General features: G+C 51.1%; 7 protein-coding genes across 19 annotated transcripts; 4 read left to right on the forward strand and 3 right to left on the reverse strand.

Annotated features, from left to right (window-relative positions):
- The first annotated feature begins 17,715 nt into the window (after positions 1-17,715).
- ARPC1A (actin related protein 2/3 complex subunit 1A) lies at positions 17,716-43,411 on the forward strand. Its single transcript, XM_074345713.1, has 10 exons — positions 17,716-17,855; positions 22,811-22,903; positions 26,691-26,795; positions 32,128-32,350; positions 34,339-34,446; positions 36,477-36,689; positions 38,719-38,794; positions 38,996-39,189; positions 41,333-41,423; positions 43,030-43,411. Exons 2-10 carry the CDS (start codon positions 22,840-22,842, stop codon positions 43,066-43,068), a joined length of 1,113 nt encoding a protein of 370 aa, XP_074201814.1. The 5' UTR covers positions 17,716-17,855; positions 22,811-22,839; the 3' UTR covers positions 43,069-43,411.
- Positions 43,412-48,708: 5,297 nt separating this feature from the next.
- Positions 48,709-61,131, forward strand: ARPC1B (actin related protein 2/3 complex subunit 1B). Its single transcript, XM_074345712.1, has 10 exons — positions 48,709-48,859; positions 55,526-55,602; positions 56,338-56,442; positions 56,845-57,067; positions 57,193-57,300; positions 58,361-58,567; positions 58,651-58,726; positions 59,467-59,672; positions 60,445-60,535; positions 60,806-61,131. Exons 2-10 carry the CDS (start codon positions 55,539-55,541, stop codon positions 60,842-60,844), a joined length of 1,119 nt encoding a protein of 372 aa, XP_074201813.1. The 5' UTR covers positions 48,709-48,859; positions 55,526-55,538; the 3' UTR covers positions 60,845-61,131.
- A 1,126-nt stretch (positions 61,132-62,257) lies between these two features.
- On the reverse strand, positions 62,258-71,086 carry PDAP1 (PDGFA associated protein 1). Of its 2 annotated transcripts, none has more exons than XM_074345722.1 (6): positions 70,939-71,086; positions 67,842-67,933; positions 66,371-66,481; positions 65,294-65,415; positions 64,129-64,280; positions 62,258-62,999 (listed from the first exon to the last, which is right to left on the reverse strand). In XM_074345722.1, the coding sequence occupies exons 1-6, from the start codon at positions 70,949-70,951 to the stop codon at positions 62,941-62,943; spliced, it is 549 nt and encodes a 182-aa protein (XP_074201823.1). In that variant the 5' UTR covers positions 70,952-71,086; the 3' UTR covers positions 62,258-62,940. The 2 variants fall into 2 exon arrangements, with proteins under 2 accessions (XP_074201823.1, XP_074201821.1); XM_074345720.1 differs by having other exon boundaries at positions 66,371-66,484.
- Positions 71,087-71,213: 127 nt separating this feature from the next.
- BUD31 (BUD31 homolog) lies at positions 71,214-76,781 on the forward strand. The gene is made up of 6 exons (XM_074345723.1): positions 71,214-71,432; positions 72,480-72,615; positions 73,065-73,187; positions 74,245-74,367; positions 74,702-74,868; positions 76,539-76,781. Exons 3-6 carry the CDS (start codon positions 73,094-73,096, stop codon positions 76,587-76,589), a joined length of 435 nt encoding a protein of 144 aa, XP_074201824.1. The 5' UTR covers positions 71,214-71,432; positions 72,480-72,615; positions 73,065-73,093; the 3' UTR covers positions 76,590-76,781.
- On the reverse strand, positions 76,254-88,560 carry PTCD1 (pentatricopeptide repeat domain 1). Of its 6 annotated transcripts, none has more exons than XM_010965494.3 (10): positions 88,425-88,560; positions 88,146-88,243; positions 85,881-86,376; positions 84,333-84,473; positions 83,788-84,006; positions 82,931-83,032; positions 80,416-81,123; positions 79,675-79,791; positions 78,853-79,035; positions 76,254-77,381 (listed from the first exon to the last, which is right to left on the reverse strand). In XM_010965494.3, exons 3-10 carry the CDS (start codon positions 86,352-86,354, stop codon positions 77,199-77,201), a joined length of 2,127 nt encoding a protein of 708 aa, XP_010963796.2. In that variant the 5' UTR covers positions 86,355-86,376; positions 88,146-88,243; positions 88,425-88,560; the 3' UTR covers positions 76,254-77,198. The 6 variants fall into 6 exon arrangements, 5 of the variants coding, with proteins under 5 accessions (XP_010963796.2, XP_010963790.2, XP_045380996.2 ...); XM_010965488.3 differs by having other exon boundaries at positions 88,403-88,512; XM_045525040.2 differs by having other exon boundaries at positions 88,347-88,439.
- A 37-nt stretch (positions 88,561-88,597) lies between these two features.
- Positions 88,598-101,781, forward strand: CPSF4 (cleavage and polyadenylation specific factor 4). 6 transcript variants are annotated; one of them, XM_074345715.1, is made up of 8 exons: positions 88,599-88,877; positions 91,363-91,413; positions 93,134-93,286; positions 95,445-95,540; positions 95,941-96,034; positions 97,056-97,128; positions 98,639-98,809; positions 101,517-101,781. In XM_074345715.1, the coding sequence occupies exons 1-8, from the start codon at positions 88,775-88,777 to the stop codon at positions 101,583-101,585; spliced, it is 810 nt and encodes a 269-aa protein (XP_074201816.1). In that variant the 5' UTR covers positions 88,599-88,774; the 3' UTR covers positions 101,586-101,781. The 6 variants fall into 6 exon arrangements, with proteins under 6 accessions (XP_074201815.1, XP_074201816.1, XP_074201817.1 ...); XM_074345718.1 differs by having other exon boundaries at positions 88,600-88,877; positions 98,714-98,809; XM_074345719.1 differs by having other exon boundaries at positions 88,601-88,877; positions 98,717-98,809.
- A 1,418-nt stretch (positions 101,782-103,199) lies between these two features.
- On the reverse strand, positions 103,200-108,678 carry ATP5MF (ATP synthase membrane subunit f). 2 transcript variants are annotated; one of them, XR_006728746.2, is made up of 4 exons: positions 108,526-108,678; positions 104,774-104,881; positions 104,056-104,234; positions 103,200-103,334 (listed from the first exon to the last, which is right to left on the reverse strand). XR_006728746.2 is itself a non-coding variant. In XM_010965458.3 (4 exons), exons 1-4 carry the CDS (start codon positions 108,536-108,538, stop codon positions 103,306-103,308), a joined length of 267 nt encoding a protein of 88 aa, XP_010963760.1. In that variant the 5' UTR covers positions 108,539-108,669; the 3' UTR covers positions 103,200-103,305. The 2 variants fall into 2 exon arrangements, 1 of the variants encoding a protein (XP_010963760.1); XM_010965458.3 differs by having other exon boundaries at positions 104,056-104,172; positions 108,526-108,669.
- Between the last annotated feature and the right edge of the window lie 2,025 nt (positions 108,679-110,703).

A 110,703-nucleotide genomic window follows, 5' to 3' on the forward strand; every position in this document is an offset into this window, starting at 1 on the left:
GGAGCACCCTGGCCAGCCTGGGTCCTGAGCTATAAATGGTGGCACTGAGCCCCTCGCTGTGTGGCAGTGGCGGTGCTGGAGCCATCTTGTCCTGGCTTGTGAGGATCCAACGCTAAATATTCCAGGGCTTTGTAGCTAGTTGTTAAACCTTTGGCAGCTTTATTTCAGCTATGGTGGAAGTGTTTACATCCTGAGAATTGACAAATGGTACAAATCAGGGATTTTCCCCACCCCCGTACAGCTGGTTTACCAGCACACAACTCTCTGCTGGTCTGCATTATGTCTGACTTGAGAGAGTGGTTAGAAATTTTAGTTTATTAAACCCCTCCCCTGTGGCAGACTCCTGGGAAGGCACTGGACCTTTTTCTTAATCCTTTCAATAACCTTATGGAGTAGGATTTATGGACCTTATTTTGCAGACGATCAAAGATTTTAAAAATTTTAAGTAACTTGTCTACAGTCACAAAGATAGTAAGTGATGAACTCAGATTCAAATCTTGCTGAACCTGGGCTCAAATGCCCACGCCCCCTCTAGAGCACCACGCCATCCCTCCACGGTGGGCTGCAAAGGGGCTATGTGAGTTCAGTCCTTGGTTAGTTGCACAAATAAGAGAACAGAGACCTTTCACGATCAGAACTTGCAACGTCTAAGCTTGACTGTGTACCCCACTTCCCTTTCAGAGGAGTGGAGTAGAAATGAGGCTCTAGCTGAGTTAAAGTGGGTTTGAACACAAAAGTTAAACTTAACTCTCAGGAGAAACATCCTTTTCAGAAGGGCAGGACACTTCTGATGGATGATGAGAGTGGAGCCCCAGAGGCTCCAGTTTGGGTGTGATTTAAGGACAACACTTAACTTCCATGGGCATCTGCAGGGGACACGCCATCCAGCCAGGGGTGGGACAGTAAGACTAACTCCTCTGGCTTCTAAGATAAAGGCACAGGGCTTCCTCTGTTGGGGCTGAAAGAGAAGTGTCTGCCCATGGGCGAGGCTCAGAGATCTGGAAACTGCCAGAAATGGACTCTGAACGAAACTCAGCCTGACTTACCAGGGGTGTGGTGACCATTACTGGGTGGATCTTCCAGAACTGTCAAGATTTCAAATTATCTGCCTATTGGACTCATAAATTATTAAAGGTCCCAGAAATCCCAGTAGCTGTTCAAGCCTCACATCTCAGGCTGCAGACAGCTCAAAGATATTTATTTTCTGAATCACGTGCCTTGAGCCTCGGTCCCAGATGCTTCCATTTAAGAGCTGGTGCTAGTTTTCATTTACAGAGGAAAATTGGGGTGCAGAGCAGGATGGGGCTGGCCTGCTCTGCAAGGAGCCCCAGACTCTTCACACTGTTATTATTTTCACCCTAAATATCTACTACTCATCATCTTTGTCTCTTTTTTTCTGTCTTGTTTGCTTTCAATTTTATTCTTCAGGGTGATGTGGTGGGAGCAGGGGAATACCTATTTTTATTTTTTGATTGAGGTATAATCAATTTACAATGTTGTGTTCATTTCTGGTGTACTGTATAGTGATTCTGCTATACATATATATTCCTTCTCATTATTTTTTTGATGGGGGGAGGTAATTAATTTTTTTTTAATGAAGGTACTGGGGATTGAACCCAGGACCTTGTGCCTGCTAAGCATGGGCTCTACCACCGAGCTATACCCTCCCCCTATATTCCTTTTCAGGTACTTTTTCATTATAGACTATTGTAAGATATTGAATAAAGTTTCCTGTGCTATACAGTAGGACATTGTTGTTTATCTGTTTTATACATAGTAGTGTGTATCTGCAAATCCAGAACTCCCAATTTATCCCTCCAAGCCCCTCTTTTTTTTTTTTAATGGAAAAGTTCATTGCTATTTAGAAACCACCACTGTTTCTCAAGGCAGAGAGCCAAGAGTCACATCTCTGCAAAGTGTCCCTGGGATCAGTGAGCAAGCTACTGGAATGGACTTGGCTGGAAGAGCCACACTGGAGGTGGAGCCTGGAGGTGCTCTGAATGGAGGGCGGGAACGTCAAGGTCTTTTTACATGATCCCACTTAAGTCCATATAGTTCTCCCAGCAACCAGCCAAGGAAGCCTGCTTCAGAGGGAAGATAGTTGGAGTCCCTCCCAGTCCCAGGCTAATGGGACAGAGCTGGGCCAGGAGTGGGCCCCCTGATTCCAGCTTTTTGCAGGATGTCAGAGAGTGACTGGTACACTGTGCCAGATGCCACCATGGCTGTGACAGTACTATGTCCTAATGCATCTGCTGCTCTGTCTTGACCCACCCCCAAGACAGTCACCGTGAAGAAGGATGATATCCAGCAGATGAACCCACCCAAATTCTACCAGGTCAGGGACGTGGAGGACATGACCTTCCTGAACGAGGCCGGTGTCCTGGACAATCTGTGTCAATGTTACATCAACATGAAGATCTATGTGAGTGCCAGGGCTGGGGGTGGGGAGGAAAGGGGGCTGCACGGCAGATCTTCCACCTCTCTCCTGATGGGGAGGGGGTAGCTACTCAACCTTCCTCGGCAACCATACACATTATGTCTGGCACAAGGGCAGAGGAACCACGTTTTGACATGTTAGAACTTCCACCTCAAGGCTTGGGCGTCTCAGCAATGGTACAATCTCCATGGGCAGCTCACACACCTTTTGTTCAGACTGTCCCCTTGTCAGTCTTCCTTCTGACCCCACCTCCACAAACTCTCCAATCAAAATATCATTTTCCCCTTAATGACCATATGTCCTTATTAGACACCCCTCTCTGTCCATCCATCCATCCTCCGCCCATCCATTCATCTCTCCTTTCCTTCCCTTCTTCCATCCTCCCTTTCTTCCTTGTGTCCATCTATCTGACCATTCAGTCATTCAACAAACACTGAGCCCTGTGCAAGGATGAGCAAAGGGGTTACCATGATGGAAATCCTGACCATCTTGGAAATCCCGAGACTTCCTGAAGGTGCTGGTGGTTAAATTCAAAATAAGATATAAGGAAGTTTTGGTGTTTGCCTCTCTCGATGTCTTTACTAAAAAGGGAAGAGGCGATCTGGTAGGAATCAGCAAGCAGAAGCCTAACTTCAAGGTCAGAGGCCGCTGGGGACTTCCCCTCCCTGGGTTATGGTGACAGCCAAGATGGCAGCTTCGTGCTTCCTCCCCTTGCGCAGCTTCAATACTGCTTCAGTTCCAGCCTCAGACCCTCAGCAGCACCAGAGCCCCACGTGGTGCTGGAAGATCTCTGGAAAGCTCTTGGTGATGGCTGGTAGGCCTGAAGGCTAGCAGGGCATTACTGGACCCCAATCTGGGAAGAGCCACACCCACTCCTGGCTGAGTCTGGAGCTTGGCTGATGTCTGTGTGGGCTGGACGGCCAAGCTCAGGGCTGTGGCTTACTCGGGGCCCCTCTGGAGTCAAGCTCTTGCTCCCATGGCCACATCATGACTTTGGGCCAAGGCAGTACAGGCTCTGTGAATCGTGGCCTGAGGGACCAGGCCAAGGAGTCCCCTCTTAAATCCAAGCACCTCGCTTGAATCACTGATTGGAAACCTCAGGCAGGCAGGGCCGCTCCCAGGTCCCAGCTACTATCATCGAGTGTCCCTCCTGCAAGGGTGGCGGGGGACCTCTCCTTTTCATTCTGACCAAACAGGGACAGAACCAGCTTCCAGTCGCTATCTGCCCCACCCCCACACCCCAGACAGGGCTGGAAGGAAAGAGTGACTCAGTGGCTGAGTCCCAGGATGAGACACAATGTGTCATTCTCTCGACTCTACGTGGGTTCTCGTTCTCTTCTCTTTCTTTGCGTCGGTTTCTATATAATAAGGTTCCTTTGCGGGGAGGGGGAGCTGGGGGGAGCAAGGTAATTAGGTTTATTTATTTATTTAACTGGAGGTACTGGGGATTGAACCCAGGACCCTACGTATGCTAAGCACGTGCTCTACCACCGAGCTATATGCTTTCCCTAGTAAAGTTCCTTTTATAACACAGTATATCACAGCTCTGCTAAGGAGAAGCTGGGGGGCGCGTATCCCCACCTGGACTAAAATGGAAAATTTTAAATTGACATGAAAAGAGGCAGTGTGGGGGCACCAGGGGGTCAGTGTGAGTGTCCAACAGGAGAATGGAGTTAACCATTTCCTGCTCTCAGAAAACTTCTTTCACTACCTCCCTGGCTTTTCTGATTTTTTTTTAAAAACGGGATTTCCTTACAAAATTGCTTTGGGGTGAAAAGAGAAGCTGGTGTCTTTTCTTAAAAGATGAAACCCAGTTGCCCACCAGTCGGGGACATTATCCACATGATGAGGACTCAGAAGCTGTTAAAACACCCCCAAAATCTCTGTGAACTCTCATGGAAAAAATCTCCCCAATGTGCATTAAGTGGAAAAAGCAAGATATAAAACAGTACTATAGAATACTACCATTTGCTTTAATAACAAGGTGAGAGGGTAAGAATGTGTCTCTGGATTTGTTTGTGCATCAGAAACCCTGGAAGGGGGTGTTAGAAACCTACACAGAGCTTCTTTGCCGGAGGAGGGGGCAGTATTTTTCCATACAGTGACTGTGTTAGCAATTCAAATAATTAAACCAAAAGAAAACAAAACAGAAACATATGAAGGAGAAGGCTGGTTTTGCTTACTGAATAAAGACTCAGACATAGATTTTGCCCCCCTAGAGGGAACACCCCTGTAACTCTCCAGGTTGGCACTGACCTCCAACCAGGCTGTGATGGACCAGGGCCTGGAGAGAAGAGGGCATCAGGAGAAAGGGCCAGCTAGCCATCTTCCTTCCCTCCCACCAGACCTACTCAGGCTTGTTCTGCGTGACCATCAACCCCTACAAGTGGCTGCCCATCTACGGGTCCCGCGTGGCCAAGATGTACAAAGTCAAGACAGGCACGGAGATGCCATCTCACCTCTTTTCCATCTCGGACAACGCCTATCATGACATGCTCATGGGTGTGTGTGGGGGGGGGGGGGGGCTGCCGTGACAGCCCCGGCAGGGCAAGAAAAATTCTTTCACTGTTAGGTTTCCAAATGCATTAAAACCACATGCTACCCAAGGCCAACCCTGACCCCATGCCACCCCTTGAAATTTTTGTAAATGTCAAGCAGCAGTACCATGTGATACTAATACCAGGTACCAGTGTTTGGTGAGTGCATTTGCTAAGTACTGGCCCTACCTCATACCCCATCTCATTTAAGCATCGCAAAAACACAGGATGCCAAGCTAAATAACTTGCTTAGGACTCAAGTCAACCCTTAACCATCTCCTGTGTGCTCTCCACCGTATAGTACGAGGCCCTGTGAAATGGTATTTATTACTATTTCTCTTTATGTTGCTTACAACTGGGTAGCTTTATGAGGCAGGGCTGATCGAAACGGAGTGGCTGATAACTTGCTGGCCCCTTTCACAAGGATGTGTGCTGCAGAGACAGGCGGGTAGCCTCAGATCTCAAGGGATCCTAGGTCTTCGGCATTTAAGGGCTGCTGCAGCCACTCTCCAAACTGGGTGGGATGCAGGGAGATGCAGACTGTGTGCTTAGGGTGATATCAAATGTCGAGTTTCTAAGGGTTTTCTAATTACATCTTCCTGTGGCTGTTTTCGTCTCTACAGAACGTGAGAATCAATCTATGCTAATCACATAGTGTCCCTTCTGCCTCTCAGTCTATATACATATAATTAGGTCTGTGTCTTACACATGTAATTAAGCCTTCTCAGAATTAATTGGTGGGACTTTGTATGGAAACTTGCAGACAGCTAGTGGGCTTATCAGGGACCAGTAAGCCTGCACCTGCTAAACCCAGGGGGAGGCTCCAAGACCCCGAGTGCCCCCTCCCCAGCCCACCCTGTCTGTCCTGGCTGAGGAGTGAAATGTGACGATGCCCAGCCTATACTTCTTATTGCTTTGCTCCTCTGCGGCCAGTCCCCTCTTGGTACGTCACTTATCTGCTCCCGATTTCCACCTGCAGTGGAGAATCCAGTGCTGGCAAGACTGAGAACACGAAGAAGGTCACCCAGTACTTTGCCGAAATTAGAGGAACTGGCAAACAGTCCTCAGACAGGAAGGTAGGGCTGACCGTCAGACTGGGGGTCTCTCCTCCCCAGCCCACCCCGTCTTCAGGCACACATAGCAGAGCCCATGTGACTCTGCTCAGTGTTGGGGCCACTTTTCAGATGAGAAGACAGAGGCTTTGAAAGAAGCGACTTGGGTGGGGTCCCACAGGGAGAAGGTGGCTGCTGTCCTGAGCCTGACCCGAAAGACGGATTCTGATGCCCCCAGGCTGTGTCTACCCCAAGAAAGGCCAGTGCCAGAGCGCCCTGTGCTTGGCAGGGGAGGGAGGGGAGCACCAGCTCCTGGCTAAGCTGCTTCTGCAGGCCCTGGTAGCCCCATGGCACAGGGAGTATTAGCTGGGCCAGTGGCAGCGGTAAGAAGCCAACAAAGAGGAAAGGAGGCTTTGGAGGAAGACAGGGGCACCAAGGGAAGGGTTTTCAGGCTCATGAAGGAGTCTCTCCACCAAGAGCAAAGGGAGGAAACAACAGCTAAGAAAAGGCCTATCATCTGGCAGGTGCCCTCTGATGTCATGGGGACAGTCATCAGGCAGTGGCTCTTCTCCCAGCTCCCCTCCAGCCCTGATTTCCCCACCTCCCCAAGGCTGTTTCCCTCCTGGGTTCCTGGCACATCCTCCACTGTCATTTGAAGGCCTCAGGTCCCCAGGCAGCAGCTGATAGGCCAACCCACCTTGTGTTTCTCTCTGGGTCAGGGGTCCCTGGAGGATCAGATCATCCAGGCAAACCCTGTGCTGGAGGCTTTCGGGAATGCCAAGACCATAAGGAACAACAACTCCTCTCGCTTTGTAAGTGTGACAGGGGCAGCGGTAGCCCCAGGGGTGGCGAGACAGGCAGCATCACCCCATTCCAAGGAAGGAAGTCAGGGCTGATTGAAATGCCAATTGGATGAGGCAAGTCACAATGTCTCTGTCCCAGGGACCTCTATTGGTGTCTACGTTAAGCAGAACCTGGGGGGGAGGGTATAGCTCAAGTGGTAGGGTGCATGCTTAGCATGCATGAGGTCCTGGGTTCAATCCCCCTCTCTAAGAATAAATAAATAAACCTAATTACCTCCTCCCGAGAGCCCAGTTCACTGTCTAAGAACACAGTGATAGAGGGGCTGAAAAGTCAAAACAGGGAGTCAGAGATTGGCAGTGGCTGAAAGCTGTGGACCGCCCCCCTCTCAAGGGACCCTGGCTGCAGCATGGATGTAAGATTGCTGCTGTCCCCAGGGCTCTGGTGGACTCTGAAGCCAGTGCGGCTGTCAGGTGGGAGCTGGGGTCATAGAATGAGCCCAGCCGTGCCCTGCCTTTCCCTGCTGACTCCACATCTCCTACTGGGGCCTCTCACTGCCTGAGCCCCTGGGATGCATGCAGGGAGCTTAAGAAAACAGGGCTGGGTGGGGAGGAGGTGGGGACAGGTGAGGAGTATAGATGAGGGCAAATGGTGATGGAGATACAGAGACTCCTATTTCCTGGGAGTTAGTCCATGGTTCTGCCAAAGGTCAGGGAGAAAGATGCAGTGTCTCTCTGTAAGGCTGGCCAGATTCCCCCCATGCCTGCCTCTAAGCGGAATTTCCAAGGGCCAAGCCCCTCCTGCAGAGCCCTCCTCTCTCTAACAAATACGCCAAACCTGCAGGCTACCCTCTGACCCTAGATTTAGCTCCGAGACTGAGACCTGTGCACTTCCTTCTCTGCCCATCAGCGTGGGAAATCTATGGTTCCCCACACACAGCCACCTCTGGCCATTACATTCCGGCAGTGACCTCAGAATTCAGGCGGCCAGTCAGTGAGTGTCCACAGCCAAACCTGGGTCACAGGTGGGTCTGGAGCCACAGGGTTCCTCCCTCACGACCCTCCCCTTTCCTCTCTGCTCAGGGAACTACAGGCAAACTGGCTGGAGCTGACCTCCAGCGGGGAGTCAGGCTCCTTTGGGAGGGCTCCTGGGGGCAGGACCAGCAACATCACGTGCGGGGCGCAGGGAACGATGGAAATGCGGGGCCCTTGTGCAAACACTATTAAGCATTTCAGAACAGCAGCAGAGGAACAGCAAACTGAGTGTGGGCCCTTCTGAATGCAGCCTGTCTCATGCCCAGGAAGCTGGCCCTGCTTCCGTCTCCCCTCCATCCGGAGCCAGTCCCCCCAGCCCCCTGCCGAGGCCATGTGACTGGCTGTGGCTTTAAGGGGAGGGGAGCCCGGCACTCCAAGCAGAGTGGGCTGAATGTCGGGGCCTGTTTGCTTGTTCTTTTCCAGATCTCGTAGAGAAATCTCATGTCATCTTGCAGCAAGCAGCTGAGAGGAGCTATCACATCTTCCACTAGATTCTCTCAAACGAGAAGCCTGAACTTGTCGGTAAAGAGCTTTCTGTCTGTCTGATTGTCCCTTTGCTGGCTTTTCCTCGATTTCCAGTCATGGAAGAATTCCCACATGAGGAGGGTTTAGTGTCATCCCTGTGGTTCTGCACAAATCCCTTTCGTTCAGAGTTATGTGATGAAGTTACAGTGAAATTTCTCTAAGTTCTACTCACATTGCATCATCACAACAGCTTTATGAGGCTTCTCTCCATTGTTGGCCAGTTTCACAGATGGGGATTTGGGACGTTTGCAACTCATGGCTGAACATGGACCTGGGACATAGGGCTTCAGACACCCCCTGGCCCCATGTCTTGCTCAGACAGCAGCAGAGAGGTCAGCCCAGGACCGTCATGTGTAACAGGCTTCCCTCTGAGTGGATGTAGCCCACTGAGTGCACAACTCGGCAAGCAGACTGTACTCACCCACTCAGCTGAATGCCCTTGTACAGGCACCAACCTACCCAACTGTCCATGGCAGACCTGCTCAGGAACTAAGGTCAGGGAAGGGATGAAGTCTCAGTCTTCCACATACACACCTCCTAGCCCAGCCAGAGACTAGGGCATTGAGTATCATTCCTGACTCACAGGTGGGCTTTATTCGTATTGGTCACAGTGACTTTTTCATTAATAAATGGCATTTTGACATTGGAAGTCTTCACATAAAAACCCAATTTCCTGGTTTCTCTGGAATAGCAAAAGATCTGGTAGCTATGGGCCTGCCCTCCCATGTGGCACAAATCAGGACAGTGGAGTGGTGGTGGCCCCTCTGCATGGAGCCCAAGCTCTCCTGTTTGCCACACTCCCCACTAAGCCCTATTGCCTCCCTGACCTTGGAGCAGAGTGGCAGGCACCGTTTATCTTCCTTCTTGGGCTGTAGTTTTTCTAATAGTAGAGGGAAAAGGAAAGGAAAATATTTCTTACACCCAAGTCTCTTCCAAAAGTGAAAAAAACAGAGACCAAGAGGAGTACACATTTGAGGAAAAATAGAAGTGAACATTTTTCTCTGTAAAAGTAACAACATCCCATGTAGATGACATGCAAGTGATTTTTATTGTCTGCTGCAATCCTTGTGTTACCTTCTGCCTTTGAGTGTGACCTGCTCTTTATAGGAAGGAGGGAGAAAATATGCATTCATTTATTCCAAAAATATCCATCCATTGCCCAAGAGGTGCCAGGTACTGGGCCAAGTGACGGAGGTTACAACCATGTTCCTGAGACCTCCTTGCCACTCAGAAGTCCCTCACGTGCCCAGTTCAAGTTCCTCCATGACCCTAGGTGATCCCAGAAGACAGGGATCATGTCGTTTTCAGCTCTGTAACCCCTGTGATACCACCATCACGGCCCACACGTGAGAGGTGTTTAGAGATCTGGCTTAAAAGTAAAAGAGAAGAAAAACCACATGTCACCAAGCCCCTAACTCTTTTTCTTGTTCTTGGCAGAGAGCTTGCTGCTGGTCCTCAGCCCTAAGGAGTACCACTGGGTGAACCAGAGCGTCACCATGGTAGATAACATGGATGACGGGGACGATGACAGACTTGAGTGGGTGGATGTGGCTGGTGAAAGACAGGGAAACACTGGGACCCTGCATGCACGACCTCCAGAACTGGGGTTGGGGGGGAGGGTGGGGCACTCACAGCAGCAGCCCAGATTCTTCCCTGGAGATTTCGGGTGTTGCTGTTGGCATCTATCTCCAGCCTGTCATAGCAAGCAGAGTTTCTCCTTGCAGACTTGAACTAGAATTCTACAGGGACTCAGGGGGCCATCCACTCCACGTGACTTTTCTTCCTTCCCAGCTTGGCCAGACGTGACCCTCTAGGACCCTGAGTTCCCACTGCACTGTTTCTCCTCCTCTGTGACACCGAGCACCTGGGACCTCTGTTAGGAGTACTCTGTACGCTCTCCTCTTTGACAGCAGAATCGATTGCGGACGCATCTTTGCCTCCCCTTCTCCCAGACCACACATAAAGTTGTAACAGTGGTAATGATAGAAATTTAACACTACTCCCCATTTATTATTCTGTGTCAAGCACCAGACTAAACATTTACACATCATTCTGGTTTATCCTTATGATCACCTACTGTCCCCATTTTGCAGATGACTAAACCGAAGCCAGAAGGTTAAATAAACACAGTGACTATCTTGCAGAGGATGTGGTGTGGGATCCTTGGAGGAAAACAGACCTCTCTCCGGTCAGGGTGTGTGTGACTGGCCTCCAGCGTCCACACCACGCGGTGGTGGCCTCCACTCTGTGGGACAGGAAGCTACAAGTTTCCTGGCTTTCTCCTCCCTGCAGGTAGCCTTTGATGTGCTGGGCTTCAGCACCGAGGAGAAAATCAGTGTGTACAGGCTGACTGGGGGCATCACACACTTTGGTAACGTGAAGTTCAAGCAGAAGCCCAGAGAGGAACAGACTGAGGGGACACCACAGAGGGTAGGTGTGGGGCAGGGGCCGTGCAAGGAGGAGGCGGCAGGCGGGGGCTCAGGGCTCTCCACGGCTTCCTGCACATTTCAGAGACATGCTGTAAGCCAGGAACATTCCTTCCATGTCCAGACATCGAGATACTCAGAGAGACATGACAGAGTCGGGGACATGATTCTGGTCTCTATATATTGCTTTGCCACTTGACCTTGAGCAAGTGTGGAAACCCTCTCAGACCTCTGTTTTCTTTTTTTTTTTTTTTTCTCATTTCTAGATTTTTTTTTAAATTTTGGGGGTTAATTAGGTTTTTCTTTGTTTCTTTGTTTAAATGGATGTATTGGGGAATGAACCCAGGACCTCGTGCATGTTAAGCATACACTGTACCCTCCCCCACCACACCAGATTTTTTTAAATTGAACTATAATTGATGTACAATACTATATAAATTACAGGTGTACAACATACTGATTCACAGTTTTTACAGCTTATACTCCATTTGTAGTTACTATAAAACACCGTATTCCCTGTGTTGTGCAATGTATCCTTATAGCTTATTTTGTACCTAATAGTTTGTCCCTCTTACTCCCCTACCCCTATCTTGCCCCTCCTCGCTTCCTTCTCCCCACTGGCAACCTCTGGTTTGTCCTGTATCTGTATCTGTGAGTCTACTTCTTTTTTGTTATATTCACTAGTTTGGCTTTTTTTAGATTCTATTTTTTAATTTTTTAATTTTTATATTTTATTTTTTAGATTGTTTTTATTAGACACTATTTTTTAGATTCCACATGTAAATGATATACAGTATTTCTCTTTTTCTGTCTGACTTATTTCACTTAACGTAATGCCCTTCAAGTCCACCCATGTTGCCGCAAATGGCAAAATTTCACCCTTTTTTATGGCTGAGTATTCCATCATGTATATATACGTATGTGGCCTTGACCTGAAGGCCTGCATCAGCCTCCTGGAGAAGGCACCCCACTTCTCGAAGGAGGGGCTTGGAGAGAGGTCAGGAACCTGACTGGGGCACGTCTCAGGAGGGGATTTCACTGGGATCTGTGGATTTAGGGGACTCAGCAATACAGCTGATGACCTTGGTCAGTCAGGAAAGCGGCTATTGGTTTGGGCATCGGGGCCACGAATTCATGATCTCAACAACCATAACAATACCGATTTCTGGCAAAACAGACTGTGCCGCTGCCCAGAGCAAACAGCCGGCTTGGGGGCGAGTTGCATGAGAAGAGCTCCCTGTTGAGGGCAACATGACATCCAGCATCACCTGTGCCCATGAACTTCCAAAGAGGCTCTAAGATAAGGCCCAGAGGTGACGAATGTCATACACCATCTAGAACAAGAAAGTCCAAACATTTTGGCTTCTCATGTGCGTCCCTAGGTTCTCTGTGCTTGATGGAAGGATCTGAAAGGCGCCTTCCTCTTTGCCTCTCCAGCTGGGGCCATGGGGCAAAATGGGAACCAAGAATTAATGAATGTCCAATTACTTGGACCCATGGACCCCCCAGTTTTGGATGGACAGAGCCCCCCTTCCAGCAGGCAATAGCAGTGTGGGGGGATGTGTGCTCCTCAGGGAGGAGAGAACACACACCTCGTAGGAAGTTCTTCCCGTAGCTCAGGAACCCACTGGTCAAGGTTGGTCACTGACAGTGAGGGCTGAGCCTGGAGTAGGATCAGCCTACCTGGGTAGAAGATGAAGGGGTCAAGGAGGCTTGGTGTGGCCTGCAAACCAAGACATGCAAGAGAAGGTCCCAGCCTGGCAGAGAGTAGCTGGGGAGTCTTGGTTTGTGGGCAAAGCTCAGAGACGGGGTGCCCTAGACCAGCAACCTGCAAACACCCAAAGAAGCAATGGTAGGGTCTCATCTCCGACTGGGGCTCAGGGACAGCCCAGGACTCCAAGAAAGTCATCGGGACAAGAACTGAAGCCCCAGGAGATGGGCGTGGAAGGTTGGTCCCAGGAACCCAGAGCAGACAGAGACTGTAGGTGAAAGTTCTGGCTGTGGGACTTGAAAGGTAGAATCCGGGCCTGAAATGTAACCACTAGCATTTGCCTCCTTCTCTCCCCCCAGGTGGGTTACATCACAGGCTGGAAAAGAACAAAGACCCCCCTGAATGAAACAGTCGTGGGCTTGTTCCAGAATCAACCCTGGGGATCCTGGCTTATCTCTTCAAAGAAGAGGAGGCTCCAGGTATGGTAACCCCTTGTCGGGTCCAGTCTACCTGTGCTAATGCCCTTTAGTGGCCAAAAGAAGAAAGAAGAAAACCACTCCTCTCTTATTCAACTCTTGTTGAATGAATGAATAAATGAATGAGTGAGTGAATGACAAGCTGCTTTAGACAGGCCCTGGATGATAGTGCAATCAAGAGATGCAGATGCATTTGGGAGCTTCCATCAACTGAATTCATCACTGGGTCCATACCACCTCTAGGTGGAGCCATACTGCTTTGGAAAAGTTGATGCCCAAATGCTCTGTGCTCATTTTCTGCTCCCTGCTCTCCTCTGTCTGAGGCAAACGCCAAGCCCAGCCCTGCCCACGGCCAGTCATGGTCATGGGGCCCAAAGGGGTGCACCCAGTGGGGCTGCCCCTCAGAGAGACAAGAACTACAGATCTCCCTGGGCTCAGACCACCAACATGCAATTCCATTGTGTCTCTATGTCCTAATTCACAGGCTTGGGTCTGCTGGAAACCATGAAAACTATGCTGTCTTAGTGAGGGTCTTTGCAAATTAAGGGTTTATCAAAGATATGAAGACAAACTGGGTTTCATAAAGCTGAGAAAGTTACAGGAAGGGATGTTAAAGTCCATCCAGGATAATGACCCAAAGTCCGCCTCCCGCCCCCAAGCCCTGCCTCAGCACCTCCCAGGATGCTCAGACAGGGGCAGGTCAGCTCCATGAGGGCAGGCAGTTTTGTGTGTTGTACTCACTGGTGTTTCCTTGGATGGAGTGTGACTCCTCCCAAGGTAGCCCTTCCCACCATGGTCACAGAGCCCTCCCTTAAATCAAGCAGAGCCCTGCCCCCAGTGGAACCCACTTGCCTGCCCTGGTTTTGATACCCAGGGTCCTGCAGGACAACCTGAGTTTTTACAGTCCCTCCAGGTCTTCTCTTCCTGGGTCCTTCAACCTTCCCAAGTGTCACAGGATTTCTTTTGTCACCTTCTAACACTCCACTCCTCACTGTCCAAGTCTTCGGGGTGCAGGGGTGGAGTGGGAAGTGTGATGAGGGCTCCTCCAGTTCGCGGCCCTCAGAACACACTCGTCCCCAGCTCCCTGGAGATGGGGTCTTCCCTTTGAATTTCAGCCCTCTGACCTCCCTCCAATCCACTGGCAAACAGAAATCACTGTCCAGGCTGATAAAGGGAGGGGTGTTAGTATTCTGTTGATGGATCCCTCTCCATCTTCATACGGGCCCATATTCCCCTTGAGACGGTTCCAAACTTGGTGCTCCCTAGGCAGCTCCAGAGGGAACCGCGTTTGGGTCCTTCTGTGCAGATGGACCAAAGGTGAAGATGCTGCCCTCTGGTGGTGGGGCCTCCAACGTCTGTGTGTGAATTTCCAGGGAGACACCCAAACACAAAATCTTGGAATTATGTTAGAATTTTAGGGCTCAAAGGGACATTCAGAGGGCATCTAGTCCAACTTTTGGCCAATTTGGGATTCCCTTCCATAATACCCCTGAAAAAACGTGATCCAACTTGTACTTGAACCTTCCCAGTTAAAAAAAAAAAAGACATCCCATTGCAGTTTTAACTGACAATCACGGTTCAAAAATCCCAGCCAGTATTGAGCTAGAGTATGTCTCCCTCTACTTTGCCCTTATTTTGATCTAATATTCATCTCTGTAATTACATAAAATAAGTCTCATTCTTATACTTTGAAGTCAAACAAATGAGTCCCACTTTCTCAGCAGTGTGACCTTGGGCAACTTGCTGTATCCCACCTCCTGTTTTCTCAGCTATTAAATGAGGAATGATAACAGCACCTGCCTCATAGGAATGTGAAGTTTAAACAAGAGAACTTGGCACAGAGCCCATTACGCATGACGCTGAGACACTTGCTGAGTATTTTCTAGCATTCTGTAAGATTTCAACACCAGGAAAGGGGAGGCTCTGCTGGGCTTTCAAGTCTAGCAGCTGACGGCAGCGACCTTCTTGCTGAAGAAATGCGAGGGGCATTCCCCAAGGTTTTAAAACCTCATCACTGTTTGCAGGAGGAGAGTCCCCTGAGGTCTCCCAACATTCAGAAAATTCCAGAGCCACTCCTCACTTTGCTGGGGAGGGAAGGGGGCCAGAGGTAGACAGGCTCAGTGGCTTGCCCAAGACCAGTCAGTTCATGGCAGAGATAGAAATAATTCCTTGTGGACTACACACTTCACTTACCAAATTAGGAAAACTTGGTATTCATAAGTATGCTTGTGTGTATGCTTGAAAGTATGGTATTTTGTGATAGTATGCTATTTATATACCATCTGAGGCTACCTTATGTCCCTAGACACATACACTGGTCCCATCCCTGCGCTATGGAAATGAACAGAGTGAGTGAGCAGCCTAGGAAAAATCTGCAGCATTTTTCAGTCCCTCTGCACTGAATTGTATAAGATCCTTTCTACAGGAAACTTCCCCCACCTTGGGACCAAACCCAGCAATTGGGACAACTAAAGCATAAGAACAATTAAGTGTTAACACAGAGTATGCATTTATGTTTTTGTCCTTTTGTTTACTTATAGCTTTTATAGACATTGATTCAGTAAGATTTCCAACAGTCTTTGTGGTGACTTGGTGAAGGGCAGTGAGTGACCCGTGGAAGACAGAAATGGAGACAGATTGGCAGTAAGTGTTCACTGTTACTCAACTAGTGGCACAAGCAAGATCCCATCTTCTTACTCTCCAAATTCACATTCCAGATACTAAATCAAAGCTCGCCTGAGCAGAAGGAAATCCTTAGGCCTTTGCAAACACGTAACCTTTCCAACCTATGATCAGTTATGTTCCAAATGTGTCTATACAAGCCCTCCTCCTATTCACAACTAGGGGTAACCTCTGTATTCTTTGAAATCCCAGACCGTTTTTATTTATTCATAGTTTCATTCAACAAACATTAACTAGAAGCTTCCAGGTTCAAGGAACTGTGCAGTTCCTTGTATTTAAAACTATTTGTGAACTGGGCTCATTCTACTCTCTCAGTTCCTTGAGGACAGTGGAATCTTACCCAGCTCTTCTGTATATTGTACAAGATGCTTAACACAATACTTGGCACTTGCTAAATACACCCATTAAGTATTTGATGACTTGAAGCTTGACCAAAAGTCCATTTCAGTCCTATTCTAATTCCAATTGAATCAATAAAGCAAATAAAGTCACCCCATGGCAGTGTCCAACTGCTGTCTTCCTCCCACTTCCCATTTCTAAGTACCACCTTCCCTGGAATTAATTTTTTTAAAGGCAGAGTCCTCATAGTGGATACCAGATCAGGGTCATTACACCAAGTATGAAAAACAAGCACTAAAAATAACTTGCCCTCCTTGGAATTCCAGCGGCTCTTACACCAGAACATGATGGGGTTCTGGGAGATGTTCTGGATCTAAGCATCAGGTCAGCCCTGCCACTGACTTATCTCGAAACCTTCCTCAAGTCTCAAAGTCCTCTGGTCCTGTTTCCTCAGTTACAGAACAAGGTGGTTTCACTTAGAGCCCCTCTGGAATTAAGATTCCACCATCTGGAATGATTTCTGTGAAGTGAAATGCATCAGACATTGAGCTTTGTTTAGGCTGAAAGGCAAAATAGTAACTCAAAAGATAGAACCAGTGATTAATATTAAATGTCTGTTAACTTCTCTGGGCTACGTTATTTCTTTCCTTGTTATTTATCATAGAGTCTGGTATTATTGATTTGTATGTGTTACTCTTATTTACCCTTAACTCCTTTAAAGAAGCAACTGTCCTTTATAAAGAGGTGGGATCTAAGGGAAATATCGTATTTCGACTCTGGGTACCAGCTCTACATACCTCCAAGATGAGTTCACCTAACTTGGAGACACACGAGGAATCTTTGCTTCCATGCACACTGTCCTTCCTTTGCCAAGATGTTGTCTCTCCGAGGGGGTTATTAACTTAAAATGATTTTTTCTGCACTCAATCTGTCCTCTATCTCTCAGGGACCAAAGACTTTGTAGCCACAGGATAAAGGAAAACCAACAGCTTCCAGGGCATTAGAGCTCCATGAACAGCTGGATGAACTGACCCCAGAGAGCACAGTGCGGTTCTGAAATCCAGAACTGGCCAAGTTCACATTGGTGAACATCACCTAACAGCCAAGGTTTGGGGTCAAACTTGTAACCCACCAGAGGCCCAGCAGAGCTGGTCCAGAACTTCTGTGGGTTCAAGGGCGGCAAGTCTGGCGGGAAGAGGGGTTCAGGGCACTGTCTTCCTGAGTTTGGGGGGCAGTTGCTGAACTTCCCCAACTCCTCTGTCCTATGGCGCCATCTGGGGAGCAGGGAACAAGTGATTCCGACCGAGGAAGAGTCGAGAAGGTTCCTCAGAGAGACTTCGCACAGAGGCAGACCGGCTCTGAGGGGACTCTACCAAGGGAGAAAGACGTAGGGGTTCGTCGGGTCCATGTGGCTCGAAAGGCGCCGAGTCTCAGTGATTCATTTCACGACAAAAGCCTTGTGAAAGCGCGAAGGCTCCACACTTCGATCCGTAAGTCTGAGGACGTTTCTCCAGAGGAGTAAGACGGCCTCGCTGCCCCGCCGCCACCTTCCAGCGGTCTCGTGACGCGGACCTCTGAAGGGCCGCCGCCGCCCCTCAGACGCGCGACCCGCCCCCGCGGGGCCAGCTGGGGACCCCGGCCGCGCGCTCGAGTCTGCGCGTGCGCCGACCGGCCGCGCCGCCGCGCTGCGCAGGCGCCGTGGCCGTTTCCGGAATCTGTCAGCCGCTCCCTCTGGGCCTCGGTCCTCCGCCTGCGCCCGCCGGAGCCTGTTCGCGTCGACTGACCAGAGTCCGCGAATTCTCTGCTCCGAGCCCGTCCGGTCTGCCCCGACCCAGGTAAGGGGCAGCGGGGGCGACCTTCTGGCCCTGCCGGCCTCCCCTGGCCCGGCCTTGCACCGGACTGGAACTCGCGGGGGCGGTGAGGCGGGGGCTTAGGCCGCGGGGCCCGGAGGCTGAGGGGCGGGCCGGGTCCCCCCTCCCGGCCTCTTCAGGGGCGGGGAATCCGCGTTTTCCGCGGGGGCCCGCCGAGACCCTGGGGTCCCCAGATCGCTTTCTCCAGGCTTTCGATCCCAAAGCCTCCTCCGATGCCCAAATAAACGGTTGCTTCTCCTGCGCTTCCATTGTGGGCATTTATCAAAACCTCTAAAATCGTGGTAAACGGGATAATTTCCCCTTAGTCAAGCGCCACGAGAGACCCTTCATTTCTTTCTTTAGCATCTAGAATAGGGGCCCCACACACAGTAGGCGCCCCTGGAATGTTGGGCTCCTTTCTCTGGCAGCCCTCAATCCTTCGGCTTTTGGGAGACCTTCCCGAACTCGAGAAGAACCTTCCCCCAAGTTTTTAAAAAATCTGCCCCGACCCCCTCGCTTGAGTGCCATCTTTCGCTAAGTCACAATTGCACATAATCGATCGTACTCGCTCCGTGGCACCTTTTCGTGGCACCTTTCACTACAATAGGATCGCCCAGATTCTCATCCCGGCACCAGCGCTTTCTTAGATGACCCTGGGAAGATTGCTTCTCTGAGTCCCCGTTTCCTCATCTGCAGTAACAAGATTCTTAGAGTTATTCTGAGGATGAAGTGAGTTTATTTGCAGCAATTGCTTAAGATGGTTCCCGGCCCAGAGTAGGTGCTCAGTAACTATTAGCTATTCTTTGTGATTCTGGGCATTCTCTGTATATCTATCTTCCCTTCCTTCTCCCCTTTTCCCTCCAGATTTGAGGACCAGAAAAGTGCCAGATTTATTTATGTTTCTGGCCCCAACCTGGTATTTACTACACTGCTGGGAACATGGTAGGCACTTAATAAATTGTAGTTTAGAATCTTTTGACTGTAAAGCCATCTGTTCTCATACTGTGGCTTTGGAACCAGGAGGAAATGCTAATCTACTTTTATCTTCTTCAACTCGCCTAAATTACCTAAGTTATCCTAGTTCTACCCTCTTTTATCAATTTTATCTAACCTTGATTTCCCATAGGCCCTAGGTTTTTCAGATATTCTTAAAAGGGGTGGGGGTGCTGGGGAGAGTGGAAGGTACCAGTCAGGAGGGTATTTTTGCCCTGTTACAGAGTGTAAGTGGCTGCATCCTATCACAAAGTGTTCAGAGACCTTCCAAGGTTAATTCATCCACTTAACACAATTAAAGGAGGGGGTCATCTTGGGAAATTGAATCTCCTGCTGGGAGGGAGCATGTCAGTATTTTGATCTAGGTAAGTAACCCCATGCTGAAACAAGTTCTGTCTGAAGAGGTTTAAAATGGTCTGCCGGTGAGGCTGCTGCCTGGAGCTGGAACACGTCCCTGCACACTACAGAGGGTGTGGTGACCTTGGTACCTGGTATTGCTGGGCTGGGTAATGAGAGTAATTAGAAACTGGATGAATCACAGTCTTGAAAACCCAGCCGAAGTAGGGAAGTGAAATTCCCACTGTACTGATACTTTAAAGCTCCAGGGCCAAGAATTTAAAGCATATGTAGGTGTTTCCAAGTTCAGAGGGTACTAGCTGGGATGGTTCAAAAGCCTTGGGTCAAAGGAAGAAAGGGAACTAACCTACTGAGCATCTGTTTTGGCCGAGCTTGGAACTACATGCATTTATTATGTTATCTCATTTAATCCTCCTACCAACAGCCTTGGGATGTCAATGATATGTCCATTTTACAGCTAAAAAAAAATTAGTGTTAGCAGGAAAGGGAAACAGCTCAGTGGTAGAGCACATGCTTAGCATGCACGAGGTCCTGGGTTCAATCCCCAGTACCTCCATAAAAAAAATTTTTTTTAAATAAAGAGTTTTAGAGATATTGAATGACCTGCCCACACTTTCATAGCTAGTGTGTGTCAAAGTCAGAATTCAGACCCAGGTCCCCTTGGCTCCAGAGCCCATGACTAACCAAACATCAGGATGCCTCAAGTGATAAGTATAGAAAGGAGTTGGGGGTGGGGAGGTCCTGGAATCATACTGTGCTGTTATAAATACAGTGCTGGACATTAAAAGGTCATCAGGAGAAGTTTGTTAAATTTAAGGTCACCACCTTTTTGTCTGTCCATCTTTCTCCTCTCTACCCTCATGAAAACATAAGTTTTTAGATTTTGCTTAAATATGAATCACAGTTTAGAAGTTATAATTATCACCCTACGACAGAAGGTATCTTTCTCAGTACAAAATTCAAACTGTCATTATTCTGCTTTCACTGAGTTTGATGAATACAGGCTGTGTTTACTGGTGCCTGATGAATTTGACAAACATGAGTGTTGTCTTGGCCTACAGACTTAAAATAGCCCCATGATTATAAAAGAAGTACAGGTCTGAGTGTATGTCCAAATATGGAACTTGAATGATACGACAAAATTAGAAACGCAGTTTTAGAAGTAATTATACCATTGAATGAATGTTTACCTCTTTTGAAGGCTTATAAGCCTGAGTTTTAGAATGGGAAAGCCTTTGCACCTTTTCTGTTTTAACTGTATGAGATATGTGCTTTTATTGCATGTGGATATTTACATTAAATTACTAATTTGCAGAGCAGTTTTGCTTTAACAAGTGAGCCTATAAAATGTGGCATTTAAAACTAAGTTGCTTTTTTTTTTTTAATTTTTTTAGGGGGAGGAAGGAATTAGGTTTATTTGTTTTTAGAGGAGGTACTGGGGATTGAACCCAGTACCTTCTGCATGCTAAGCACACGCTCTACTATTTGAGCTATTTTCCCTCCCTTAAACTGCTTTTAATTAAGGAGATGTATTGTGACATATGGTATTTTGAGTAACTTTAAGTAAAACCTTTTGTAATGGGTAAGCATCTGATAGAGAAAAAGAATCATGCAGTAGCATCTGGAAGTTTATTTTTAAAAAAACAAATTAGTCTCATTTGAATTCATTAAAATTTTTTATTTTATTTGTTTTTATTTGTGAGTTGTAGTTTGCTTTCTGAACATGTACAAGTTAAAAAAAATTAATGACCTGAATATCCTCAGTCTTAGAATAGAATGTGAAACACTGACATTTCTTATCAGATGTTTTATTTAAGGGTAAACGTACCTCTTTTTGACCTTTGGGTTCCTTTACAACAATTAGCGGAGACATTTCCTTTGCTTCCCACTGAGGTTGATTTCTGCTTTGTCTGCTGAACTTTCATTGTTCACTTCACAACCTTCCAGTGGCCCTTCCATCCACTTCCTGCTTGCATCAGAATTCCTGTCTCACATTTCAGTCTCCACCCTGGGTTGATGGACTTGTACTTAAGTGTATTGAAACTTCAGAGTTTTGTGAGTGCCTCTTAGAAATTATAATGGGGGGGAGCCACACTGGCTGGTTTTTTGAAAAAATTTCTCTTTCAAGTAATGGTTGCTTCTTCAGTGGATATAGATTTGGCTGCCTATAAAATAGAGAATTCGATTTGATTTTTAATTTAGCGATGTTTCACGATTCCTGCTTTTCATTTAATTACAATAAAAAGTTGAAAGAGTAATAAACACCTGCCCACTCTTTGCCTAGATATACCAGGTGTTAACATTTTGCCACATTTGCTTTTTTTTTTTTCTTTTCTTTTTTTTTAATTGAAGTATAGTCAGTTTACAGTGTGTCAGTTTCTGGTGTACAGCACAATGCTTCAGTCATACATGAATATACGTATATTCATTTTCATATTGTTTCTTACTGTAAGCTACTACAAGATACCAAATATAGTTCCCTGTGCTATACAGTGTAAACTTGCTCTTTATATCTGTACATGTTGTCCTGAATGATTGAAAATAAATTACAGAAGACGTCATGACACTTCATCCTGAAATACTCCATCATCTTTATCTCCTAAGAGTTAGGACATTCGCCTACCTAACAGCAAACCATTATCATAGTTAAGAAATCAAAAATAATTCCATATTGTTATATGATAGGTAGTCCAAACTCACATTTTCCCAGTTTTACAAAATACATCTTTTACGGCTGTTTTAAAAATTTAGATTTACAGTCGAATTTTATTTATTGAATTTGGTGTTCATAGCTCCTTTAATCTGGAACAGCCACCACCCACCCCTCCATCCCACCACTGCCTTTTTTGAATAGTCCAGGCCACTTATTTCAAAGGATGGCACACATTCTGGTTTTAACTGTTGATTTCCCCTTTGTGTTATTTAACTAATTCCAGTCCCCTTTATTTCCTATCAACTGGAAATTAGGTCTAGATCTTGATTGAATTTAGAGTAAATGTGTTTGGCATATGTATTTTATAGGTAGGTTGGCCATTTTACCAGGTTTCTCCAGGGTAGTCCTGTGGCCTGTTTTCACAGCATAATTATTAATAGTGCCCCTTTTTGCTCTCTTAAAAGTATTCTGGTCTGGATAATAAATTAAGTGGTCACTATTTATAAGTGATGATGTGCACTTCAGGTCATCTCCCATCAGGAGGCCCATCAGATTAGATTGTCCCACTACTTATGACACTGAGATTGATCAGTTGGCTAAGGTGGTGACTGCCAGATTTTTTTTTTATTCTAAAGGCATGTTTTTCTCTTTGTAATTAGTAAGTAACCTGAGGGATGACCATATGAGACTGTGTGAATATCTTGTACCCCAACAGTCTTAGCCCAGAGTTTTAGAGTCCCTTGATGGCCCGTGACAGGATAAATTATACATTGGTGGTTACAATGCTAATTGTATTTAAATGATTAAGTTTTGACATTGATTCTTTTTTAAAGGGAGAATAATGTTTTATTTATCCCCAAACATTTTAAGACCCCCAGACAACTTAAATGTGGGTTGCCTACCATTTTAAATGCTTTTTTTCTGTTGCTCATTGCAGCTTTCTATCCCTTGAAAACACTAGGAATAATGTCCCTGCATCAGTTTTTACTAGAGCCAATCACCTGCCATGCCTGGAACAGGGATCGTACCCGTAAGTATGCTGGGAGCTTTGCTTCTTTATTTTGGTACCTTTGATAGCTTTTAGATGTAGGTACTTTTAGAGATCACATATTTCAGTGTCACATGTGAACAGGACTTAGGTATAGCTTCAGCACAAAACTAGGTCAGTCCTTTGGTTTACAGATTAGAGAAATCGAGGCTTAGGGTGTTGGAAGGACTTTGCAGTGGTTACACCCAAGTTAATCTCAGAGCCCTTGTCAGTGCTCAAGCCTTCTGGCTCTTCCTCCACGTCTTTTTCTGCAGTACCACCTGGAGGGCAGTTTATTTCAGACATCTTCCATTGCCCTAATAACCCAGTGTCTGGATGAGTTACACTCATCCAGCATTTAGTCAAAATATCAGAACTTAGAAATAAGCAGTTACAGCGGCATATGGTTTACTCCTGACATACTGAGAGCAGTATTACCTGGTTTTTGCTATGTTATTCATAATAAGCTTGAGTTTCCAGTTTTCTAGCTCCAGCAAACTAGGAAGGGATGGAGACAAGCTTTTAGAAGTAGACACAGTACAGCAAGCAAAGTGCGGGCAATGTGACAAGAAGGCAAAAAAAAATCGAAAAACAGACAGAAATGTAGTATTATGCCCATGAATTATTCTTAAAAGTTAGATGTATATTCACTGTCTAAAATAACAGCTTTATTAAAATATAATTCACATATCATAAAATTCACCCTTTTAAAGTATACAATTCAGTAGATTTTAGCATATTAAACAGAATTATGCGCAATCACCACTATCTAGTTTAAGAATATTTCATCACTCCAAAAAGAAACCTGTACCCATTAGCATTCACTCTTGGTTTTCCTCAGAACTCCCAGTCCTGGGCAATTGCCAGTCTACTTTCTGTCTCCATGGATTCGCCTGTTCTGGACATTATGTATATGTGGAGTCATACACCATGTGACTTTTTGCATCTGGCTCTTTTTCATTGAGCATGACGTTTTTAAAGTTTATCCATGCTGTAGCATGTGTTAGTACTTGTTTCTTTTTTATGACTGAATCATATTGTATAGACAGTATTAACACATTTTGTTTATTCATCAGTTGGTAGAAATTTGAGTTGTTTCCACGTTTTTGGCTTTTGTGAGTAATGTGTCTGTGACCATTCCCATGCAAGTTTTTATGTGGTTATATGTTTTGATTCTCTTGAGTATATACCTAGGAGTTGAATTGCTGGGTCATATGGTAACTCTGTTGAACATTTGAGGAACTTGCAAACTGTCTTCCACAGGAGCCACACCATTTTATGCTCTCACTAGCGGTATATGAAGGTTCTAGTTTCTCTAACATACATCTTCATCAACACTTGTTATTGTCTACCTTTTTTATTATAGTCTTATATCCTACTGGGTATAAATAGTATCTCATTGTAGGTTTTTTTTTTTTTTTTTTTTAATAGAGGTACTGGGGATAGAACCCAGGACCTCACATATGCTAAGCATGTACTCCACCACTGAGCTATTACCCTACCCTCCTCTTGGTAGTTTTAATTTGCATTTGCCTGATGACTGGTAATGCTGAGCATCTTTTCACATGCTTATTGGTTATTTATATATCTTCTTTGATGAAATGTCTGTTCAGATCCTTTGCCCATTTTTTAAATTGAATTGTCTTTATTATTGAGTTGTGAGAATTCTTTATATATTCCGGTTACAAGCCCCTTATCAGATATGTGATTTACAAAATCTCCCATTCTGTTTTTTTCTCTTCACTCTCTTGATGGTGTCCTTTGAAACACAAAAGTTTAATTTTTGATGAAACCCAACCTACCTATTTTTTTCTTTTGTTGCTTATTATATTTGCTGTTGTATCTAAGAAACCATTGCCTAATTTAAGATCACAAAAAGAGATACTCATGTTTCCTTCTAAGAGTCTTACAATTCTAGCTCTTGTATTTAGGTCTTGGATCAATTTTGAGTTAACTTTTGTGAATGGTGTGAGATAGGGGCCCAACTTCATCCTTTTGCAGGTGGATATCCAGTTGTCCCAACACCATTTATTGAAGGCTATTCTCTCCATTGAATTATCTTGGCACCCTTGTCAATCATCAGATGACTGTAAATGTGAAAGTTTATTGGACTCTCGCTTATATTCCTTTCATCTTTTTTTTGTTTGTATTTTTTTTAATTGAAATATAGACAGTTTACAATGTGTCCATTTCTGGTGTACATCATAATATTTCAGTCATATATATACATATATATTTGTTTTCATATTCTTTTTCATTATAGGTTGCTATAAAATATATGTATTCCTTTGATCTTTATGTTTATCCTAATGCCAGGACTACAGTGTCTTGAACTGTAGCTTTGTCATAGGTTTTGAAATTGGGAAATGTGAGTTCCAACTTTGTACTCCTTTCTCAACATTGTTTTGGCTCTTCTGGGTCCGTTGCATTTCCACATGAATTTTAGGATCAGATTATTAATTTCTGCAAAAAGAAAAAACCAGCTGGGATTTTGATAGGGATTGCTTTGAATAGATTCACTATCTTCTTAAAAGTAACTCAGATATGGTTTACTCTTATTTTTAAATAAATTCTTGGCACATGAACAGTATACCCCAGGTTATTGTTGTGTGAAGTGAAAACCTAGATATGAGCCTCTGTGTTGAGCGTGGCAGGATGGTGAATCTCCAGCTTCTGTTTTATGATCATCTCACAAAGCTCCATTGCTTAGTTGCGTATGTATTGTCTTCACTTTCTCATATAAAAATAAGGTTTTGGAGTATTTCCAATTATTTTTAATAGAAATGCAAGTTATCATTGTCCTTATTTAAACTACTCGATAAACTCAGTATATTAAGACAATTTTTTGTGCTAAATTATAATTTGAAATTTATAATATTTTTCAAGTTTAAATTTGGATTTGGATTTTGAAATCCTATATGCATCCTAGAAATTTAGAGAAATACATAACTTGTTTCCAGAAAGCAGTTAAAGTCTTAGGAGTTTAGAGCTAGACATTGATCCAGTTCCACAGTTTCATCTGTAAAACAGATGTAGCTTTCCTAAAGAGTGAAGGAAGGGGGATATAATAGATGGGGGAACTATTAGATGATTGACATAAAGTTTGAGTCATAGATTTTTATTTCAAGAAATCAATTTTTTTTAAATGGATGAACTAGAAAGAAAAAATACAAGTTCAAAAAATCCATCATATGTGTGTATTCTTAACATTTTGGATTGGTCTAAGAGATTTCTCTTGAAAACAGTTTTATTTTGTGGTTTGTATTGCTTTATTGTAAAGGAAAACTAATATATTTTATCAGTAGAATCAAGGGTTTTTATTTTGATAAACTAGTGGTTCAAACCAGGGTTTATGATAGTGGTAATGAGAGCCTATGAGCTGTTATGAGCTGTTTTCAGCGTTTCAGAAAGTCTAACAGAAGTTAAATATTTATTGTTAGTAATGATGTATAGGTGAACTAAGATATCAAATATCTTTACTGTAGACTAAAATTGTATCAGTTAAGTATAGTAACATTGTTTATTTGTTACTGGTTAGAATCTTTAATTGAGTTATATATCTCTAATAAATGAATTTTTAAATTTAGTTTTTCTACAAAACATTTTGAAATATGGGGTTCCAAGTAGAGGTAAAAATAATAAAGAAATTCTTCAGGGGTGAATATTGGGAACCGTTTTGCAGCTTTCCTGTTCCTTCCTTCAGTCTGTTTTTGAAATGCCTGTTGTAGCATATCCTTTTTTTTGGTGACAATTTCAAGTTCAGGTGTAAACGATTGACTTTTTCCTGCAGAGATTGCCCTTAGCCCCAATAATCACGAAGTCCACATCTATAAGAAGAACGGGAGCCAGTGGGTGAAGGCTCATGAACTCAAGGAGCACAACGGACACATCACAGGTAAAGGAAGACAACTGTGAAGTTAGTACGGTTTTTCCAAGGTTAGCACTTGTCTGTTTAAATAAGGAGCCTAATAAAGCAAGTCTGCTGTAATAAAGTTGTGCAGCATTTGCTAAGTTTTCTTTAGAAAATCTGAAAGTGTCGTAATGGTGATCTCAGTTTCTAAGTGCTTCTTTCAGCCCAGCTGGTACCCAGCACTTTACTAGTGTTTCGGAAAACACCAAACCTGCTCAAAGGACTAGAGAGCTTAGGTTAGATGAGACGTGAAAGCAAAAGCCAGGCAGCATGTCAGCTTGTGAAACTACAAGCCCAGCTGTGTTCCTAGGGGAACACAGTGTCTTCCAGAAGTTTTCCTGTGTGTTGTTTTTGAGGTGAGGAAGACATTCCAAAATATTGAAAAGGACAGAGAAATGTAACAAACACCCATATTCCTGCCACCTAGAATTAGCAGCTGTTTGTCTTTTTCCTTGTGCTAGAAAACAGGAAACAAAGATTTAATCATAAGGAGTACTATTCCAGATAATAATAAAGTCCCCTCTCACCACGAGCCCTGTGCCTCTCCTGCGGAAGGCAGTCTGTAATTTGATGTGACGTTGTCCCAGGCCTTTGTTGATACTTTCACATATGTGTGTGTCTGTGTATGGAAGCAGTCTTTAGTACCATTGGCTAGTATTTGTAAATACAGCATAAATGACATCATATGGTGGATCTCCTGCAGCTTGCTTTGGCTTTCCACGAAACATTGTTTCTGAGCTCTTTGTATCTAGATTAAGTTGATTCTTTTTAACCCCCTGGATAGCATTTCATACCTCATTGACTTGTTCCTCTGTTGAAGAAATTTAAGTTGTTTCCACTTTTTCCTTCTTACACTGAATTGAGCATCCCCGAGGAAATCTCTAAGACTAGATCTTAAAGCATTGGCTCTGAGACAGATTCCTAAGTGTACAGTAATTTTCATCTTTGACAAAAACTGTCAATGATAAAAGCAGCAAGCAGAGCAGTGTTGAGTTTTATTAAGAAAATGTCAAAGGAGAAGGAAGTAAAGACAAATTTTACAGTGGTTTTCAGAATTTAATGAACCAAATCTTCATACTGAATTTCAAGAGAATGTATTGCTTTGTTGTTAAGTCACATCTGGCTGCTTTTTGAAAAATAACATATTAACTTATTGCTCTGTTCAGGAGGAACTCTTTTGTTCTTTGACCCTTACTACTATAGTTTCTTTTTCATCCTGTTTTCTGGCGGAGTGATTCAACGTCTTGCTTTAGACCATTTGGCCAAGCACATCAAAACTTACTCTCCATGAGTTTTCAGTTACAAGTTTCTCGCTGCTGTCTTGGGCTTCCTCTCTCCTCACAATGACTTGCACTTAAGTGGGCAGCACAGGGACTGATGGTAATTTTTTCCTTTTTAATTAGGACCCTGAAGTTTTGCCTCTATTCCCCAAACATACTGATTAGCTTAAAGATATCCTTCCCCACCAAGCAGAAGAAAAATGTAGCATGTTCTGACCGTCTGCACCCTTTACGTTGTACTCCCCAGCAAAAACTCATGGCCGTCCCTTTTTGCTTTTACCAGTGATTTATAGGTGATGCTGGTTGGGGGCCGACTGACCATGTTACCAAACCAGCTCCAAAGAGATGATTTCTATTTTTGTTGCTTTTGCTTTCCCATGACCTTATTTCTATTAGGTTTGACCTATTTTCTTTAAGTCCCTTTGCCAGTGGCGTTACAGCCTAAAAATAAGAACATGCATATTCTTAAATTGGAATTTTAGCATTAGGAAATACTTACAAATGAGTAAAGGCTAAGATGAAAGACCAAAGAAATAGCTCAAAAGTGAACTAGTTACTTAGTTATGTCCTTTTCCTCCCCTGCATCTCTTTTGGAATCCTTTGAACTTGGGCCTGTTTTCTGTCCAAATGCTCAAATGACATTTTTTTTTTTATCTGAAAAAACTGTTGTTGGAAAAATCTAAATATAACTCTGTGGCAGGAGACCAAGGATCAAACATAATTTCTCAGAGAGATCGTAACTACAGAAAAAGAAAGTTATTCTCTGAAGCTTTTTAGAAGAAAAGACTAGTCAGCACTACAGAGAAAAAGAATGTGACAAACATCAAAGGGATAGCAGAGTTCTGTTGTTTTCCTTTGAGTTTACTCTTTTATGTTAAATGTTTGATCACTGTCTTCTTAAAAAACATTTTACTGTGGACAGTTTGAAACAGCACATAAAAGCAGAATAATGTGATGAGACCCTATAAACCCATCACTCAGATTCAGCGGTTGTCAGTTCACAGCCAGTCTTGTTCTCAACTCATTTTTCTTCTTCCTGTACTGTTTTCAGGTACATCCCAGGCATTGCATCATTTCATATTTCAGTTTGTATCTCTAAAAGATAAGGACTCTTTAATAATAACCAATACAATAGTCTTTTAATTGGCACCCTGATAAGGGCCACACGTGGCTGTGATTAGTTGATGTATCTCTGAAGTCTTTTGTTCATAGATTCCCTTCTCTTTCTTTTCCTTTGCAATTTATTTGTTAAGAAAATTGAGAAATCAGGTTGTCTTTTCTGTAGTGTTTTCCAGAGCTTGAGTTTTACTGATTGTAAGCCCACTGTGTTTTACACATTTCTCCGTTCTCTGTGTCTCCTGGAAATTGCTAGTCGAAGTTAGGGTTAGGTAGTAATAGGTTCTTTCATGAAGGAAGCAGCTAATGTCCAGTCATCTGCGATATTAGCAGCTGTTGACGATCAGTGCCCGTGTCCGTTCATTTAGTAGTGGCTGCATCGTGGTGATGTTCTGAATCTTTCATTTCTTCTCTATTGGCTGAAATACATTTATGAAAGAGACACTTACCTTCATCTGCTGTTTGGTTATTCTGAGATATAGTTAGGACAGTAAAGACAGGATAGATGCTTGATTCCTTTCCTTTTCCTTTAGAGTATTCTGGTGGCAGGAAAACAAAAAAGATGCAACACTGAATTAGTAAGAGATGAGAATTTGTCTTTTACCATATATTTGCCCTTCCCAGCTCTCTTTTTAACAAGTGTATGTCTAAAAAGAGTTAAAAGCTAATGTCTAAAATAGTATGAGACTATGACTGTGGTTTTACAGCTTCCATATTTAAATGAAAGATGTAGCTACAGAAATAAACTCAGAACTATTAAAACCAAGCAGAAGGCAGTTCCTTGTATTTTTCTTAAAGAGTGAGGATATTTTTTAACCACCTCAGGAATTCTTATAAAATACATATGTGTCTAATTAGAGTGGTGCTTATATTGGAATACAGGATGAAATTTCAGATTGTCAAAATCATTACAAAATCACTGAATTTTGTCATTACCAGACAATATAATCTGGATGTTAGAGGACGTGTTAGTTTTCTGTTGCTGTGTAACAAATACTACCATCTTAGCAACTTAAACCAAAACATGTTTATCATCTCACAGTTTTTGTGGATCAAGAATCTGGGTTTGACTTATCTAGGACCTCTGCTTAGATCTCACAAGCTGTGATCAAGGCGGCAGCCGGGGTGGGTTCTCATCAGAGGCTCAAGGACCCATTTCCAGGCTCCTTCAGGTTGTTGGCAGTAGAGTTGATTTCCTTGCAGCTGTAAGACTCATGGCAGCTTGCTTCTCCAAAGCCAGTAGTGGAGGAAGAGTGTGAGAGTCTCTAGCAAGAGGTGGGTACCACACTCCTAGGTAACGTTGTACACTGTCGTGTACGTGTCATCACCCTGCTGGCATTCCGCTGGTTAGAAGCAAGTCACAAGTCGTGCTCACACCCATGGGGAGCAGGTCACATGGAGTCGTGACACCACCAGGCAGGATCTTGGAGACCACTCTAGGGTCTGCCCCCCACAGTAGTTTCAGAGACATGCTTCATGTTGTCAAAAAGCTTGTAATCAAGTTAGGAAAACAAGACAGTCATAAAACTAACTATTTTGCATCACACATCTGGGAATTTATCATAAAGAGATCGTTTTAACCAGCACAAAAAAGTATATGCTTAAATACTACAATTTTAGATATTTTAATAAGTGGTTGGAAACTAACAAAACATTCAACAATGGGATGTTTGGGGAAATTATGATAAAAATCAGTGTTCTAAAATAATGTGTAACTACTGCTAATTTACTAAAAAAAAAACAGGAGAAAATGTTTGCCGTGATAGCAGTATCCTTTGCGGGGTGAACGTGTGTGGATGTGAAGAACAGAAGCAGGGCTTTTTTGACTTTCCATGTGTCCCGTTATGATGTCTGTCTCATGACAATATGTGGGTTTGCTTTTGTAGTTAAAAATAAAATTTGAAATCTAATAAAGAGGTCTGCAAAGGTATCCTGTAATGAATGGATTTAAAAATCAAAACACACATCACTGATTACACTCCCCCATGTCTTTTTCCCTTCTGCAGTACAAATAATTGAGCTGACTGTCCCTGTAGGTGAATGAATGTATACATCCTTCACGCTACTAAAGTCGCCGTGATTTATGACCAATGGAGACTTTGCTTTAAATTCATCTTACTCTTTTAGTATAAATGTTAAGAATTTTTAGGGAGATACCTATAATAAAAATTTATGAGTAGTACTTCTATACTTCAGTGTTAATTTGTATTTATAGAAAATATCTCATCAATAACTATAAAATGACTGAGTCATAGCAGATTTTACTCTTGGTATGTAACAGACTGACCTTGACTTTGGAACCCTTCACAGAGGTACTGTGAAAAGTAAGTCTGATCAAATAAGAAAAAAATCTTACATTCAGATGCGTATTTAAGTCTCTTCCTAGTTTAGATGCAGAGATACTCAAGACTCAATTTCATAGAACTTGTATCATCTACAAAAGGTATTTCTGTTAGTGTAAATGACAGTGACCTTTAGAAGAATCAGTTTATATTTTTCACTCTCTATACTAAAGCCTATTTACCCTATATGTTGTTTTATTTGGATGTCACATAGCAGACGTTCAGCTAATACCATGGAATGAAATCTGTTACTAAATGAACAAAGGTACTTTCAGACCAAAATAAAATCTGATAAAGAGGGAAGGAAGAAGTCTTCAGCCCAGATAGTCTAAAGACAAGTGGGTGGAAGGAATGCTCCTGCTTGGTGGGTGACCCGTGCAATTATGAAACAGCTCTGTTCTTCCTGGCCCCCAGAGGACACTGAGTTATAGAACTTTGCAGAGAAACAGCCTTTGTATGTGAGGTGTGATTGGGAACAAAGTGGGGGAAGTGTTGGCTGGGGAGGAGGGTGCCCACCCGCCTCTGCCACGTCAGCTCTCCGGGGCAGGCAGAGCAGGTGACTCCTTGTCCCACTTGCAGGTATCGACTGGGCTCCCAAGAGCGACCGCATTGTCACCTGCGGGGCAGACCGCAATGCCTATGTCTGGAGTCAGAAAGATGGTGTCTGGAAGCCAACCCTGGTGATCCTGAGAATTAACCGTGCAGCCACCTTTGTCAAGTGGTCCCCACTAGAGAACAAGTTTGCTGTGGGCAGCGGCGCACGACTCATTTCTGTTTGTTACTTCGAATCTGAAAATGACTGGTGAGCAACATCTGAGTCTTTGATTTCTCTCTGTAGAGTCATACACTTGGACCGCTGTGTGCTCAGGGGCTTCTAGAGGCACTGGGTGAAGGTTTAACTCTAACTTCAGGTTTTCTTCATCTGGAGATTTTTTTTTTCCTTTGAAAGTCTCCATTCTCTCTGAGCATTTTTCCACCTTATGTGTACAATGAGTCAAACCTCACATCTCTCATATTAACATCAAGCTGTGGTTTCCATGTCTTGATCTCCTAACTTGTCTTTTCTTCAAGATGCTGCTACTCTTCTCATTCTGCACTGTCCAAATTGCTGTTTTCTTACTCAGATATATAAATTATAAACTTGAAAGATTCCCAGTGCCCTGAGGAAGAATTTTTTCTCCTGTCTCTATCCACCTAAAATATCTGGGATTCTTACAGATAACAATATTTTCCTTTCTGTAAAGTTTGCTGACCAAATCTGTGTCCTGGGGTGGTGTTTTACTTGTTTAAACTGTTGAAGTAAAACTGACAAGAATTTAGAAATATAACCAGCCTGTTGTACTTTATACTGTAAATCACTTGTGGCTGAGCCACAAGTCAAAATACAGGGGTTTATCTTGTGCTAAGTGACTTCCTTTAACTACTGCTTCCTGCTTTCCTTGTTAAGGAAACCACTGCTCTCCCTGCACAAGTTCAGAAAGGGTGATAAACACCCTTCAACGTGGAATTGTCATTTAGTGCAAAACTGGCAGTGTTTGTATTTGCACTAAAAATAGCAGAGCACACAGTGCACTTCATGTGTCACTGCTTTCTGCCAGAAGGGAAGGGAAGGGATTATCAATTACATTTTGTAATTTAGTAAATTCTCAGGAATTTTGAATTTGAAATAAATCTGTGGATTTGCAACAGGATTGAATTATGAATTGAAGATGTGTTTTTCTCTCAAGCATGTTTGAAAATAAAGCTCACAAAATGTTGCCTGCTAGAAATGTTTAGAAGGCTCACTGCACCAAATAGATGAGAAGCAGCTCTTCTTGGGTAGCCTTCAACTGCAGTGACTTTGGATTTTTATTCATTGAAAAATAGTCTCAAACTCAGGTAAATTGGGCTTTCCTGTGGTCCACGGTATTGTCATTTGAACGAGCCATGTGTTCAGGGGAATGTCTCAGTCATGGTACGGTATTTCATTGGGATATTTCATTCAGCTTCCAAAAGCCTTTAGTGTAAAATAACTGTTTTATAGAACAAGTCAGAATGTCGTATATTTTTCAGAAAGGCCCTTGAGAAAAAGATTCTATAGAAAGGTAATTTAGCATCCAAGGAAGGTCTTTCGGCTCAATATTAAGTCTCTCAGCTCCAGAACAGCAGAATATGATTGGCTTTTAAACAGCAGTTTAGGGGTAGAAATTGAATTAGGCCAGAATAATGACTGATCTTAGACGTAAGCAAACACTTTGAGTGGAGCTAGAGAACTAGTTAGAGGCTCGTCTCCAGCAAGAGGTTCTGCTGTTGTCTTGGTTGTGGTTTCTCTGTGAAAAATAAAAGTGTGTGCAGCTTCGCAGAGACTTAGAAAGGATATTAAGCTATTTTACAACCCAAACTTAACCCAAAATGAAATAATTCACTAAGTATTTGTGATAAAAATTCAAGTAATTTCAAACATCAATTTCTATCTCAAAGGTTAGAGTCACGAAATCTGAAACTCCATGGGAGACAGTACCAGAGTTAATCCATAAATATACTTACTAATGAGGATTCCTTGGAAGCTGGAAAAGTTCAGAACTGGCTGCTCTGATGAGAAGGTCAAGGCCTGAGAGACAGAAGAGCAAAGGGGCCGCTTATGGTTCTCTGTCCTCTCTTCTTGTAGAAACGCATCTTCTCTCTGGCAGGAGGCCCAGCGGCCACATGGGAACCATGTGTGGGTGTTTTCGCCTGACACACATTTGTAGGTCATTTGGGGACCATTGCTTGATGTGTGGATAAACTCACATGGATTTTCTCCTTTGATAGGTGGGTAAGCAAGCACATTAAAAAGCCAATCCGCTCCACAGTCCTCAGCCTGGACTGGCATCCCAACAACGTCTTGCTGGCGGCAGGATCATGTGACTTCAAATGCAGGTGGGGATGAATGAGAATTGGTAGACAGCCTTGTCTTTCAGCGAGTGTGTTTGAGGTTCCTTTTCTCTGTAAGGTACCCTGCTAGGCCCCACGAGGGACTCAGATGAAAGGGAAAGGAACTAAAGCAAGTGCAGAAATCACAAGGTAGAAAGAAGTGGACTTGGAGGGGCAGGCGGAGGGGATGCAAAGACGGGGCCAGGAAGTTTCCTCAGGCAGAACATCCTTGGTTGGAGCGCAGGTAGAGTGCCCCCCACCCCTGAGAGTTATTTCTCATTTCATAACCCAGGCGGCCAACTCGGCAAATTCCACAGTGAAACCAAGATTAACAAAACATAGCTGCACAGTGAGTGCACTGCTGAGCTGTATTGTGCTCTTCCTTTTCAGTTAAAGCTCTTCATTTGTCATTAGCATGAGGCTAAAAGAAACACAGCCGCTTTGCTAAGAGCTTTAAGGATCATACAGTGTAATTGCTTTTTAAAGCTGTTCTTTGTCAAGGCTTTTCCCCCCTTACCCAGAAGGAAAGCGAGTAAATGTTGCTTCATGTTGCCTGTCTGGTGGGTTGGGAGACAGGATGCCTATTTCTGGGGTAAGCTGGGTGGAGAAATTCCAGGAAACCTGGCTAGTGCTTCATATCCAAGAATACCCACGGGTTTTTGGGTTTGGGCTTTCTTTTAAAGGGTATATATGGGAATTTGGCTGTGGGATGAGGGTACAGCAGTGTCAAGGTACTTTTTGGGAAAAGATGGATTCTTTTACTTCAGAACCAGTGTGTAACAGTAAAGATTTTTCCATCATTCAGGAGTGTTGTTGTTTGTGATGTGTTGCCCAGAGTCATTCTAGTTCCCTTAGAAGATAGAACTAAGTGGCACTTAACCCTGCCACCCAGATTGTCAGGCTGTGTCTAAACCCTGCCTGAACAGGTAGCTTACCATTCTTTTGTTAATATTAATTTCCAGAAATAAACGTTGCTTTGACCTGTGGTCCTGTGGGTAAGGGTCGTTCTGTTCGCACTCTCGAGCTGGCAGCTGAGAACCAGCGTTCTTTTCTGGCTTCCGATGACAACAGCAGTAGCCAGCCGATGCCGATTTAAAGCGCAGTGACTCTGAGGTCACATCAGCTAACTTACAGATAACTCGAGGTGTCCTCTGCTTCTCCGCTGTCCTCTTCCAGAGCTGCTGCGGCCATTGTCGTTTTAGGGGGAAAATATCCCAGATCATTTAGGGAGTCTTTAGGTTCAGAAGTTCTTGGAGAGAAGCTGTATAAAGAAATAGCACTGGAGGGCAAAGAAACTAAAAGGGCAGATTCCCAGCTGTTCTGTGTCCCTTCTGCTTCCCAACTCTGGGTTGAAACATCCTTTCCCACAGCTCCACGGAATTAGAGATAGAAACTGACAGCCCGAGGCTGTAAAGGATGCGCCTTCCTCCCAGACTAGACCTGTCCCAAAGGCTGGGCGGTGGGCCTGAGTGTGACACCAGGGAGAGCCTGCCCACTCGTCTGCACTGGCCTCCCTTGGCTTTCTCCTTGGATGTCCCTGTCTTTCTTTAAGTGAGTTAATGCCTTGGTTCATCGCAGCATGGCTAGCACTTTGCTCTCTCCCGCTGTTTGACTGTGTGGGCCTCCTGGAACGCTGCTGAGAATGATGGTGAGGTAGGCAGGAGAGTACGCTGTGGTTTCTCAGAGGAGCCCGCCCTGGGCGAGGGAGGGTAGCGTGCACTCCAGGGGGAAGGGCTTTGGGGTCATCACATCTAGAACTGTGCCCCAGGGACAGTGCCTGACACGTTGTAGATGCCCCATGAATATCTGTTGATGGAGGATAGATTTGCCAAACTTGGGTTGACCTGTCGGCAGCCCTTAGAACCCTTCTGTGTCTTGAGAGGTTTATGTATCTGAATTTATCCATCGTCAGGTTTTGTGTTTTATGAGTCAGGATCTTTGCAGTTTGGACACCTTACAGCAGCTGCCTGTGGCTTATTTCTGTATACATGTATTTCCATTTACTTTTCCCTTCTCTCTCTGCCCTTGAACTGCAGAGTGTTTTCTGCCTACATTAAAGAAGTGGATGAAAAGCCAGCCAGTACCCCCTGGGGCAGCAAGATGCCTTTTGGTCAGCTGATGTCAGAATTTGGTGGCAGTGGCACCGGCGGCTGGGTGCACGGGGTCAGCTTCTCCGCCAGCGGGAGCCGCCTGGCCTGGGTCAGCCACGACAGCACCGTGTCCGTAGCCGATGCCTCCAAGAGCGTGCAGTGAGTATTTCCTTTGTTTGGAGTTGGGAAGTGGGTGGGATCTCTCACCAGCTGGCCCAAGGCTGCCCTCCCCTGGATGTAAGTGCAGGGCACAGACATAAAATTCCAAAGCAGAACTGCAAGGCAGCCTTAAAGTTAGAGGCACACATTTAGAGTGTCCGTTTGGGGACATTTTAAAGACTTAGGTCTCGCTTCCAGAAATACTTCTTAATGCAAGTACTGGTAGGGATTCCTTTGAAGGACCCTCTTGGTTTGCTACTGATAAAGAGTTCCTTCAGAACGTCAGTTTAGTCTGTTCCCAGAATTCCTTACAACACGTAAATGTCATCCAGCAGCCTTAGATTGCATGGGAGATATGTTCTCACCCTGTGCAGTCAGGGAACAGTGACTCCATGAATTTGGGGCTTCATTCAGTAACACCTCACACCCCGGTGCCAGTTCCCTGGTGTGTGTGGCAGAACCCAACTGCAATGACTCACTGTGAGGGACGGGCCTGTCCGGCCGAGGGGAGCCAGGGCGTCCTGTCACACTTCAGAGCTGTGTTTGCTCATCGTGTGGTCGAGGAAGAGAGAAAATGACTGGAATCCTCCCAGCTTATGAATTTTGGTTCTTTCCCTGTGAATCCTTTTCCATTGGCAGCTGAAGGTTAATCCACCTGTGAAGGTTTCCTGACTTGCCACCCTGTGTGCCGGGAACCAGTCTCATCTCACTCCCTCTGCCCTGCAGTGATGAGGTGTCATTTCAGAGAGAATGTATTTTTCTTAATGGGATTAAATTGGTTTGTTTGGTTTTTTTCCCCAAATTTTTCTGACACCCCCCCCCATTATAAATGGTGCAGTCTTCCAGGAGATTTCCATAGGTAGACAGACACTTACATATTGTATCACTTTTACCTCAGATGGGGTTATGCTATAATTTTATACTCTAGTTTGCTTTTTGTCATTCGATAACCTTTGATGTCATGGCTATGCGACCTGTGTGCAGTTAATTGCAATGCATAATAGGCTCTGAGCATATGCTTATTGCAAGCCCCGTTCTACCCTCAGTGATTTATTACAGGGCTTTTCTGGTCCTGCAAGTCAGATTACATCCTCCACCCTTCTCCATCTCAGACATAACTATTTCATGTGGTAAGGGCCAGGTATGCTGCAGTAAAGCCTTAGGAAGAAGTGATAGGATTTTAACCCAAAACCAGTCATACTGGTGGGGCTGGGGGCAGCACAGGGGGGTCTCCTGAGACACAGTTTTCAAAATACATCATCTTTTATATGGAGCTATATGACCCTAATTCATCAACCAATGTGTTTGCCTGCCATGTCTGTGTGACCTTGGCCAGGTGTGAAGCAGATGACTGTGAGGTGTACGTGTGTGCATAGCACACACACACACACAGCCCATTCCTCTGTGAACGCCTGGCTGGCCGACACTGTGTTGGGTTCATCGCTGGCCATAGCCCCTGCCCCAGTGCCTGGTAGGGCACAGAGACCAGCCTCTTGTAAATGTTCGTGGTCCCAGCCCTGTAGGAGCCCATGAGAGCACAGTGAGGGGAGGAGAGCAGAGAAGGGCGTTCAGTCCTGAGTGACCATGACAGTCAGCTCTAGGAGGTCAGAGAAAGGAGAAGCCACTTCAGGCAGAAGTGGTCCAGAAAGCTTCCGGGGGGGATGAAACTCGCGCTGAGCTCCACAGACAGGGGTGGGCTTTGGATAAGCAGGAGGAGCCCAAGGGTGCGTGGGTAAAGGGCAGGGGACCGAAGACCGGGACAGCAGGGGACCAGCACTCGCCAGGACCACGCTGTCGAGCAGTTTGTGGAGCACAGGCCGGAAAGCGCTGAAGGCCTCACTTCTGCAGGTTACTCAGGGCTGTCTCATGCTTGAGATTCCTGAAAGTCTGGGTCACGGGGCTCCTTTGAACATAAGTGTCTGTTTATATTCCTGAAGCCCCTGTGAGAATGGGTCCTTTGTCATCTGCTGTGTCTGAAGAATCCACGTGGTCCGTTCCATCTCAGGTTAACAAGTGTTCTTGTGTTCAGGGTCTCGACTCTAAAAACAGAGTTCCTGCCCCTCCTGAGTGTATCGTTCGTCTCGGAGAATAGCATCGTGGCTGCTGTAAGTGTTTCTCTTCATTTTTCCTCATGGTGCCCTGTATCTAATTCTCCAGAACAGGAGCAGTGCGAGCTCTGTGGCTGTGTGCACGAGCACAAAGCAGCACCGCCCTGGAGAAGAGACAGCTCGAGGGGCGCCTGTTCCACTGCGGGCTTGGTTGGTGGGCGGCGTACCCTGCAGGGCCTGACTGGTGCCTTGTTTCAGGGCCACGACTGCTGTCCAATGCTCTTTAACTACGATGACCGTGGCTGCTTGACCTTCGTCTCCAAGCTAGACATTCCAAAACAGAGCATCCAGCGCAACATGTCCGCCATGGAACGCTTCCGCAACATGGACAAGAGGGCCACGACTGAGGACCGCAACACAGCCTTGGAGACGCTGCACCAGAACAGCATCACGTGGGTGCCGCCGGCCCCCCACTTCCCACCCCCCCGGGTGCCCCCTGTCGCCACGGCCCTGACCTCTGTACATCACATGGGTGCTGCCGGCCCCCAGCCCCCTGGGCACCCCCTGTCGCCAAAGCGCTGACCTCTGTGCACAGGTGATCGGGTGACCAAATGCCTTTCCTCCCTCTTTGTTTCCTGACTGGGTACCCATGAAAATTCTGTGTACTTTGGGCCCAGACATCCCTTCAGGAACAAGAGTGGTGAGAAGTCTGCAGCTTCCTGACTGCAGGCTTTTATTTTCAACTTGTCACAGAGAGTGAGCCACCCCCACATAGTCGTGCTGTCCCTGGAGGGTTGGACGGCACCAGCCACCCATGAGCAGAGGGCGTGCTCTACTGAAGGCTTGAGCGCCCGTCAGGCAGTCTCTTCCTGTGTCTTGCTTTCTCAGAAACTTGATTGAGGATGAAAGGAGACTTTCCTGAGTGTCATGTTCCTCTGGTAGTGAACACTTAGCGGGAAGACTAGTTATATCCTATTGGAAAGGGTAATTCTAGCTGTCTCAACCATGGATTTCAAGTACCACGGACAAGAGAGGAAGGTGATTTAATTAGGGAGACAGCATCACTGGGACAAAGCTGAAGAGCTTCTTGACTGTTCATCAGGCACATGTGATTAAATATGACCGTAGAATTGTGTTTCATCCCAAAAGCTTGATTTTTTTTTTCAATTTTGAGGAGAAATGCAGCGTATTCTTGATATTTTAAATTATTGTGTTCAGAGTTGGATACCATAGGATTTTTTCTTTGACTAGACCTTTTGTGTTGAGAGGCTTACACTGAGGTGATGATCACAGGAAGACTAGTGGAAACCTCCAGACTTAGAATTACTAACTGCAGGCCATGCTTTTCCTCATGCTTGTGGGAGAGGCCACTGGGCTGAAAATAGGCTGGAAATGTCTGTGCTTTATTGAAAAGTAATCACGAGCAGGCATGGAAGAACTTTTCTCCATACTTTTCAAGTTTCTCTGTCTTGAATGATTTTCAGAATTATTTTCTGTGAATTTCTCTTAAGCGTTTCCACAGACTGTGCTTCTGGAAGGAAACCACTCTCATCGCCTTTTTGAGGTTTTTAGGTTAAAAATAAAAAGACAGACTCTTGCAGGTTGACGTGACTACTTTTATTGGCAGATATTAAGTCCTCTCTGCCCTGGAACAGGGTCAGCAAACTTCTCCTGTAAGGAACCAGAGAATGAGTGTTTTAGGCTCTGAGGGGCTACCCAGTCCCTGTCCTGGTCCCTCACCCCACGGTGTGGCCTGCGGGCTGCGTGGGCAGTCCAGAGACGAACGAGCCCAGGTAGGCTTCAGTGAAACTTTATGGACATGGAAATGTGAATTTCACATCACTTTCCCATCATGAAATAATAGTCTTTTAAATTTTTTCCAACCACTTAAAATTGTAAAAGCCATTCTTTAGCTCATAGGCAGTACAGAAACAGGTGGTGTGTGCCATCCCTTCTTTAGCGGGAATGTTCTAGACACTTCAGAGGAGAAAGACAAACAGTGCCTGAGCTACGGAATTGATTTTCTTGAAAGAGTTTCAGATAACGTGGCGAAGCCAAGTTGTTTTATTAATCTGCCCTTCTGCTTTGCGTGGTTAGAATTTTGCGGTGTGTCTGAATATTGCCAATATTTACAATAATTAGTTTCAAATGCAAGGAGACCTCTTGGCTTATGTGCCCTGGCTGTCTTGGCAGGTGATTTGGGAGTCTTTGGAGCCAGTTGGATTTCAGACATGCTTCATCCTGCCTCTAGTGTTTTTCAAAAATTGTTTCCATTTCAGTCATAGCTGTGGTTGGGCTGGCTCCCTGCTCCCCAGGGTGCGTGCTGTGTGGCCTGGATGGTCCTGCTTCTCCATGTCACTCTAATTAGTGCTGGTTCTTAACTTTTCCCTCTTTTTAGTCTTGTCTTTTCTGGACATCTGGTAGTACAGTGCATGCATTTCCTGAGTCAGATTGCTGCAGACTCATGTGGAGGATGGACAGCTTATTCAGGAGGTGATAGGCTGCTCTTTCCTTAAGATGCTTTTATGCTTTTAGGAAGGTTGGAGCTCGCTTCCACCACATATCTTACAATCTCTCGTTTTTGCTTCTTTTCAGTCAAGTGTCTATTTATGAGGTGGACAAGCAAGATTGTCGCAAATTTTGCACTACTGGCATCGACGGAGCCATGACAATTTGGGATTTCAAGGTATTTTCTACCTTTCAGAACAAATCTGGTTTGTATTAAAACTCTTCCTGGGAGAAGACTTTCTCATTTCTTGGAACGACCGGTCAGATCCAGCGCACAGCACAAGTGCAGTGCATTCGGCTGCATTTCTCCTTAAAATCTGAACATTATTAGCAGGAGAAAAGCACACTCTCTCAGTGAGATGGAACACACCCGCTGGTGGTCCATTTCCTCACTGGAGAACAGTGGGGTGCTGTTTTTGTAGCAGGCCCCGTATTGGGTACCAGTCTAGTTTACTGCATAGGTTAAACATTCCCTGACTGCCTGCCAGGTGCCAGGCACGGTGTGGCCATTGAGGACACTGAGGGAAAGGAGCCCTGAGGGGCCTCTCTGGTGGAAGAGCGGGTTGGGGCGGGGGCCGGGGTGTGGTTCCAGAGGAGAAGCCAGTGCTCTGTCTCACATTGAGGAGTCGGGGAAACGCAGGGGAGACTGTACCAGGGCTGTGAAGGCAGCACGTGCAGACCAGCCGTTCGGGCAGTGGTGGGGCCTGCTGAAGCCCCAGCTGGAGCTAGAAAGGAGCCAGGGCGCGGTCAGGGCGCGGGAGCCGGGCTGTGCCCGCAGACAGACAGGCCTTTCTAGAGCCCACACAGGAAGCACCAGACTGTGAGGTGCGGGCAGCCTGGGCCACCGTGGGCTTCCATGAACAAAGGACACAGATGTGACCTCCAGCTGTGCTGGGGGGCATGGCCAGGAAGCTCTGGACTGGAGAGGTTTGGGGGCTGAATGGAAGGGCACTGTGACAGTGAGGGACAAGTCCCGGAGGACTCTGCACCCTGGCTTCGGGATTAGGCAGATGGCGGGTGGGTGAGGTAGGGAACCAAGGAGGGGCGCAGGGGTCAGAGAGCCTGGCTCCTGTGTGCAGCTGTGAATGGATCCTCCAAAAGTTAACCATTTGCAGAATTTTGCCACTGCCTTGCAAAACCATGATGTTTTTTTCTCCCCCTGGGAGTCTCTCCCACACCCTTTTTACCTTCACCTACTTTTAGGTCCTGGGCTCTGCGCACCTGTGTGATAGCTCCACCTGGGCAGTTACAGCTCCACTCTTTATTCTTTGATCCCTCCTGCCCAGTCCTTTTCTCTCCTTCTACGTGTGTGAGCTAGAAGTCTCAGTGCCCTTTCCTCTGATCCGTCCACCTTTGAGCCCCTGCAGTGTTGTGCGCCAGGCTGGCTGCGTGTGGTTTACAATAACATAGGAGTGCCCATCATGAGGGCATCGAGAGTGAAGGGCCGGCCATGCGCACAGATGGCCCTGGTCAGCACGGGCCAGTGTCACACATGATAATAAGCACACATGTGTCCTGAGAACAGGAGTGTGCCCAGAGCCTGTGGGCTGGGGCCATGGGGACAAGGGAGCAAGGGCCTGAAAGAGCCAGCAGGGGGAGCCCTGTCCTGGAGAGTTGCTGGCCAGAGGCGGGAGTCGGGGAGAGCATTTCTCAGAGGTGGGGGCCAGATTTGGGTGTCGGCTGCCCCTCAGCCAGGGAGGAGGGGGAGGAGTGGGGTGTCACGGGGAAGACGCCAGAATGGACGGATCTCAGTGACGATCTGTGTTCTTTCTGCCGTTCTGCAGACCCTAGAGTCTTCTATCCAGGGCCTCCGGATAATGTGAAGCTGAGCACGCCTCCCAGACCCAGCACGACAGACGGACAGGCTGTGAGGAGCAGCTCCACCGAGTGCATGACGGGAGGAGAGCCGGCCGCCAAGAAACACTGAAGACGCAGATGGCGCAAATATTGTGTGTTTTGTTTGAATATAATTGGTGAAAGTGTTGGTTTTTTAAAAGCAGCAGTGATTTGGGTTTTGTTTTTGTTTTTTTGTTTTGCTATTTCATTCCATTCTTGACCAAAGCTTCTCTTTAAGTAGTTTATTATGGAAAAGCGTCACACTAACTTAAAGGAAGGGGTGGGGGAGGTATGTAAATTGTCTGCTAAAAAATAAAAATACTGAATGTGTTTTTTGGTTTTGTCTCCTTACACTGTTTGCATTTTTAGGAGGAAAATATGGGCGAATTCTTTGTTGGGTTAGTCAGTTTTGGGGGTAGAATCTTAAGAGTCTTAGTTTCTTAAATCGAGCCCTCTTTACAGCCTTTAACCAGAAGAACCGTTTCTCAAATGCTGTCTTTTAGCCTTGCAGCCCTTCTGTGGAGACAGTGCATGTCCCAGCTTGTGTACTGGCGGCAGAGAAGCCGCCTCCGCCGGCAGCCAGGCCCGGATGGAGGCCTCAGCCCAGTGCCCCAGCAGGTGGGCGCCCGCAGCGGACATGTGCAGGGGAGGGTGCGGGGGGAGAAAAGGCACAGCCTTTTTGGTTTAAAGATTATTGGACCCAAACTAAGTTATCTTCATCATAATTGGACATGAACTTTGACATTGCAAAGCAGAGACTCTTGAGAGGTGCAAATATAGGTAAGTTGCCAGGAAAGTGAGTACAGAGCAGCCTGGAGGGTGGCCTTATTCTGGGTCTCTCAGGTCCGGGAGAGCAGGGGTCCGGACACAGCTCTAGTTTCAGGTGTAACAGCGCTTCTCAGGGAACATCATGGTGTTCTCAAAAGAGGAACTTCACCTTCTTGCTGACCCCTGGCCTCTTCCCAGTTTGCTACAGCATCCTTTCTGGACCCCCAGTGGCAGGAGCTCTTCTGTGTACATGTGTTTGTACCAGTGCATCGGCAAGGCGGTGGTCACAGAGCCAGGACAGACAAAAGCAGGCCAAGAAACAGGAATTAGCTGCAGATTTCTGTGCAGTTTCATGAAGTCACATGGTTTGGGGAGTAAGCCCAGAGGATTTTAGAGAAACAATGTATTCCATGAAAGAAACAATGTACTAACTTGGCCTCCAAGAACTTAGGCACAGAGTCATCTTTTTTCTTTTTTTAACTTGGGTCAACTCACACCCACGGAAGCTGGCCCCTCCCCATCCGGGCAGCCAAAGCCCTGCGGTGCTGCACCACAGCGCTGCGGTCTCACCGTGGGAGGGCCCTTCTCTCCCCGCCCTGCCTGTGAGGCTCAGACCAGGCCTCCGTCCAGTGACCAATTTGGAGGGTTCTGGGTGACCCCTGACTATTGCAGGACACGCTGGCCAAAGCCCTTGGATCGGAGGTTTTGGTGTCAGGTTACATTCTGCCCAGTTGTGTGATCTTCAGCAGTATAGTTAACATCTCTGAGCCTCAGTCTCTTCACTTGTAAAAAATGGGGGTAATAGAGGGTTAGTAAATTCTGTCACTCAGCCAAGGTTTGCTTTCAGGCTTGACAATGCCCTGCAGTCGGCCCCAGAGACCCTTAGTAACAGTGGGGCAGGGTGGGAGTGGTGTACCAAGGAGTCTGCAGGCTCTTCCCAGAATGTTATGCTGAGAAAACAGGTGAGTCTCAGAACCCAGATTAATTGCTCAGTCACGACCATACAGCTTGGCCCAACGGTCACACAAGGGTTTTCGTTCTCATGTGTGCCTGATGAAGCAGTGATGGGACGGCCTCGTACCCTCAGGTGCCTGCGATGGAGCTGAGGGACTAAAGCCACCCTGAACAGTGCACATCAGTGTCTAAATTGTTACAAAGCTACGTAGTTGGAGTTGTGTGTGTGTAATTGAAGTACTAGGTGTGGTAGGTAGATCACAGGCCCCACAAACATGTTCATATCCAATCCCCAGACCCTGTGAACTTTGTCAGTGGGATTAAGTTCAAGATCTTGAGATTGGGGGGAAGGGCAGAGCTCAGTGGCAGAGCACGTGGTTGGCTTTATACAAGGCTCTAGGTTCAATCCTCAGTGCGTCCATTAAAATAATAAATAAACCTTATTACCTACTCCCCTTAAAAAAAAAATGGATCTTGAGATTGGGGAGAGTATCCTAGATTATCCAGGTGGGCCCAGTGTCATCACAGGGTCCTTACATGAGGGAGGCAGGTAGGTGATGATAGAACACAGGTCAGAGTGTGAGGAGGCCCAGGAACTCGGGTCGCCTCTTAGAGCTGGAAAAAGGAACCTGGTTCTCCCCTGGAGCTTCCACGAGGAACAGCACCCTGCCACCACCAGCTGAGCCCACCGAGACCAGCTGCGGACTTCTGACCTCCAGACCATCAGGGAGGACACTTGTGTTATCTGAAGCCACCCAGTTTGTGGTAAGTTGCTCCCACAGGAAACTACTCCACTGGATCAATTCCGAAAACAGAAGGAAGTAGGGTCTAGAGCAGAGTTTTTCAAACTGAGGCCCAGAGCCCCTTCGTCAGTTGTAAAATCCTCGCTGGCACTTGGGGAGAAAACCACATTCTGCAGTGTGCGGAGTAAGTACCACTTTATGACACTTCTGTGTCAGATCCACGTGGGGGCGTGGAGAGGACACAACATGAGCGCTGTGGGTCGTGATCAAAAAGTCTGAAAGCCACTAAGGTGGAGCCTGTCCCCTGAGACGGGTTGCTGAGGAAGGATGTGGGGAGACAACCCGGCAGGAAGCGCCGGCGGGTGGGCACTAACTCCTCACAGCCACCCTGTGCGGTTGGGACAGTTGTTGCTGCATTTTGGAGATGACAAGACTCAAGTCCAGAGAGGGAGTGACAGCCTCCGTTGGACCCAGGGTGGTCTCCCCAGAGCCCCAGCGATACCCACTCTCTGCTGGGCGGGGGCAAGATGAGGAGAAGCCTAGCCCAGTTCTGTCACTGCGCCCAGGAGCAGGGGGATGTCATTGGTACCAAGGGGAGGGGACCCGTCTGGCGCTGCCTGTGGGGTTTCCTCATAGACCAAATTTCCCAGTTGAGTCCTGTGCCTTGGAAGTGGGTGTGACAGGCATTGGGTGGCAAGTCTTTGATATCGGGGAGAGACCCCATTTGGGGCCAGGCGCAGGCCGATACAGCAGGAGATGATGCTGGGCACCTCTGGGGAAGGTTTTCCTCCCTAGTGTCCCACTGCTTTGACCCGCCTGCCCATTCTGAAGTCCCTATGCCTGGAGCGTGGCTGCCATCTTGTGACCAGGAGGCAGGAAGGCCAGTGCAGTGAGGAGGAAGGAGCAGAAAGCCAGAAAGGACCTCAAGGGTCCTGAGACACTGCACCAGCCCCCAGCTGCCAGCCCTCCCCAAGTCAGTCAGCCCTGAAGAGTCAGCCTGGGAATGTGGCTGCCTTCCTGGGAATCCTGAGAAGGCAGAAAAGAAGGGACAGTGTAGTATCTTCATCCCAGGGCTGCACGGGGGAGGTACATGCCAGGAAGAAACAGCTCCCTGAGTTGTTCGGAGAATTCCAGATGAAGTTCCTCCACCCCCAGGGTCTCCCCACCCAAGGACTCATTCCACTTAAGGCTTAGAAAATTGTCCCCCAAGGGAGCCATTTCAAATAACACCCCCATGGCTTCCCAGTCTGCAGTGTGCTTCCCATCCATTGGGTCTTCCCACAATGACTGCAGGCCTGTGAAATGTTAGTCTACAGAGGCAGGAACCCAGGCGCTGCAAGGAGAGTGACCTGCCTGAAGTTACACTCCAGGTTACCGGGCAGAGCCAGAGCTGGGCTCAGGTTTCTCACCTGACGTGTTCCTTCCTTCTTCTTTCATTCAGCAGATACATACTGAGCTCCTCCTCCACGCCAGGCATGGCTCTAGGCCCCAGGCTGAATAATGCAAACTTGGTTTCTGCTTGCACTAAGCTTGAGTCTTCTTTTCATCAAATCAGCTCAGTTTCACAAGGAGGAAAAGGGAGTCCTCAGGTGTGCATACTTGTTAGGATGCTTTTGTGATAAGTAACAGAAAAACAACTCAAACCAGTTTAAAAATTAGATTCCTTGGCTCACATATCCAAAACCCCCGCAGGCAGGTTGGGCTCAGGCCGTCAGCCAGAGGCTGACCAGGGCTCTGCTCTGGTCGTTTCCTGGGCTTCCCTCTGTCACACTCCCCTGTGTCATCTGGCTTCCCTGTGGCTCTTCCACTTTCGTACTGGGAATCACACATGTCACCCAGAAGGCACTGCTTTCCCCTCCATCTTCATCAGAAGTCCTGGGCTTTCTCTGACCAGACCATCTTAGGTCACAAGTCCAGGACTGGGTAGGGGTAGGGTGGGGGGTGGGGGAACCACGAGCTGACTGGGTTAGAGCACTCAGGGGCCACCATCAGAGGTGGGGATCAGTCCCACCCAGGGTCACTCCCTAGGCATCTACAAAGCTGGGGAGGGTAAACAGTAGCCAGGAACACGGGTCACCAAACTGTGCTTGTCCCCATGGGAAGGAGGCTGCCAGTAGAGGCCGTCTGAAACTTTTTCCTGACTAAAGCCATCCCTTGGATCTGCCCAGGCTGGATGGGGCTCGAGGGTGGGGGGGTTGGTAACAGCCCCTCAGTGTCTCCTCAGAGCCAGCAAGGCTCAGGGTCTTACTAATCAAAGCTGAAGTTTACTGAACACTGTGTGCTCACCTCAAAATGCTCCTCACCCTTGGACACATTTAATCCTCCCAACCATCCCGGGGGGTGGAATTGTGTAATAGGATCTGGGGCTGGTGAGCACAGATCCTGTTGAGGTGGGGGTTGGGGTCAAAGTGACCTCAGGGACACTCATTCATGTCCTGCAGGGTAAAAAAGTTGGCCAGGTGCGGACAGGGTGGGACAGGTGTTCCAGGCAGAAAGAACAGCATGTGTCAAAGCCCAGAAACCTGACAGCGTGGGTGCCTGGCTCCGGACCTCCTGAGACTGGTGAAGACCCCACACTCCTCCCCTGATGTACTTAGTGCCTGGCGGACCAGATGAGCTGAATCCTGCGGTAAGGGGCCTGACGCATGAGAGGGTCACCTCCATCTGCCGGGCCACCTGGCCACATCTCCATGGATGGGGCAGGGGGCAGGGATGGAAAGACCCCTCGGGACCACCTGGCCCAAGACCCAGATTCAGGCGGCTGCAAGGCCGCCGCGTAACTTAAAGGCGAGAAGCGGCCTGCGGTGGAAAGAGGGGCAGGAAGTTGGCACCGAGAAGGTGCTGGACCAGCCGGGGTCAGAGCCCGTTTCGGAGTGAGGACACCGGTGGCGGGCCAGCTGCCGGGGCTACGCCTTACTGCCCACACCCGCACTCTGGCGCCCAGTGGGCATCAACTCGCGAACGAAGGTGTGGTTCCCGCGAGGCTGGGGCCCGAGGGTCCCCGCGGTAGTGGGCGGCCGTGCGCGCTGCCCCGCTCTGGTTCCAGCCCAGTCAGGGCGCCCCGATCCGAGCCTCAGTTTCCCAGTACGCAAGGGGGCGAGGGGCGAGCGCCTGGATGCCCCGCGTCCGGCAGCCCTAACCCGGGGGGTGGGCGGAACCTGGGCACTCCCGGACGCCCAGGCCCCGCCCCGTCACCGCGGGGCTGAGCCGGGAGGCCCCGCCCCCCGCCCACGAGGAAGTGGCCGCGCAGCGCGGGGCCCAGAGCCGGTTCGGCGCGTCGACTGCCCAGAGTCCGCGGCCGCGGCGCCCCGAGGTGAGGGGGCGCAGGGGGCGGCCGTGAGGTGGGGAGTCGTGGTGGAGGGGCGCGGGGATGAGAAAGGGCGCGGGGAGGAGGCGCGTGCAGGTGGGGAGAACACGGTGGGGATCCCCCGAGGAGATGTGGGGGCGAAGGGAACTCGGGGATGAGAAAGGGCACGAGGGGCTCGCCTGGAGGTGAGCGGACGCGCGGGGCACCGTGTGCGGGCACCCTCCTCCCGGCCAGGGAAGCACGACGATCCCCGCACTCTGCGCCCTCGGGGCGCCCAGGCCTGCGCGTCCGCCTCCCCCTCCCCTGCCTCTTCTCCCGGCCTACCCTCTCCCTCCGCACCCCCAACTCTGCCCTGCCGTCGGTGTCCCCCGTTATTTAGGGCCGCGAGGGCCCCACGCCCAGGTCACTTCCCCTCCATCCTCCAGCCTTCCGGGTTGCTCCTGCCGGGAAATGAGCTGGCGCCCCCGCCCGCCTCGCCCCTCCCTCCCTCCCTCCCGGCCACCGCCCCCTCCACCAGCCCGCCTCTGGCCCCCGGAGCCAGACCCGAGGGGTCGGGTCCTGGGAGGGGTTGGCCGGGGTTGGGGACGCGCCCTCTGAGGTCTCGGGCGCTGGACCGGAGTGATCCGAACGGCCCCTCCCTCGCCGGCGGCGCGGGGACAGCGGCCAGGGCCGGGGCAGGGCCGGGACCGTGATATAGTAATAACTGGCATGAAGCCTCGGGCGGTAGCCTAGTGCGGACGCGGAGGTTATGCCAGGCTGTTCCCAGGCTCCTCCAATCTGGCGGGCAGTGCTACCCAGTGGTTAAGAGAACCCAAGGCCGGTGAGGTCTCGGGGACAAGACGCTGGGAAGGGGGACAAGACGCTGGGAAGAGGGCCAGCTCTTTCCTTCACTGGCCACTGACCTTAGCAAGGCATCTAGGGGCCTCAACTTTGCTTCTCTGGAAAATGGGAAACTTTCAAGTTGCTAGGCTTAGATGTGATCATGTGTGTAAGACATTTGGCAATGTGCCAGGCGCACACACGATAAATGTTCAGTTACCGGCCTTGCTGCTATTGTAAGGCCTGCCAACATTTATCAAAGTGTCCAGGTGAACCTAACCTCTGAGATTTGGGGTCAGAATCCCAGGCTGTGCCGTTTAGGAGCTGGGTGACTTTGAGCAAAGCTTGGTTTTTGTCTGTTTCCTCCTGTACAAAACAAAGGTTAAAACAAATACCAGAAAACTTCTTACTTAGGCTTGTTTTAGGAGGTAAAAGAGAATGTATGTCAAAGTCCTGGACAAATTCTGAGCATTTATAGATGCCAAGTAAGTGAATTAATTACATGCGCTGTTTGTATGTAAGCGACATAGTGATGTTAACATGTTGGGATGAGATCTACTTCTCTTAACATATTTGTAGTCACCTGCATTTTTCTACCCCGTCATCATTATAAAGGGGGTTATTTTGAACATGTTTTCTTAAAAAAAATGTTGGCGGCTGCTTTATTAGCAACAAATTGAGTTTATGCCACCAAAGAGTGTTAACAATTTGTTAAGTTCCTGTTCATGTTATTCTATTGTTTGTTCCCACCCAGTTGGTTGGGTTGAATGTTATCACCAATGTGATAAATCTCTTCCGGAAGGCTGAGCACACTGGCAACAAATGAGAATTTCTCCATAGTCCTGCCAGCACTGAGTTTTATGTTTTGGGGTTTTGTTTTGCTTGGATTATTTTAGCTGGTGCTTTATGGTGCCTTGTGAGTCTTCTCAAGTTTCTTAACTTGACTTTGCCTGGTTTGTAAGGCCTCAGGAGCAGAGCTGGGGGGAAGGGGTTGGCTGGTCTGTTTGGGGTGACAAGGGCTGTTCCGCACACAACAGGAAGTTGAGTAACAGCTTAGCACGTGTGCAAAATGGCTTGCTAGCAGCTCCCTCAGGCGCCTGAGCTGGGTGGGGACTTCCCTGAGTGCCTATAGAGCAGAGATCCTCGCTCCAGGCAGCTCCTGCATGGTTTAGCCTCAAACACAGCCAAACCTCTGGAGTCAAAGAAGGCTTGGCTGGCAGAGCTTCTCTGAAAGCAAGAAAGAACGTACAGACGATGCCTCGTCCAGCCCCAGACTTTTCTGGATAGAGATGTGAGAGGAACATTGGTTGAGGGCACCAAACCAGTAAAAAAGAGTTAGAATTTGAAGCCAGCCTGTGAGGAAGGGACACCAGGCCTGAGACCCTTAGCTTTGCCTGGCTTGTTTTGCTTTGGAAGGGAGCTGTAGTTCCCCTGAATCCTCAGAGAGGACCCTTTAGATGGAAGATTTCCATGCTTTTCTGCTCATTAACCCCATCAGGAAAAAACTTGAGCATATACTCCCCAATAAATATTTACAAACAGTTGACATGTGCCACTGAAATAATTCGCTATATTCCTTATAGACCACCTCCAAAATGTGAAGGAAAAAAAGAAGGATGTGATTCATTCATTCAACCACATTCAAGAAATATTTATTGGGGAGTGTATAGCTCAGTGGTAGGGTGCATGCTTAGCATGCATGAGGTCCTGGGTTCGATCCCCAGTACCTCCATTAAAAAGTATAATTTAAAAAAAATCAAAAGACCTAATTACCTCCTCCCAAAGAAATAAGTAAAAAAATAAAATTAAAAAAAAATTTTTAAGAGAAAAAAAAAAGAAACACTGAGCGCCTACTATGTGCCAGGCACTCTAATTGGCCCTGGGGATACCTCTGTGAACAAAAGAGATTCTCTGATCCCCATCCCCGGTGCATGGCACCCCCTGCATGGAGACCCATGCCCCACTTTGGAAACCCAAGGCCCCTCCCGGCCATCGTGCTCTCTGTGCCCTCGCACCCCCAGCCCTGGGTGATGCCCCGTCTATTCAGCCTGAGCACCCAGTGCCGGCCACAAGGGAAGTGCTCCTGGGAGCACAGAGATCCTGGCTCCAGGCTGGTGGGAAGGCGGCACGGTGGGGGTGGGGGGAGTAGGTACTGCACTGGCGGCACACTTGGGCAGGGCAGCCCTGGTTGTAATTTACTCAGCGGGGTGGCTGGCTGGCAGTGTTGGGCACCCCTAGCTACCCTTCCTGCCTTTAGTAGGGCGGAGGTTGTCCTGGGAATTATTAAGTCATAGCTCCTGTGACAAGGTGGCCTGGTGTGAAGGCTGCTTCCCTGAGTCTGTCCCACGGAATGATCCCTGAGCCAGGAGTTTAGAACCTGAGGCTGCAGTGGCTGCAGAAGCCACACCCCTCTCTGGGCTCCCACTTCCTCATTTGTAACTTGTGGGGGTGGGAAGTCAGAACTGAGGCTCTGCTGGTTTCAATTGCTTTGCAGAAGTTATGAAAAAGTTATAAAAAAGGGGAAACACATCTTCCTCTCTCCCACTCCTTTCACCCATCCCCCCTCCTCCCTTTAAGGTGTTGGTCAGTCAGTAGACTAGGGAGTACTTCTGTCTGAATTTATACTAAAGTGTGATTGGCTGATAGATGTGGTCTGAACCTCCCTCCCTACCTGTCCCACTGTGCTGTGGCCATCTTTAACAACTCTTCCCTCTCCAGTGTGGGGCTGCTGTCCTCAGCAGACCCAACCTCTCCATCTTCACAGCCTGGAACTCAGGAACATCACTAGATGGGCTTTTACAGCCCAGCCCACACATCTGAACACTTATTCACCAAGACCCTGTGAGGAGCAGAGATTCCTGGCCACATAGCGAGTCTGTGACAGTTGGAGTTGGGAAGTTGGATTCTGCTCCTGGCCAAGTCTAGGGTCCAGGGATCCTTTGGGTGGCAACTGTAGGGCTCCTTCCTTCTGGGCTACTTAGGCTGAAGGACGGGGTGGGGGTGGTTGGCCTACCCTGGAGCCTAGGGGCCAAGAAGAACCTGGCTGGCATTGGGAAGTGGGCTTCTGGCCTTGGCATGCTCTCCCCACCCTTGGTGACCTTGGGAGATGGGGGTGGGCAGATCAGCACAGCAGGATAGACAGGCCTGGTGCTGCCAGTCCCGAGTCTTGTCATCTGTGGACATGGGTGACCCTCTGCCCAGCCCAGATGTCCCGGAAGCGCTCGGGGAAGCCCCATCGGGCCTGCTGCCCTGGGCCCAGGGCTCTGAGGTGCCATTTCCGGGGCCTCTGCTTTACACAAAGAGGCCTTGTAAGGAGAGAGAGGCTGGGAGGCAGCTGCCGGGGGAGTGGTGTGCCTGTATGTGCAAGGCCGAGCACACATGTGCAGCTGGGAAAAATAGTGTGCTTGTGTGTGTACAAGGCCGCACGTGAGTACGTGTGTCCACTTTCTCCTTCTCGGCAGATGTGGCCCGAGGTCCCTACTTGGTGCCGTGCTCTGGGCCCGGGGGACCAGATGCAGTCCCTGCCCTGGACATGCATGTGTGTGCGCACATGACCGGGCAGCTTTAGGAACTGTCCAGGACTTCCTGCTGTAAATTAAAGCAGGTGGTTTGCGTCTGGGCTGAGCAGGAGGTGGGCAGGCCGGACAGGGCTCACCACATGGCTGGCTGGGGGGCAGGAAGCCAGGCCCGGTGGGTTCTGTGGTGCAACCTGGGGCAGATGGGTTGTGAGTCCCGGAGTCCCCGCTGTACAATGAATGGGCCACACTGCAGCCGGGCCCTGGAGCCTGGGCCTGGACCCATGCTGTTCCTCCCAGAGGGGCCTTGGTAGAGACCACCAGAGAAAGACCCCAGGGCCCCTGGCAGCTGTGTGGGTGACCCCGGCCTGAACACCAGCTTCCAGGCAGGCAGGGCTCAGGCCCCGGGCTGAGGAGCAGCCTTCCTGGGGTCCGTCCACCAGATGCAAGCCTGCCAGTCTGGTGGGGGAGGCAGCCGAGTTCCTGGTGACCGCCCCCTGTCCCTGGGAGCCGTGTGACTCTGGGCAGGTGGCTTCCCCCTGCTGACCCTCAGCCTCCACATCTGTGGTGCTGTGACCCCTGAGCGTTCCCATAGAGAACACAAGAGTGCTCAGAGCTGGTGGGAGAGGAGCACCCAGGAAATGCTGCATGGCTTTTTTTTTTTTTTTTTTTTTTTTGGTTTACATTTTTAAAAACAGCTTACCCTCCTGGGCACTAATGGTCATGAACAATTGTGTCATCAAATATTTACTGAGCACCTACTGTGTGACCAGCATTTAGGCCCTGGGGATAGAAACGTGAACAAGATAGTCAAAAATCAGGGGGAGAGAAAAACGGGCAGAATAAGTGTGCACAGTGTATGTGCGATACTGATCATCTGTGGAGAAAATAAACAGGGACAAGGGAGGGGAGTGCTGGGTGGGGCCCACGGCTGCCTGGTTCAGAAGGTGGGCCAGACACAGGCAGGCGTGAATGGCATTGGTGAGGGCTGGAGCCATGCCAGCCTCTGGAGCCATGCCAGAGCTCCAAAAGCGGAGGGAACAGCCAGGGTGAAGACCTGAGGCTCGTGTGCCCCAGGACCGGCCCCTGGTCTGGCTGGGAGGCCCACTCCTAACGGGTCAAGCATGCTGGGTGTCATCACGTCCATTAGGGACCAAGAGCTGACATTTCATGAACACCTACTACGTGCCAGGCGTAGTATATCATCTTACTTCACCCTCTACACCTTTGGGGGCAGGATTCTTATTCCCATTTTGCAGATGCAGCAAAAATGAAGTTCAGAGAGGGTGAGTAACATGCCCAGGGTCACAGCTGGTGAGCAGTGCTGCAGGGCTCCAACCCTGGGTCCCTGTGACTCTGGGAAGCTGAGTCATGGTGGGGGCTGGGGAGGGTGGGGTGGGGAGAGAATGGGTTTGAGGAAGTGGTGTTCACTTTGGGTCTTTACGGAGTAGGACTTTGCTGAATAGAACGGGGCGGGGGGGGGGAGAGGTATTTGATGGCTCAGAGAGAATAACATGCCACTGTGAAATGTGGACAGAATTGGCCTCGAAGGCACATCAGGCTTGGCCTTCCCTGCAGCAGGAACAGCATGTGCAAAGGCCAGGAGGCCCGGCACGCTCCAGGCATGGAGACTGGCTGTGGGCTACAAGTTTAGCACAAAGAACAACAGCCAGTGAGAAAGTGGGTGGCCTGAGAGGGCAGTTGCTGGGAGGAGCCAGTCCAGGGCTGCGGGGCCGAAGTGAGCAGAGCTGGGTGAGGAGGGGTGAGAGTGAGAGGGAGGCTGCCCGTGATGGGCCTTGGGTGTGCACCTGCCCCACCTCGGGCCTAGGGGGCTCCTCTGAAGGTCAGTGGCCGGGGAGGAGGCGAGGGATGTGCTGGGGCTGAGCTGGGGTTGGGGAGGGCCAGCACATGCATGCTGGGCACCACTCTCGGGTTCTGAATTTGTTTCATTTCACCCTTACCCCATCCTTCTGGGCTGTTGGTGGGGTGGTTGGTAGGTGGGCCTTCACCTATAAGGAAACTGAGGCACGGATGATGAGTGAAGGCCTGTCTGGGACAGGGTCCCAGCACACCTGACTCGCTGTAGTGGTTTCACCGACACCCATTCCCCCAACTCCCCACCCCACCCTTTGTTTAGTTCTTGGAGCCTCTGAGACCTCCCATGAGAGCTGCCATTTTAGGAGGGGAGACTGAGGCCCCAGGAGGGAAACAAGGCACCAGGCCAGAATTGAGGCCAGAATTGGGAGGCCAGGGTGGCCGCTGCTGCTGTCCGGCAAGGCCGGCTGGCCAGTGGGGCCGGGCGGGGCTGACCTGGGTTCCCTCCCCATCTTGGGCACAGGAGCGGAGCGGCCATGGCCTATCACAGCTTCCTGGTGGAGCCCATCAGCTGCCACGCCTGGAACAAGGACCGCACCCGTGAGTGCCTCCCCCACCATGACACGAGAGGCTGTCCCCTGGCTCCACCCCTGGTCCTGAGTGCTTAGGAGGGAGGGGACCTGAGTAGGAGCACCCAGGCAAGCGGGCATAGGGAGTGGAGGCCAGAGTGCAGGTCATCACGCCAGGCCCTGCTGTGGGTGCCCGGACCCAGGTGGGCACGACAGCAGGGCCTGCGCTCAGGCTCAAAGGCCGGGAGAGGGCTTAGGGACAGGAAATGTCACCTGTGGTGGTGGGCAGCGTAATGAGCTCTGGAGAGACACACAGAATGAGGGGAAAGCGATGGAGGCAGAGGCACTGGTTTAGAAAAGATGGCGAGGGAAGGCCTTTGCTGGGGTGGGGTGGCATTTGCATGGAGACCCAGAGGAGGTGAGGGGTCCAGCCGAGGGGGCCAGGGCAGATGCAGAGGCCCAGAGGAGGGAGAGCCTGGTGCTCTCAGGAGCAGTAATGAGGCTGGGGCTGGAGCTGCGGAGCAGGGCAGCAGCGGGGGAGGGGAGAGCTCCCAGAGGCCACAAGACTAGTTCAGGGGCACAGGGGGCGATGGCTGCAGGTGGAGGTTGGCTCCTGGGGAGATGACACAAGGGGGTCCAGCAGGGCCTTGGGGGCACCCCCCGAAGCAGAGGAGGAGAGCCTGTGAGGGTGGTCCAGGTAGGGGGAGTGGCGGGAAGAGTGGGGAGCCTGGGTGCACACTGCCCACGCCAGCCCGTCTCCCTGCAGAAATCGCCATCTGCCCCAACAACCATGAGGTGCACATCTACGAGAAGAGCGGGAACAAGTGGGTCCAGGTGCATGAGCTCAAGGAGCACAACGGGCAGGTGACAGGTAGGCCTGGCTGGCTGCAGTCACCCTCCTGAAAGGAGGTGGGGGGGCGGAGCAGGGCTGGCCAGGGCCATCCACCTACTCACTGTTAGGACAGTTCGGGCTGCAAGTAACACAGCTCTGATTCAAAGTGGCTTAAGTTATAAAGGGATTACCTTGGTTCATGTTACTGAAAAACTCAGAGTTTGCAGGCTTTAGGAAAGGCTTGATCCAGCAGCTCAGCATTACCCATTTCTTTTATGCTTGATGGTAGGGGGAGAGCTGTAACACCCCCAGTGAGCTCTAGCTGCACCCCCAGGAGTAGCTCTCATCCGGATTGTGGCCTCTCAGCCCCTCCTGTGTGGACACTGTAGGGCCACCTCTGTATGAGTAACTGCAGCCTAGTGGCTCCTCCCCACCCTACAGGCATCGACTGGGCCCCCGAGAGTAACCGCATCGTGACCTGCGGCACAGACCGCAACGCCTACGTGTGGACGCTGAAGGGCCGCACGTGGAAGCCCACACTCGTCATCCTGCGCATCAACCGCGCCGCCCGCTGTGTGCGCTGGGCCCCCCAGGAGAACAAGTTCGCTGTGGGCAGTGGCTCCCGCGTCATCTCCATCTGCTATTTTGAGCAGGAAAATGACTGGTGGGTGCCTGGGCAGAACCCGAGTGGGCTGGAAGGACCCCAGGGCTGCAGACCAACAGGTACTGGGACTAGAAGGTCCCAGAAAGCACTGGACAGGGTGACAGTCCCTCTGTCCCTCCGCCCAGGTGGGTGTGCAAGCACATCAAGAAGCCCATCCGCTCCACCGTCCTCAGCCTGGACTGGCACCCCAACAACGTGCTCCTGGCCGCTGGCTCCTGCGACTTCAAGTGCCGGTGAGGGGGGTGGCTCTGACATCAACACAGGAACAAGGAACAAGGACTGGAGGGCGGGTGGAGGGGAGCCCTGTCATGGGTGCCCCACATCCCGCCTTCCAGACCAGTTCTGCTGCCAGCAGGGTGACCAGAGGCCTCAGTCAACCTTGTGAGGTTTTGTTCCTTGAAGGGTCATCCTGGGTCCTGTCTCCAGCCTCTGGGGAGTCTTCACAGGACTTGCCCCTAACACCTCTTCATGTCAGCAAGCTTTCTTTCTGCGGCCCTCCTGTCCTGCCTCATTAGAACCTCCTACCCCTTCAGCTTCCTGGCTTCTGTCTGGAGGAAAATGAGTGGGTGTACTTTTTCACACTGAGGTGTAAATGACTGATAGGCTGGAACAAGCCCTGCTTCAGTATCTCAAGGCCTGAAACACAGAGTCTCCAGTTGCCATTGGCTGCTTGTCACTTCTGGGCCCAGCACCCCAAGTCTCCCAAGGTCTCCAGCTCCCAGCTCCAGGCAGATGGCCTGGGTTTCTGAATCTCCCTTGGGAAATGAGGCCCCACCAGGCACTAGAGGCCCCAGGCACAGAGAGGATGACATTCTGATGAGGCTCATTGGTGGGTGGGGAGCTGGTTTGTTCCCACCCTGATCTATCAGGTGACCCCTGGCTGTCTGGGTTACTGTGTGAGAGTGGTGTGCAGGAGAGTTGACAGGAGTCGGGACAGGGTTGGTTCAAGGTGCAGCGCAGGAGGGAGGAGGGGCATCCTAGGGGCTGGTGTGGAGTGCAATGGCCAGCATGAGGGGGACCAGGACACCCCCTGGGGGCCGTGTCAGCCATGGATGGTCAGTCATCTGGTGAGGGCCCTGAGGACCCCAGGAGCCCTCAGGACTCCTAGCTGGGAGACCTTCTGGCCCTACTCCATTGCACAAAGTGGGCACCAAGGCCCAGACTTGTCAGAGTGTGAAGATGCTGGTCATGAAAAGCCGGCTCTGGCTTCACCAGGCCCGTTTGGGAGAGGGAGTCCTTTGTTGGGCCTGTCCCAAGCCCCTCAGTCACCTCCATTTTTTGCCTCCCCGGCAGGATCTTCTCAGCCTACATCAAGGAGGTGGAGGAGCGGCCAGCGCCCACCCCGTGGGGCTCCAAGATGCCCTTCGGGGAGCTGATGTTCGAGTCCAGCAGCAGCTGTGGCTGGGTGCACGGCGTCTGCTTTTCAGCCAGCGGTAGCCGTGTGGCCTGGGTCAGCCACGACAGCACCGTGTGCCTGGCTGATGCCGACAAGAAGATGGCGTGAGTACAGGCCACCCAGGTACGGGGCAACCATGGCACCGAGCAGGCAGGCCCAGGGTGGCTGATGTCCCTCTTTCACGCAGTGTTGCGACGCTGGCCTCGGAAACACTGCCGCTGCTGGCCCTCACCTTCATCACGGAGAACAGCCTGGTGGCAGCGGTAAGGAGGGAGGGGAGGGGAGCAGTGGCCAGTGTCAGCAGTCTTCCTCCCAGGGAGCCCCAAGGTGCCCAGGCAGCTCTCTCCTTGTCCCCCTCCCTCCCACCCATCCATCTCTGTTGGTCAGAATAAGTTGGGTTACGCTGCAGTTACAAAACCCTCAGCTGCAGGGGCTTCACACAGTAAAGGTTTATTTCTTGCTCACTTTGAGTGTCCAGCGGGGGTGCTGTGACGGGGGCTCTGCTTGGTGCAGATGGAGGCTTGGTCTCCAACATACTCCCCCACTGCACAGAGTCAGGGGGGAGATGGGAACGTGCCCTGGACCCTAACGTTTCTGCTTACGTTTTACCGGCCAGTGGAAATGGCAGGGCCACACCTCATTCAGAGAACCGGTACTGGTAAGGAGGGTGCAGTCTGGCCCTGCGTCCGGCAGAGCACCACTCTCCCGCCCTCCTCCTGCGCACCTGACTGTCGAGTCTCTTTTCGGGCCTCAGCAAACCTCATGGGGTCCCTGAGGGGGATCCGGCATGCTCAGCCTAGAGCAACGTCCAGCTGTGGGCTGTCCCCTGGCTGGCATCGGTTTCCCAGTAGCTCTACCAAAGTCCAGAGCCACTAAATTCTTGGCCAGATGCCCATCAGCGCGCCTCCCCTTCGGCCTCGGTTTCCCTATGCGGAAGATGGGGGTGCTGTGCCTGCTCCAGGCTGGCACTCCAGTGCACCCAAATGCACCCCACCTGCCGCAGGGCCATGACTGCTTCCCAGTGCTATTTACCTATGACGGCGCCGCGGGGACGCTGAGCTTCGGTGGGCGGCTGGACGTGCCCAAGCAAAGCTCGCAGCGCGGCCTGACGGCCCGTGAGCGCTTCCAGAACCTCGACAAGAAGGCGAGCTCGGAGGGCAGCGCGGCGGCGGGCGCGGGCCTGGACTCGCTGCACAAGAACAGCGTCAGGTGAGCGCTGGCCGAGGGGCGGGGTGGGTGGGGCCTGGAGGGTGGGCTCCACCCACACCTCCCAGCGTCTGGGTGGGGCCCTGTCTTCAGAAGCTGGTCAGTTTCTTTAGGCTGCGCAAAAATAGCATCAGGTCGGGGCAGAGCAGCAGCCTCACTGCATTTTTAGGACAAGGCGGCCATGTGGGGCCGTCGTAGGGGTGGGGGCTGCGGTCTTCACGGACAGGGCCAGAGCCGAAGCGGGTCTAGTGCTAGAACCTGGCGGGCAAGGGCGGAACTGAGGGTCTCGCAGCAGCCTCTCTGAGGGTCCAGAGCGAGGGACCTCCCAAATCCTGCGAGCCCCCGGTGCCCACCCCACGGCCAGTCAGAGGAAGAAGTGTGGCAGGACTGGGCTGGGTAAATCCTGTGGCTGCCTGGTCCAGTGTCCTCAGACTGGGCCCCTCTGTCCAGCTTCCAAGTCTTCCCAGCCCCGTCTTTTGCTGCTTTTCCTCACCCTGCTGTGCTGCTGTCACTCCAGACACGTGTCCTCCAGGCCCTGCCCAGCCTGTGTGTCCCCTTTTGTGCTGTGCACCTTGCACAGTACTGCACGAGCCCCATCCTGTGTTACCTGTCACAGCCTGCCTCCCGGGCTCTCCTTGCTGGACACACATACCCAGGCTGCATGTCTTACTACAGAGGGCTCCCCCAGAAGTTGGGGAGCTCCTGGAGGACAGGGTGGGCTGGAGCCCAGCATGGGCACAGGCTGGGATCTGTAAAGCCCTCATCCTCTCTGCAGCCAGATCTCAGTGCTCAGCGGGGGTAAGGCCAAGTGCTCACAGTTCTGCACTACAGGCATGGACGGTGGCATGAGCATCTGGGACGTAAAGGTGAGGCTGGCCCCACCCCAGCTCCCCACAGGGCCCCTCCCCCACCACCCTGTCCTTGCTGGATGCCTCCAGCAGAGCACGTCATTAGGATGAGGTAGGGGAGGAGGGCAGCCCCCGGGCACCTTTAAGGCAGGGATTCAAACCCAGGTCTGTCTGACCCCAAAGACCAGGTTCTCTGTCCTGGGCAAGGCTGGGGCGGGGGCAAGTGTGGGCCAGGCCCCTGAGGGACAGCTGAGAGCCAGCCCGTCTGTTCTGCTTGTGCCCTTCCAGAGCTTGGAGTCAGCCTTGAAGGACCTTAAGATCAAATGACCTGTGAGGAGTCTGGCCCTCATCCCATCTGCTGAGGGAGGGGTCAGGGAGGCTAAGGGTCGCTTTGCTGAATGTTTCTAGGATACCAGTTCAGGTCCCCACGGGGGCTGCTCCCTCAGGAGGGGAGAGGGGAGGGGTGGGGGGCTTTTCTTACCTATTGAAGAACAATTGCCTTTTTCTTAAGGAAATGCTTTCATTATTGTTAAAAAAAAAAAAAAAGTCCCCAAAGCACTCTGCTGGTCATGAATCGCTTCAGAATGTGGAGGTAATAAAAATGCAGCTGTAGACATGTTGGCCTGTGTGTCTGGAAGGAGACGGTAGTTTGGGCAAAGCGTTGATAGCTTATTTTTGTTTGCTGGCAAAATTGATCCTAAACCCAAGGGTCTTCCCCTAAAAGGTTCCTTACCCACCGGGGGCCAGCCTGGGCGACGCCAGGACCAGGTGTCTTTCCTGTCACTCACTCAGCAGTCAGATTCCTAAACAGGTGGTTGTCCATTCCAGGCAGGTTCTGGGCCTTAATGGAAACTTACTATTTCTCCATCTGATGTTTGCAGTTGGTTTTTAATAATTGCTCATCATTTTTTAGGATTTTTTCCCCCTGTTCCTATTTTACTCAGAAGGTATTTTTGCTTAATCACATGCTTTTCAGCTGTTCCTATAATCATGGTTTTTCTCTTTTAGTTTAAGTAGGTAATGAGTTACATCAGTGGCTCTCCTAATTGTGAACCATCATCACAGCTGCAGGACAAACTGTACCTAGAATCCGAACTTTTCCCCCCTGTTCTAGGGCCTGTCCCTCCGGAGAGCTTCTCCTTTAAATCAGGAGACAAGTTCTAAGTCCTTAGGAGACAGTGCAGGCCACACAGTGTTGATTCTTTACCACCGCCCTGCCCAGTGCCCAGTCACCTCAGGACACTGCAGTTTAGGAGGCGGAGCGCCCCTCCCGGAGTGGTGCACAAGTAGGGCCTGCACTGTGGTTGAGTCTGCAGGCAGCCCACATGATTGTGCTAAGCCTCAGTTTCCCCACTGCCACCCACACCATGAAGGAGGTAATGAATGCCTGGCAGTCATGTTGGGTGTTGGGAAGCGTCCAGCACCGAAATCCTGAGGCTGTCACCACCAGGGGGCGCCTAGAGGACAGGCCAGGGAGGCCTGGTGCTGCCAACTGCCTGCTGTGTGCAGTGGACAGGTCCCTGGCTGCTCTGGCCTGAGGTCCCTACTTGGTTAAAAGGAAGGGGACTGGCTTCTGTATCCTGAAATCTCTCCCAGTCCAGAGGTCCAGGGTCTGGTGCCTGTACCCGGATCAGTGTTACCTGAATCCTGTGGAATGGGCCTGCCTGAGAGTGACACCATGCCCTGCTGGGTGAAGGCAGCCCAGGCATGGGGGCCCAGAGACGGATCACAGAACCAGGATTACGATAATGTCGTTTAATCTGCCAAATATACAAGTTGGGTTTGTGGAGCCTGTTTGGCCTGGGTGCTACAGAGTAAACAGGTTTCTTGAAATGATCCACGGGCAGGGTTAAGAATGGGCCCGGGGCCTGGCCAGAGTAGGGGGTGGGGGAAGGGGTGGAAAGGGCAGAGAGGAGGTCTCAGCCAGAGGGGACTGGCCAGGGAGGAGCCATGACCCTCAGGAACCCGGGCTCCCAGACGACAGCCCCTCCAAGCGAGCACCCAGGCAACACAGCCGGGGGGGGGGGGGGGGAGAGCTGGCTGTCGCAAACCTGTCAGCAGCTGCGGGGGCTTGACCTCCCTGGCCGCACAACCTACTGGACAAACGAAGCTCCTCTTACCCCACCTCCCAGCGCCCCCGACAAGGGTTCTGAATTCTAAAAACAGCCAAAACATTCAAATGGTTACATATGAAATGCTGCCCTGCATCTTTCTGTCTCAAAGATAGCAGCTGCCCCCTCCCCCAGCCCCCCACCCACCATCCCCCCAAACGATTTCCGTGCCAAGATGAAGAAGTCCCAGGCCGTGGGGGGCTCCTCGCCATGAGGGGCGGATGCAGCGGCGCCGGGGCACAGGGTGGGCGAGACACGGCAGAGGTCCTGGCAGCATGGCCCGGTCCCTGGCATCTCCTCCCACAGGCCATGCTACTTATTCAGGGAGAGCGACTGCATTCGTTTTCCTGACAAAGTTGCATCATCTTTTGCTGAGAAGCAGGAAGGGAAGGAGTCACTACCAAACCGAAACAGCCCTCCCTGCCCATCCCAGAATAGCAGAACCAAACATCCAAAGGCCTCAGAAAACTTTTTGTGCAACTGGCTCAGCTGGCAGATGAGGCAGAGACCTGAGGAGAAGGGCCCAGCCTGACGCCCTCCCGCTGGCCCGTGTCCAGACATTCTCGTCAAGTCTGGGTGGCTGTCCCCTCCACAGAGGCCCACCAACGTGCACTCCACTGGGCAAACGGACACCATTCCTACCCCACCCCCAGGCAGAACCCTGTAATTCTAACCTCTCCTTGTGGGTTCTGAAGTCTGCAATCAGCAGCAACATTCAAATAGTTACACATGAGGTCCTTTCCTGCTTTGGGGTTTGTGAACAAGAGCTACTTAGTGGGGAGCTGAGATAACTATGTCTCGTGTGGGGACAATGCCCTGGGGCAACTGATTTCCCATTTCCAGGCCTAGAAGTCAGGACAGCAAGATCCCCACAGACTCATGCCCCCCACACCCCCGACTCTCCAACACTGAGTGGAGAAAGGAGTGCATGAGGCCAGAAGGTCACGAGGCAAATGCTCCTTTAGACCAGATTGACTCCCCACAGCCAATCTGGCCTGGAAGAAACCCTACGGCCTTCGGCCCCCCTGGAGGGGAGGGCATGGGGAAGAGGGACCCTGGGCCAGATTTCATCGGGGTCTGCACCATAAAAATCAAGCCCACGCCCACAATAAACTCCCCAGCCCCTCAGGCATACAGTGGTAACCCCAGGCAGCTCTCCTGGCTACTCAGGGCACCCCAGACCATAGTGGAACCTTCTAGCATCGAAGGCAGGTGCATCCTGAGGCCTCCCTCAGATGCTGTGGACGGTGCTCTGCTGAGATTCAAACCCACATCTGGCTCCACTGCTGCCGGGCTCTCCCAGCATCCTGGGAGGTGCTGGCAGGAACACCCACCTCCATCTGACTCTGAGAAAGGCAGGCCCAGGTGCGCACACACACAGCAGGGGCCTCTACTGAACACCGTGACCCCGCCCATTTTGCAGCAAGGATGCTTAAGTGCAGGGCTTGGTAGCTTGTCCAAAACCAGAGTTGGCCCCCACACCAGAGGCTCCAGACTCACCTTTCCTCTCCTCTTCCTTCTTCCGGGCGGCCTCCTCCCGCTGCCTCCGGATGATCGCCAGTCGCGCAAGGTCGGCCTTGGCCTGCTCGGTCTTCCCCGCTAAGTGCATTTTCATGTAACGCTCTTTTGCTTTCTGCTTTTCGATTTCTTCTCTGTTTGGATAAAATGGTGTCACAGGGGATATCCTTCCCAACATTATCAGCCAAACTGGACGTGGAAGCCAGAATAAAGGCCACTCAAGCCCAGGCCCAAGCTGGGGAGGGGGCCCTGGTTCCACCTGCCCCTCCCGATGGACACTCACCAGACAAGCAGAGGCCGTCGGCTCTGCAACCTCACTTGGTTTCACTGGTGAGAAGGAAGCTGCTTGAGGGGGAAGAGTCCTTAGCAGCCTCCAACCACATCCCAAGCCAGTGGACCTTCCCCTCCATGGGGTTTTCTGAAACCCCTCAGCTGTCATGGTCAACACAGCAAGGTGGATTTAAATCTAGCAGCCCAGTTAGGAGAGAAACCACAGTGGCTCTCCCTAAGAGCCTTCAACCTCCTGTAAGGCCCGATGTCACCTGGTGGCCATGAAAAGTCAGGGAACGACTTGTCAAAGACAGGCCTGTACAGGACACTTTAGGATTCGGCCACAATCCTCCTACAGCGTACAGGGGAGCTGTCAGCAGCTCCATTTTCACCTGGGACTCAGAGAGGACTGGGGTAGCCAGGAGACCTCCCTGCACTGCTCTGGACGGCAAGAGCCCCTAGTCCTCTCCCGATCCTATGGCCATGACATGAGGGATGGAGGCAGGCCAAGAATGGTCAGATCAGGCTGGATAAGGGAAGTGTCCCTGGAGTGGGGGTGTCTCGGAGAAAAGGACTGTAGAGTAACCATCCATATATTATTTCCTTCAAGTGCAACACTCAGATCTGAATCCGCTGTTCTATCTTCCCTGCTATGTTTCTGCTGGGGGAAAAGATGTTTTTTGTTTTGTTTGTTTTTTTAAGAAGCTTCTATAGGGCCTTTGGGGGAAGGAGATGAAACAGAAATAAACACCATAGCTGGAGCCCCCACCTAGCCACTGGGGACCCCAGAGCCCAGGAAACGAGGGCAGAGGAGCTGATGCCTCAGCCCTCTGCAGGTCAGACCCTGCCCGTCACGAGGCCCAGCAGCACAGGCTACCTTTCTCTCCTTGAAAGCTCCTTGGGTCCGTCCAGGTCCAGCTGTGTGACTTTTTTGGTTGTCTGTGCCACCCGGTTGGGGTTCTCAATGTCGATGAGCCCTTCTACACCTTTGCGCTTTTGCTAAGATAGGATGAGAAGTTGTGTTGAAGTCCGGTCCTGCAGGGCCCAGGGGCCACACCCACCTTCTCCCAATAACCCGCATGGACCAGGACAAACTCCTGCTCCACCCCGAGTCCAACGCGACGCTCGGCCCAAGCCTTCCGGTGGGAACAGCACGCAGGAGTGTCTGCATCAGCCTGGGAGGTGCAAGGGGAGTAAGTGCGTGTGAACTGAGCCCCACCCGTGCCCAGTCCCAGCAGGCAAGGATGTTATCCCAGCTTCAGAGGTGGCTGAAGGGAGGCACAGGGTAGAATAACATGCCTGAGGCCACCGGGAAGTAGACAGGAAATGAGATGTGAACCCAAGCCCAACTCACAAGCTCTCAGCCTAGAGGGTTACTCCCTCACTTTGACTCAGCCTCCAAAAGCAGCTTCCCAAGGAATTTCATGCTTGACTACAACAAGCAATGCTGGATCCCCAGAGCAAGGCAGGCCAAGGATGCCAGTCCCCAGCCATCCAGGTAATGGGAGGGAAATGTGACTTGGGAATGAGCCACCCAGTCTACAGGTGTGGGGAGCTGGCACCAGAACGTGGAGCTCACACCTCCGACCTGCCCTGGGGAAGCTGAGGAAGAAATGAGAGCACAAATTCTCCATGTAGCAGGTTTGGTCAGAGTTTCAGGCCCTGTCAATCCCAGCATTTCTCTTTAAGAGACCAGACAGATGGCTTCCAAACGCCAGTTAATCTAACCACTGTGTGCAGCTTCAGACACCTATACCCAGCCGGCTGTGTGTATACACGTCCACTTGGGTACCTGACATCACAACCTAAACTTGTCTAAAACAGAACTCAAAACTCCCCATTATAATGTAAACCCTTAAAAGCAAGGACTCTGCATGTACCACTGGGACCACTACACAACTGGTGCTTGTTGAATGGGTGAGTCTATGTCCCAAGCCCCTGTAAGACCCAGTACCTGGTAATCATCTTCTTCATCCTCACTCTCATCTGAATCTAAGGATTTCTTCTCCTTTTTGGGGTCACCTGCAGCCCCATCTCCACCTTCTTCTCCTTGTTCCTCTTCTTCCTGCTTCAGAAATGAACAATCTGTGGAATCAGAAACGTGAAACAAGCCCCCAAGACTATGACCTCGCCCCCAGACCGTGGACCTTGAGAAGTTAAGCCCCCAGAAGGCTGCAACCAAGTATGATAACAGTCCTACTCTGCGATGCTGGCCCCAGGGGGGGACCCTGGGTCAAAGGCAGCCTGTCCACTTGGCTCCACAGCCTAGAAGTCATTCCCAGTCCAGCAAACCCTCATACGGCCATAAAAGGCCCTGCTCTTCTTCCCAGCCCAGGTACCTCAGAGAGCCTGGATGAGCTGCTCAGTCTCCCAGGGTCCGAAGGACTTGGCTGCGGGGCTGGAAACCACAGTCCAGCTCAGCTCCTCTCCTGCTCCCCCTGCTGCCACGTGCAGCTGCCAAACTGTACTCATTTCCCTGGGCAAGACCTCCCCTGCCTTCCACTCCCACGGTCAGTGGCAGGCCAGCCACTCCAGCCTGCCCACACAGACGCCCTGCTGCACCAGCTTCCCGTGACAACACCCTGGCATGCCACTTCCCTCCGCCTTTCTTGCCTCCCAACCAAAAACATTCCTTACAAAAACCACACACTCCCCCGCTTAACACTTACCCACACACTCTCCAAGGTCCTGCTCAGTCGCCAGCTTCTCACCCCCCTCCCCCGGCCCAGTTAGATGCGGCTTTTTTCTCCCAAGCACTTCACAGCTGTGCCACTCATCCAGCCTGACTGCGCTCCCTTTGGCTCTTATCCCGGTGAGGACCTAATGGTGTGGTTGGGACGTGGACACCAACGATGGAAACATTCTGTTTCCTGACAGTTGGCTGGAAAAAACGCTGTGGGACCAGAGTAGAGGGACCTCTTAAGCTTAGACTGGAGGGGGAAGGGTGGGTAGCATCAGTGAGAGTCACAGAAGAGGAGATGTTGAGCAAGGTCTGGAGGAATGCACGGCGCTTTGCCCGCTGGGGGCGTGGGAAGGCAGGGCATCACGTCACACTGGGGTTGGCAGCCGTCCTGCATGGCTGGAGCACACCAGTAGCGCGGCTGAGAGCCCAAGGCGTGATGGGCAGAGCCTGGGGGAGGGAGAGCCCCCAAAACACAGGAACCCAGGACGAAGACGAGAGTCCTACCAAGGCAAACGCTGCTGAATGAAGAGAGTCCTAACTGATCCGAGGATGGCCCTCCCCGTGATTGGTAGTTCTGGGATTCCCATCTGCTACCTGCTGTCCACCACTGCCCCGCCCCCACCACAACCTCAGGCACTGGCTTCTTCCTGAGAATGGGTGGTCCTTGCCTGGTCACTCTGGATTCCAAAAGGCAGAATGCCACTCTTGGTCACTGGCATGGACTGGACAGGCTCGTACTCACCCTGACCTTCTGCTTTTCAGCCTGGAGCTGCGCGTCGATCTCCTCAGGGCTCGTGTACTGCCTTGCCCGGCCTTTGTGGCCTCCCTTTCTCCCTGCACGAGGATCGGCAGTTCAGGAAGGTGGAAAGGGAGCAGCTACCCTGAACACCCCGAGCCCCAGGCTGTATCCAGCTTGAGGTGCTCTCATCAGAGGCTGCAGAACCTCACCTATCCTTCCCCAAACACCACCCAAGACCTGTGCTTCCCCACCCTCCCATGTTCAAAGGGACAAAAGAGGCAACATGTGGTCACCTGATGCAGCACCAACTGCGTGCTGGATGCGGGCTCCCACAAATAAGACCTGAGGGGAGGATCTGGGGGAGGGCGCAGCGCAAGGAGAGACTGGCTAAATCTCCTGGCCCCTGAGAAGTACCAGGCTGACTTAGATGCACTGATGAGAATGTGCAGCACTCATGTCCCTGCTGTCAAAGCTACAGTGCTTTTTACTTGCACTGTTCTGTCTCAGGCACAGGCTCATCTGATCCCCCTGACCAAGCCTATTGCGCACGATCATGGCTGGCCCCATTACATACACAAGGAGACTTGAGACCACAGCAAAGCAGGGAAGAGCGCACATATCAGAGTCCAACCTTTGGGTTCAAATCTCAGCTCTAGCACTTGCTAGCTCTATGACTGCGGGCAGGTACTTAACCTGCCAGAGTCTCAGTTGCTTCACCCGTGTCCCTACCTCATAGGGCTGTCATGAGGATGGATTTGTTAACATGTGTGAAACTACTGGAACAGTACCCGGCACTGGATAGGCGCTACAAAAAGGTTTGCTATGACTGTTACGCTTCTAATATAGGACCTGGTGGGGAAAAGAAAACAAGGCCACTGGTCACGTCAGTGATTTACTACAGGGAATATAATAAACTATTTCACATTCACCTAAGTGGTATGGTAGAAAAAGAACACTTCAAATCTGTAAGAGAAAACCTTCCTGTGCTTGGAGTAGGAAACATAGCTGGCAAAAAAAGTTAAAGATGAAAATAAACTTGACTACCGTCTAAGAGTTAAAAATGTGACTAGCAATTAAAGTTCATCACAGAATATCAGTTTTACAGTTTGACAATCTGGAGCCAAGATACTAGACTGACCCCTACTAAAGTCATCAGTCAGTTTTAAAGGAGGGAGGCACCCTTTCAGCTGGTCCCAGAGGACACTGGGGTGGCTGTGGCCTTGATCCACTTCCACGTCTCCTGGAGGCTGCAACCCACCTGACTTCCAGTGAGTCTTGCATCAAGAACAGAGAATCTGTAATTAGCCAGAGCTGCTCTGGGCTCCAGAGACTGCAGCAAAGATCCTGGCCTCCCTTGATTTCCTAGACAGCAGCTGCAGAGCCATAATTGAGCTGCTACAGACCACACCACCCATTTTTAATGACTACCCAGGTTCCCAGGGGTGTCTCATTCTATGTTCATCAAAGTCCTACTGTGTGAGGTCAAGTTTGCCATCAAAAAAAAAACGTAACACCTGTTCTCTCTTAATGTTCAAACTAATAGAAACAACTCAAAATTGCCAGTATAGGCTCTCATCCAGCATCCTTGGCTGTGAGATACTGATGTTGGCTTGGTCTACAGTAATTTTTATCAGAAGCTCTCCATGCCTTTAAAACGCTTCACAGTTATATAACAAAGAGCTGGTCCTTTGCTCCTAGAAAATTTTATCATTTTTTTTAAACATCTTCATGTTTTCTTTTGCTTTTCAAGCAAATGAACAGAATCAAGAAATGTAAACCTTTTTTTTTTGCCCATAAAGCTTACACAAGCCAAAAGGCCAAGTCATTTAAACAAGAATCCACAGTTAGGATTTTCTAATTATAACCTCCAATCTTGGCTCAAAGTATCTATTAAGTAGGACTCTTAGAATTCTGAAGCCAGGAGGGCTCATTTAGTACCCTCCTGCAGGAGACTGAGAACACAGAGGAGACATGGCTCTTCCTACCACAGAATAAATCAGTAGAGAGCGAGGTTTAAAGGGATTCAGCTCTGTAAACCCGTTATCTCTCAGAGTAGAGAGTCAGGAAGTCATTTAGGTCTGAAAAGGCTCCAAGCAGACCTTCCTGTGGGCTGACGCATCTTAATCAACATGACACGAGCTACCAATATTAATTCAAAATCTGTTCTGTGCCAGGAGCTAGCCAGGCATGTCGCGTGCTCTATAATTTTATGAATCCGATCCCACCTCTCCAAGCTAAGGGTTATTAGCCAGGTGTTCAGATGAGGAAAACAGACTGGAAAAAGTGATAATTTGTTCAAGGCTACAGGATTAGACAGTGACATAGGTGGGTCTAGAACTATTGACTCTTAGGGATAAAAGGACGGAGAACGGTCGACAATGTACTGGGAAGCCATGGATCCTTTACCGTCTTGGCCAAGGAATTGGCAAAGTCTTACGAATAACAATAGTTACTGTTTACTGGGCACTTAGCGACTGTCCCGCACTGAACTGAGCCCTCCACGTGGATTACCTAGTTTAAGGCTCGCATCAGTATTATGAGGTATATATAATCATAACCCCCACTTGCACGTGAGAAAACTTAAGACAGGGGGAGGTTAGACGACTGGCTTAAAGGCACGCATCGAGCCGCTGCCAAATAGGGCAGTCAAAGCTAGGTCTCCCAGGCTTAAGAGCATCAAATTAGGTGGCAGCAGACAGGCCTCCTCCCGAGCCCCAGAAGGCCCACGTTTCACGCGCGAAGCAGGCGGGCCCGGCACAGGCGCAGGACGCGGTGACTCAGTTCCCCGCGAGCCTAAAAATGGGAGGAAACTCCAGATCCCCCAGGCCAGGAAAAGCGCGGCCCAGATCAGCTTTAAGTGTCGACGAGGACCCAAAGCCTCTGAGTCTCCTCAGACCCCCGAGTGAGTGGCTCGAGGCCGCTACAGTCCTTAGTTTCCCCAGCTGGACAATTGGGCGTCGAGGCCCAGGCCTCGTCCTCAGCCGGCGCGGACATGCTCCCTCTGCGCCGTTCTCTGAGACGCCCGCGAGCTGAGCGGACAGAGGGCGCCTGACTCGGGCCGTCCCTCGAGGCCCGCGGGCCGCGCGCGCCCGCTCCTCACCTCCTTTAGGCATCGCGGCTCCGGCGGCTGCGGCGGCGGCGCCTCGAACTGACACCGGAAGCGGAAACACCTCGGGCTGGACTTCTTCCGCCCGGCTAGACCCTCCTCCTCTAAGCGCGCCGCCGCCGCCGCCGCCGTCTCCGCTAAGACCGGGGACCTCAGGGAGGCCTGAGCGCCAAACAGGATTGTCCCACGCACCGCCTGAGCCCAGGCTTGCCTGCGCGCTGCCGGGCAACAACGTCCTCAGTACCCCTCGCCTGGGGAGGCGCGCGAGCCTGCTAGTCACTTCCCCCCGGGAAGTGAGGGCAAAAGGCAACAGCGGTTCTGGAATTCTATACAGGCAGAGCTGTGGACACCTAAGATAACGCAATCTCCGCGCACGGTGGGGCGGGGCTTCGCGAGGACCTCACCCTGATGTGATTATCTTGATGGGATCGCTGGGGAGGCGGAAGCTGTCTATAGAGAAGGGGCATTCGACGGTGGCCGAGGTTTTGGTGAGTGTTTTTTCTCTGTGCTCCAGTACCTTGGTAACGACTGGGGCCGGGAATCGCAGGTCTGCATTGGTCCAGAGGGCGATCTGAACGGCTGGGGTAGGACGGGCTCGGGCCTGTGGACCGAGAGGTCGAGGTGAGTTCCCGAGGGGAGGCGGCGCCTTGCCTGTTAGGCTGAAAGGATGGGAGATTTCTGAAAGGATGGGAGATTTGGGGGTTCTCTTGCTTTTAGGCTTTTCCCTCTTTTTTTCCCCATGCTCTTTTCTCCGCTGGTAGTTTTCTGTCTAAATAACTACTTATTTGTGTAAGCCTGGTTCAGATGCCATTGTCTTTATCAGCCTTTCTTACATCCCCGGCTGTAACGTCTTCCCTCTCTCCGAACGTCTCTCGCCGCCTCTCCCGAGCGCCACCACCCCTCTTATACCGCCCCACTCCTCTTTTTTTTTTTTTTTTTTTTGATCTATTACTTCTTAAATGTTATCTCTCCTGGGAGGCCTCTTCTGACTCCCCGCCTGGGCCAAGGCCTCGAATCTCCCTGGGTCATAGCAAAGTGGTCATTCCCGTGTTTGTCCTCTCAGCCCGCGCGCTTTGGGACAGGGACCGGATTCCATCCATCTCTAGCTTCAGCGCAGGGGAGACAAGTGCAGAGATCCCTGATTTGGGAGTCAGGAGCCCCCAGACTCTTGTCAGTTCCCAACTGTGTGCGACCCCGAGTTTACCTCTTGTAGTCTGATTCCTCATCAGTAGGATTGTTACGAAGAACTCATGGAAAGAGGGTGGGGCGGGGCTTTACAAACTTGTCAGGCACCCTACAGTAGGGAGGAACTGAATGAATTTGGGAGAGAGGAGTCTGCTTTGCTAAAAGATAAGAAATAATTAACCTGAGTTCTCTTTGCCAGCAGGTAAATACTATGTGGTTTGAAAAATGACTTGCTATGTAAATTTGGATGGGCTTTACATGGCTTTACGTGACTTGCCTTTATGTCGTGTGTTGGTTGAGTGTAAAAGAGATCTCGGCAATCAGGCTAATACACTGCTCTTGTTTTACAGACGAGACTGAGAACCAGAGAGCGAATGTGACCTCCTCCAAATCACAGAGTAATTGGTAGAGCTGGATAAGAACCTAAACCTATAACTGAAGAGACCAGAGATCTTTCTGTTACACTTTTGGGAAACAGGTCCTAAGGTACTTTCGTTTTACACTGTCTTTCCATTTTTAAACCCTCATCTTCTCTCCTCTCCCAGTCATAGTCTACCTCACACTGTATTGTAATTCCCTTTTCACTTTTTATTTCCTTGTTGGAATATCACCTTCTCAGGAATAGAGGTTGTATCTTATTGTTTGTTCTGTATTTCCAGTACAGAGACAGGGACCGGCTCATAGTTGATGTCAGTTAGTAACAGCAAAAATCTATTAAGCACACATTAAGTGTTATGTGTGTATTCATGTTATGTATAATTATAATTAAGTCTTCACAATGATCCTATGAAATCCTATGAAGTAGATTCTATTATCCCCATTTTACAGATGAGGAAACAGATTTAGGGATATGAATGTACACCAAAGTTGTGGCTTGTGAAGTCCTTTGGGGACCTGAGGCTCAGAAACCAATTCATGTAATTTTTTCCCGACAGATCTTTGCAAGTTATCTTCCAGGGAAAAAATGCCTAAAGTCAAAAGAAGCCGGAAGGCTCCCCCAGATGGCTGGGAGTTGATTGAGCCAACATTGGATGAATTAGATCAAAAGATGAGAGAAGGTGAGTGGAGGAGTTCTTGTCTCGGTGGGCCGTGTCCCAGGGTCTCCGGCTTAGATGCCCCCAGGCGCCAGGCACAAATGCAGCTACACATGGGAAGTGACAGGCAGTACCACTGTGGCCTCCTGACGCTGATGGGCTTTGTTTGCGTATTAACTCATAAGAGCACCAGAAATGCCAGAACGTCATACAATACTCACAGAAAGCCCTCAAAAATGTTTTGGGGCCAATTTAAGTAAAAGTTTTAGGGAGTATAGATCCAATAGTCTACCTATAATTATTTACTCTGTTGGAGGTATATTTGAAGTCATACAAAGTACATTTACTTGGGAAAGCCTGTTCTTTTTCACTTCCACATTTTTTGAAACATTTTTATGTAGATTTTTCTCGTGAGTCTGATTGTTTTCATCATCACTTTGTTTTTGCATCATCTGCCAGTTTTCCAGAATGCACCACCTTTACTTCCCTCTAAATGTTGTGTGATCCTGCACTTTGTAATCGGTGTAGTGGACAGTTCGGGGAAATTTTATCTGAAGCCATAAGCATCTGTTGGCTTTATAATCGCAGTATAGACATTTACTGAATTGTTTTTTAAAGCAATCTTTTTTTTTTTTTTGAGGTTTTTGGTAACTAATCTAACCATTATTATTAAGTCATACCTCCAGCAACAACTACTGAGTGAGTCATAAACTACTTTGCTTCCTTTTTTTTGAAGCTGATTGTATCAGGTAGTTCTCTTAGATTCCTAGAACTTGCAGTAATCAAGGGCATTTTGGGCTAGGAGGTTTCTTCCCCAAACAGGTCCTTATTCAGAATAAAGGAACTTGGAGATTGTTGTAATAGGAAATATTTTATGAGTCCCTGAAAATAAGTCTTCCTGTTTTAAGGGATGACTTTTTGGAGGGAGAGTGTTTACATGCAAAAGGTGTGATGACGGCTATCCTAGTGGGTATGAAGTAGGATTTATTCTTTATCCCTTCTTATTAAAAAAAACCACTATATCCTGTGCAGACCAACCCTGCCTCCCAAACCAAAACAAACACACGTGTTTCCTCCCCAGCTGAAACAGAGCCTCATGAGGGAAAGAGGAAGGTGGAATCTCTGTGGCCCATCTTCAGGATACACCACCAGAAAACCCGCTATATTTTTGACCTCTTCTACAAGCGGAAAGCTATAAGCAGAGGTACCTGGACAGATTCTCTTGGCCTTTCCAACTTGAGTGGCTTTCAAATTTAAGTAGTTCTTGCAAGCTCAGCAAATGTCACTTTTCTTGCCACCAAAAAGGGGCAAGGGGGCAGTATTGGTTAAATACTTTTGGGGGAGGGTAATTAGGTTATTTATTTATTTACTTTGATGGAGGTACTGGGGATTGAACCCAGGACCTCGTGCATGCTAAGCACATTCTCTACCACTGAGCTACACCCTCCCCACTAAATACTTTTTACGGGTGGGTAGTGATGGGTTGGGGGAGCTTTGTTAGACCATGGTGTGATGCCCTTTCCCCATCTTTTTGACAGAACTCTATGAATATTGTATTAAGGAAGGCTACGCAGATAAAAACCTGATCGCAAAATGGAAAAAGCAGGGCTACGAGAACTTATGCTGCCTGCGGTGCATTCAGACACGGGACACCAATTTTGGGACAAACTGCATTTGCCGGGTCCCCAAAAGCAAGCTGGAAGTGGTAATGCCGCCCTCCCCCAACCCCGTAATGTCTGACGATTGAGTTTGACGTTACTCTCTGTTCAGGGTTCTGCCCTAGTTGACCGCAAGGGACTTTGTTATTTTGTTGGGCTGGAATGTAGTTTTGTGGCTGGATGTCCTAATGGCCACCCCCACACCCCAGGAGTGAGTCCCTCTGTTGGGGGAGCTGTACCAGGCAGCTTGGCAGTAATCGTGTTTGTTAGGTCTGGGGGCCAGTCTCAACTCCTGTGGGCAAATTATTGGGCTCCTTTTCTCACTTGCAAAGTGGGGGTGACGACCCTCCCCAAGGTGGCCATGAGGGCTGAGTCGGGGGGAGGGTGGGCCAGTTGGCAGGAGGCGTCCATCTTCCCCTAGTGCTTGCCCTTCAGCCACCCTACTCTGCAGGCCTCTTGTCCTTCCCAGTGTCACGTTAACATTATCATCACTGCATTTCTTTGTTTAAAAAGTAGAGGTACTGGGGATTGAACCCAGGACCTCATGCATGCTGAGTACGCGCTCCACCACTGGGCTACACCCTCCTGCCATCACTGCATTCCTTGTCAGAACTTCCTGTCCCAAAGCTAGGCTGGGTGGCTCGGGGACGGTCCTGGGTGTGCGGTAGCTGAGCTCCAGGCACCAGCGCCTCCCAAAGTGGGGCTGCAGGAGGAGGCCAGAATGGCCTTTGAGTGTAGCCCCTCAGCTGACCGCTGTGGGCCCCGCTGAGTTCAGCCCAGGTGGCTTCTTCCACAGGGTCCCTCATCACCAGTTCCCTTCATGTCATCAGGTCCCTTCCCGCTGCAGCCCTAGTTACAGTTTGTAGAGCTTCGGTTTTGGGCCAAGGGCTTTTAGCTCAGCAGGCAGCTGTGTCACCCAGAATCATCTGGAAGTTCAAGGACAGGCACACTGAGCAATGGAGAGCAAGCAAGGGACGCCTCCCTGAGGGAAGGCGCTGCTGCTGGTTCTCGGAGCGGGGCAGCAGAAGCCCTGCTCCTCTGGGACCCCCGGGATTCCATGGCGACATCTACCTGGGGTGCTGCCCCAGCCCCGTGGCCAGAACAGCCTGCTTTGGATTTAGCTTGGGTTTCACCACCGGATCTTGTTTGCTTAGACAAGGGTTTTGCTCCTCCAAAATAAGAGGAAAAAGGAAGATGATGAACACTGTTGCTCTGGGGCAGGCCCTCGGCCAGACATTAGGCCACACCTGGCCTGGGGGACGAGACTGTTCTGCTGCCACAGATTCTGGAACACACCGTCTCTCTCCCCACACCCCACTAGAAAGTTTCCCCAGAGGCGGCCCTGGGCCCCTGGCACTGAGCCCTCGGAGCAGTAGCAGACCCGCCTCCGCTCACTGCATGGTATCTCTGCCTCACAGAATAACAAGAATCATTCAGACAGATTGTTTTCCTTTTTTTGGGAGCAAATGTGTACACTGAATTTGCATAAATTAAATACACTTAAAAGTTGTAACTTCAGTTTATCAGCAGTAGCAGTTTCCACCATCACAAGGGAACGGAATTCTCCCCATCCAGAACTGTCACAGAGGGTTTCTGAGTGTCCTGTAGGCAGTAAGTGTCCTGTGGCCACCCCTCCTGCAGGAGGACACCTGCACAAGGGTGTGCGGCACGTGGCGGGGGCGTGGTGGCTCAGCTGTCCTCTGTCCTCCGTCCGCAGGGCCGGATCATCGAATGCACGCACTGCGGCTGCCGGGGCTGCTCCGGCTGAGGCCCTTGCACCGTGACTGCCTCCGCCCTGGACTCTTGGCTGCGCAGGAGTCTGCCTGTCACACTGCCCCTTTCCTGGAAGCAGCTCTACCCACAGAGCGGCACCCAAGGCCCGAGTTGGAGCATGGTCTCTACATGCGAAGGCTTTGGTGTTCATCAGCTGTGATTTGTAGAAATAAAACTTTTAAACCTGTTGGGCCCTGCACTCCTTCTCTCAGAGCCAGTGGGACCCAGTGGGACAGCACCAGGCCCTGGAGACCAGTTGCCTTTAGGACAACTCCACCTTGAGCAGATTCACTCTCCTCATCAGTGATGGGGGTGACAACCTCTCAGGTGAGGATGGCCTGAGATGGTGTACCATGGTGGCCCATGCTCCCTGGGACGTGCCATGAACTTGGGCACACGGGGCCCAGCATTTGTCCTCAGACCAATGCCTGGAAGGGCTGCAGCTCTCACTTTGTCCTGGACCAGACCTTTCCCCTCATACCTGCAGCTACAGCAGCACATTCGTGAGTCTTTTACATGAGAGGGACTCCTGGGGCTCCCCCAAAGCCCTGGGAAGGCTGCGTACTTGGTTCCAGCTCTGCTGGGGGTCCCCAGGGTCTCCCCATCACTGGCCCCCAGGGTCTCTGTCCACATCAGCCACGGTGACGGTGTCCTGCTCTCCCTTTGGTCTGGTTCGGAATTTCTGCCATGGGTGGGGGGTTTCCTCTGCTGGCATCACTTTTAGCCATTGCTTATAATAAGCTCGGAAGCCATCGATCTTCTCCAGGTAGGTGTTCTTCCCTTTGTACTGTAATTGGAAAAGCATGGGGTTCCGGGTTCAGGGGGGCCATGATTAGACTTGTTGCATGTTACATACAGCTCAGCCCAAATCATGGCAGCTGGCTCAGGCCTCAGGGAAGCTGTTCCGGCTTCCAGATGGTCAAGAGAGAGGGCAGAAATGCCGTTCAATACTGAGTAGTGTGCCATGGAGAAACAAAGCTGTACTGTGGGGCAGGCCCAGACTCCCATCTGCTAACCATCCTTCCTAAGTATGTGCAGCTGGGCTCCTATACCCAGGATAGCACCCCAGCCCCCACAGCTACAATCGCTGGGTGCCACAAACTGACCCCACAGTCTGCTGAGCGCCTCCCCCTGTGCCCGCTGCTCCCTGCTGACCGTCCCCTCAGCACTGCTGCCGTGTTCTCTGTGCAGAGGTGGTGGGAGAAAAGGAAACAGTGTGCCAGGCAGATGCCAAGAGAAAGTGGGTAGAAGAATACACCAAAAAACCCAAAAAAGTCTGACAAAGACTTACCACGTGATGACAAAAGGGTTGATTCAAAAGACTGAACACCTCTAAACTTGTACCTAATATAGCCTAGATGTACAGGGAGCAGAACGACCATCGCAAGCAGAAATGAGCCCACCACCAGCAGAATTGAGCCCACCACCGTAAGGAAGCAGGAATGTGTGACTGAACACGATCAGCTTCAAGCCGATGGGAGTTTGGTGACTGTTGACTGTGGGCCCCACACAGAGTGGACACAACTAACTAGAAGTTACTTGCAACATGGAACCAACAAAAGACTGACATCCGGAATATATAAAGAACTCTGAGGAATCAGTAAGACAACACTAACAGTCAACTGTTCAAAGATGCCCAGCTATGCCCTCTGCCTGGCAGCCTCACTGAGTCTTAACAATGGCACTCAAACAGCCCTGCATGGCCATCCCTGACTCCTCAGAATGAGGGAGAGGAACGGCCGTTACAAATCAGGTCCATCACTGCCCAGCCGTCCTGTTCACTTGACAAACAGTCTACACCGGGCACCGGACAATGGGCAGGCACTCGGGACCCAGGTGAGCAAGGGAGACAGTCTCCACCTCCAGGGGCTGATGATCTCAAGGCGAGAGTCACGCACGTGCACACGTTAACTACAGGCTGGGAAGCTGGGGAAAGGCACAGCGCCACGTGGAGAAAGAGCCAGCTAAGCCGAGACCTACGGGATGAGAAGGAACCAGACACGTGACGGGCAGGGGCGCCTATTCAGGGGGGAGGGCAGAGGCCGGTGTTATCCAGAAGTGGGCAAAGGCCAGCGGGACTGGCGCAGTGAACCAAGGGAAGCGTGGCCTGAGATGAAAGCCACGCGGACGCTGTGGTCTGAGGAGTTCGGGATTTTCCTCAAGGGGAGCCACTGTCAGTTTAAAGCCAGGGGACGCCCATCCCGGGAGGCCGGACCCGGGGGCAGGGGGGGCGCTGGTGAAGAGACGGGGGCATGTACCCGGTCAAAGGTGGGGGGGTACTGGGCGGCAAACTCCAGCTGGCGGATGACCACTTCATTCACCGGGACTCTGTCCCGCCTCATGTCCTTCAGGATGTCGATAAGATAGGTGTAGTCCAGCTTCTTCAGGGCCGCGTTGATGAGGGTGCTGTAGAAGTGGGTGTTGGGGGTCACCTGGGATCTCTGGAACATCATAGACAGCAAGATGATGGCCGCTGTGGCGTGTCAGGCTTGGGGCGTGACCCTGCCAGTCAGGCCTGCTCTGCAGACCAGCCACCAGGGACAAGACGGGCAGGACCTCGTAGCAGCCACGGGCTGCACTCCCCCTCCAACGGGAAAGCACGTGTGGGTCCAGCCCACCCAGCTGAGGGCCCTACCTCCCAGCCCTGAAGAGCCCGGAGAGGAACCAGTGTTGTTCTGAGACAATGGACTCAGGCGGTAAACCACAGGCAGACCACCTCCCGTGAATTTACTGCAGCCTCTGTCCCCCGAGAATTCTGATACAGCCCTGCTCCAGCCACACCCTCCATCCCTCAGAGGGCTGGGGCCGAGACCTGTCCCCACGCCTCAATCTCACCCCGAGGCCACCACCTTCAAGATCATGATACCCCGTCTCTGTGCAGCGGCTCATCAGCATCTACCTTCTTCCAAGTTGGGCCAATGACTGTTCTATACCTGAAGCTAGAGTGACCCCATACTCCCTGCACCCCCCAGCAGTCTACCCTGACTGCAGAGGTCTGGGGCTTTGGGAGGGCCCCCACCTCCCTGACCCAGCTTTCTTTTTCCGCACCACGGGTCCTGCCCAGGCCCGGGCCCCCTCACCTTCATGTCTGCGAGCAGCTGCAGACCATCCGCTGGCCTGCGGCACCCGATGGCCAGGTTGCAGAACGTCTGCAGGTTGGGGATAATTCCTCTCCTTGCCAGGACTGGCAGCAGGGCCTGTGGGCACAGACATGGCATCAGCGTAAGCTGCAGCCCACCAGCCCAAGCAAGAGCCTTCTCTGGTGACGCCAGTGGCTGGATGCTAGACACCAGGGGCACCTGAAGGCAGGAGCTGTATGTGTCTGTCACCCTCAATGCTCACGAGGGCCCAGGTCAGTGCTCCTGGCAAACACGGTATCACGTTGAAACATGCACAAAAGGACAAAATTCCCGTGAGGGCCCTGGTGTCCCCATCTGTGAGATGAGGACCACCACACGCCCACAGTGCCTCCAGGTGTGGTCAGTAAAGAAACAAATGGACGTGACACTCTCAGAACAGCATCGAGCTCCGAGTGAGCGTGATGTCAACCCGGGGGGCCACCAGCCTCCCAGGCCACGTGTCCCCACAGGCCCCACACCCCTCATCAGTGTGAGGACGTGTTTGGTGTCTACCTCCCACCACTGGGAGCTCCCCTGGAAGGGCGGGAAGTGTGGCTGGTCCACCAATGCATTCCCAGCTTTCCACCCAAGTCCAGGCCCAGAGTGGGGGCCTGGACAGTCTGCGCACCTACTGCGGGGATGGACGACACACCGGGCAGGGCAGGGGCCCAGCCAAGGGCCCTGTGCCCCCGAGCCCCTCACCTTCGCCCCCTCCAGATCACCCCGCCTGCTCTTCTTCCTCATCAGCGTGTTGAAGAAGGTCACGTCAGCCTCCACCTGGTGCGTGTCCAGGACGCTCAGCAGTGAGGACTCTGCGGGGCTCCCGGGCTCCACCGCCTCAGCCAGCAGCGTGAGGGTCTTGATGTCGGGCCGAAGCCCGTGCTCCGCCATCTTGCCCAGGAAACCCTCCAGGCCCCCCATCAAGGCCAGTCTGTCGGCTGGGGTGGTCACTGTCCCAAAGGACACCACCGCCGAGGGGACCGCCCCCATGGTCAGGAGGTTGGCCTTCAGCCCCCAAGGAGGTGGTTCTGGGGCCACAGAGGGGAGGGCCACCCTGTGATCAGGCTCCGCCTTCGTTTCCACTCTAGGTTGAGCCATGCTGGGGGCCCCAGCCTCCTGAATTTCCGGAGACCCCTCAAGTGCCTGAGAAGGTTCCCAAAACAGCTGCCTCTCCAGGGCCTCCACGAGCAGCCTGGCCCATGTGCTGCTGTCCGCCCCGGCCCGGGCTCTCCTCTTTGCCCGCTGCCTGCCTGCCAGGGGCTGCAGCAGGGCCATCTCCTTCCTGGGCCTCAGAAGCACGGCCGCGGCCACCTCCGGGTCCCCCAGGCCGCAGTCCCGAGCTGCCCCCAACAGCAGGTTGTAGCTGTGCCGGCTGGGCTGAAGCCCCAGATGCAGCATCTGCCTCCACACCTGGCGGGAGAGACGAGCCTTCCGCAGGGCGGGCACTGGGAGGCAGCACCCAGCCGGCCAACGTGGGGCTGTGGGAAGGACCTGGCAATCCTCGATCCCAGCACCAGGCTCTGGGCAACTAAGAACCCAAGAACCTGGAAGCTCTGGGAGCCTCCACGGGGTGCCATTCTTTCCTCTCCAGCTCACCCCAAAACTGGTGTCGCAGCTCCAGCCCCCCTGCCTCCCCAGGGCCCTGCACCAGGGAACAGGCTTGGCCCCGGGCCTCTGCCACCTTCTCTGTACTCCCCAGGAAGGGACGGCCAGAGTGAGACTCTGGAAGAGTCCAGGCTGACTTAAGGACTGGATTTAGCCGCACTTCCCGAGTGCCTACTGTGCGCCCTGCCCCATTTGGCGCCCTCGGCTCCCTCGAGGGTGCAGAGTGGGTGCGGGCGGAGGGTGTCTCAGCCGGGAAGAGCGCCTCACAAGCTGTGGGCCCAGGCAGCCCCGTTTCCTCTCGAGATGAGATCGTTTTCACCCCCTAGAGAGGCATCTAGTGCACTGGTGTGTTCCCAGGGGGCCCTTCTGATCATGTGTGGGTCACCCTGACACTGGTGACCCAAGATGCCACAAGAGGCTCATGGTCTCACTGGCTCCTCTGTCTGTAGGCTCAATGGGAGGCCGAGACTGCATCTGAGCGTGCAGATGAGGCGTGGGCTGGGGGGACCTGGGTGGGTACAGATCCACCAGACAGGGTCCCGAGGAGGGCAAGGGTCTCGGCAGCCACCTCCATGGGGCACGCTGACAGAACTGAGGTTTATCAGGGACACACATGCTACCCTGAGGCAGCAGGGATTCAGGCTCTAGAGTCAGACCCTGGTTCAAATCCCAGCCCTGCTGCTTAGTGGCTGTGAGACATTAGGCAGTTACTTAACCTCTGTGAGCCTCAGCCTCCTCATCTGTAAAATGGGGCTAATGGTGCGTAGCTCAAGCAGCTTAACAAGTGTGACACAAACTGGCCATTAGTGTTCTAGACCACCTCTGACTAGGACAGACCTGGGCCAAAGAGAGGGGGAACTAGAGCTTGTCTGCTTTTCTCTCTCAAGAAGCCAGGGCATGGCTGGCAGCCACGGCTCACCAGGAGCCTGCAAAGGGGAGGCACTTGGCCCAGGGCTGTCTGAGATCACTAGGGCTCAAACTCCGTGTGGACCAACCGCCTGGGGATCTGGCTGAGATGCCAACATGGACACACGAGGCCCCGGTGCGGCTGATGCTGCAGGTCTGTGGGCCCCACCTTAAATTAGAGCTTCAGGCGAGCTCCAGGTCCTTCCCAACACCTCGGAGCAGGGAAAGCAGCTGGGGTACCACCAGCTAACTAACTACCACTGCTAACCCTGCCTCTCTGGGGGCCTGAGGTGGGATTAGAGCACTGTGCCTCAACTCTGATGTCCCTAAGAATCTCTCAGGCATGAATGCTGACTTCTGGGTCCGTCCTGCAGAGATGTTGAGTGGGGGATGGGCTGAACATGCCCTCGGGGACCGTAAGGTCAGCGGGTCTGGGCTGGCTGCACAGCCAGCAGCGTGAGAGAGTGCAGGCCGGCTGTGCCCTCACTCGGGGGACAGCGGCACCTCCTCTGCCTGTCATCTGTAAAATGCAGGGACCAGTGTGCTCTGGGAAGGCCAAAAGCTTGTAAATATAAAATACCCAGCACAGGGCAGTAGCAGGTGCTCAAGAAATGCACACAGGATCCTCATGTGCACCCAACACAAGCACAGGGGGAGCAGAGCGGGGCAGCAGGAGAGGCAGGAAGCAGACCCGGGAGGAACAGACCTGCAGAGCACGTCGGAAGCCTGTCTCCTTGTCCTGGATGCAGCCCATTAGCAGGTAACTGAAGGTCTCCTCAGTGACCACATGCCCTTTCTGGACGATTTCCTGGGGGAGGGAACGAGGAGGCCCACTGAGAATCTGCAGCAGAGCCCAGGCCCAGGCCTGAGGGGACTGGCTTAGGGCCGACAGCCCCAGGACTGGCCCAGGTCTGCACATCTTGAAGCGGTGGGGCCTGAATCCGGCTGTGGGGCCGACACAGTCCCAGCTCCCGAGCAGAGCTGTCCAGCTGCTGCCTGCATTTCCTCCTCCTCTCCCTCCCGGCCTCTCTTCCTGGATCCTGGCTCCGCTCCCATCACTTCTGCACAGCCCATCTACAAACACCACCCCAGCAGCCACTTTTAACCCCTGCACACGAGGCTTTGGAATTGCACGGAACTGGCTTCAGGTCCTGACTTCACCACTGGCCAGCCATGAGAGTGTGGGCAAAGCATTAGGCCCCCTGGCCTCAGTTTTCTCATCTGTGGAGTGGGGTCACAGACTTGCCTTATAGGATCTTTGGGATGACCCCTCAGTGAGCACCAACTCATCTTCAGTGCTATGAAGCCCACTCCCCACTGTCTGCACCACCACAGAGTCCCACACAGCACAAATGACCCACCACCCTCACTGGGCTGGAGGCTGTCAGACCGAGGCCTCTGAGAACGGGGTCTCACCGGATTCATCTACGAAGCCCAGAGCCAGCCTAGAGCCTGTCTCATTGGCCCCCGAACCTTCCCACATGAGGAACACAGACAGCACAGCCTCACACCTGCCACGTGGCTCACTCTGAGTAGAGAGGAGGAAGGAAGGGATGTCCCCACCTTAAACACATCCAGGCACATTCTGAGGTCTGCGCACATGGCAGCCACCTTCAGCAGGGCATGGTATGTTTTCAAGTTGAGCTGGTAGTTTCTGGCCCGCAGCTGCTGCCGTAGCTTCAGGGCGCTCTGCAGAGCTGAGTCCTTCCAGGGAGACTCAGCGCAGACGTTGAACAGGGCTGTATAGGTGGCGTCTGAGGGCTCCAGGTCCCGCTTCTTCATCTGTGGAGATGGGGGAAAAGGAGGAGGTGGCTCTGGGATCTGCCAGATGCACAGACGATAGCCACTCTGGGAGGGAGCTAGACAGGACTCTGCCCCCGAGACGAACAGGCCTGGGAGCAGGGCCGTGCTTGGCCCTCCAAACCCCCAGCTCAGCCTGAGGGACTTGGAGAACTGATCCTGCACCCCAAAAGCACCAACAAGAAACCGTCATCCCGTGAGTAACGCACTAGCAGGTGACATGTTCAGGATCTGCACCCAGCCCTCTTTGGAACCAAAGCTATGGTCTTTGGAGCCTGGTCCCTGCCACCTCCATGCCCCACGCTCACGTCATTGTAGAGCCTGAAGGCCTTCTTCAGGTAGCCGGCCCGCCCACAGCCCCCGATCAGCACCGTGTAGTTGCACTCAAGGGGCTGGAGTTGCTCCTCCTTCAGCATCTGTCTCTCAAACAGGTCCATGGCCTCAACCAGCTGTGGAAGATGAAGGGGAAGGAGGACACAAGGGAAGGGGCTCAGGATGGCCTCGGAGACCCTCAGCAGAGGGAGGGAGACTGAGGCTGAGGGACCCTCCCTGAACCCAAGCCTGCTTGGGAGCCAAACACCCAACCTGGGCCTCTGCCACCAGTCTCTTGGTCCCTGAGCTCAGAAGCAAGAGAATTTTGTGATGGCCAGGAAGGAAAGGCCACCAGACATCCACCACCTATGAGAGCTCTGGGGTCCCACTGCTGTAGGGGACTCCCAGAGGGCAGGGGCAAGGCCCAGGAGAACAAAGATGGGAAAGAGGGGAGGGGAGGAGCCATGTGCAAAGGCCCTGAAGCAGGAGTGTGCCCGGGAGCTGGAGGAGCAGGGAGGAGGTTGAGGTGGCTGCAGGGAAGTAAGTAAGTAAGTGAAGGAGGGGGAGATGAGGGCAGAGAGGTAAGGGACGGGGGCAGTTCTTACAGGCCATTGTGAGGACTCTAGCGTCTTTTTGTATATTTCTCAATCTTTCATTATGGAAACTCTCAAGGGTACACAAAAGGAGAGAGAACAGTGTAACTACAATGACTGCTAATGTTTGGCCAATCTCGTCTAGTCTATGCTCTGCACCTCTCCAACAAGCTGACTTTTTTAAAGCAAATTCCAGACATCCCATCGTTTCATTCACAAATTTTGCAACACATACCTCTAAGAGATTTTTAAACATGAATGGAAGATCATTACCAAACCTAAGAATGTGAACTCCATCAATGTCACTGACTGCACTGGGGGCTCTGGAGAGAGAAGTAATGCCCTGAGCTCCCTGCTGGAGCCAGACGGCTCTGTCCTGTGAGCCCATGTCGAGGCAAGAGATGGAGAGAGCCTCGGGGAGACAGCCCAGTGACAAGCGCTGTGATCGCTAAGGCAGGGGTGAGGAGGAGGCTAGGCCTGGGTGTTCAGAGGTAGGCTGTGAGAAGGTAGGACTGGTGACATTTGGAAGCTCGATCTGGCAAGACAGAGAAGACTTAGGGATGACCTGGAGGCACTTGGCCGCAGCTGATGGCACAATGGGGCTGCCATTTAGTGAGATGAAGAAAGTGTAGGGAAATCAAGGCTGGGAACAAAAATTTCAGGCGTGTAAGGGAGATGGTGAGGAGGCATTTCGCTACACTGATCGGAAGTCCATGTTTGGCCGGGGCAGAAAGAGGAGGATGAGGACAGCATGGAGGAGGGGGACACTGAGAGCGAGCAGGCAGGCGGGTCACCCGGTGCAGGACCCGGGGTGAGGGAAGACAGAGAGGAGACACGAGCCCTGAGCACCCCACCACTCAGAGATTATCAGGAAGGAGGGATGGCCCCTCACCAAATACAGAGGCACTGAGAAGAAGCAGCTGGGAACAGCAGAATGCGAACGCTCCCTACCTTTCCTTCCTTGATCAGGCGTCTGCACTGAAGGAAGTACCAGTAAGGGGTGTTTCTCCGGCCCCGCCACAACTTTGGCTCCAGCTCCCCTTCCTCATCTTCAATACTCTGTTCCCTGAGCCGTAGGTTATACAACTGGGCTGTCGATTTGTGGAACATTCTCCGGGAGGAGTATTTGTCAGAGAGAGTCCCAAAGCTCTCCTCCACCTCTTCCTCCTGGGTGGCTGTGGGGCTGGGCTGGCTTGGTTTCTTGCTGAGGCTGCCTGTGTTCTGGCTTCCCTGGCCAAGAGACAGCTGAGAGAGGGAGCTGCTGAAGGCTGCTGGCACTGGCCGAATCAGCCCTGTGGCCCTCAGCCGGGCGGGACCCTCCCTGCCTCCTGCCCATCTGGCTCCGAGAGGGTCAAGGTGCTGTAGGATGGACAGTGCTAGGGGGCGGGGGCCGGAGAAGAGCCAGGTGAGTCTCAGGAGGTCCATCTCTGGCGTTCCCCTCCAGGGCCTGGCATAGGTCAGCAAAATAATGAGAGTCAACTCGAGTTCATAGTCACCAAGGGCAAAAGGGAGACTGAGAAGTGGATACAAGCATGAGCCCTAAGGTTAGAAAGCCTCAGTTCAGATTTCAGCTCTGCTAAACAACCATCTGTGTGTCCCTGGGCACCCGTTGCTCTGGCCTCAGTCTCCTCACCTGTAAACTGGGGTTAACTAACATTACCCACACAGCACCATAGCAATGAGTAAATGAGGTCTCAGACATACAGTGTCCAGATAAATCTCGGTGCTGGCACAGTGAATCCTCAACAAACATAAGACTATTGAAATATGTTATCAAGCCATGACCTAAGAGATCTGGGTACCGAAAGCAGAGCTGACTTTGAGCCCTGGACAGAGCTGTGTAATTGGGCCCATTGCTGGACCTTCCTGGGCCTTGATTTCTTCAGCTGCAAGATGAGGAGAATCCCACCTTATCACAAAATTATAAAGATGAAATGAGATGTTTTTAGCACAATGCCTGGGGTTTAACAGGTATTCAAAAAATTGTAGCCATTATCACTTATTATCAAGAAAAAATTGTTGGCATTTTGGGTCTCTGCACAGGGAAGTTAACTTAAGCACTTCTTTTCTGCAAAATTTGTGGACAAATGGGCTAGAGCCATGCTGTCCAATGTGGCTAGAGTACCTGAAATGTGGCCAGTCTACATGGAAATGTGCTGTAGTGTAAATTATACACCAGATTTCAAAGACTTTGTTAAAAAAAAAAAAGATGGTAAAACACACACAATTTTCTTACGGGTTGAAATGGTATTTCAGATATCCTGGGCTAAAAAAAATTTAATACTAATTTTGCAATTTTTAAACTTTATTTCACGTGGCTACTTAAAAGTTTAAAATTACATAGGTGCTCACGTTATATTTCTATTGCACAGTGCGAGGCTAGTGAATCTGGTCTGTATACTTGAAACTCTAAATAAAATATCAGAATAACAAGCACGAAAACATTTGAAGTCTGGTTATACTAGGAGGTCACCATTGGAAAGACCGCAGGGGTGATGACAGATGGGGACAGATTAATAACTGGGGCCCAGGGAGGGGAGTGACTTGCTGGGGGCCCTGCAACAGTGCAGTGGGCGAGACTGGCTAGGTAGGTCTGGGAACTGGCTGGCTTTAAACCCCAGTCCCTGTAACGTATCAGATGGCCTCTCTGGACCAGCTCCCTAGTGACACTCGTGCAGAGGGCCTTTTCCACTATGCACCTGGTGAGGCTCCAATAGAAATGTAGCGTGAGTATGTATGCAATTTAAAATATTCAAGTAGCCACTTAAAGTGTTTACACACGTTAATCAAAAGACAAAGAATTTGAGTTACTGATGTTGGAACAGGTGCCAAAATGTTTTTTAAACAAATGTTGTATTAATATATATGCTCCTTTTTCAAACATGAAATAAAGTCCAATCGTCACGTAAAAGTGGTGATGACTGTAAAAGACAGTAGGTGCAGATACTCTTATCTCCAACCAACATTTTCACTCATCCCCCTTTGAAATCACGACTTCGTCTTGGGCATAGTGAACGCCACTTGGCCGGTCGCCACTTGGTCGGTCAAGGAAGGACATGGTAAATTTCACACAGCGACAATAAAGGTGTCATTTCTTCCTCCCCAAGTTCCTACCAGCTTAATAACCCCTGAATTAGAGACACGCTGCCGCCGTCCTCCCTCGGGGAGGACGCTCCCCGGAACCCTCAGGACAACCCGACCCTTCTCCACGCTGACCTTCAGAGCCCCGCTTTTCTCAGGGGACGTCCTCGGCTCCGGCTCGGGCTGAGACCCTCGCCGCCCCTCTGGCCAGTCTTCGCCCGGGGCCCGGGCTCCTGTGAGGGTCAAACAGGAACTCGCTCAAGGAGGCCGACCCAGATAACGCGGCCCCACCTGACCCCCCCGGGCCCGCGCCGTCCCCGCCCCGCCTCGCGTCACCCCCGAGTCCCGGCCCCGTCGCGCGGCACACGGGGCTCTTGGTCCCCGTTACCCACTCCGAGGCGCGCCTCTGCCGACCTCGCGCAAGCGCAGCCCGCGACGCGAACTCCCGGCGCACGTGGTTTCAGGTCGCCCGCGACAGCGAGGTGGGCGTTCCGTAGGCGGCTAGCCGGGCCTAGCGGAGCGGCCCGTACTCTGCGTTCGATTGGCCCAGTCTGGGAAGGGGAAAGGGTCGGCGCGGGCTGTGGGCGCTCCCGGCATCCCTCGGGCGGCGGCGGCGGCGGCGGCGGCGGCGGCGGCAGCAGCAGCCAGGCGAGGCGAGGCGACGTGGGGGAGGACCGTGTGCGGCCGGGCCGGCGGCGGGTAGAGGTGTGAGGGCGGCAAGGGACCTGAACGGGAGCCGGGCCGGTGTGGCCGCCGCCGCCGCCATGCAGGAAATCATCGCCAGCGTGGACCACATCAAGTTCGACTTGGAGATCGCGGTGGAGCAGCAGCTCGGGGCGCAGCCGCTGCCCTTCCCCGGCATGGACAGTGAGCGCGGGGTCGGGGCAGGCGGGGAGGGGCGCGACCGACTCGGCCCCGGAACCTCCCTCCTCTAATTCCGGGACGCCCTCCTTCTCGGCTCGAGAGTTTCTCCCCCTCGGTCCCGGGGATCCTTGGATTCTCCCTTCTTCTTCCCTTACTTGGACTAAGGAGCCCGTCTACCCCGATCTTCGATCCCCGGGGGCTATTCTAAAGCAGTCTTCAGAAGGGCAGGACCACTTCCCGCAGTTCAAATAATTCTTGAGTGAAGGCGGGTATCCTGGATTGGAAATCCTGTCCCCACTCGCACGCACTCCCCAACTACAAGAAAGTACTAAGATATCCCCTTTCCCCATCCTGCAGCCCCCAACTTGGAGCACCCTCTTCATGCTTTCATCAAAGCTGGGCCGTTGAAGGAGTCTTGCTGAGGGAAGGATCCACCTCCTCTTCGTAGTAGACCCCCTGTGAGACTCTGAAGTTCCAGTTTCCTCCTAGGACTCGCATTCCTGGGAGCCCATCCCTCACTGTTTCTCTGGACTCCACCTCTGGGTCATTCCTCGCACCCAGGCAGCTGCCTGAGTTCCCTTCACTCTCCCCCTTGTCATGGTGGCTCCCTGGCCTCCCCCACCATTCAACTCAGATGGGACGTCTAGCACATTAAAAGAAACCAGCAGTTTTCTGCTCCCCTTTCCAGACACACTTGAAATCTAATGCTATAGCAGGAGAGCTCAGTGGGCTCTTAGAGGTCATTGAGCTCAAGCATCAGCCCGGGTTGGGGAAGGGACTTGCTGAAGACTGCTCAGTTCGTGGTGAAGCTAGGGTTCTTTCCCTTTCTATCTGCAGTTCCCTGTGCCTCTCCCCATATGTGCCAGAGGACCTGGGCCACAGTCCCGTATTCTGCCACCTGTCCCTGGGCTGGTAGAGTCTCCCTGCAGCCTCATTCCCCTCAAGCGGCCACAGTTCTCATGCATACGTGACCTCTGTTTTGTCCCTCTCATGCTAACACTTCTTTGTGCAATAATGCTTATACCCAGGAGACATAATTCTAACAACTTTTCTTTATATACACACAAGCAGTGTCTCCACTGTACACGACTTATAAGCAGCTGCTTAAGTGCAGATCCACTCTCGCATACATGGCCTTTTCTTATGTTGATGGCACTAGCTTGAGGCCATGGAACCTTCCCTGCAGGGCAGCTCTTTCCTTCCCGCCCCTCTCCAGCCTGGGACCACAGATACTTGAGCCTGTGAGGGCAGGTACACCATTGAGGGGCCCACAAATGTGTTCTTAGAGGGGGGTCCAGGACATAACCCCAGCCCGGGGCATCAGACTTGGTAAGCACCCTTAGCACTCACTGCCTGCCCTCGATCGCTCAGTGTGTTGGAGCTCAGCGAGGGCACAGACCTTCCTCCCGGGTCCCTGCACTTTACTCCTGTCTTAATTTGGAGAAGAAATTGAGAAGAACCGTCAGTTCTGCCCTGAAGTCATACTCCTTCATCCTGTCTGCTGAAGACCCAGTCTCCAGGACTGTGGAGACTCCACAGGACTCCAGGACTGTGGACTTTGGCTTTTAAGGAATCAAACAGTCTTCACCTCAAAAGAATGAAGGCCCAGAAATACTCTTAAATGCTACATTTTGAAATACAAACGAGTGACACCCCTGTGACATCCACTTCTGTAACCTTAAATCTACCCTAGCGAAACCTGCCTGCTTCCAAGAAGCCAACAAATCTCTTGCAAGTTAGCAAGGAGAGGCATGTGAGTGGGCTTCAGAGATGCTGCTGGTGGGTTTGAGCAACTCTAAACTGCCTGCTAATGGAGAAGACAGTTGATGAAGACGCGGACGGTTTATACTGGTGGCTGTGGCAGCTGGATTCTTGGGCTCAGTGGACGGCCCTGGACCTCACTGCCCCTGCGCTCAGCCTTTCTCTTTCCTGTTCCGCTCACCTGAACCAGCTGCACCTGTGGACACGGAAGACCGAGCTCCTTTAATTGCCGTGTGTTGGTGGTGCAGGTTGAGAGCAGTCCTGCTCCTGTGTCTTCATTATGCTCTTCCCTCCAGACTGGCGTCCCCAGGGCACCTCAGAGTCGTCCCCCTCCCAATTCAATTGTTTGTGCTTCCTGTGAGATCATTCCCTCCCTCTGCCTCGGGTTAAAATGCCTCTGAACTAGCCCTCTGGAAGGTCTGAGCGGGGGTAATTAATTTCTGTGATCTTGGGCTCCTTTTTTGCTTCCCCCACCCACTCCTAACTCCTTGAAAGCATCTTGCTTAGAGGAAGCTCTCAGAAAGCCCCGAGTGATGACTGGTCTCAGCATATACGTCTCATTTACAGGAACAACTGAAATAAGAGCTTTTTGCTTGCTTGGTTGGGCTGTACTTTTTTTCCCCCGCACTTTCTGTCCTGTACTTTGAACCCTCCATAGGTTAAAGTCCAGATGTCACCAGTAGCAATCGCACCCCGCTTTGTTTGACACCTCTCCTTCTCTCTGCAGAGTCGGGGGCTGCTGTCTGTGAGTTCTTTTTGAAGGCTGCCTGTGGCAAAGGTAAGAGAGTCCTGGCTCCCCGACATTCCCTGTGAGGTGCGTTTCACCCCCCACTCCCCAGCAGGCTCTCAGGCTCTCGGATCCCTGGCCTGTCCTGCCTTCGGCAGACTAAGTGTCCCGAGATGAAACTGGGCTGTGGATAGGCTAGGAATGTGATGGGGTGTTCTGCCCAGAACCTGAAACACAGGCCTGAAGCTGGCTGTCAGTCTGCCTTCTTGCCTTCACATTCTTGGAGGCCACGAGCTGACCTGTGACATGGATAGAGGCCCCCAGCACTGAACAGGTGTTCAGGAACTTTCTCAAGGCCACAGAGTTAGTGAATGGCTGAGCCTGGTGTCTCAGCCCAGGCCTTTCTGAGTCTACAGTCTACACAAGCTCACATCCTATGCGTCCTCTCATCAAAAACACTCCGTGATTGTGTGTCTCGTGGAGTTCTTGTTCGTACTAACCGGGTCCCAACAGAGGCGGCGTGAGCCAGACTCACTGATTGAGAAGCCAGATTGCTGGGTGGGACCTCACGTACCATGGATGGATCTGGGTATTTTTCTTCCCGTGGCCACATGTCTGTGGAAACTAAATTTTAATCCAAAGCTTGAATAGAGAGCACAGAATTTGAGCCAGGGGATGGGTGATTTGGGCAAGTTGTGGTTCTGTAACCCAAGTCCTTTACCCGGCCAGGTAGAGCAGCCAGGTTGACCTCAGGCTTTCTGTTGGGAACTTTATTGCCCTGCTGGGCTCCTGGTCTCATTCCTGTCTTTGCTCAGTAATTCTGTCTTCCTGACTCACCACCTTCTGTTAGCATAGCCATCCTTAACACAGGGCAGTACGAGTATCTCTGTTTAACTAATATCATAGCCACTTGCGGCCTGTGGCTGTTAGGGTTTAATTAAGATGAAATAAAATGGGAAGTTCTTTAGTCACATTAGTCGTGTTTTGGTTGACAGCCACGTGTGGCTAGTGGCTGCCGTGCTGGACCACGTGGATCCAGAGCGTCCCCACCCCCGCAGCAAGCTCTGTCAGGCAGGGCTGGTCTAGATCTCTTCTAGTCACATCTCACTGTGGTCGGGCCTTCCCACTAGTCCCACCAGGGCACCAGTTAGAAACAGGACTTTCCCAGGGTACGGCTCTGTCCTGTTTGGGTGATTGATCGCTCAGGTCTTCGTGCAGAAGGCGGACCTCCCCTGGTCTGTATACAATGCATTTCTTCAATCCTGAAATTGATTTTCTTCAGTCTTGGAGTCTGAGTGGGTGCTTTTAGCTAGAGATGGAGCCTGCCTGGAGTCCAAGCTTCTGCTGGTGGTCCTGTTTACCTTCCGTCTTTTGAGGCTGTGTCTCCCAAACACCAGGCTTTCTTTTACTGCCCCTGCAAATTTTGCCATGTCTTTATCACTGGAACTATTCTTTGATTAAGAAAAACACCACCCCCGCCCCTGCCACTGCCCTTAGGGCTTGTTAAGTTTCCATCTTACAGAATTATCTGTGAAGTCATGATTTGGTGTTTTAGTTAGATTTTTCCAAGACACTTTAAAATGAAATCGATAACTGCCAAAACTTGAAACGTGTGCTCATGAAGGGCCTGTGATCACACTGCCTTCTGCCAGGGCAGCCTCCACCTGCCGGGACATGCTGCTTTCAGGTGCTTGGGGGAGGTGTGGGGTGAAGGGGCCTCTGCTCCCCCAGGCCCAGAGCCCCCGCTTAGGGCCACCTCTCTCCCTGGCAGGGGGCATGTGCCCGTTCCGCCACATCAGCGGCGAGAAGACCGTTGTGTGCAAACACTGGCTGCGGGGGCTGTGCAAGAAGGGGGACCAGTGCGAGTTCCTGCACGAGTACGACATGACCAAGATGCCCGAGTGCTACTTCTACTCCAAGTTTGGTGAGATGGCCGGCCGGGTCCCCGCCCCCCAGACCCCCAGACCCCGGGCCGGGCGCCCGGGAGGATGCACCGGGAATGAGAGCCCAGAGGGCTCAGCGGTGGCCCCGGTTCCTCTGCTGGCCCTTCAGTCACGGGGAGTGGGGGCTGCTCTCGGTGATCCCCGTGTCTGTAGTGCTGTTTTCCAAGCACTTATAGGTGCTTCAGGAACTGGAGACTGATCGGGGCTCGGGGTAGGTGTGTGAGCAGCACAGCCAGCTGGAGGCCTCGATTCCGCCGGTGGGTGTGCTCCCCTGAATCAGCTGCTGCTTCCCGAGTGGCCCCCCAGGCCTGAGTAGTCGATTCCTTCTCCCTGGGAGTATGATCCTGGGTAGTAATTTATCCATCCTAAATAACCCAGAATAAGAGGTGCAGGGGGCTGTCTTCTGATGGCAAAGAGTCCTCTTCACCCCAAAACTGAAATGTAGGCTTTATCTCTGCTTAGAGGACACGTGGAGAAGCCGGGGCCAGCCGGGGTGGTGGGCTGGCCCAGGGCTCTGTGGGGCTGAGGTGCTGCCCCCTGATGGAGCTAGGATCCCCCGGCTCTCTGCCCTGGGGGAGGTTGCCCAGGAAGAAGTCCTGCTAGCCAGGGTGATGGTGGGCTATGTCCCGGGTGGGGCCGGCAGGAGGCGGGGAGCCTGCTGTACTGTGTTGGGCTGAGGAGCGCAGCTCGCATTCAAAGTGCTATTGTCAGAGGAGATGCTAATTATTTCAGCAGCCCAAACAGGTTTGGCCTGCTGACTTATTAATGATAGCTGTGGCTTTTTTGGTCGAGGCAGCATAAGTTGAAAAGTCAAAGGTGGATAGAAAATAGGAACTAGGCTTCCCAGGTCCCCATCCTCTCCCTCCCGCCCGTGGCAGCAGGGGGACCAGTGGTGGAAGGGCCGCAGCTTCTCCTTGGTAGCCGGCTCCCATCTGTCCCCAAAGGCAGGAGCCAGCCCTCCAGGGCAGATTCCCAAGGGCATCTCTGCAGGCTGGCCTGGGTTCCCTCCTTCCCTGCTGATGGCCCTGGAGCAGCCCCCCAGGCCTCAGGGACAATCCACTGCCCGCACTTGCCTGCAGAGCCTGTCCTGGTGCAGACGCACTGTTTGCAGCTCCCATCACCTAGGCCACAGGGAGGCACTGGGAGGACAGTGGTAAAGAGGACAGACACCGTCCTTGCCCCGAGGCGCTTTTGCTTGAGGGGCCCAGGGAGAGAGGCAGCTAGAACAGCAGTGAGACAAAGCAGAGGTATTCAGGATGAGGGCTCTGAAGGAGACAGACGGCAGTGGGGTCACTTGAGGAACTCTCCTTGAGGCAGAGTGGTCAGGGAAGGCCTTTCTGAGGAGGTGAGGCCTGGGATCTGAAGGCTAAGATAGGGCGGTCCTGGCAGAGGACAGAGGACTTGGAATTTGTTGCTGGGAGGCCAGTGGCTGGAGAGGGGGCTGGGCTAGACCACAGATGGACTTGCAGGTCTCTCGAGGAGTTTGCTCTGAACAGTAGCCATGGGACTGGCTTTTCATGTGTAAATGGACTGGAGGTGGCTCAGCCACCCAGGTCGGCAGTGCCTGTACTTGGGTGAAAGATGCTGGTGGCAGCTGGGCCAGCTGCTCCTGAGAGGAGCTGTCATAAAGGCTTTCTCACGTTCTGCTGCAGGGACCCAGCCTGGAGTTCCCAAACCTTCCCCACTTTTGCCCTAGAAGGTCGACTCCTCAGACCTCTGCCCTGCCCCGGCCAGGAGACACGAAGCGCCCAGCATCAGCAGAGCCAGAGGAGAGCGGTGGCTTCCTGCTGGTCTCCTTCCTGCTGGCTTGTGTATCTGGGCCCCCCCGCCCCACATCGCCCAGGACACCTCCTTTGGGTAAGGGGTGGAGTCATGAGTTACTTGAGTGTGTTTCCACCTCTGTGTCATTGACCCTCAAGGCAGCATGGACACCTGTGAGGGAAGGACCATCACAGCCCACGTACAGGTCAGGAAACTGAGGCTCTGAGACACTCTGCCCTGGGTCTCGGGGCTGCCAGGCCAGCACTGGACACCAGAACCAGCTGGCCCTCTTTGCTGCACAGCGGGGCCTTGGGAGAAGTGGAGATGGGTCTGGGCCCAGCTGTCCCAGGTGGACGCGTGTCTTGCTTCCCCCTGCAGGGGAGTGCAGCAACAAGGAGTGTCCCTTCCTGCACATTGACCCCGAGTCCAAGATCAAGGACTGTCCTTGGTACGACCGTGGCTTCTGCAAGCACGGTAGGTGTCGCGGTGGCTGGGCCGCCTGGCCGGAGGCCAGTCCTCTCTTCCCCCGCCCGCATGACCCTCTGCCTGTCCCTCCTGTCCCTGCAAAACCTGGGGTTAGGCATTTAGGGGCTCGTGAGGCTTTTTCACACCCTCAGCTCCCCGAGTCTCCCCGGGCTCCCTCGTGGACTGCATTCTCACCTGTGTTTTTGATAAGGAAGGTGGTATTTGAGAGGTAGTGTGCCCTGCCTGCTGTCTCCTCTGAATAAGAGCCAGAGCCAGCACTTGAAGCCCTGCTCTTAGTCTCCGCACCCCAGGCAGCTGTGTGGGCAGGGCTCTGACTGGCAGAGGGGCATGAGGGCAGGTGTCCACCGAAGAAGGGATGACAGTCTGACCCTGACGCTTGGCTCCACAGGCCCCCTGTGCAGGCACCGGCACACGCGGAGAGTCATCTGTGTGAATTACCTCGTGGGCTTCTGCCCGGAGGGGCCCTCGTGTAAATTTATGCAGTGAGTAGCCAGCCCCTGCCCAGGCCCTGCTGCTCCCTTTGTCTCTCCTGGGTCCGCCTGGGCTCTGGTTCCTGGGTAGTGTCATCACAGCGGTCTGGGGCAGGGGTGGGTGGGACGTGGGGAGGGACCAGCGCTGCTTCCTGAGCCCAGAGGTGGCTGCGCCCAAACCAGTGCTTAAGCTTTGTTGGGTCACAGGCATCTTAGACGCAGATGAAAGCTGTGGGCCCCATGATCCAGAAACACGCACATACGACCTTGCTGATCATTTAGGGACCTCAGGTCAAGAACCTGTGCCCTAAAGGAAGGGAACTTGGGGTTACTCTGGTTCATGGAACTCTCATACGTGAAAGAAGATCCCAATTTCATACATGGGAACGCTGAGGCTCAGAGCTCAGCCACTGGCCAGGGTCATGAGGACGCAGGTCTTTGGCCTCTAAATCCAGAACCTCCTTGCCCAGCGTTCCTCTCCTGGGCCTCAGTGCACATCTGTCACTTTGGGTGGTTGTGGGGTGGCACTGGGACCGTAGTGACCTCCCTGTGCTGCCTCCGTCCACACTGCTGGCACCTACGCAGAAGCAGTGTTGCTGCCACGTGGTGGGCAGTGGCTGGTGCTGCTGGCTTGGTCCCACTCCATAGGTGGCAGCCCAGGGGACTACAAGTGGCCCGGTGATCCCTCCTAGCGGGGCAGGGGCTGGAGGGGTGTTGGTGTGTCCCCCAGGGATTCTGTTGTCGGACCCTGAGGGGAGGGTGTGTGTAGGGAGGGCCTTCTGTGTACGAAGTGCCTCTGGAGAGGCTCTGAAGGTACCGCCTGTGTTTCCCTCCTTTCTCCAGGGGTGCAGGGGTGGAGCTGGGCGCCAGCACCCAGCCAACCTCCAGGTGGTTTGTGTTGCTCTGTGCTTGGCTAGAGGCTGGCTGTGATTTTCCTGGGGCCAGAACTTGAGAATCCCACCTGGCCTCTCATCTCTCTCACCTCGTCTTCTCCTTCTCTTGTTCCTATCCCCTCCTGCTGCCTGGTGACCAGCCCTCGATTTGAACTGCCGATGGGAACCACCGAGCAGCCCCCACTGCCACAGCAGACGCAGCCACCCGCAAAGGTACTGTGCCTCGGCCCTGCGGTGCCGCTGGCCCTGGCTGCGCCCTTGCAGCAACAAACACAGTGCCTGCCTCAGTGCAGGGCTTGCCGTAGACTGGGCTGGAGCCCTGGCGACTGTGGGAGAGGAGGGCAGGGAGGAGGCGGGAGAGGAGGGGGGTCACCCTGGTTCCAGCAGGAAATCCAGGCAGCAGATCAGTTTGCACCTTTCTCTGGAGGTGGAGAGCTGTCTGCTGGGGCCGGAGGCCCGCTGGGCTTCTCCCTTCCTGCCGGGTGAGTGCGGGTGAGTGCCGAGACGGCTCAGCGCCGGCCCCGGGAGCCGGACTGGAGGGCGGCGTGGGCGCCACGTGTCTGCTGCTCTTGCTTCTGGTTCAGACCCTTCCCTCTATGAGTGGGACTCACGTGAGAGGCCCCAGCTGGGCAGGAGCAGACTTGAGGCTGACTGGTTCTCTGGCTGGGCCGTTACTGCTCGGTGGAGAGGCTCCCGGCTGCAGGGAGGGGTGCTGGGAAGAGAGGGCTGAAGGACCAGCCGGCTCTGGTCTCCTAGGTGAGGGGCTGCCACCACCTAGTGGTGGGCTGGTCCCCTCAAGCATGGGGAGAGGGACTGCTACAGACAAATGGGGATATGCCTCAGTGCCCCCAAAACCAAGGGCACCTGGGGTTTGGTTATAGGATAGGGGTTTGGGGGCCCAGAGGAAGGCTGGCCGGGTGTCCTAGGCAGGGTCTCAACAGGCTGAGTAAATTGCCCTGCGATCTTAAGTCTGCACCTCTCACCTGGTTGGACTCAGCCCGTTGCTGAAGCCCTGCCTGGCCCTCCTCCGTGCAGGCGGCTGCACTCACTGCACTGACCCCCCACGCCCCCGCCAGGAGGGTGTGGGGTAAATCAGACGCAACTCCTTGTTGGCAGAGCTGGGCATGGCTGCGTGCGGGCGCAGCCACCACAATGGGGGCTCCAGCTCAGGGCTCCTACATTTATGGGGCCAGAGGCAAGAACCCACTCGGTAGGGAGATGGCCTTGCTGTCCAGGCCCCACTCCAGGAGCCCCATCCCCCTCGCTCACGTGACTCCCTAGCGGAGGGCCCCTCAGCCCCTAGACCACAGGTCAGCCTGTCAGCCTCCAACTGTTTTTCTGTGACTTGCTCGCCGTGTAGGCTGCTAAACACCTGGCTGAACCAAGCGTTCATCCTGACCTGAAGCTAGAACCTCACAAACAAAAGTAAGGCCTGCTCATGCCCTCGCCCTGCCACCCCAGAGACCGCCTCGTCTCTTTGGTGTTTTGTTTTCAACTTTTATTTTTCGTTTTTGTGTGTCTGCATGGTGTTTTTCGGGCAGTGGCTCCTGCCATCATCGCCAGATGTTTCTCTGCCGCCCGCTCTCCCGAGCAGGGCCACTGCGGAAGCCCTTCTTCCTGCTGGTCGTGCGGGAGAAGTCCCGCCCTCTTTTTTTCCGTCCCCATTGGTAGTCCGCGTGCACGCGTTTTCCGCAGTAAAACCGTGTTGTGTAACTCTTTCCAGCAAAGTAACAATCCGCCATTACAAAGGTCGTCCTCCTTGATCCAGTTAACGAGTCAGAACTCTTCTCCCAATCAGCAGAGAGCCCCGCAGGTCATCGGGGTCATGCAGAGTCAAAACAGCAGCGCAGGCAACCGGGGACCCCGGCCGCTGGAGCAGGTCACCTGTTACAAGGTGAGTCCCGGGGCTGGAGGGCAGGGCGGGGTCTTCACAGTCAGCAGCCATTCCCTCACTCCCCAGAGAGTTAGCTAACTTTGATGAATGAAAACGTCTTAAGGCCCGGAACAAAGTGGGTGCACGAATCCAAGGAACAGAGAGAGTCCTGAAGCCTCTGGGTGTTCTCAGATCCCACGTGACACACCCAAGGGGAAGGGACAAAGCTTTAGGCCTACTTGGGGAGGAACTGGATTAGAACCCCCCTCCCACCACTCCCTCCCCCCAAAAAACAGGATGCTCTGGGAAAGGGTAAAATTTTAAAAACCTACTAGAAAACTTGTCTGTTTCATTCTTGGCTCTGGATGGAAAGTGGGGAGAAAAGCCCCTTCAGAGCTTGTGGCCACAGGCAGGCCCTTCCTTGGGTTTGGGCCTATGTCCACGCCCTTGGTGAGGGCTGAAGAGCTACAGAGTTTTCCAGCCTGAAACAGCTCCGGATGGGTGAGCCTGGGTGCCTGGCTTTGAGAAATTTAGTCTCAACCCAGGTCACACAGAATTTCCACAACTAGAGTTCTGAAGAATGAGTTCACAGTTGAAAGTCACAAAACAGAAAAGGTAACGAGTACCACCAAGTGAGTAATGATAGAACGAGACTCGCGAAGAGTTCAGATTTGGGGATCACAAGACAAAGTACAAAATTAGCATGTGCTTTTGTAAAAACCTTTTATTAGATGACATAGCATTGTTTAGGGTACAGGTGAGTGTTGTACCTTATTCCTAACCTTTCCTAAAAGAGCCACTTTCCTCAGCTCTTCGGTCCTCGTGTGTTTTGTATTCAGTACCCTCCTTTAACACTGCAAAACTCCTGAAGGGGACCCCGCTCAGAGAAGTCTCTTCTAAGCTTTTATTCACATAAGCACAAGGACAGTACATATTTTAATATATGTAGGGCCCGAGTACATACATTCTATCATCTTTTTTCTTTATAACATGTTCTAGATCTATGTCAATATATGGAAATCTAATGTATTTGAGGGACCGCATAATTTTACCAATTCTGTTAGTAAACAGTTATTTATAGTCTTTGCTGCTAAAAGCAGTGCTGAATCTGACATTTGTGAGCTCCCGTCTGGTGTCTGGAGCAGCCATGCCTACGAGGAGACATGCCAAGTCAAAAAAGCATATGCCTATATTGTTCCTAGAGCTTGCCTTTAAGAAAGGCTGAGCCACTGGCCACCTGTCGGCCATCAGACCCTCCAAGTGAGCACCTGCTCGGCTGAGAAACCCGACTGCTGTGCTCCTTGCCGGGAGGGGTCTGGTTCCGAGGGAGGGGAAGGCAGGTGCCCAGACGCCGAAGGTAGAAGTGCACATGCACTTACGGAGGGCCTCAGAGGTTTCTGAGCCTGAGCCCTAACAGGTGAGGCGAGTTAGAAAGGGGGCCGTTAACGAAGGTGAAGGGAGGTGGCAGGCAGGCAGATGGCTTCCCACCAGGCAGTTCTCAAGAACAGTGAGAAAACTCGGGTGTCCTGAGTCAGCTGAGCTGTCTTCTTGCCCTCCCCACCCGGGACTCCAGCAGGGCCTCTGTCAAGCAAGCTCTCCGGAGTCCTGGAACCTCAGACGGGTGGGGGTGGGGCTGGGGGGACGAATCTAACAGCCTCTTCCTACCACGGGGACATCACAGTTAATATTAAGGACACCTTGTGGGAATCCTGGATTCCCCAGGATCAGCTGCGGAGGCCAATGGACAAGCCAAGTGCCGTATGCAGGGTCACCAAGTCCCTCCCCTTGGTTATCACACCTGCCAAAGCAGCTCCCCTGGCCACTCGTCCACGAGTCACACCTGTAGATCAGACAGACTGGACAACACAGGGACTGTGGGGTTGGGGAACAGAGCAGGCAGGAGTTCCGGGCGGTGACCAAGTAGAGCCCCAAGTCCCAGGCCGAGGAAGCAGGGACTGGGAGGGCGCAGCGTGGCTGCCCCCACCACCTGTCTCCCTCCCCTTGTCCAGTGCTCAAGGCTGCCCTCTCCTTCCTTGTAATTCCCTTCTGCTCTTTGAGGAGTAACAAGAACAAATGGAGAGAAGCTAAGGAAGGGCCTGGAAAACCAGCCGGGACAAGTTGGGGTCAGTGCTAGAGTTCTGAGAGCTGATTCCACCGGGTCTGCTCACCAAGTCTCATCAATGTCCCGTCTCTCTGGTCCTGTGACCAAAACCTATCCCCAGGGGTAGCTTAGGCCAGTACGCAGGAGCCAGGAGGGAAAACTGGGTGCAGCCCTCCTGTCCACGCAGTGAATCCCTCAGTGGGGGGAGGAGCCTGGTGGCTTCTCTCGCCTTGTTGCCTCCCGTCTCCAGGGAGTCGCAGATGGGTGCCTCAGAGGTAAGTGACTGGCCAGCGTGCAGCGGGGCGCTCTGGTGCCACGGCCCTCTCGTCCTGCCCCCCACAAGAGCCCTTCCGTGTCTGGCGTGGGCCCGCCCCTGCCCAGAGCAGCACCCACCCTGCCGTGTGCTTTCTGCCGCACGGTCTCCTCCATCTGCTGAGCTGCTGGCTGCAGTGTCTGCACCGCTGTACCTTCTAAAGCTCCTTTTCCCTCATGTTTGAATGAAAATCTGCCACTGGGAATTCCAGAGTCCCTGTCCCCAACCTGGTATTTGGTGGGTGCCACCTTAGTTGAAAATTGCATTTGAAACTTTTTTTTTTTGTCTCCTCCTTCCCTTCTTGCTATTCCCAGTGTGGTGAAAAAGGACACTACGCCAACAGATGCACCAAAGGGCACTTGGCCTTTCTCAGTGGACAGTGACAGCAGCTGGAGCCAGCCCAGAGCAGCCCGAGGGGCCTGTTGTTGGGGACCACTCCGGGCTGTCCTTGGGAGTGTACATTTAACTGCTCAGTGCCAGTGCCGGGGCAGCTCTGGCTGGAGCTGGCGGGCGGGCGCGCTGGGTTTTATTCTGTGGGGCTATGTCTGTCAGTTTCCCTGTCATTTTGCTGTGACCTTTTTTTTAAAGGACATGTGCTCCAGTTTGGTCCCTCAAGTTGGCATCATGTTTGTGTAGGCATCGAGGCCTATCTGGGGCTCCCTGCACACCACTCTCTGGGGAGGGAGTTGGTGCGGAAGAGCCGTGCTCAGCAGCTCTGTATGGAAGATGGCCCTTCCCTTCAGGGCCTCATTCAACACCAGGGGGCCGGTGGATCATTTAAAGCTACGGCCAGGGTGTGCTTGCTTCTTCCCGTCCTGCTGAATCAGGCTGTGCCTATCTGTGTGATTTGAACGAGGCAGCCCTTCAGGGCAAGGTCAAGTGCACCAGGGCCCGCTCCCAGGTAGCGGCTGTTGAGAGGAAGGGCGTGGGGCTCTCCCATGTGAAGGTCTTTTCCCTCTGGGCTTATTTTCTTGGGGCACCTGCTTGACAGTGTTTAAGGTCTATGTTAGGCCGGAGCTCCAGACACCTTTACACAGATGATGCAGTCCATCTGTGTACCTACCTCCTGCCCTATGGAGCATCTGTGCGGTCACTCGGACACCTCTGGTCTGGAGGAGGGGCCCCTGCCTCTGAGCCTGGAAATGTGAAACGCACCTGCGACCTGCTGGGCGAGTGGGCCTATTCAAGTTCAATTACAAAAACAATTTTTATGAAGTTGATTAATTAAAGCTTGTTTTTTAAGCTGTGTCTCGTCACTTTAGGGACTCTGTGCTGAGAAGATTCTTGCTACTGGCTGCAGTAGCTGCCTGGCACGAAGCTTTGACGTTGGTGCTCACTTTTGCCCTTTTGGTGAATCTCATGATGGGAAGTGATGCTGCCAAGGAAAGAGAGGCCTTTGTACCAGTAGCTGGTAAAGTTTGAAAGCCTGGCCTTTGGGATGACCACTTGACAGGCATCTTTCATTTCAGATGTTAGATACTTGTTCATTCTAATTCAGATCTTCTAGGACATAATTAGCCACAGCACCTCACCATGTTACGCTCCATGCAGTATATGCTCACCACACGTCCCTTAATAAGAAACCAATTCTGACCTAACGTCACTTTTCTTAAGGCCTTTGTGAAGGGTAAGGAAGAAGTGCTGGATACAGGGGCAGTTGCGGGTGCTTATCAGGGCCTGTGCGTCCCCTTACGCCCCTTAATCATCCCACTGAGCTTCCTTCCCACACGTCCTGACTCCCTGGTACCCCAACACCCCCAGGGTGGTACAGAACGGTAGGGGATGGGAAGGCATTCTTAGGAACCCGGGGCTGCTCTATACTGTGACAGTGTCAGCTCACAAAAGGCCAAAAGCAAGGCACAGCACAGGAGGCCACTTCAGCACTGCAGACGGGAGGCTCTAGACCCAGGGCATCTAGACTGGGCAGAACCACCCCATCCCACCTGGTGCGGTGGGAGCTACCAGCGCGCAGGGGAACAGCTGAACCAGTGAGGCAGTCCAGGTACAGTCATCTTTTATTGGGTGGTGATTCTCTAGTAGGATGTGAAAGGATTCGGGGGTGCAGGGCAAAGGTCCTGGTCAGGAATGCAGAGTGCGCCTCCTTCAGTGGTACTTGCGCAGCCGCTCGTGTTCTGAAGTTAGAAAGCAAAATGGTAAGTTTCTTCAAAGGTGTGGTCAAAGCACAGGCTGACGGGGAGGGTGGCAGGCTAAGGTCACAGAAGCCATCCTGAGGTTTCCTTTCAGATGGCCCAGAACCTGCAGAATTGGGTGCTAATGTGCCACCTGGCCAGACTCTTCCTTCCTAGGAGGGACACCTACTCAGACAAACCATGCCCAAGACCCCGTCCTTCACGGCCAGCGTGCTTTGGGCACCACAGACTAGCAGAGGGCTGGATGCTGTCAGAAATGGCCCAGGCAACCCAATCGGTGGCCACTGCACACTGTTCCTGGCACTTCCCATCAGACTGACTCCTCTCCGGTCTCAGCACCAGGAACAACCATGCTTTTACGGAGCGCTGCACAGACTCCGGACTGTGGCACTCGACCTGTTTCCCTCCTCACACTGGCTGCTGGGAAGATACAGCCGGATTTCCCACCAACCTTTGAGAGAGCCTGCAGTATCCTACAGAATGCTGCCTAAGTATTACCCTCACCCCAGCTTCATCTTATTTTTCCTATCTTTCTCTATACCAATTTTCTCACTTAAAATAATATCTTATATACTGTATTTTGCTAAGTCCTTCCAATCCCTCAGCTGTCAGAATGGTGCACTTCTAACTAAATCTGACAGTGAACCAGCATCACCCTGCCATGGGAAACCCCACCGCAGGCAGAGCAACCCCGGAGACTCACTGAGCTCCTTGTAACAGCGGCAGTAGTTGAAGAGCACGTAAGCTGCCAGCACCATGGACAGCCCCGCGACGCTCCCCTTCTTCACGTTGACGTACTTGTTGTAATACCGGTAGTAACCTGCAAACAGGAGAGGAGGCCACGCTCTGCCCGTTCTAATGAGGAAAAAACTGAGGAAAGGCCTGAGGGCAGGAAGAAACAGTCCGCAAAAGGGAGCCACAGAGTGGCCAGAATTACAAAGACGAACACAGAAGGGGAGGGGCCCCTGAGGAGGCGGGCGACTTCACAGGCCCCCAAAGGATGATGACACGGGTTCCCCAGGACCAATCTGACTAGTGCACTTTAAAATGCACGGGCCTGAAGGACAGACCATTTCAAATATTCGTCTTGGAAGTTCTGCCTGGCAGGGGGTGAGCATGGTGGACTGATGTCCCCTATGCTTCATTTTCATCTTAAGTCTTACAACAGTTCTTTAAGATGGAAGGAGTGGTACTGATTCCAAGCAACAGAAAACATTGCCTTTTCTGAAATGCCTCAGAGCCCTCCTTTGACAGGACCAATCAAACAAGGAAATTCAAGGGCTAACAATCTCGCCATGTCCTTCTCTACGTAACTTACTGGTCTTAGACAAGGCTTTTACTGGCCAAAATAATTCAGGGCAAAAAGAGACCTGAAGGCCCAGAGACTTGCTTTTATTTACGCATGCCCTTAAGGCTCTGACCTCTTTGAAACGCTCCAGCAATGCCTCTAGGGGTGAAATCCCGCATCAGTATCCAGCTTGGCAGCTCCCCTAATTTGACATCCAGGAGCCTCTTCTCCTTCAGTGGTACTGAAAAGGTAGAGCAAGAAAACACACACTCAAAAATCCCCCAATAACACAAACACCTTTCGTATCACTTACCTCAACCATTCAAGAAAGGTGCATTTGATAACATCACTGAACAGAGGCTGCCCGCGACGCTACGGATAAACCTGGCACAGCAAATACACTGTTTTAAGCCAGAGCCTATGTACTGGCAGAACTGCTGCAGCATGAGTTTTATTAATGAACAGGACTGTGCATAACAGCTTGCTGGGAATAACTGTGAAAAGAGAACCAAGGGCCATGAGGAAGAAATAAGATGGAGGATAGATGTCTTATTTTATAAGCAGGGGTTGGGGAGACTAACTCAGAGAGGTTAGGCAAATCTTGGCCAAAGGCACATGGCATGCAGGCTGCGGAGGCAGGACTCGACCCTAGTCTGGCCCCCATGCTCCTGAAGCCAATCTGACTTCTACCTCAAGCATCCTACCTCAGACCACAGAAGTCAGATGACAGTAAAAACCACTCCAAAGACCCAATGGGCCCCTTCACTTTCCGATGAGGATCTGAGGACAGGAAGGGCTCCTGGTTGGGGCCATACTGTATTTATCTCTGGACTTAAGAGTAAAACAGGAAGGAGGCTAGGGAGGGCCTGGCCCTGTGAATGTCCAGAAGCTCATAAGGAGGAAGTGGTCTCCATTCCCTGTCCTCTTCCCAGAGATTAACTTTAAAAAGCTGCTTAGCAGGTGTCCTCTTCAGAGCAAGAAATCAAGGACTACTGCCTCTTCTTAAAGATGACCAGTCACAGGAGGTGCCAGACTAAATTACTCCCAGGTTTCTTCTCCATTTGGGGGAATCTAAGGAAAAACTCAGGCTCCTTAAGGACCAGCCTCAAGAGTCCACTGTCCACTCACAGGTCTCCTGACTTCTCCCAACCCTTAACAAAGGCAAGGCTGTCAGGCTTAATGACAGCTTCTAATCTACTACAGGTTGCCTGAAGAACTAGACATTTGGCCTTGATGGACTAGACTGACTGCCTGTCAAGAGGCCGTAAGTGACAGGTGGAGACATACATGGCTTTAGGGTCATGGTTTAGGCTGCCCGTCCCAAACAAACTGGCCCAACCTTCCAACTAGACTTAGCCAAAAATATGGAGCTCCTACTGCATGCCAGGCAGCATGCTGAGCACCGTGGATACAGCACTGACTGCAGATGAGAGCCTTGTTCTCAGAAGCCAGCATTCTATTGAAGACAACCATCTCATAGCCACTCATCTTCCCTGGCTCACACTTCAGCCAAACCCTTTTCTTTTTCTCACATATAGCAGGATTATTTTCACCTGAGGGCCTTTGTATCTGCAGTGCCCCTGGCTCATCAGGGCTACCTCAACTTAAATGTCATCTCCTAAAAGGCCTCCTTCCCTGCCTGCCCTGTCTCAAATGCCAGCACTTCCTTCCTGTATAACCTGAGCTCCACTTTCCTCGTCTGTGAAATAGCTTATTCCAAGGACTGAATGAGAATCTATGTAAAAGCACTTGGAACAGTGCTCAGAACTGTAAACTGTTAGTATTACTGTTGGAATCTCATTAAAGACTATACAAAACATTCAAGGAAAAAAGGGAGAGGGTCAAGAAAGAAATGGCATAGAACCGAACTTTAGGACATTTTAAGCATATAGAGTTTCAGAAACTGATTGCATCCTTTATTCTTTTACAAACAGAAAACTGTAATTAGTTTGGTCATATTTTTGAAATGTGAGATAGTCAAATGAATTTCAGGATATGTTCCAAACCTTTACTGGAGTTTAGTGTCAATGATAACTGAGCTCAACACCAAACAATGTCATCTGAGAATGGTCTATACCCTTCTGTCACCTTGCCTGTGCTGTTTCGAGAAACGTTTAACACGTACACATCTTACGTCTCCATCTTGTCTTCACTTGGATTAGTAGGCTTTTCGTCCAAGAATTACAAAACCACATTTCTTCCTGAGTAAGGGCACAGTGAATCTTGCATGCAGTGAGAACAAACATGTCATTCTAAAAGCACCTGGCTTTAAATGAGGCAGCGCAGTGAAGAGTGGACTATGCAGGCGCAGATGCTGCCACCTGCTAATGCTGGGCAGTGAGCACAAAAACGTCCACTGTGTTATTCTATTTCCTTTGTATTTGAAACCTTCCATAATGAAAGGGTTGAAAATGCTTTTAAAAAAAGAACTATGCTGGGAGAAATGTGCAAAAGAAACAGCATTTTAAAAGTATTTTCGACTGGCATAAGGCTGGTGACTCAAAAAAAAAAATCAAGTCACTGCTAGGCCAGGTGAAGCCATTTCTTCACATTTACACATACTACGAAAACATACTCACGTAGTCCACATTCTCATTATACATTCAGGTGCTGACATAGTGCCTTGACATATCATAGGAGGAAAAAGCCAAAAATTTAAATTTATTTTCCTACATATTTGTTTCTCTACTATGAAGACAAGACCATTTCCATAACCAAAACAAGAAATGTATAAGCACAGAAAAAAAAATCATTAGCCTTAAGGAGAGCCAAGTACAGCACCATCACAAAACTCCAAGAGACCATCAGATTCATCAGAGATGTATCTACACTTAATCCAAGAACTTCTTGTTTTGCTGAAGACAAAGGCCTTGGTCCTTCGCAGCCATACTGGAACCCTCCCCCAACACTCCTCTGCAGTGGCTGGTTCACACCAGCAGAGTGTGGTGATGAACAGAGCAGACTCTGGCATCAAGTATTCTGGGTCTAGTGCCACGGTGTAGCTGTGTGCCCTTGGGCAAGTTACTGCCCTCTCTGTGCCTCAGTTTCCCCCTTTGTAAAATAAGGGTAACTATAGTGCCCACCTTGGTACTTAGCTCTAGATACTATGTAAATAGGAATTATTATTATCTTTCTGCCTGTCTATGAGCTAACTGAAGGTCGAAGTTCCCCACACTCAGTTCCTGGTCATGGCAGAGTTTCAATGAAGGTTGAGAAAGGACCACAGGTTCTTGGGGGGGCACGTGGCTGCTTGGCTTGATTTTATGACTTAAAGAAGCATACTGTCCACCTATATGGAGAGGCATGGAAATGCCAAGTGTCTTCTGGGTGCTAAATCCAGGTTTGTTTCCCAGCTCATCACATTCATGAGCTGTGACCTTGAATGGGTCACTTCACCTCTCTAAGCCTATTCAACATACACAGGCGTCGAACCTTCCTGGTGTCAGGCACCGTCCTAGGCATCAGCTCCTCCTAGAACTTAATTTCAGCTTCGGCTTTGCGCGTAGGGTTCAGGTGCAAAGCGCCTGGGTCGCGGCAGGGATGAGAGCAGCTATTCCTCAGCGGGGAGAGAGAGTGGGGCCCGAGACAGCGCATTCCCAAGCCCAGAGGCGCGTCGCCGGGCTGCCGTCATCCTCCCCACCGCAGCTGTGGGCCGCGGGCCCTGGGCAGGCGGGAGGCGCGGCGGGGACATCGGAGAAGGGTCGGACGGCGCAGAACCCTGGGCAAAGGGTCCGGTGCACCTCAGTGAGGGAGAGGCGAAGGCCCTGAGCGAAGGGCAGGAGGCTCTGTCACTCGGCCCCTCCCCTCCCAGTGTGGCTCTGAGCACTGGACCCCGAACCCGACTCCTGCCTGCAACCTGGTGGCCTTAACCCTCCGGACACTCACCAATTGACGCCATCTTGGAGTCCTGGCTGTCCGCTTCTCGGGGCCGCGCGAGGACTGCTGGGTAGAGAGCATGCGCCCTGGGAGACCCAGGAGCAGAGGCTCACGGGAAGCAGGTCTTGACTGGTACGAGGCTTGGGCTGCAAGTGCGCCATGGGTTGAAGGGCGAAGGCCTTGGAGGGCAGAGCCCCGCGACCCCGCAGTTGGGAACCCAGAGGTTGCGGTGGTAGGGGTGGGGGTGATAAGGCTTAGCCTGGACTCCCAGTTCTGGGAGGAAGGAGGCTGGAAGGAACCAAAAAAAAAAGGGAAGTGAGGGAAGCGCATCCTAGCTTTCTTACTCTGTCGCCTTAAATTTGTTGTGAAAGATGACAGGGGCATATTAAGACCTTTCCTCCCATCTGTGCTTGATGAGAGGTAAGCTCCGACTCTCAAGGAATCCCCAGTCACCAGGAAAAGCCAGCGTCCAGGCTTAGGCTCCTAACAGCTTTGATTGAAGAGTACCTATATGTGTCCAGGCTCTGAGACTGCACTCTAGGGACAGAAATAAGCAAGACCCTAGGGTTACACAGCTCTAGCCCTTCTTTTTGCCACTTCTTTTCCAGGCACAGTGATGCCTCACCACCATTTTGGGGTTTTTTTCTGGAAAGACCAGGATAAGCATTCCTAGTTAAACAATTCTGATTTGGGCAAGATGTTTCCATACCCTGAATTTCAGTTTTCTCCTCTGTAAAATAGGGATGGAATGCTTAAACCTGGCTTCCTTGTTGTAGGAATTAAACAATATGTGTCAAAATAAAGGATTGAGAACTGAGAGTGGGTAGTGGAAATTGGACCAGTGAACTGGTTTTCCTCAAGAAAGTGACTTGGGCAGTTAATTATCAAACTCATTTGTTATCATTCACTGAATACACATTGCTATTTACTGGGTACTAGAGACACAGAAATCAACCAAAGTCTTTGTGTTCTAGGATTTCTAGTGTTGTGCAGGAGACAGCTGTGTGGACAGGTGAGAGCACAGCAGTGTATCTATGTATGCACAGCAGGAGGCCAGGAACTCCTTAATTAAGGGTAGGTATATGGTACCACAATAAAAAAAGTACAAAGTGATGGTTGAGATAGGAAGTGAGACTGAAGAGGCAACCAAGGGTCAGAACATAAATGCTGTGAATACTAGGTGAAGAGCGGAGTTCATCCTGATGGCTCATGGCAGGGTAAACAGATGTAGGATTGGCAAATCTGAATAATTTCAGGGGGCTCCAGGGTGTAGGTTCTGGGGTGATTAGGGCAGATGGATATTGGCCCAGAGTGTAAGGGTCAGAAAAAAGAGGTGGTTGAGGATGTAAGTTCTGGAATGGTTGGTTTGTATTTAAAAGATGTTCTCTCGTGGCAGGTTTTTAGATTCATTTGGCAATTTAATCAACTTCTGTCCCCTATGAGACCACAGTGGAGGAAGTCACAGCCAGCTGGCACCAGTGACAGCGGCAAGGGGTAGGCTTGGTTAGAGCTGCCTGCATCCAGGCACTTTGAGAACTGTACAATTATCTTCCCTATTCAAAAAAGAGCCCAAGTGTGAAAACCAAAAGGATTTGTGGGTATGTTAAAACTAAGAGTCTAAGCAGACCCTGGGGCCACCATGCATGGGCTTCCCCAAGACTCATGATTTCTAAGCCCGACCTATTCATCCTCAGAAGGAAGTAAGGACATGGGGTGATGTCCCCAGATCACCAGGTAAACCCCCTAGCCTTGAAGCTTGGTGCCAGGGTCACAACACTGGACAGGTGGGCTATAATTTACTTCTTCACAGGTCCATCAAGAAAATGCATTCCTCGTAATAAATAACCTTTAATGAAAAAGAATATGAAAATGAATATATGTATGTATATGCATGACTGGGACACTGTGCTGTACACCAGAAATTGACACATTGTAACTGACTGTACTTCAATTTTAAAAAAAGAAGGAAAACGGATTCCCATGAGGAATGCTTTTCTTTCCTTCTTTCTCTTAAAATAAAAATCCAATGCTCTTTGAGGTGGCTTTGGACAGTATGTTTCTTCTTCTGTGTATTGCACACAGAACGTTATTAATAACAGTTCACTGATGGAATGACCACAAGAATTCATTGAAACACTACTATGTGCAGAGTGGGCACTTGACTCTTCCAGCCATTCAACAAGTATG

The sequence above is a fragment of the Camelus bactrianus genome, chromosome 18 (genome assembly GCF_048773025.1).
Source record: "Camelus bactrianus isolate YW-2024 breed Bactrian camel chromosome 18, ASM4877302v1, whole genome shotgun sequence".
In the NCBI taxonomy this organism is placed as follows: Eukaryota; Metazoa; Chordata; class Mammalia; order Artiodactyla; family Camelidae; genus Camelus; species Camelus bactrianus.

Excerpts from the sequence above, each read along its gene's own strand:
- PTCD1 (XM_010965494.3), bottom strand. The coding sequence starts at position 86,354 with ATGGACCTCCTGAGACTCACCTGGCTCTTCTCCGGCCCCCGCCCCCTA. Across the intron at positions 83,033-83,787 it reads TGTGCCTGGATGTGTTTAAG|GAAATCGTCCAGAAAGGGCA; the intron begins GTGGGGACATCC and ends TCCCTCCCCCAG. Across the intron at positions 77,382-78,852 it reads ACCCCCCCACCTTTGACCGG|TACAAAGGGAAGAACACCTA; the intron begins GTACATGCCCCC and ends TTCCAATTACAG.
- BUD31 (XM_074345723.1), top strand. The coding sequence starts at position 73,094 with ATGCCTAAAGTCAAAAGAAGCCGGAAGGCTCCCCCAGATGGCTGGGAG. Across the intron at positions 73,188-74,244 it reads AGATCAAAAGATGAGAGAAG|CTGAAACAGAGCCTCATGAG; the intron begins GTGAGTGGAGGA and ends TTTCCTCCCCAG. Across the intron at positions 74,368-74,701 it reads GCGGAAAGCTATAAGCAGAG|AACTCTATGAATATTGTATT; the intron begins GTACCTGGACAG and ends TCTTTTTGACAG.
- ATP5MF (XM_010965458.3), bottom strand. Across the intron at positions 104,173-104,773 it reads TGCTGGAGCGTTTCAAAGAG|GTTACTACCGGTATTACAAC; the intron begins GTCAGAGCCTTA and ends TCCTGTTTGCAG. Across the intron at positions 103,335-104,055 it reads CCGCTGTTACAAGGAGCTCA|AACACGAGCGGCTGCGCAAG; the intron begins GTGAGTCTCCGG and ends TTCTAACTTCAG.
- ARPC1B (XM_074345712.1), top strand. The coding sequence starts at position 55,539 with ATGGCCTATCACAGCTTCCTGGTGGAGCCCATCAGCTGCCACGCCTGG. Across the intron at positions 55,603-56,337 it reads CTGGAACAAGGACCGCACCC|AAATCGCCATCTGCCCCAAC; the intron begins GTGAGTGCCTCC and ends GTCTCCCTGCAG. Across the intron at positions 58,727-59,466 it reads AGAACAGCCTGGTGGCAGCG|GGCCATGACTGCTTCCCAGT; the intron begins GTAAGGAGGGAG and ends CACCTGCCGCAG.
- CPSF4 (XM_074345714.1), top strand. The coding sequence starts at position 88,775 with ATGCAGGAAATCATCGCCAGCGTGGACCACATCAAGTTCGACTTGGAG. Across the intron at positions 93,287-95,444 it reads CTACTTCTACTCCAAGTTTG|GGGAGTGCAGCAACAAGGAG; the intron begins GTGAGATGGCCG and ends TTCCCCCTGCAG. Across the intron at positions 97,129-98,638 it reads AGACGCAGCCACCCGCAAAG|CAAAGTAACAATCCGCCATT; the intron begins GTACTGTGCCTC and ends AACTCTTTCCAG.
- ARPC1A (XM_074345713.1), top strand. The coding sequence starts at position 22,840 with ATGTCCCTGCATCAGTTTTTACTAGAGCCAATCACCTGCCATGCCTGG. Across the intron at positions 34,447-36,476 it reads TCATGTGACTTCAAATGCAG|AGTGTTTTCTGCCTACATTA; the intron begins GTGGGGATGAAT and ends CTTGAACTGCAG. Across the intron at positions 38,795-38,995 it reads AGAATAGCATCGTGGCTGCT|GGCCACGACTGCTGTCCAAT; the intron begins GTAAGTGTTTCT and ends GCCTTGTTTCAG.
- PDAP1 (XM_074345720.1), bottom strand. Across the intron at positions 64,281-65,293 it reads GAGCTTTCAAGGAGAGAAAG|AGAAGAAATCGAAAAGCAGA; the intron begins GTAGCCTGTGCT and ends TTATCCAAACAG. Across the intron at positions 63,000-64,128 it reads GAAGGAAGAGGAGAGGAAAG|CAAAAGATGATGCAACTTTG; the intron begins GTGAGTCTGGAG and ends CCTGCTTCTCAG.